The sequence below is a fragment of the Phaseolus vulgaris genome, chromosome 2 (genome assembly GCF_000499845.2).
Source record: "Phaseolus vulgaris cultivar G19833 chromosome 2, P. vulgaris v2.0, whole genome shotgun sequence".
Classification (NCBI taxonomy): domain Eukaryota; kingdom Viridiplantae; phylum Streptophyta; class Magnoliopsida; order Fabales; family Fabaceae; genus Phaseolus; species Phaseolus vulgaris.
The window spans coordinates 46,654,806-46,771,462 of record NC_023758.2 but is presented as its reverse complement, the minus strand read 5'-3'; the positions used below and the strand labels follow the sequence as shown (position 1 = coordinate 46,771,462).

The 116,657-nt window shown below is 36.0% G+C and overlaps 11 protein-coding genes, 1 long non-coding RNA gene, 1 other non-coding gene and 3 pseudogenes across 15 annotated transcripts; 6 read left to right on the top strand and 10 right to left on the bottom strand.

The window, feature by feature from the left end:
* Window positions 1-28,025: 28,025 nt before the first annotated feature.
* Window positions 28,026-31,569, bottom strand: LOC137812739 (centromere protein C-like). 2 transcript variants are annotated; one of them, XM_068614912.1, is made up of 10 exons: window positions 31,256-31,569; window positions 30,927-31,144; window positions 30,754-30,842; window positions 30,543-30,657; window positions 30,286-30,437; window positions 29,624-30,142; window positions 29,433-29,542; window positions 28,707-28,803; window positions 28,521-28,628; window positions 28,026-28,305 (listed from the first exon to the last, which is right to left on the bottom strand). In XM_068614912.1, exons 1-10 carry the CDS (start codon window positions 31,397-31,399, stop codon window positions 28,181-28,183), a joined length of 1,677 nt encoding a protein of 558 aa, XP_068471013.1. In that variant the 5' UTR covers window positions 31,400-31,569; the 3' UTR covers window positions 28,026-28,180. The 2 variants fall into 2 exon arrangements, with proteins under 2 accessions (XP_068471013.1, XP_068471014.1); XM_068614913.1 differs by having other exon boundaries at window positions 29,439-29,542; window positions 31,256-31,486.
* A 4,780-nt stretch (window positions 31,570-36,349) lies between these two features.
* LOC137812738 (calcineurin B-like protein 8) lies at window positions 36,350-39,758 on the top strand. Its single transcript, XM_068614911.1, has 9 exons — window positions 36,350-36,901; window positions 37,653-37,811; window positions 38,139-38,221; window positions 38,413-38,472; window positions 38,786-38,894; window positions 38,996-39,048; window positions 39,154-39,234; window positions 39,331-39,443; window positions 39,518-39,758. The coding sequence occupies exons 2-9, from the start codon at window positions 37,721-37,723 to the stop codon at window positions 39,570-39,572; spliced, it is 645 nt and encodes a 214-aa protein (XP_068471012.1). The 5' UTR covers window positions 36,350-36,901; window positions 37,653-37,720; the 3' UTR covers window positions 39,573-39,758.
* A 1,519-nt stretch (window positions 39,759-41,277) lies between these two features.
* Window positions 41,278-43,978, top strand: LOC137809818 (calcineurin B-like protein 7; annotated as a pseudogene).
* Window positions 43,979-45,126: 1,148 nt separating this feature from the next.
* Window positions 45,127-46,579, bottom strand: LOC137812735 (patatin-like protein 3; annotated as a pseudogene).
* LOC137812737 (uncharacterized) lies at window positions 45,645-47,031 on the top strand. Its single transcript, XR_011081277.1, has 2 exons — window positions 45,645-45,785; window positions 46,501-47,031. It is a non-coding gene; the product is annotated as an uncharacterized lncRNA (long non-coding RNA).
* Window positions 47,032-48,401: 1,370 nt separating this feature from the next.
* LOC137812736 (probable RNA 3'-terminal phosphate cyclase-like protein) lies at window positions 48,402-55,148 on the bottom strand (annotated as a pseudogene).
* A 2,891-nt stretch (window positions 55,149-58,039) lies between these two features.
* Window positions 58,040-61,110, top strand: LOC137812734 (phosphatidylinositol 4-kinase gamma 4-like). The gene is made up of 2 exons (XM_068614910.1): window positions 58,040-59,861; window positions 60,369-61,110. The coding sequence occupies exons 1-2, from the start codon at window positions 58,527-58,529 to the stop codon at window positions 60,744-60,746; spliced, it is 1,713 nt and encodes a 570-aa protein (XP_068471011.1). The 5' UTR covers window positions 58,040-58,526; the 3' UTR covers window positions 60,747-61,110.
* A 4,032-nt stretch (window positions 61,111-65,142) lies between these two features.
* Window positions 65,143-65,949, top strand: LOC137809544 (uncharacterized; the record flags this gene model as incomplete). Its single annotated transcript, XM_068610651.1, has 1 exon — window positions 65,143-65,949. A coding segment is annotated over one exon (678 nt), but the record flags the coding sequence as incomplete, so codon positions are not given.
* Window positions 65,950-68,678: 2,729 nt separating this feature from the next.
* On the bottom strand, window positions 68,679-70,884 carry LOC137812733 (GDSL esterase/lipase At4g10955). Of its 2 annotated transcripts, none has more exons than XM_068614907.1 (3): window positions 70,627-70,884; window positions 70,412-70,541; window positions 68,679-69,785 (listed from the first exon to the last, which is right to left on the bottom strand). In XM_068614907.1, exons 2-3 carry the CDS (start codon window positions 70,471-70,473, stop codon window positions 68,816-68,818), a joined length of 1,032 nt encoding a protein of 343 aa, XP_068471008.1. In that variant the 5' UTR covers window positions 70,474-70,541; window positions 70,627-70,884; the 3' UTR covers window positions 68,679-68,815. The 2 variants fall into 2 exon arrangements, with proteins under 2 accessions (XP_068471008.1, XP_068471009.1); XM_068614908.1 differs by having other exon boundaries at window positions 68,679-69,802; window positions 70,627-70,818.
* A 1,381-nt stretch (window positions 70,885-72,265) lies between these two features.
* LOC137812732 (dynamin-related protein 5A) lies at window positions 72,266-79,154 on the bottom strand. Its single transcript, XM_068614906.1, has 16 exons — window positions 78,763-79,154; window positions 78,614-78,677; window positions 78,424-78,531; window positions 78,146-78,247; window positions 77,994-78,044; window positions 77,826-77,887; window positions 77,434-77,524; window positions 76,035-76,099; window positions 75,346-75,540; window positions 75,140-75,259; window positions 74,830-74,900; window positions 74,489-74,714; window positions 74,168-74,218; window positions 73,052-73,280; window positions 72,801-72,940; window positions 72,266-72,587 (listed from the first exon to the last, which is right to left on the bottom strand). The coding sequence occupies exons 1-16, from the start codon at window positions 78,889-78,891 to the stop codon at window positions 72,459-72,461; spliced, it is 1,833 nt and encodes a 610-aa protein (XP_068471007.1). The 5' UTR covers window positions 78,892-79,154; the 3' UTR covers window positions 72,266-72,458.
* A 3,827-nt stretch (window positions 79,155-82,981) lies between these two features.
* LOC137809543 (uncharacterized) lies at window positions 82,982-83,377 on the top strand. The gene has a single exon (XM_068610650.1). The coding sequence runs from the start codon at window positions 82,982-82,984 to the stop codon at window positions 83,375-83,377; it is 396 nt and encodes a 131-aa protein (XP_068466751.1).
* A 2,190-nt stretch (window positions 83,378-85,567) lies between these two features.
* On the bottom strand, window positions 85,568-90,294 carry LOC137812730 (UDP-glucose 4-epimerase GEPI48-like). The gene is made up of 9 exons (XM_068614905.1): window positions 89,739-90,294; window positions 89,100-89,149; window positions 88,814-88,949; window positions 88,221-88,322; window positions 87,815-88,042; window positions 87,266-87,344; window positions 86,873-86,955; window positions 86,133-86,224; window positions 85,568-85,855 (listed from the first exon to the last, which is right to left on the bottom strand). Exons 1-9 carry the CDS (start codon window positions 89,916-89,918, stop codon window positions 85,759-85,761), a joined length of 1,047 nt encoding a protein of 348 aa, XP_068471006.1. The 5' UTR covers window positions 89,919-90,294; the 3' UTR covers window positions 85,568-85,758.
* A 6,975-nt stretch (window positions 90,295-97,269) lies between these two features.
* Window positions 97,270-103,444, bottom strand: LOC137812729 (uncharacterized). Its single transcript, XM_068614904.1, has 12 exons — window positions 102,860-103,444; window positions 102,618-102,778; window positions 102,391-102,468; window positions 101,621-101,700; window positions 101,254-101,338; window positions 100,111-100,530; window positions 99,578-99,685; window positions 98,742-98,809; window positions 98,502-98,589; window positions 98,303-98,374; window positions 98,161-98,214; window positions 97,270-97,816 (listed from the first exon to the last, which is right to left on the bottom strand). Exons 1-12 carry the CDS (start codon window positions 103,290-103,292, stop codon window positions 97,736-97,738), a joined length of 1,728 nt encoding a protein of 575 aa, XP_068471005.1. The 5' UTR covers window positions 103,293-103,444; the 3' UTR covers window positions 97,270-97,735.
* Window positions 103,445-103,725: 281 nt separating this feature from the next.
* Window positions 103,726-103,798, bottom strand: TRNAA-CGC (transfer RNA alanine (anticodon CGC)). Its single transcript has one exon. It is a non-coding gene; the product is annotated as a tRNA-Ala (tRNA).
* Window positions 103,799-104,227: 429 nt separating this feature from the next.
* LOC137812728 (RING-H2 finger protein ATL20-like) lies at window positions 104,228-108,305 on the bottom strand. Its single transcript, XM_068614903.1, has 2 exons — window positions 107,181-108,305; window positions 104,228-104,738 (listed from the first exon to the last, which is right to left on the bottom strand). The coding sequence occupies exons 1-2, from the start codon at window positions 107,935-107,937 to the stop codon at window positions 104,281-104,283; spliced, it is 1,215 nt and encodes a 404-aa protein (XP_068471004.1). The 5' UTR covers window positions 107,938-108,305; the 3' UTR covers window positions 104,228-104,280.
* Window positions 108,306-111,956: 3,651 nt separating this feature from the next.
* On the bottom strand, window positions 111,957-112,361 carry LOC137809541 (uncharacterized). The gene has a single exon (XM_068610649.1). It carries the CDS (start codon window positions 112,359-112,361, stop codon window positions 111,957-111,959), a length of 405 nt encoding a protein of 134 aa, XP_068466750.1.
* Window positions 112,362-116,657: the final 4,296 nt, after the last annotated feature.

Sequence of the window (116,657 nt, the reverse complement as noted above, 5' to 3'; positions counted from 1 at the left end):
ATAACCATCTTCTTCTGGTTTCTGTAAGTCGTTTTTATGGCATGTAATGGTCCATAGTTGTTATTCTTGTCTCTCTTTAAACTTTAAGATGTTTGCTTCAAAAGATTTACTGTTCTTTGTTGACTTTTTCTTCTTTCTTTTGGATAATTATTCATTCATTGGCGTTCAATAATCAAAATAATATCAAAGAAGTTCAATTCAATGATAAGTCAGAATTTCTCAAACTCTTGGATTTTCTTTTTCTTTTCTTGCTTGACGTTTTTGAATTGAATTGAGAAATTCGCTAACATTCTGGCTTCATTTTATCTTGCTGAACCATTGATAGTGATGGTCCTGTCATAGTATTTATGCTCTGAACTGACAGCTTTGATTTGATTGTATATTCTCATGCATTTAGATTCTGTACCGGTCGGCACCGAACGACCGCATGGTACGAATTAAAATTATCTAAGTAATTAACGTGGTTACACATGGGACTAACGGTTACAATTTCCACTGAGCAACAAACACACGTAAGCACTCCCTGGATTTTCGGGAACATCCCCTAGATCCCAGGAAACCATCTAACACGACCCCAGAACCACAAAACACGAACCACTAACAATCCAGAGGGCCCAAGCCCAAGAGGAACATACAAAAGAAGACAAAGAGAGAGAAAAAGGTATGTTTTTGTTATATGATAAGAGATCCTCACTGAGAGAGATTACTGACTTGAGCGTCGGAGCACAATCGCAGGTACCCCACCGGCCGACCGAGGACAGCGAAGAAGAAGGAAACTCGAAGGACAAGACAATTAAGAGTGAAACAGACACCTTGTATCGACGTGGACCAACATTACTCAGTTCCCAATATCCATACAGGTACAATTGGCGCCCACCGTGGGGCCGAGTAATCATTATTCCCAGACCTAAAGATCCCAACGCTCGAAGATGGGCTCAACGGCAAATAACAACAATGATATCTCAGAAGAGCATAGGACAATACTCCAAACCCTCCAGGTTCAGATGCAGGAGTTACTCCAAAAAGGAGTCATCGACCAACTGCGCCAAGATGAAGAAAGGAAAAGGCGAGAAGAAGAACGCCAGCGGCACGCAGAAGAGATAGCCCAATTGAAAGAGCTGTACCTGAGTGGAGAAATGGGGCCCAGGCACGGTCGGTTGACATAATGAGATTGCTGACGTGTCGATCTCAGCATGAAGTAAGTATGAGATTCTAAGCGCGATTTCGTAAGTGAATGAAAACGTACCTTTCTCTGGCTTGAGCACAGTATTTATAGGATTGCCTAATGGGCTTTCTATCCCTTGGGCTCAGGGTGGTTATGGATATGTCTTGTCAGTCGTGCTCCGGAATACCCGGGGAACATATCTTCTCTAAACGCATATTCCTTATTCTTCGGAGGTGTATCTTAACCACCTTAGCTTGTCACATAAATGCCCTTACATTTATTGTGCATTCGGTCCGTCGGCCATGTGCGTTCGTCCGGTGCCTACCGGTACACTGTGTCAATCAGAACACAAAAGATTGATTAAGATTTTCATTGTTACAACTCTGCAAAAGCCAACTACTTAATTTATGACACTAATTTTTTTCAAAATGAAACATACTTTGTCCTTGGATTGACAGGATTCATTTGCCTCAATATTGAACCTGTCCTCAACGTCATCCATAACCCTTTCACCCATACCACTGCTTTCAACATTTATGTATGTGTCCATACTGTACTTGGCTTGATAACAGCAACAACATCTTCAACCATCTGTGCATCAATATCCAAACTGTCCTCAATGTCATCCATAACCCTTTCGCCCATAGATCAAGGGCAACTTAAGAGGAGGGTTCAAGACTGTGACATGAATCAATGGGAGGGGTAAACTACAACGATCAAGTCATTTTCAATGAGATATTCCATAAATATATGTTTTGGCAGAGCATTTTCGGGCTTTGCATTCACTAAAAGTATAAGCTGCTCCAAATAGCCTCTACAGTATCACTATTTTCAGGGGTTATGTTCATTAAAAAATCTACATTTGATAATAAAAGCTCTTCTATGACTGTGCTTAGCCTGCCCTCAACTCTAAACTTCTTTTAAGGAGAAGACAAAACATTTAAGTAGTCTTATATTGCACGTTCTGGAAACTCCCGTGTTGGTTTCTGTTACATTTACGGTAAATGGTAAGAAAGATATAAAATTTACTACGAAATGATCAAATACAACTGCACTCTGAGCAGAGATCAGGAACATGACATCATAGCTTCAGCCTTCAAGTCAGAGAAGCATTAATGCATGCGCACAATTTACCCAGAGATGCAGGTTGAAAGACCTTAGAAAACTTTGCCGAGAGGCCGAGACCTTGGTAGGCTTGGCCGAGACGACCGAGAGGCCGACATTAGAAGACTTGGCCGAGAGGGAGAGACGACCGATATGCGGAGACCTTAGAAGACTTGGCCGAGAGGTCGAGACGACCGAGACCGTTGAAGACTCAATTAAGACGGCCGAAGACTACGGGTATTTGGCCGATGGCAGGCCCCCACCATGAGAATTTGGCCGATGGCCGAACCACATTACAATTAACGCTCAAACCGAGATCAGTGAAGCTAATCCATCATCAAGAATTAGGTAATGCAACCCTAAGCGGTATCCACCTCCATAAACGGGCCCAACAAGGTAGGCCCACTAGAATAATATAAATAGCACACATTTCAAAGGAGTAAGGTATGTCATTTATTACGATTTGCCTACCTGAGAGCTGACCACCCGCTTTACTGACTTGAGCGTCGGAGTGCCTTCACAGGTACCCCCACCATCCGGATTTCACCCGACGACCGAGCGCCGAGTGCCGAAGGATAAGCAGGAGGACGAGAAGAATCCCAGCTCACCACCCAATCACCTGACCGACCGAGGGAAGGAGAAGAAGACTTCAATAGTTCTCTAGGTCCCATCTCCCTAGCAGGAACACAAGATAATATCAAATGAGAATATTTTCCATCTAAAATAAAGAAAGAAAATATTTGTTTATACAGTAAAATTAATTCTTATTTTCGATGATGAATTATGTATATTAATATTATCATATAAAAAAGTAAAATGATTTTATTACAAGGGGAGAACATTAAAATTATTACTAAATCAAATTATAAAAAAAATAAGATCGAAAGATCAAATGACTTTTTAGTTAGTGATATTATTTAAAAACTTAATACACTCAAATTATTTAATTCCTTCATGTTTTCTATAAAAAAAAGGTACAGTTCTTTATCACATACTAACATTTTTTTTTTCATTTTTTAGATTAATATTTGATTTCTTTTTAATATTTTTTATTACAAAAATAGTCACGTTTTGGACAAATTATATTTCTATAGTTTTAATATTTTATCAACAGTTATTACTGTACTGGGCCGAAAGTTTGGACCGAGGGATTGGACCGAAAGCAATGCGAAGACTAAGCCGAGAGCTCAACCCGAAAGTAAACTAAACAAGGAAAGAAATAAAATAGTGTACTGGGCCGAAAGTTTGGACCGAGGGATTGGACCGAAAGCAATGCGAAGACTAAGCCGAGAGCTCAACCCGAAAGTAAACTAAATAAGGAAAGAAATAAAATAGAATGAAAATTATTATTAAGCAAAAGCCCATAAAACTGGGCCCAACTGGGCCCAAATATGCGGGTGTATGTAGTAAATGTCTGATACAAAGAGAAAACGTCCAAATAACTTCTGGGCCCAATAAAAGAGTAGTATAAATACAGGGTCATCCTGAGAGGTAAAAGTAAGTGGAATTCGCTCTTATATCTTGTAAAACTGAATCTAACTTTGGCATCGGAGCACCTTTCAGGTACGCACACCCGTCCGTGAGAGGAAACCGAGACTAGAAACCGAAAGATTAATTGGAGTGAGTTAGAAGTTGACTGGGAAGTCTCTGTCAGGCAATCTAATAAAACGTGGAGGGTAAGGGGAGCCCGAAAGATCACACCGAGAAGGGAGTCCGGAAGCGAAGGCCGAGAGGTCAACGGGTGGAAGGCGAAGGAAGTTTGTTTCTAGGTCCTTGTAAGAACATTTTGGCGCCCACCGTGGGGCCGAGAAACAAAATGAGCGAAAGAGGAGAACATTCCAGAGAACAAGAAGATTGTCAGAACGCCATGACTATGGCCATGTTAATACAATTGCAAGAGGAATTTGAGACACTGAAGAAGAGTAATGAAGAGGAGTTGAGCATGTTGAGAGCTGAGAATGCTTACATGAGACAAAGATTGAATGGAGAAACAGTGTTAAATGCTTCCCTTGAAACTTTTCCGCTGAGAAACTTCGTTAATGAAAGAGAGAATAAGGAAGAGAGTTTCGGGGTTACACAAAGGAAGATACCTGAGATTTCCGGTGTCGCTGTGGAAACGCCAGCCAGAAGACACCCGTTTTCTGAGACTATAATAGAGACCCCATTACCTGACAATTGGAAGAGTCTAACGATAGAGAAGTATGATGGGAGCACAGATCCAGATGAACATGTTGCAATATACACAACTCAAATAAGTCTGTACACGTGGAACGACGCCATTCTATGTAGGGTTTTCCCAACTACTTTGAAAGGAGCAGCTCTGAGCTGGTTTACCCGGCTACCACCCTTATTTGTTGATTGTTTTGACACTTTGATAGAAAAGTTTGGAGCTCAATTCGTTACAAGTAGACCACATCACTTAACATCTATAGCTCTCGTAAACATAAGACAAGAACAGAATGAGTCACTGCGAGCTTTTATGGAACGCTTTGGAAGGATGGCTTTAAGTATTAGAAACCTCAGTCCGAAAGTTTCTATGCATCATATGATAACTGCCTTGAGACCGGGACCATTTGCCGATAGCTTGTGCAAAAAACCAGCCGTAAGCCTTGATGAATTAAGACGGCGCGCAACAAAGTTCATGCAAATGGAGGAGTTAAGGGACTTCAAGAATCAAGCAAGGATGGACGTGAAGAACGAGAAGAAAACAAATGAAAGAGAGGCAGGATATCAAAGCAGACGTTTCAGAGAGGAACCCCGTAGCCGAAAGTTTCAACAATACACACCATTGAGCACAACTCGGACCCGAATACTTCAAGAGGCGATGGCAACTAAAGTAATACCGCCACCAAGGAAAGCACGAACCCCAGATCGGGCTGACCACAATAAACATTGCCAGTACCATAAAAATCATGGCCATCACACTGAAGAATGCATAGCGCTGAAGGACCGAATTGAAGAGTTGATCCAGGCAGGGCAATTAAAACGCTTTCTTGGAGTCAGAAGAATGAAGGCCAGTCAAAGTCCAGAACAAGATGTCAGGAGTAGAGGAGAAAAATTTAGAAGAACGACTGATATACAAAGCGATCGACAGGAGAGAAAAGCAGAAAGAAACGAAAAAGGAGACCTAAGAAGTGGAAGAAGTCACCTTCATTCCCAAGAGAGAAGGAGCCGACAACGCAGTTTGGGAAGGCCGGTTAGGGGGTTCATTAATACCATTTCTGGAGGCTTTCCGGAAAAGGAAGCACACAGTACGATAGGAAAGAAATATTTGAGGGGTACCATGACCGTGAATCATGTTTTCAAAACAAGGAGTTTGCCACCTATGTTATTTACTGATGAAGATTTTCAAGATATTGACCCTGATCAACGTGACCCAATGGTGATAACAGTTGAAATTGCCAAGTACGCAGTAATGAAAACTCTAGTAGATCAAGGGAGTTCAGTTGATATTCTGTTCTGGGAAACCTTCCAAAAGTTATATCTGAAAGAACAGGACATGGTCTCTGTGAAAGAGCAAATAATTGGGTTTTCAGGTGAAAAGGTTGAAACCAAAGGATACATTGATCTGCCGACAACCTTCGGTAGAGGAAATGCAAGGAAAACAATTACAATCAGATACCTGGTGGTAGATACTCGTACTTCTTATAATGCCCTGTTAGGAAGATCTTCGTTGAATAAGTTGGGAGCTATAGTGTCGACACCACATTTGGCAATGAAATTTCCAACAGAATGGGGAGACATAGCAACTATATATGTCAACCAAAAGGCAGCCAAAGAGTGTTATGCGACCGGATTGAAAATGGTCCAAGAGCCGAGAATTGCGACCAGAAGAACGGGAGCAAGAAACATGGTTGCAATGGTGGACTTGGATCCCAGAATGAATGATGATGAAAGAATAGAGCCAAGAGAAGAAATTACATCGGTTCAATTAGGCGAAGATGAAACCCAATGTACATATGTTGGGGGAAGCATGCCCGAAAAAATAATTGATGACTTGGTGGCAGTAATAAGAACGAACAAAGACTTGTTTGCCTGGAAGGCGTCGGACATACCGGGAATTGATCCTAACATCGTTTCTCACAAATTATCTGTTTGCCGAGAAGCCAGACCGATAGCTCAGAAATGGAGGAAGTTGGGAGAAGAAAAACGAAAGGCTGCTCTTGGAGAAACTGAGAAATTGTTACAGGCAGGTTTCATTAAAGAAATCCAGTATACGACTTGGTTGGCGAATGTAGTTCTAGTCAAGAAGGCAAACGGAAATTGGAGAATGTGTACTGATTATACAGATTTAAATAAGGCGTGTCCGAAAGATTCATATCCTTTGCCGAGTATTGACAGGTTGGTTGATGGGGCATCTGTCCAAGCCATGATGAGTTTCTTGGATGCTTATTCCGATTACAATCAAATACAAATGTATAAACCCGACATCCCGAAAACTGCGTTCACTACCGATATGGCAAACTATTGCTATCAGGTCATGCCTTCCGGTTTAAAAAACGCTGGGGCCACATATCAAAGATTGATGGATACGATGTTTAAAAAACAAATTGGAAAGAATATGGAAGTTTATGTGGATGATATGATTGTCAAGTCACATGCGGTCGATAACCATGTGAAAGATCTTGAAGAAGTATTTGCACAGATCAGGAAGTATAACCTGCGATTAAATCCAGAAAAATGTGTTTTTGGAGTCAAAGGTGGGAAGTTTCTCGGTTTCATGTTGACTAACAGAGGAATTGAAGCAAATTCAGATAAATGTGAAGCAATAATGAATATGAGAAATCCGGCAAATCTGAAAGAAGTTCAGAGGTTAATGGGAAGGTTAAATGCATTGGCACGGTTTTTGCCAATACTTGCCGAGAAGTCAAAACCGATAATGAAGTTGTTAAGGAAGGCCGAAACGTTCACATGGAATGAACAATGCGAGCAAGCTTTTGCAACCATTAAAGAGACGATAGCTAAGCCCCCCATCCTGGTCAAACCTATGTCAACTCTGCCTATCATCGTCTATCTCGCTACTTCTCACGAAGCCATAGGAGCAGCCTTGATACAAGAAAATCCAGAACAAAAACCCATATACTTCGAGAGCAGAGTCCTTCAAGGCGCCGAAACCAGGTACCAGCGCGTTGAAAAAATTGCCCTAACACTTGTGTACACAGCAAGACGACTCCGGCCATATTTTTAGAATCACTAGGTTATTGTCAGAACCGATTGCCCGATAGCCAAAGTATTAAGAAAACCTGAACTTGCAGGAAGAATGGTGGCATGGTCAGTAGAGTTGTCAGAATTTGGAATCAAATATGAGCCACGAGGAGCCATCAAAGCACAAGCGTTAGCAGAATTTATTATCCAAATGCCGACAACGGAAGCCGACCATGAAGCGTGGATCGTATCCGTTGACGGATCATCTAGCAAGAAAGGAAGTGGGGCAGGAATCGTGCTAGAAGGACCAGGAAATTTTCATTTGGAAATGGCCCTGAAATTTGAGTTCAAGACTTCAAATAACCAGGCCGAATATGAAGCTTTAATCGCGGGATTGGTTTTAGCCCAAGACATGGGTGCACAAAATGTTATATGCCGGAGTGATTCTCAATTAATGGTTGGACATATGAAAGGTGAATACCAGGTAAGAGATCCCTTATTATTAAGGTATTATCACAAAGTCTTGAGCATCATGGGAAACTTTATCACAGCCGAGATCATACATATCCCGAGAGAGCAAAATACAAAAGCAGATTCTCTATCCAAGTTGGCAAGTCGACAAAGACAATCTCAGCACAACTCCATTTTACAGCAAACCATGCACAATCCGACAGTTGGAGTGGAAGAATGTTTGATTGTCACCTGTACCGTCCCGTACCCCGGGCGTTGACAAAGTCAAAGTCAAAGTCAAGTCAACGTGAGGCGTCGCCAAGAGATAAGGCGCCGCCAAGAGATAAGGCGTCGCCAAGAGATAAGATAAGGCGTCGCCAAGAGATAAGATAGGGCGCCGCCAAGAGATAGGGCGCCGCCAAGAGATAGGGCGTCGCCAAGAGAAGGCGTCGCCAAGAGAAGGCGTCGCCAAGATAAGGCGCCGCCAAGAAAGGCTTCGCCAGAGGAAGAGGGCATAGGACCAAGGTAGCCACGGTGCCGCCCCCCGATACCCATGGGTAGGAAAGACCGTGGAGGGGGCAGCTCTGTGGGAAAGCCTCAGACCCTGATGACCAGGGGACAGTGATAAAGAAAAGAGTAAGGTGGCTTAAAGGCCATAGAGAAAGGTGGCTTAAAGGCCATAGAGATAGCGCCTGTGCGGAGCAGCCTGACTTGTGAAGTACCCCTGCCGCCTCAGAGACACCCTTGGGATAGATACGACCCAAGAGAAGGGTCATGCCTGGGGGAGCCAGGTGCAGGGTGCGAGAGAAAGGCAGATACGCTCTCACAGTGAGTGACTAGAGACTTGGGGGCATGAGTTGGCACCCAAAAAGTCACCCCTTGCGCAGCTGCACTCCCAGATAGGAGGTCTCAGGCGACGAAACACCCTCAGACCGGGTAATGGTGCTGTGAGACCCTCCACGTGTACAGTAGCCAAGTCAGAATAGTAATGCCAGCTTGACAGGTGCCAGGTAATTAAAGTGAGTTAAAGTGAGTTAATAGCATTTTCCGTTTCGAGCATTTAAAGTACTATAACTGCTCCCGAGCGTTTCGGACAGCTTAAATGCGCTGAGCGTTTTATAATAAATGCGCTTTAAGGTGCTTTGAATGCGGGGGTAGCTTAAATAGTGCTTCGAATGTTGGAAAGGGGGTTCGAACTTTTGGCAATTGCGCAGAGACACTCTAGTTGTTTGCTTGAGCCTTGAGGTTGCTCGCGAGGGACTAGGGAACACTTTTGCCAGAACGAGAATACACACGAGAGATAAACAGAGAGCTTTTTACCATCTCCAGAGTGCCATACGCGGTGCTCAGATACGGAGATACCCCAGTTTTGGTGTTTTTGCTGGCTGACTTGAGCGTCGGAGTGCAAACGGCCGCTAGGGCGCCCTTTTGTCCTTCTTTGCAGGTATCCACAGGTATCCGGAGGGAAGGAGTCCCTAGCTGACGGGCAAGTTTGCGCACGAAGACGTCCCCGGTCAACCGGACGGAACATTACCACAGAGAAAGATGATTGGATTCGATCATACAAAGAAGCGATTTCCAATCGAGAACAAGGAATTGAAATTGATGTTAGAACGGCTAGGAAAGCTGCCAATTTTATCCTCATAGGGGATGAACTGTACAAGAGAGGGTTTTCAACCCCTTTGTTAAAGTGCCTTTCCCATGAACAAGCCGAACACGTAATCCGAGAACTTCATGAAGGACTATGCGGATTGCACTGTGGAGCGCGAACAATGGCAACAAGAATCTGTCGAGCCGGGTATTATCCGGAGGGAAGGAGTCCCTAGCTGACGGGCAAGTTTGCGCACGAAGACGTCCCCGGTCAACCGGACGGAACATTTGGCGCCCACCGTGGGGCCGATTTAAAACAACGGTCCCATCACACATCTGAGAAGAGTTTTTCCGAGAAAACGAACCAGAATGGCCACCACTAGAGGAGGTAGAGGAGCCAACACACGCTCTGCGGGTGGTGCAATGACCCTGGAGCGGCTCCTGGCGATGGTACAAGGGTTGCAGGGAGATATGGAGAATTCCCGGTTGCAACAGGGCCGCATGCAGGTCGATCTTGATGCCTCCGAGGCTAGGAACGCGGAGCTCCAACGTGTGAACGAGGAGTTACGCCGGAACGTGAGAAACAACCGGGGGGGGGCAGGAGGTCGAGACGGAGCCCCTGACTCCACCCAGGGAGTTTTCCACACCTTTCTCGCAGGAGATCTTAGACGCAGCGGTCCCCAATACATTCACGGGACCCAAGGCGATTTTTTCCGGGAGGGAGGACCCGGAGGCACATCTGTCAGCCTTCCACACGCAGATGGTCCTGGTCGGTGGAACTGATGCCGCCAAATGTAAACTGTTCATAAGCACCCTTATGGGAGATGCTATGGACTGGTTCATCAGCCTCCCAGACGGTCATATCACGTCGTTTAGACAGTTGACGCGTCTGTTCAGGGAACAGTATCTGGCCAATAGGCCCCCGCCCCCGGAGCCTTATGATCTTTTCGGGGTAAAGCAGTACCAAGGGGAAACCCTGAAAGAATACATCAACCGCTTTGGAGCCCAGGTGGTAAAGGTTGGGGCGACAGACCAGAAGATGATCACGTGCGCCTTCCGGAGGGGTGTGTGCCCCGGCCCCTTCCACGAGTCCATCACTCAGAGGCGTCCACGAACTTTCTCTGAGATAAGGCGCCGGGCAGTCGAACACATAGCCTCTGAAGAAAAGGTGTATATAAAGCGCGTCAGTGTCGTGCCGCCACGCCCTAGAGCGCAGACACGGGCCCCAGCCGGCAGGGTCAACGAGACCACGACGGAAAGGAGGAAAACGGACAAGAGGCGTCCGTACGAGGCCAGGAAACCCCTGCCACGAGGACCGGCACGAGAGGAACGCCCAACCAGAGAAAGGGCCAGGCCAGTGCGGTACCACTTCATAGTGGAACTAAAGGACCTCATCGTCGTACCCGACATAGCCGAGAGGTTGAGGCGGCCAGAAAAGACGGACAAGGTACTGGGACCTCGTAAAGAGTCCTGGTGTGAGTTCCACGAAGCCTTCGGCCACAAGCTTGACAACTGCCTATCTTTGGGCTACCAGCTAGACGAGTTGGTGAGAAATGGTTTCCTGAAGGATTACGTCACGGAGACCGCCGCGACCGCCGTCCTACCGGCGTCGACGGAGGGACAGACACACGAAGCGCACGAGATGCCTGTCCTTGGTGAAGTTCATACCATCGCGGGAGGTTTCTCCGGCGGGGGACCCACCGCCTCCCAGCGCAAGAAGTATGCCAGGGGGGTTAACTCCATTGAAGAAAGAATGGCTGGTGAGCCATGGGAGTCGAACTTGACATTCAGAAGAGCCGACCTGTTGGATGTGATACCACACGATAACGACCCTGTGGTCATTTCGGTTGTCACGGCCGACAGGAAGGTACACAGGGTCCTGGTCGACCAGGGGAGCTCGGCGGATGTCATGTTTTTGTCGACATTCAACAAGCTGCGGTTGTCCCCTGACCTTCTAAGCCCCTACACAGGATGCCTGTACGGGTTCGGGGACAACCAAGTGGAAGTCCGGGGGTATCTGGAGTTGAGGACGACGTTCACAGACGGCGAGGCGTCGCGGACGGAGAGCATCCGATACCTAGTCGTGAACGCCGACTCCGCTTACAACATCTTGCTGGGCAGACCGGCACTGAATAGACTGAACGCCGTATCCTCCACGCGCCACATGAAGATGAAGCTGCCAGATCTCAGCGGCAGAGTCATCATTATAAAATCGGACCAGGAGGAGGCGCGAAAGTGTTATGTGAACAGCCTGAAGTAGAAGAGAAGTGTCTTCATGGTGTATGAACGTCCGCCGAGTGCGGACACGACAATGATCGAGGCGTCGCCAAGAGCAGAGGCGACGCCGAGAACAGAGGCGACGCCCGACAATGAGGCCACACCGGCAAGGGTGACGCCCGAAGCAGACGTCCCCATGGAGGAAGACTCCGATGACGCGGCACCCGTAGGAGAGGCGGCGCCCGTTGAGGAGGATAAGAGGGAGCATCCGGTGGCTAACGCCGTAGAAAGGGAGATTGGCGGCAAGCCATTCAAGTTGGGAAGCTCGCTGAACACAGAAGAACAGGAGGGGGTGGCAGGAGTGATTTCGCCCCACCTTGATGCCTTCGCATGGTCCGCCTCAGACATGCCCGGCATCGACCCTGATTTCCTATGCCACCACCTCAGCATGGATGCCACGGTCCGCCCCGTGCGCCAGAGAAGGAGAAAGTTCAACGAGGAGCGACAGCAGGTGGTGAAGGACGAGACGCAGAAGCTGTTGAGGGCAGGCCATATTAGGGAGATCCAATACCCTGAGTGGCTTGCCAATGTCGTCTTGGTAAAAAAGGCGAACGGAAAGTGGAGGATGTGCGTAGACTTCACTGACTTGAACAAGGCGTGCCCAAAGGACTCGTACCCGCTACCCAGCATTGACGCCTTGGTGGACAGCGCGTTCGGTAGCAAAGTGCTGAGTTTTTTAGACGCCTTCTCGGGGTATAATCAGATCAAGATGCACCCGAGGGATGAGAGCAAAACCGCGTTCATGACTGAGACCTGCAGCTACTGCTACAAGGTGATGCCTTTTGGGCTAAAAAACGCGGGCGCCACGTACCAAAGGTTAATGGACAAGGTCCTGGCGCCGTTGCTCGGGAAGAGCGTGTACGCCTACGTCGACGACATTGTTGTGGCGTCGCAAGATAAGGCGCAGCACATGGCGGATCTGGAGGAATTGTTTATCACAATCTCTAAGTACCGCCTCAAGTTAAACCCCGAAAAGTGTGTTTTCGGGGTAGAGGCCGGAAAGTTCCTGGGCTTTATGCTCACGGAGAGGGGGATAGAAGCAAACCCCGACAAGTGCGCGACGATTATTGCCATGCGAAGCCCGACGTCGATGAAGGAGGTGCAACAGCTGACAGGGCGGATGGCGGCGCTCTCAAGGTTTGTTTCCGCTGGGGGAGAAAAGGGGCATCCCTACTTCCAGTGCCTAAAGAGAAATAGCCGCTTTGCGTGGACTGATGAGTGCGAAGCGGCTTTCATTAAGTTAAAGGAGTACCTGGCGACGCCGCCGGTCCTCTGCAAACCGGTAACGGGCGTGCCCCTCCGGTTATATTTTACTGTAACAGATCGGGCTATTAGCTCTGTGCTAGTCCAGGAGCAGGACCAGAGTCAGAGGCCAATTTACTTCGTAAGCAAGGCACTACAGGGAGCTGAGACAAGATATCAAGCGCTAGAAAAAGCAGCGCTAGCTGTGGTGTTTTCTGCTAGAAGGCTCCGTCACTACTTCCACAGTTTCACGGTGGTAGTGATGACCAACCTCCCCATACAGAAGGTGTTGCAGAAGCCTGATGTGGCGGGAAGAATGGTGCGCTGGGCGGTTGAGCTGTCGGAGTTCGACATCCAGTACGAGCCCAGAGGATCCATCAAAGGGCAGGTATACGCGGATTTCATAGCGGAACTGTCGCCCGGAGGTGAGCAAGAGGTAGAAGCGAGCTCGCGGTGGTTGCTCTCGGTTGATGGCTCCTCCAATCAACAGGGGAGCGGGGCTGGAATTGTTCTGGAGGGCCCCAATGGCGTCTTGATAGAGCAGGCCCTGCGTTTCGCCTTTAAGGCGAGTAACAATCAGGCGGAGTATGAAGCCCTGATAGCAGGAATGCTCCTGGCCAAGGAGATGGGCGCGCAGAACCTCCTTGTGAAAAGCGACTCCCAGCTGATCACGGGGCAGGTATCAGGTGGGTATCAAGCGAAGGACCCACAGATGGCGGCGTATCTGAAATACGTCCAAGTGTTGAAGGGAGCATTCAACGCTTTTGAGCTGACACATGTCCCGAGGGAGCAAAATGCCAAAGCTGACTTGCTCGCAAAGCTGGCCAGCTCGGGCAAGGGGGGTAGACAGAGGACAGTGATCCAGGAGACGCTCAAAGCTCCGCGTAGATTCGTGGAAGACAACAGGGTGGACGTCCTCCAGATACGCACAAGGAAGGGGAGGCCGAGGAATCATTGTTCCGTCACCCAGGATACCCAGAGGGCGCCCCGCATCAGTACATACACGGATGCGCCCGAAGGAGAGCAAATGCAGGTGTGTGTCTTAACTGAGGGGGACACTTGGATGACGCCCTACAAGCGGTACCTGGCGGATGGGGCTCTCCCAATGGAGCCCGAAGAGTCTAAGAGGGTCAAAAGAAACGCCGCAAGATATACTTTGGTGGATGGGGTATTGTTTAGACACGGCTTCACTCACCCTATCCTAACTTGTGTCAGTGGCAACAAGTGCACCAGGATAATGGCGGAGCTACACGAAGGCATCTGCGGGAGTCATGTAGGAGGAAGGTCCTTAGCCTCCAAGGTAATACGCGCAGGTTTCTTCTGGCCGACAGTAAAAGAGGACTGCGCGCGACATGCTCAGCGTTGCAAACAATGCCAAAAGCACGCTGACTGGCACAAGGCGCCACCGGAAGAGTTGCGATCCATACACGGCCCGTGGCCTTTCCACACGTGGGGGATCGACATTCTAGGTCCGTTCCCACTGGCAATCCGGCAGATGAAGTATTTGATCGTCGCCATTGAGTACTTCACCAAGTGGGTAGAGGCGGAGCCCGTAGCACAGATCACTGCGCACAAAGTCCAGCACTTTGTGTGAAAGAATATTGTATGTCGTTTCGGCGTACCGAGGCGGCTGATATCTGACAACGGGACCCAGTTCGCTAGCCAACAGTTGAAGAACCTGTGTGCAGAAGTGGGCATCAAACAGGTGTTCGCGTCAGTCGAACATCCTCAGACCAACGGTCAGGTGGAATCAGCAAACAGAGTTTTGCTAAGAGGGCTGAAGAGAAGGCTGGAAAAGGCGAAAGGGGCGTGGGCGGAAGAAGTGCCGAGAATTGTATGGGCGTACCACACCACGCCCCAATCTTCCACCGTGGAGACGCCTTTCCGCTTAGTATATGGGGCGGATGCGATGATCCCAGTCGAAATCCAGGAAAGTTCGCCACGTTTCTTGAACTTTGTGGTTGAAGAATCTAATGAAGAGAGGCGGGTAAATCTGGATCTACTGGATGAAGCCAGGGAGAACGCTAAAATAAGAGCTGAAGCGGTAAAGAGAAGAGTAGAGCGACAATACAGCTCTAAGGTAAAGCCGCGGCAATTTCAGGTCGGCGATCTAGTCATGAGGAAGGCACATCCCTACGAGCTGGAGAATAAGCTATCTCCTAAGTGGACTGGACCTTTCAGGGTTACCGAGGCTAAGGGCAACGGCTCATACAATTTAGAGACCTTGGACGGTGCTCCCATTCTGCGTAGTTGGAATGCGGCCAATCTGAAATTTTATTTTAGTTGACCTAGTTGACTTATGTAAAGCATTGGTGTAACAATATATTAAAGGGGATGCTCTTTTTCCCCTTCAGGGGTTTTTTAATGAGGTCACCCAAATAAAAGAAACAAGTTGCAGAAAAGCTTTGTCTTGGATTTTCGGCCTTTATCTTTTCTTTGTTCTGAGTGGCGTCGCCAAAAGGCAAGGCGTCGCCAAGAGAAGGCGCCGCCAAGAAACGTAAAGAAGGAGATGCGCATAGTGTATGAAACGCAAGTAAGGAAAGGCGACATTGTGGAAACCAAGTATAGCATAGCAAGATATTTTTACAAGCAAGTGATGTTACGACATTTACAGGCTCGTGTACGTATTAAACCCTAAACCCTAAACCCGGTGGCAAAAGATCAATAACAACGTCGAGGAGAAAGGGTGTTGTTCCTCTTCCAGGTTGCCCTGCGTGATGGGACGGGGCGCACAGCCAGTCGATTCTTGGGTCGTTTCTCACAGCACTGTGGGCAACATCCACCGGAACGACCTTGAAGTATTTGTGAGCGGAGTCCTTACTTACCCAGTGAGCTTGGTGGAGAAGAGTTTTCACTCTCGATTCCCAGCGCCTGGCTAAGCTGCGACCTACGCTCTTGGTTGATCTTTGAACCTGCACCAAAGAGGACAAGCATATCAGAGTCATCGCCGAATACGACGCATCCAGCGAAAAGCGACAAGGGTGAGAGTTGCTAGGGCAATGGTTCGTACCTATATACTTCTCTAGGGTTCTGGCGTTGAACTCCAAACTGATCAAGGTGGCGGAGTCAAAGCCTCCCGCCTCTGCGAGGATCCGGCAAACCACCTGGTCATTTGGAGACAGTTTCTTGAAGGGTGTGGATTTGAGGACCTTCGTCTCCCTTACCCAGTACAGCGGAAAGTCATCCAGGGCGGAGGGGACGAGGTCAGAGCAACAGATCTTGAAAAACTTGCCCTTCCACCCAGTGAACGAGTTCTGGAAAAGGGCCAGGAGAACCCTACCAGGGACGTTGCTGAGAGTTACCCAGAGATTGTTCCTTTGCTTCTTCACCTCAAAGAAGTGAAAAAAGATATCAAGAGAGGGCGCGCAACCCAGAAACCCGAAGAGAATGTCGAAGGCTTTGATGAAAGCCCAGCCGTTGGGGTATAACTGGGCAGGAGCAGCATTGATCTCCGAAAGCACTTCCCTCTCAAATGGGGAGAAAGGTAGGCGTATGCCGACGGTCTTAAAGACCGTTTGGTAGAAGTAAAAGAAAGGGACCCCGTCGTTGGCCTGTTCGTCCCCACACACCGGTTCCCCTAGGTCGCAAGGAAGCACAACAATGTCGTCGTCGTGCCTCCTCGCGAAGGCGCGATGGTCGTAAGAGCAGGAGTCCCCCTTATGCTCCCGTATGGCCCTGGAAGAAAGAAGGCACGAGCACTCGTCCAGAAGCTCGCTCGAGGCCCAGGGGTATAGGTCTTTGGGACTAACCCTGTGAGGGGAAGCACGGGAAGACATGTTCGGTGGGAGTCTGGGAGGTTTGAAGGGGAATGGTACACTGGTGATGCAAGACTCAAAACACCAGGGAGAACAATCACTGAGAGAAATCTTTGTGAGAAGAAAAGAAAGTGCAAAGAGGTTATAAAGAGAGCGGGAACGTGGAAGACAGTTGTGATGGTTTGAAGAAATAAATGTTGTAGTTGGAGCGCCAAACGACGCAAACGTGGCACCAAGTGATAGGTCCACGTGGCGGAAGATGGGGGAATGTTCCTGACACCGCTGGCTCGCGCTCAGAAAGCGTCGTATCAATAGAATGCTCGAGAGTACGGTGCGCCGTCAATAAAAAGGTCAGAAGCGCAGAAGATGTCAGGGCAGGTGGCGGTGCATCCCATCAGCCGTACCGAAAGTACCACGTGGATAACATGTGGAGCCGGGTACCCCCTGAGACCAGGATCAAGGTCAAAGTCAGCATAAGGCGTCGCCAAGAGATCAGGCGTCGCCCAGAGAAGATGCATCGGCAAGAGAGAAGACGTCGCCACGAGAACACGTCGCCACGAAATGCGATGACGTCACCTCCCCGATACCCACAGGTAGGAAAGACTGTGGAGGGAGATGGATTCGAAGGCGTCCCTAAGGCAGTCCTCGAAGGCGTCACCTCCCCGATACCCACAGGTAGGAAAGACTGCGGAGGGAGGCGAGTCTGTTCAGACCCCAGTAGGCCATCGACAGGGCCGTTCCCCGATACCCGTGGGTAGGAAAGACCACGGAGGGAACGACCCCCGCCAGAGGACTCGGCGTTCTTAAATACCTTGGGATGATACGCCGCAGCGGGCGCTGCCATGGCGTAGGCGTCGCAGGTTCCGGATGCCCGAGGGCGTCCGACGTAGCGGAAGAACAGATAGAAGACAGGCGAGACAATTCAAACGAAGTAAAGATAAAGCCACTCAAGTGGAATTCGATAAATCCAATGTATCAAAATTAGAGTGCAAAGTAGCAATTGTACCAAAGTGCAAACAATTCGAAAAATTACAAGTTATCAAAATGAAGGCAGTGTAAAATGTAAAGAAAGGTGGCCGTCGAAAGCGGCGCTTCAGTCGTCGAGGTCGAGGGGAACCACCTTCCCATCGACGATATGGTGGGTAGAGTCACAAATCGAGACGTCAATCCCAGGGTTCACGCAGGCGGCCTGAGCCAGAGCCTCTTGGAACCCTTCCTCGAAGGTGCCCGCCATGTCGTTGACGAGAGCTTTCTTCTCTTTCTCTAACGCCTCGACGGCGGCGTCCCCAGAAGCCACCTGCTTCTCCAAGGCCTCCTTCTCCACGGTGAGTCGGCTGACTTCGGTTTTCAGTTTGTCGCGGTCCGCCTGGAGAAGACCCATGGCTTCGGCCTGCTCACAGCACCGGCTCTTCAAGCTCGCTTGAACCTCTTCACAGTTTTCGATCATGGCCTGAAGACCGGTTACCTGGACCTGAAGAGCAACTTCCTGAGTATAGAAGTCAGTTTGGAGGTCCGCTGCCTCCGCCAGTTCCTTCTCGGCCTCCACCAGTTGCCTCTCCGTCTCCTCCTTGGCTATCTCCGCCAGTTTCAGAGAAGCCTGGGAAGCCTCGTCCTGACGCCTCAGTTTCTGATTTTCTTGCTCCAAAGTGGAAATTTTTGTTTCCAGAGTCTGGAGCCTGTGTGACTGCCAAGCAGCGTTTCTGGCCTGAGTGCGCCAGTCGAGGGCGACAGCCAGGAAGGCCCCCAGGTAGTAGGGCATACCCTCCCTCCTGTCGGGACTCTCTGGCATGTCCTCCCCGTTGAAGCCCCTCAAAAGCTGCATGATAGGAGGGGGCAGGGAGATGACGTCGGGGGCGGCAACGGAGGTAACAGGGGTGGCAGATGTTCCTACGGGGGACGGAGTAGGAGTGTGGGCAACACCGTCGCCTTCTTCACCTTGGACTGTTGTGGCGATGGGGAAGGAGGCGCCGGGAGGATTGTCCATAGGGGAACTCCCTCCCTGGGGTGAAGCCGCCTGTGGTGTCAGAGCCCTAGCAGCCCTTCTCCTTTTGAAGACTAGCCCACCGCCAGAGTCTTCGTCGTCGGAGGAAACCACCAATACCCTTTTCCCTTTGTCAAGAGGGGTCGGAGATGGTGACGTAGCTACGGCTAGGGGCACAGCGGCGATGGGTGGAGGCGAACCAGGAGTTTGGATTTGTGGTGGTGGTGAAGATGGGCCTAGTGGAGGTGCGGCAGTAGGATCAACGGCGATAGCGGAAGGGGCGCGAGGGGCGTCGGCCTTGGCGGCATGAGCGGCCTTCATCGCTTTCGCCAGTGTTTAGAGGAACTCATTACTGACCCTGCACTCAGATAAACCACATAGCAGAGGTCAAGACAAGGCGAAGCATAATGCACATCATACAGGCAAAGCATACAAGAAACCAATAAAGCAAGTATGAGGCAGCAAGATGCAGATAATCGCAAGGGCTTAAGCTAGCAAGCGAATCCACGACTACAACAGCTAAGGCAATATGGAGAATCAAGGGCATATACCGAAGTAGGTGGAAAGCCCATGAGCGTGGAATTCGTTGGCGATGAGCTTGGCGGTATCGAAGACTATCTCCAGGCCCGCCAAGGCCTTACACACGTCCCGATCTACTGGGGCGAGTTCATCCAGCGCCAGGGCCTTCATGGTTATGGGCCTGTCCGTCCAATACAGGGGAAAGCCCTCTAGGACGGTAGGGTCGCGTTTGGTCGCACGTATTTTGAAGAACTTTCCCCTCCATCCTTTGAATGAGTTTTGGAAGAGCGTGAGGATGATGCGCCCGGCGATCCCAGAGAAGCTCATCCACAGGCTTTTCCCCTGTTTCTTTACCTCGAAGAAATGGAGGAAAACGTCCACGGAGGAAGGGAATCCCAGATATCCGCAAAGAATCTGGAAACCCCTTACGAAAGCCCAGCTGTTGGGGTGAAGCTGGGCCGGGGCAGTGTTTACCTCCGTGAGCAGTTCTTTCTCGAAGGGAGTGAGAGGCAGACGCAGGCCCACTCTCCTGATTACTGCTTGGTAAAGGAAGAAGAAAGGAGTCCCCCCGGTTTCTCTCGAGTCCACGCAGATAGGTACCCCAGGTTTCACCCGGCATACCAAGACGTGGGCGTCATGGGTTTTATGGAAGGCGTTGAAGGTATAGTGCGCAGGGTCCCCCCTGTGGGCCTCCACGTCCTCAGTAGAGTTTAGGGTGGAACACTCGTCGAGGAACTCGTCGGGAGCCCAGTCGTACTCATCTTTGTAATAGGACTTAGGGGGCGGGGGAGGCGCGGTGGTCTTGGTTTTCGCCATCGATGCAACAGCTGAAGATCAAAAGAGAGAAGAAAGGATTCAGAGGAAAAGGGTTAGAAGGAGAAATGGTGAATCAAAGGGAAACCCTAGGAAAACCCTACCCACGCGAGAAGTCGAGAAAGAAGGGAAACAGAGAAATGCGAAGAGAAAGCGCGAATGCAAGAAAGATAAACAGGCCCAGGCAGTTCATATCAATATAGAGAATCAAAGAGAAAGAGCTATCGAAGGAGAAGAGCCATACCTCGTGGTGGTTGAACGCTTGAAGCGCGAAGAGAGAGGGCAGAGAGAGCAGAGAGAGTTTCAGGGAAGATGAACAGTGCAGAGAATACGAAGAGTGTAAATGAAACAGCGCGAGCGCGCGGGGTTTTGAGTAACTTGAATGTTACGCTGGCAACCCAAGAGTCGCTAGACAGGAACCGTTCGATCGAGCCACGCGTCGCGAGATTAGGCGCTCGCTGGGAGCGCAAGAGGCTCTCAGGACTGGCCGTTGGATGGTCCATGTGGCAAATGGTTACGCGCGGTCCCTCCAGGTATGTCAAGTCAGCAATAAAGAGCGCCCCATTGGTGCAGAGCGGGTCACATCACTTGCTTAAGTTGTCACATCAGCAGGAATGGCACGGCACCAGGGTGCCACGTGGACGGACGTGGGCGTGGCCTTAGTCTTTTCGCTGAAAACAAGTTTTCAGCTTAAGACTGGGGGGCTTGTGTACCGTCCCGTACCCCGGGCGTTGACAAAGTCAAAGTCAAAGTCAAGTCAACGTGAGGCGTCGCCAAGAGATAAGGCGCCGCCAAGAGATAAGGCGTCGCCAAGAGATAAGATAAGGCGTCGCCAAGAGATAAGATAGGGCGCCGCCAAGAGATAGGGCGCCGCCAAGAGATAGGGCGTCGCCAAGAGAAGGCGTCGCCAAGAGAAGGCGTCGCCAAGATAAGGCGCCGCCAAGAAAGGCTTCGCCAGAGGAAGAGGGCATAGGACCAAGGTAGCCACGGTGCCGCCCCCCGATACCCATGGGTAGGAAAGACCGTGGAGGGGGCAGCTCTGTGGGAAAGCCTCAGACCCTGATGACCAGGGGACAGTGATAAAGAAAAGAGTAAGGTGGCTTAAAGGCCATAGAGAAAGGTGGCTTAAAGGCCATAGAGATAGCGCCTGTGCGGAGCAGCCTGACTTGTGAAGTACCCCTGCCGCCTCAGAGACACCCTTGGGATAGATACGACCCAAGAGAAGGGTCATGCCTGGGGGGAGCCAGGTGCAGGGTGCGAGAGAAAGGCAGATACGCTCTCACAGTGAGTGACTAGAGACTTGGGGGCATGAGTTGGCACCCAAAAAGTCACCCCTTGCGCAGCTGCACTCCCAGATAGGAGGTCTCAGGCGACGAAACACCCTCAGACCGGGTAATGGTGCTGTGAGACCCTCCACGTGTACAGTAGCCAAGTCAGAATAGTAATGCCAGCTTGACAGGTGCCAGGTAATTAAAGTGAGTTAAAGTGAGTTAATAGCATTTTCCGTTTCGAGCATTTAAAGTACTATAACTGCTCCCGAGCGTTTCGGACAGCTTAAATGCGCTGAGCGTTTTATAATAAATGCGCTTTAAGGTGCTTTGAATGCGGGGGTAGCTTAAATAGTGCTTCGAATGTTGGAAAGGGGGTTCGAACTTTTGGCAATTGCGCAGAGACACTCTAGTTGTTTGCTTGAGCCTTGAGGTTGCTCGCGAGGGACTAGGGAACACTTTTGCCAGAACGAGAATACACACGAGAGATAAACAGAGAGCTTTTTACCATCTCCAGAGTGCCATACGCGGTGCTCAGATACGGAGATACCCCAGTTTTGGTGTTTTTGCTGGCTGACTTGAGCGTCGGAGTGCAAACGGCCGCTAGGGCGCCCTTTTGTCCTTCTTTGCAGGTATCCACAGGTATCCGGAGGGAAGGAGTCCCTAGCTGACGGGCAAGTTTGCGCACGAAGACGTCCCCGGTCAACCGGACGGAACATTACCACAGAGAAAGATGATTGGATTCGATCATACAAAGAAGCGATTTCCAATCGAGAACAAGGAATTGAAATTGATGTTAGAACGGCTAGGAAAGCTGCCAATTTTATCCTCATAGGGGATGAACTGTACAAGAGAGGGTTTTCAACCCCTTTGTTAAAGTGCCTTTCCCATGAACAAGCCGAACACGTAATCCGAGAACTTCATGAAGGACTATGCGGATTGCACTGTGGAGCGCGAACAATGGCAACAAGAATCTGTCGAGCCGGGTATTATTGGCCAACAATATGTGAAGATTGCAATCAATACGTTAAAGCCTGTAAGAAGTGTCAGGAATTTGGAAGCCTCAACCATATACCATCACAAGAGCTGCAAAGCATTGCTTCTCCCTGGCCATTTGCTAAATGGGGAATGGATATCCTCGGCCCGTTCCCTTTAGGCCGAGGACAAACAAAATTCATGATTGTTGCGGTTGATTATTTCACAAAATGGATAGAAGCAGAAGCGCTGACAAAAATAACAGCTCAACAAGTTCAAACCTTTGTGTGGAAGAACATAATTTGCAGATTCGGTATTCCACATTCTATTATAACCGACAATGGCCGACAGTTCACGGATAAAAAACTTCTGGAATTTTATGTGGATTTGGGAATCAAGCCTACAACCACCTCAGTTGAACATCCGCAAACAAATGGGCAAGCAGAATCAGCTAACAAAGTCATTCTCAGTCAACTAAAGAGGAGATTGGGAAGTGCGAAAGGATTGTGGGCCGAGAAGTTATCTGAAATATTGTGGGCATATAGATGCACACCGCAGACATCAACTGGAGAAACGCCATTTAATCTCACATACGGAACAGATGCTATGTTGCCCATAGAGGTCACTGAACCAACATTACGAAGACAAATAGAAGATTGGAGTGTTAATAATGAATGTTTAAAGGCAGAACTGGATTTGATTGAAGAACTTCGAGAGAAAGCCAAAATCAGAGAAGAGGCTGTAAAAAGACGAGCATGTAAGAGGTGCAATGCAAAGGTAAGACCGAGAACTTTTAATGAAGGAGATTTGGTATGGAGAATGAGAACTAATGCGAGAAAAGATCCAGCACAAGGGAAGCTAGCACCAAACTGGGAAGGGCCGTTCAGAATAAATGAAAACTTGAAGAACGGAGCCTATAGATTGGAAACATTAGACGAGAAGTTAATACCTAGAACGTGGAATACGAGTCACTTAAAATTTTATTTCAGTTAAGGCTTGTATTTAAGAACACCAACTATTGTATATTAAGACTTTTTGTTGAAGTTTCTGTGTTAGCTAAATACTCTTAGTCTTGAATACTTTCACTCCAGGTGAAATCCCTCCCGAGAGAATGTTTATCCACAATACTCTCGGTCTCGGATACTTTCACTCCAGGTGAAATCCTTCACGAGAGAATGTTTATCCACAATACTCTCGGTCTCGGATACTTTCACTCCAGGTGAAGTCTTTCACGAGAGAATGTTTATCCACAATACTCTCGGTCTCGGATACTTTCACTCCAGGTGAAGTCCTTCCCGAGAGAATGTTTATCCACAATACTCTCGGTCTTGGATACTTTCACTCCAGGTGAAATCCCTCCCGAAAGAGTGTTTATTCACAATACTCTCGGTCTTGAATATTTTCACTCCAGGTGAAATCCTTCACGAGAGAATGTTTATCCACAATACTCTCGGTCTCGGATACTTTCACTCCAGGTGAAGTCCTTCCCGAGAGAATGTTTATCCACAATACTCTCGGTCTTGGATACTTTCACTCCAGGTGAAATCCCTCCCGAAAGAGTGTTTATTCACAATACTCTCGGTCTTGAATACTTTCACTCCAGGTGAAATCCTTCCCGAGAGAATGTTTATCCACAATACTCTCGGTCTTGGATACTTTCACTCCAGGTGAAATCCTTCCCGAGAGAATGTTTGTTTACATTTATTTACAACTCTTTCGATCTCGAATCCTTTAACCTGCTTATACTTGTCGTTAAAACGTAGTGGGCCGAATGGAAAACCGGATACAGAGGCCTAGAGGTTATATGTTTTCATCTTAGTATAAAAAATAAAAAAATAAAAAAAGTTAAATTAATATCCAAAAAACGCCATACGTTCATTCTAACTAGAAAAAAGTAAATCAAAAGGTTAATAATGGAAGGTGAAGCAGAATACATTTATCGTATTAAATTAAGGTAGTAACTAGCTGGTACCGATCAAGTAAACTAGACACGAAGTAAACCAAATATTATAATATAATTTGACGCCGTATATCCAAAATTACTATCACGGCAGAGACAAAACGTCCTCAAAAGTCCGAAAGTTTTTACTCGGAGCTGTTACAAAAAACAAAAAACGTCCTAGTCAGATTACTATTCGGCCTCGTCATTTCCCATTATCATCCTTCATTTTCCCGCTCATCTTCTGGAGATCCGTCATAAGGAATGTCACCCACCGGAATTAATTCGCCCTTATAGAAGTCTTTGCCGACATCAAAGTTGCCGGCATCTAAAGGGATCTTGTAAAAGTATTCGGCCTGTTGAAGAGCTTTCTCAAAACCTAACTGGTGTTGTTGGATAACAAAACTCTCAGCTTCACCAACTCTCAACTTTAACTTGTTCACTTCTGCTTCCAATTGAGAAATGCCTTCAGCATCGATTTTCTTCGCAGCAGTGAGTTTAGCAATGTCTCCCTTCAATTCTTGATTCTCCGTGTTAAGCGCCAAAGTTTGGGCTGAGAGCTTGACATTTTCATTCTTCAATTTTTCTTTCTCAGTTTCTTGTCGGTTATTAACCGAAGAAAGTTCATCAATTTGAGAATTTAGTAATGTGATTTTCTCATTTGATTCGGCTGCTTCCCTTTTCAATTTCTCAAATTCAGCAGAAGTAACGTGGCTCTTTGTTTTCTCCTTTATCGCTTCACTAATCAAAAAAGCACGGCTAGTCAATTCAAACATCGAATCAGCTAGAGAAGGAACAGAAACCACTTTGAACATATCCCGAGCAGAGGAATCAAGATTGCAGTCAACAAAGTCTGAAAAACGTGTAGACGATGTGAATATTGTTTCAAAAAGCGATTGAGAAGAGCTCCCGGAACCATGACGATGTTTCTTAGAGGAGTGTGACCTTCTATTATTCTTGTCGTTTCCTACTCTTCTTAGAAGGTCCTATTCCGGCGTCCGCGGCTACTTCAACCTCTAAGTGAGGGATAGGCTCCACAACTTCATTTTCGGTTTCTGGAACTTCATTCTCAAAACGAGGAGTTGAGCCTCCAGCCTGATTAAACAGCTTAGAAAAATACGCACGATCCTTCGGTTTCGTCGCCGCCATTAAACCTGAACATCACCAACAGATTCAGCAAAGTTAAAATTCTATTATTACTAAAAGAGAGAATCCAAAAGAATCACATACCCATGAAATCTTTTTGGGGTTTATGAGAAACATATAGCCGAAGCAGAGCACGAGTTGGAATCTTATGGGAGAAGTGACCTAGAACCGCAATAACATGCTTCTCTTCGGTAGTCATGGAATGATAAGAACAAGAGTTAAATCTCACAGGAGCACGGGTCCAGTAGAAAGGGAATTTTGGAATATCACCATCAAAGAAGTACTTTCTCCCGGTTTCCTCAATTAGAATTTTAAAGAAACCTCCTTTGAAGTTTTTATACGAAGAAGTAAATGGAGAAAGAAAACACACTTTCGTCTTACTGATCAGGGACAACCAACTAGGTTTCTTACCGGGCCGAGAGCTATAGTAATATAAAAAAGTTTTCGGACTCGGAATTAAAGAAAGGTATCTACACAAAATACTGAAAGCTTGCATATAAGCCCAACCGTTGGGGTGAAGTTGGGTAGGAGCAATATTAAGAAAACGCAGGACACCCATCTGAAATTCACTTAAAGGAAACCGAATATGGAGATCAGTAAAGAGACATTCATAAAAATAAAAAAATTCGTGTTCGTCGCCTTCACGGCCATGGCAAACATTATCAATAGCACAAGTTCGCCGAAAAGAAATGATTTCCTCAGTGGCATCAGGAGAATACACATAAATTTGAGAAAGGAAATTACGAAGGGTTGAGCTAAATTGGTACCGAGAGAAATATTCTCAAACTTTCGGATTAACCCATTCGTACTCGCCCCGAAGGCTTAATTTTTGTTCGGCTATTTCTTCTCTTTCCTCGGCCTCAACATCTACGACATCCTTGCTTGATGAATTCAGACACGAGACCGTTTCAGGTGACAAAGCGGGGTCGGCATTCTTATTGGTCTCAATCACTCTCCCAGTAGATTCATTACTCGTGCTCGAAAATTCCGTAAACTCAGAAGAAACGGAAACAGAACTCGATGAAGACATTATACCTTCCACGAATATTTGCTTCAGCTTTTATATATAATGAGAGGAGAAACTGTGAAATAAGGTGAATAGAAATGAAGATTTATAAAGGTGGAAGAGTGGTGATATACGAAGCGTCACGGCGTAGTGACCATCAGATTTAATTACATCCAATGGTTGCAACTGCTAGCTTGTCCTGTCAAGCAGTCCCATCAACAAGAAGCGCGTAAAACGAAAAGGTCTTTTCGCAGTTAATACACCACTCAGGTTTTCTTTCTTTCTTTCAAAATTCATTTTTCCCCCCAAAATACAAGAGAGGTAACCTTCTATCTTCTCATAGACATTTCGTCGTCTACACCTCCTTATGCCTGGGGGGCTTAGTGTACTGGGCCGAAAGTTTGGACCGAGGGATTGGACCGAAAGCAATGCGAAGACTAAGCCGAGAGCTCAACCCGAAAGTAAACTAAATAAGGAAAGAAATAAAATAGTGTACTTGGCCGAAAGTTTGGACCGAGGGATTGGACCGAAAGCAATGCGAAGACTAAGCCGAGAGCTCAACCTGAAAGTAAACTAAATAAGGAAAGAAATAAAATAGAACGGAAATTATTATTAAGCAAAAGCCCATAAAACTGGGCCCAACTGGGCCCAAATATGCGGGTGTATGTAGTAAATGTCTGATACAAAGAGAAAACGTCCAAATAACTTCTGGGCCCAATAAAAGAGTAGTATAAATACAGGGTCATCCTGAGAGGTAAAAGTAAGTGGAATTCGCTCTTATATCTTGTAAAACTGAATCTAACTTTCGCATCGGAGCACCTTTCAGGTACGCACACCCGTCCGTGAGAGGAAACCGAGACTAGAAACCGAAAGATTAATTGGAGTGAGTTAGAAGTTGACTGGGAAGTCTCCGTCAGGCAATCTAATAAAACGTGGAGGGTAAGGGGAGCCCGAAAGATCACACCGAGAAGGGAGTCCGAAAGCGAAGGCCAAGAGGTCAACGGGTGGAAGGCGAAGGAAGTTTGTTTCTAGGTCCTTGTAAGAACATTTACTATTTTAAAATTTATAAATAATTACATTTATATAAAACACAGCCTAATATCTTTGTTTTATATAAATTTAAATATAAATTATTTAATAATTAAAAAGCATTTATTAACTTTTGAGAATGTGGGAAGCTAAATTATGAACCAATTGAACTTGAAATTCATTTACTGTTTAAGTTTTGAAAAGTGAACCAATTCATTATCTTGTTTGACTTTTTAAGGTTAACAAAACTGAATCAATACGCCACCTACTTTTACCGTTACTCTCACTTCATTATACAGGAATTTCTCTTAATTTATATACTCAGGAATTTCTCTTAATTTATATACTCTGTTTGACCTTTTAGATTCAATATACTAAAACAAATTCAGTTTCACTGTTATTTTCCCCTTTATTTTATATGAATTTCTCTTACTTTTATGAATCCCCTAATAAAAATAGTGGAACAGTTATCTCTCCTAACTCCACTAAGTAACATAACAAGGATTACTTTTAAGTGCATGAACTAATGTAGTTTTTTAACTTCAACAAAATTCACTCTTTTTTTTTGTTGGTACTAGTTAAGAAGACTTAGATTAATTTATGAGTAAATAACAACATAAGGGACTTAACACAATTAATTAATCACTTTAGTTGTCTGGTCACTTTACTGACTATAGCTACAGACAATGTAGTACAATAGCACTGAATAATCCATGGGCAGTGATGTGATAAGAATCGATGTTACAGAAAACAAATCTGAGGAACTTATTTTATATTCAATATAGAGATGCCAACTCGAAAAGCTCTTTGTGTAGATCTGATACATAGGACTTCACTTTCATAGTCGGTTTTCCATCAGTTCCTGGAGACATGCACTTCACCCCAATGACAGTAGCCAAACCTGCAAACATGGCAAGTACAATTCTCTTAATCCTGTGTCCATAATAAAGAACTTCACAATCAAAGTTAAACTTGAGAAAACGGAAGAAACTCCCACTTAAATGGTAGAATTTAAGCTACTGTTACCCTTCAACCAAAAGTTATCAATAAGGGAAAATAGTTGTTATATAACAGTGTGGTCAACAATGACTGATAGAGCAAAATGATTTTACTTACTTTGGTGTACGCGGCCATACACCGGTCTTTCCCCTTTCCAGTATTCCAATGGCCTTGTCCTGATCCTGGTGCTTCTCCTTAATCCATCATTCCATGATGTACCGGAATCTGGGAACAGAGATTAATTATTTCACAACAAAAGGAGTTCTTGAAAATAAATGGATGAGATAAATGACAAGTAGAAACCTGCAAGGCTCTTGCGTTTCGAAACATTTTTTTTCGCACGAGATTTAACTCTCTTTTTTTGATTTTTAACAGGCTCCATAGAATCGTCTGTCTTTTCCTGTATCAGAAGTCACACAGTCAATTCTTTAAAAACCAAACTAGCCTTAAAATTTTGAGATGGTGATTAATCAGACTTGTGTGGAATCATGCCAGGGAAGCTAATCCAAAACTAGTTTAATAAAATAGTAATACAGAAACCAATTTTAAACACGAATATTTGTAAATTTCTAATTATAATTCAATTCTGCACCATCTGTTTACTATCTGAATTGTATGGTTAACTTAATTTTACCTTTTTCTAGTAGGATAGTCAGGAAACTGAAAGTGCATCGATAATTAAGTATGGCTGCCTTCCACCAAGTGATCTAACAAATTACGTTTTATCACATTCAAAGTATGGTAAATTATTCCTACAATAATTTTTTTATCACACGTATTAACAATTTACTGATCCTCTATCTCTATCACATTATGCATCTGTTCTCTTCTTTATGTCATTTATAAATAATAAAAAATATTGAATAAATTAGTTGTATTACTATAATTTTTCTGTATAAAGCACCTTGACTGTTCCCATATCAATTTTCACCATTTAAATTGCTGATATATGATAAAATGATTGAATTATGGCACAAGTAATTTAAACATCGAGACACGTAAGAAAAATAAATGGACAAATCTTGTAACCTGTACAATATAGGCTTGATATTCAGTGGGATTTGATTGATCATCTTCTGATCTGCTGGCTCGTTTATCCACAGCACTGGCTTGATATCCAGCAGGATCGGATTGATCAGCTAAGGCAAACCACAACAGAGTTAGTATGTATGTATCATAAAAGGTACATTAAGGCTAGTCCAAAACCGTACTGGTCTTACCAACTGCAACAACATGTTCAATCATGCGAGTATTCATTTCATTCGGCCTCCCAGAAACCAGATTGGGTTCTGAATTATCCATACTGATTTCATCAAGTGAAAAAGAATCCAGTGATTGCCTTGACCTTGAAATGTGCTTCTGCAGTGACAAAATTGAAGCAAATGGACTTCTTGGAGGGGTGGGTGAAGATAACTGCTGCACAGTGAACTGTTCAGACTTTTTAAGAGGTGTCTTCTTATTCGTAATTATTCCTTTCAACAAATTATCTATGTCGGATAAAGCCTTCCTTGGCTTTGACTTGTTCCCTTGCAATGACTTGTTCCTTTGCAATGATTTCAGATCAGTCACTTGACTATCTGGGAAGATCGGAAAAGAAAATTTATCTACAGCTACGAGTTTAATCTGTAACCTCTCTTGCAAAAGACTAATTGCCCCATCCCCCTCTAGATCCTCAGAATTGCAAGAAAGCAATCCATCCAACAACTCATCAAACTCGTTCCCTTTAATGGCAGATGAATCTGGAGCAAAAATACATAATCAGTGCGTTTGAAGTATTGAAAAAAAGGGGAAGTAAAAGCGCACTGAATAGTCCGATTTTAGGAGGACAAAAATCAGGCCTGCCAGCACACTCATATAGTAGAATAGGGTTGCATTCACTCACCCATTACTTCTTTTTCCGAGGATATCATATAGGCTTCATCTACGTCAATTTTCTCAGCCAGGGGATCAAGAGTCTGAGACCCAAGCGCATCCTGGGAGGACAGAACACTTTCAGAGGTTTCTCGGGGATAACGATGCTTGTATCTGATTGGCCTGGCCATTATGACATTAAGCTCGAGTTAAACAACAGATAAAAGAAATACAAACATCACAGAGAACACAATTTAGACAGGGTATCGTAGTATTATGAGAGGGTACAATTGATCATTCCGCAAAAGCCCAGGTCGACGTTGTCGTGGTCTAGTGGACAAGCTATCTTGATCAGACTCAAACGAGGCACCACCCAGCTGCTTCTGTATCTCCCTTTTAGCATCTAGCCATCAAATGCAAACCCAATAAGACAAGAACAAGCCTCGGAGAACTGAATCTCGTTCACATGAAGAGAAACAAGAAACAAACAGAAACTTACTCTCCAACCGTTCATGGGCCAAGAAGAATTCCGCCGGATCTTTCAAGCTATCAAGGTCCAAAGTTGGAAGCAAACTCTCAACAGAGGGCCTGTAACAAAAATCCAAGTCAACAAAACAATCAAACGCAAAAGACATTAACCGATAAAGTGGTGGTCCGGGCTATAAGCATCACTTTTTAGTAGGCTTCATAGAGAAGCGTGGACGTTTGAGCCCCAACCCAGGTCTCTGTTCCCGACGAAATTCTCCATCCTCTCCTGCATCATTTGTTGTTTGAGAAATTGATGTTGTTTGAGAAATTGAGTCTCGAAAAATCTCAGAGTCGAACAGATTAGGGTCATCATCCAAAGCAAGCTTGGCCTCCTGCACCAGTTTCGCGGGACTTCGCAAGGCCTGTGCAAACACGGTAGCATGAAATGGAAGGCAGTGCTAGAATTAAAGCTAAACGCAAGTGAACTAGTTTGAAACGATAGAAGAGGAAAAAGGGTTACGATAAGAACTCACCATGGATTTGAGGTGAGAGTGGATGGTGTGAAGGTCTAAGTCTGAGTTGTAGGGTTGGGAAGGTGGAAGAGACGGCGAAGTGAAGAGGGAAATTCCCCAATAATTGGCGAGAGGATCCACTAATGCATCACCTTCTTCCTCCATCAAGCATTGGTTTTGGAGAATCGAACAACCAAACCCTAGGTTCGTGTTTTGGTTTTTTCTTTCGATTCAAAATTTGAAAGCTAACGGTGAGCGGGGAGTATAAAAAAAATATATAATAAAAAAAGTTAAAACTTCATATTAAAAACGTGGACGGCAGGATTCGAACCGCCAACCAAACTTGCTAAAGATTAACATCGCAAAGTATTGGCCGACCGAACGCCTGCTTGCTCGATTAACATCGCAAGTATTTGCCGAACGATTGCCCGCCTGTTCGAATAACATCGCAAGTGCCGGCCGAACGCTCACCAAATTTGCTCGATTAACATCGCAAGTGCCGGCCGATCTCCAACCAAACTTGCTCGATTAACATCGCAAAGTATTGGCCGACCTACTGCCCGCTTGCTCGACTATCATCGCAAGTAATGGTCGGCTGCCGACTACACTTGCTCGATTAACATCGCAAGTACCGGTCGACCGCAACCTACACTTTCTCGATTAACTTCCCAAGTAAGCTGGCCACCTATCCTTAGTTGTTCGATTAAAGATCACAATTAAATGGCCGATCACAATTAAAGATCACAATTACATACATACAGAGTTAGTATGTATGTATCATAAAAGGTACATTAAGGCTAGTTTAAAGAAATATTTTCGGCTGATTTCATAGATCAAGGGCAACTTAAGAGGAGAGTTCAAGACTGTGACATGAATCAATGGGAGGGGTAAACTACAACGATCAAGTCATTTTCATTGAGATATTCCATAAATATATGTTTTGGCAGAGCATTTTCGGGCTTTGCATTCACTAAAAGTATAAGCTGCTCCAAATAGCCTCTACAGTATCACTATTTTCAGGGGTTATGTTCATTAAAAAATCTACATTTGATAATAGAAGCTCTTCTATGACTGTGCTTAGCCTGCCCTCAGCTCTAAACTTCTTTTAAGGAGAAGACAAAACATTTAAGTAGTCTTATATTGCACGTTCTGGAAACTCCCGTGTTGGTTTCTGTTACATTTACGGTAAATGGTAAGAAAGATATAAAATTTACTACGAAATGATCAAATACAACTGCACTCTGAGCAGAGATCAGGAACATGACATCATAGCTTCAGCCTTCAAGTCAGAGAAGCATTAATGCATGCGCACAATTTACCCAGAGATGCAGGTTGAAAGAACTCTCTGCATAACCTTTTAGCAGAAATGCATATCCTAAGCCAACAGATTTTCAATGCAATAAACTAGCCTTGCATATGACAGTGGTGCCCATGTACACACCAAATGCCACTGTTCTTTTTTCTTTTATTTTGGTAATCATGCAAAATGAAGCATTTTGCAGGGAAATACATTCTGAACGTGTTTAGGCATTCTGCTTTCAGTTATTTATTCTGAATATAACTCAGAAGCAGGTGAATATATACATACCTGGTGAACTGACCATGTTGAGATTTGTATCATCAGTTGGAATGGAAGTTGTAAATGTCTGCATATTTCCTGCCTGTGTCAATCAGAACACAAAAGATTGATTAAGATTTTCATTGTTACAACTCTGCAAAAGCCAACTACTTAATTTATGACACTAATTTTTTTCAAAATGAAACATACTTTGTCCTTGGATTGACAGGATTCATTTGCCTCAATATTGAACCTGTCCTCAACGTCATCCATAACCCTTTCACCCATACCACTGCTTTCAACATTTATGTATGTGTCCAATACTGTACTTGGCTTGATAACAGCAACAACATCTTCAACCATCTGTGCATCAATATCCAAACTGTCCTCAATGTCATCCATAACCCTTTCGCCCATATCACTGCCTCCAACATCTACATCCATGTGAACAAGAGGTTCATATGAATCAACATTATCATCAAACCTGAGTTCCCTTGAATTATCCACAATGGACTTTTGAGGAGCACTTGAAAAATTTCTGGCAGTGTCCTCGGCCAAACTTGTCCTACCAACTGTCTTTAATTGAGGACACAATCAGATCATTTGATGACTTCTCATAACTCTCCTCCTTGGAAATATCAGAAGCATGGGTGCAATTTATGTCTGTGTCTAAAACTGTACTTGTCTTTATCCCTAAGGAGGGTTTTCTACCGAGAAGGTTTTAACGAGGCACTTTAAATTACCTACCTTGGTCAGAAATCCAATTATTAAGTAACCGTTCATTCGGTCGGAATTATATAACTACAGTTATCCGAATAATAACTTAAACGTTATTCACCAACCTTGGTCAGAAATCCAATTATTAATTAACCGTTCATTCGGTCGGAATTATATAACTACAGTTATCCGAATAATAACTTACACGTTATTCACCAACCTTGGTCAGAAATCAAATTATTAATCAACCGTCGACTCGGTCGGAATTATATAACTACAGCTATCCGAATCATAACTTCAACGTTATTCACCAATCTTGGTCAGAAATTCAATCATTAATTACCCGGTCATCCGGCCAGAATACATAAATTATAACTTAAACGTTATTAACCAACCTTGGTCAAAACATGACTAATAACCTAAGTGGTTAGCCGTTCGTTCGCACACCTTGGTCAGAAATTAAACATGACTAATAACCTAAGTGGTTAGCCGTTCGTTCGCCAACCTTGGTCAGAAATTAATAATTAAATTATTACTCAACCATTCGTGCGGTCAAAGCATATGACTTGGGTTATATAAGTTAAACGTTATCTACCAAGCTTGGTCAGAACATACAATTGGTAACTTAAGTGTTGTCCGAGCGCATGACTTCGAATACTGACATGATATGTTCAACAACAATAGAAGTGTGCGGAAAAAAGCAAAAACTAAAAGCAGTAAATTGTTCAAACGCCCACAACCCGGGTCCAGATATTTTCACAAATTATACTATTTCGATGGCTTCATCCTGCTGCGGGCCCTCCGACACAGTTTCATCACGATTCTGACATTCTTCCTCCGCCCCCTCTACCTCCTCACCCTCTTCGCCTCCAAGAGGTACTAGGCGGCCATCCACCACATCCATACCCAGGTCGTAACGGCTATCATTAGTCGGCACACCATGGAAGAAAGCTACCTGACGAACGCCCTGGTTAAAACTCTCTTCACTTACACGCAGCATAAAACCTTGGCATTGTTCAATCTCGGCGGTCAAAGACTCCTTTTCAGCCATCAGACCATCTTTTTCTTTCTTTAAAAGATTTCGTTCGGTCGTCATTTCAGCCAAGGCGGTTTTTAATGCTTCTTGCTCTTCCTTCGCAAGCCGGCTATCCTTCTCCCTCTCCCTTTGGCATTCTTCAACAGACTCCAAAGCTCTCTTCAAAGACGTGGCCGAGTCGTCAAGCTTACGCTTCAACTTGGGAATCACGACCGACTCAGCCCTCTTCAACTCCTCACCAATAGCATGGCTTACGACCGCTGCCCGACACTGAAGTTCTACCATTTCCGTAATAAGGTCCAAAGTCGGGACGGCAGCCAATACCCCCTCGTCCTCTGGTCGCAGATCAAATTGCATGGTGGGGGCAACTCGTATCCCAATTCCCAGCATGCTGAGGGGTTTGCCTCCAGAAGAAGGGCCCGCCTCGATTCTCGGTACCTTGGTCGGGCGGCCCCTCTTCTTATTTGCAATAGGAGCAACAATAGCAGTCTCGGTCGGCTCCTCCTCGATAACAGCAATTGGGGATTTCGATTTCACACCAGCAATGGCAGCAACCTTGCTCTTCTTCGCTTGTCTTTTCAAGCTGTTCATGAATTTACTCAAACTCGGATCCATTGTTACGACAATATCTGCATAACACACAGTTAAATAAATGTCAAGTATCAAATCGAATTACCGAAGGGCAAAGAGGCTCACCGTTCAGATCTGCCCATTGCTTGGACGATCCATAGAGAGCTATCAGTTCCCGAGTGGGAAGTCTACACGGCAATTGGTTTATAATCATCAAAATCTCCTGATCAATAGGGGATAAGGATTCCCAAAATCGATTTTCAAGCGTGGCAGGTTTCTCGGTCCAATGAAAGGGAAATTTGGTAGTCCCATCAGCGTTATAGAAAAGATCTCGCCCGTTCGGCTCCACTAAAACTTTAAAATAATAGTCTTTGAAATTTTTGTAAGAGGAGCTAAACGCAGCAAAACGCACATTACCCGGACGACTAGATAGGGATAACCAACCCACCGAATGGCTAGGATGAGTATTATAGTAGTACAAGAAAGACTCAGGAGTTGGCGTAAGGCCAAAAATTTGACAGATAATCCGGAAGGCTTGTAAAATGGCCCACGAGTTTGGGTGTAGCTGGGTTGGTGCAACATTAAGTATCCGAAGGATACTCATAGTAAAATCATCAAAGGGGAAAGATACATACAAATGAGAAAATAAAGTGCTATACACAAAGAAAAATTCGTGCGGAGCATTTTCCCGGCCGTGACACACACGGTCGGTGACACCACATATATCGACGTATAACGCCTCTGCCGGACAATCTGGTGTTAAAAAGTTTTTATGGACAGCAAGAAATTCATCTAATTTATCAGAGGACTTTATTTTACTAGGAATCCTAAGAACAGCAGGATCGACCCAGTCGTACGTTGGGCCTTCCGATGCCTGACTCGCACCGCGAGTCAAAGACGAACCCACAACACTAGAAGACCCCTCGGAAGAAGGCATGACTAACCTTGAGTTGAAGAAGACACCAGCAACAAACTCAACACCTAGCAAACAGAGCAAGCGACGTGAAACTCAGAGCAAGAGAAACAGAAAACCCTCAACTTCACGAATGAAGCACTATTTATAGGAGAAGCAAAACCCCTGCGTTCGTCTACCACCATTAGATCAATTCTAATCTAACGATCATACGCGCTCGGCACACGAAACGGCGCGTAATCCCTACCATTCAATCGATCTAGATGTGACAGCATCCCCAAACGGCGACTCTGCCATGCGTCACATCTCTGCCACACATTAATGATGCCAGCTATCATGCATTGTCTCAAAAACCCCTGCGTCTTATATGACTCTTCGTCCTTCCATGACCTCGAGCCTGGGGGGCAAGTGTACCGGTCGGGACCGGACGACCGCATGGTTCAAATTAAAATTTTCTAAGTAATTAACGTGGTTACACATGGGACTAACGGTTACAATTTCCACTGAGCAACAAATACACGTAAGCAATCCCTGGATTTTCGGGAACATCCCCTAGATCCCAGGAAACCATCTAACACGACCCCAGAACCACAAAACACGTCGCGAACCACTAACAATCCAGAGGGCCCAAGCCCAAGAGGAACATACAAAAGAAGAGAAAGAGAGAGAAAAAGGTATGTTTTTGTTATATGATAAGAGATCCTCACTGAGAGAGATTACTGACTTGAGCGTCGGAGCAGAATCGCAGGTACCCCACTGGTCGACCGAGGACAGCGAAGAAGAAGGAAACTCGAAGGACAGGACAATTAAGAGTGAAGCAGACACCTTGTATCGACGTGGACCAACATTACTCAGTCCCCAATATCCATACAGGTACAGATTCCTTTCACTTTTATAATTTTCTCAGAAGAGTGTGGCAGCAGAGACTCGATTGTTTTACAAACCAATAATTATCTAAAGGAGAAAAAAAATGGTCAAAGATATAAAGTTTACACCATTTTTGTGGTGTATAGATGGGAAGAGAGATAAAAAGGACAAAATAAAGAGTGGAAAAGTGATAGATGACCTGAAAGGAATTAAAGAGATAAATAGAACAGAAAATTGAAAATGGATGTATGAAAATAAATCGTTTTGTTATACACTAAGGTTAACAATATTTGAACTTGTAATTGTACACTGCCTATACATTTAACCGGGTTGACAATTGAATATTTTCTCTTCTTGATTGTAATCAAAAGATTTTTCGACCGTATAGTTAATATAGTGATTAAACTTATCTTATTATTATATAAGAGATTTGTTTATTTATAAAATTTATAATGTACTCTGTCTTTGATTGAACATATTTAATGTGTATCGTAACTTGAATGAAATTATTTTTTGTTGCATATTTTTTATAATATCTTGGTGCATTAACTCTTACCGGTCAAACGGTGTTTGATACCGGATGATTCTGGTGCTGGTTCTGGTTTGTCCTACCGGTAAAGAACTTAAAAATTTTCATAAATTACACGGACTCCCCACTAGAGTTTGCATCAATTGGCGGAAAAAGAGTTCTGGCACATTAGCAAAGTCTTCTAATGATTAATCATGAACTTATACATTTTTTTTATTTTTGATGCAGGCAGGTGCAATCTGTTTCAAAGTGGTGTCTCCGATAGAATTATGTCCTACAATTCTTAAACTGAAATTATGTCCAAGTCTATGAGGTGCTTTTGCTTGAAGAAAGCTAGACCAAAGACTAAGCTAGAGCTATCCACCCTTCTTGCTTCGGAAACATCTTGTGAGTAGAACACACTATTTATTATTTTGAACTCTATTTCTTGGATTTTTCATGAAATGTACCACGATCTTGCTATCATTATCAATATGGTCATTGCCTTTATGTTATAGTTTTTGGCATGCTGCTAGTCAATAGACCTAACTAGCATATACCTCATTCTGTAAGCAGGATTCCATTTGAGGTGTTAGTTCTTGGTTTTACAACTTGTCACAACATTTTGGCAGCATGTGTTATGCACACATGAATTACTCTTGCCAAACATTTGAGGGGATACACATGTGAGTTTTCTTATAGTTTAACTCTCAAATGTCCTTTACTCTTTGACAGTTACTGTGAATGAGATTGAGGCTTTGCTTTGCACGTTTAAGAAACTAAGTAGTGCAATTGTTGATGATGACTTCCTTCACAAGGTATTTCCATTTAAGCTTGTTCTAGTAATAAGGATTCCATATTTTTTTCCTCGTTAATTAAATGAGCTAATATTACCCTGCTCTTCTACTACCACGATCCTTTACATTGCTGAATTGTCATCATGATTTTCTGAGCATTTTGATAGAACGAAAGTTAGAAGTGTTAAATTCTTGAAAAAATTTATCTGCAGGAGGAGTTCCATCTTGCACTTTTTAATAATGGTAGCAAGCAGAATCTATTTGCAGATAGGGTGCGTCCTTGTACATTTTTATTTTATTTTCTTACATCCTGTTAAGTGCGCCAACATGTATCCAAGAAAAATGTGAATAGTACCAGAATGTTAATTACTTTTTACAAAATAGCATTTCTGTTTATATAATTGTAATGATGGATAAAGATATCAACAAGTTTTTGAATGGATCACCCAATATCTAAAAATTTAATTTGTGTATGAAAGTAATCACTTAGGTTTGTATTTCTGTGCATATTAAATGAAGACATGACTCCAGAACTTGCCAAAAATTAGTGCCGAAAATGTCATTATTTTTATCAGCAAAATGCAGGTATTTGATATGTTTGACATCAAGCGTGATGGAGTAATTAGCTTTGGGGAGTTTGTTCGCTCGCTGAGTATCTTTCATCCAAATACCTCTGAAGAGAAGAAAATCGAATGTACGAAATCATTTGTTTATTACATGAATCAAACGTTATTTGGCTAGTATGTTATTTTGGTTATGTGAATTGAGCATAGTGCCAATTTTTCTTTCTAACAGTTGCATTTAGATTGTTTGACCTTACACAGAGTGGATACATTGAGCATCACGAGGTGAGTACGCTAGCTTTCTCTGTGGTCTTTCGTTTACATTTTTTGCTATAACCACTTTAATAGTTTATGCTTCGTTCTTATTCTGTGCTTAATGGTATACTCAAGTTGAAGGAAATGGTGTTGGCTACTCTCACTGAATCAGATGTTACAGTTCCCGATGATGTTGTTGAAGCAATTGTGGACAAGGTTATCTGCTCTCCAATTTCTCTATTTTTTCACTAATCCGCTATTCCAATTCTTTTCCCTTTATTGGTTATTTTCTTCTTGGCTTAATCTCTTCAGACAATGACGGAGGTTGATTCAAAAGGAGATGGAAAGATAGATAACGAAGAGTGGAGAGATTATGTCACAAAAAACCCTTCTCTTCTCAAGATCATGACTCTACCCTATCTAAAGTGAGTTACTTTGGTGGACACTGAAACTTTGACACTTTTTTTTTAGTGTTTGACTCTATGATTTTGTTTATCAGGGATATAACTCTGGCATTTCCCAGCTTTATTTTGCACTCTGAGGTGGAAGACTAGCTACACTAGGCAGCATACAATTGCTCCCTGAATACATTGTATAATATGTTGAAAACACCATTAACCAGTCTAGTGTTCCATGCTTCAATAACACAAATTATACATTACTCTCAAATATTTTCATATTTGTTAAGAAGTTAAATCTAACTCAATTTCAAAAAATCCACTTATAAAGTGAAGTTTGCACTCACTTATAAAGAATGTAATATCTAGTTAATGTTCACGTCGAAGCTATCAACTCGTACGTGAAAATATATATTATGGATGATTCGATAACGACTCGATAACGGGTGGCATGATAGGTCAACAAACTATCGCTATGATAAGTCCGACAAACTTTCGTTATGATAGGCTTTAAATGACTTTGATATTATGTTAAGAAGTGAACTTTAAATCGATTTTATAAGGTTGAGTTAGGTTTGAAATTCATTTCTTAATAATAGTGATATCAAAATCCCTAAACTAGTGAGTTGTATCTTAATTTGTTGTTGAAAAACTATCATGATTTTGTACATGCAATGTACTTCTTGGAGGCCAGAATAAGACCAAATTTCAAGGTGAGCTTGACGGTTGAGAGTAAAATATTGGCTGGTTAAGGTTATTGGATTCCTCCTAGGTAAGCTTTTTTTTTATTATCGTACAAAAAGAATAAATTTTCTTTGCGTCTGCGGAGAATGCTTGTTTGGGAACATAGGAATTTGAATTAGATTCGCGCCTTATTACTGAATTGGGTGCCATTCCACACTGTCGGCGCCACCCATATTTCTTTAAGATGATTCCTTTTAATAAAACAGAATAATTTCATATTTTAATAAAACAGAATAAATTATTTATTTAAAGTGACATGATTTTACTGTGAAAAAAGTTAAGTAAGAGTAGAATCACAATATCATATTATCTTCAAAGAATTAAAGAACGCACGTTTAATTATACTCCAATAAAAAAGTTATAAACAACTGTTACCAATTTATTGTTTTATACATTTTTAATTTAGACTTGATTATAATATATAATAATATTTGTGAAAATAGTATTTTTCATTTTTTTAACAAGAGTTTCCTTATGCGAGCAATTCAAATCTGTTTAAGCAATTTCATTATTATGTAAATACTTCCCAACAATAAAATTGCTTGAAGTAACTCTAAATTTATCTTCTATGGAAGATGTTGTCTTGTAATTTTCCTAACATCAAGCTATTCATTGTGTTTATTTTTCTCTGTCCCACAAATTCCACACATGTTTGGTTGATATCTTTATTTCAAAGTGGTTTTTTTAATAGAAAAAAAAAGAGTGTTCTTACAAAGAGTCTTATCTTGCATTTGGATTAAAAAAATTATAATTTTCATAAAATTCAAATATATTAAATTTAAATTGTTTCACTTTTTTTATTGTTTAACTGGAATTAATTGAAAAGTAGTCTTGACAAATTTGATAGAAAAAAATTGACTAACTTGATTAATAAATAATGTAGTCTTACATTAAAGAAAAATAATTTTAAAAATATGAACCGAAAAATAATTATCAACATCGATGGAAAAAACTCTAATTTATATTGGTCCAAAAATAGTATTAGTGTTTGTGAAAGAACCCATAGGTTCAAAATTAGTTTTGTTAATGTTGACAAAAAAAGTCCTTATACTTTTTTATTTATTATTAATACAAAAATATTCCTATTGTTCCCTGCAGATTATATTTATAGTAATATTTAGTTAAGTGCGTATCAAATTCTCGACCCCTTGCAGAGTGTGGAAACACAGAAAAAAAGTTGAATTGATGGGGTGTTGCTGCACCAAAGAGCGACTTGATCATGAAGATCCACCATTTCTTGCTTCCCAAACCTATTGTAAGCATTCTTTCTAATTTTGGCATCCCTTTTGTATTCTGAGATTTCATGTTCAGCTTTGATTAATCATTTTCTTATTCCTCTGGTTATGCTTGTGCAGTTAAAGTTTCTGACATTGAAGCATTGCATGTTCTGTACAAGAAATTAAGCAGCTCCATGGTGGACGACGGGGTTATCAGCAAAGTAATTAAATTAAGCTCATGAGTTCAGGCTCAACACTAATTAAACACTTCTTGTAATCTCTTGAAATTTCACGCATACCTCTACTCTTCAACGTGTTTGATTATATTCTGCTTCGAACAATTTAAGGAGTTTGTATCAAACACATTATATATATTTCAAATAATTAAAGGAATTGCTGTTCACAACACATGACACACAAGTATAACTCGAAAGAAATTTCAAGAAAGTGGTGTAGTTTACCTTTATTCTACTGTATTTGACATTGTGCCACTTAATTATCAACAGGGTTATATATCTTGAATTTTATGCAGGAAGAGTTTCAGCTTGGCGTACTTGGAAGCAGCAAGAAACAAAGCTTCTTTACTGACAGGGTCAGTTTCTTCATATTTAGCCTTTAGAATTTAGAAAACATATGCATCATGTTACTGTGATAATAAAATATAGGATGATGGTGGCCACTGACCTGTGCTACAATCTTTTTGTGTTCCTTTTTGGAATGAGACAGTGATTCTGTGTACTAAATGTGTTCACAGTTATTTCAATTATTTGACTCAAATAAAGATGGGGTGATAGAATTTGGAGAGTTCATTCGAGGTCTAAGTGTCTTCCACCCATCAGCACCACAGGCACAAAAAGCAGACTGTAAGATTTCCTCTGAAAAGTGTGTGAGTCTGCATACTTTACAGTATTTATATTGAAGTCTTTGGTGTCTAATGTGGCAGTTGCATTTCGACTCTATGATATATGTCAAAGAGGCTTTATGGAACGTGACGAGGTAAACAAAATACTGAGATGATTAAGAAATAAATTAGCATAAACTAGAAGTAACTCTGATGAACATTTTTCAAATGGAAGGTAAGAGAGATGGTATTGGCACTACTGAATGAGTCAGATCTGGTTCTGTCTCATGACATTATTGAGGTCGTAATTGATAAGGTATGATCACTTTCCTTTTTCCTCTCTTTAATTAATATCCCTTAATTAATTATATTTGTGTAAAACATGTGATTAAATATCTAACTCTACCCCTCTTGTATTGTTGCACAGACCTTCGAAGAAGCAGACTCAAAAGGAGATGGAAGAATTGATCCAGAGGAGTGGCAAGATTTTGTTGGTCGAAAACCAATCTTATTGAGAAATATGAATATTCCCTATTTGAAGTAATATGCTCTTGTCCCTTCCCTTTTCATAGCTTTTTATCCTCATATAAACTGAAAGCTTGTCCCAGGTAACAAATTATCAGCAACTTATTGCACAAACCTTTTTGCTAAATAGACTACCACTAATGGAATGGACAATTTAGTTTTTGGTTATGATATATTTTTAACCTCTATATATCATGGGCAATTTTTAATTTGATGTTCACCATATGTTAATATTATAATATTGCAGAATTGAATTTATATATTTCTATATTTATACATCAATATCCTATAATATTCCATTTGATATTTCTGTCATTATATCTAATCGTGAAATGTCAATGTGTCATGCATATATAGTAATAGTAAATGTTAAAATTGGTAATAGTATTTATTTTTTAATTGAAAGAGATACCTACCATAATTTCTAATAAGTGGATAATGGAATATATATATATATATATATATATATATACATACTCGAAATGTATTAAAATCAAACATTCTATAATTTACATACATGAAACTTCATGAGCTTAATTTTAAACTATTATTGTTTACCAATTTCTATAATATCAACACGTTAAAACTCATCTTAATTATGAGTTTTTAAAGTAATCATCACAAAATTTAGCAACTCTACCATGCAGTTTAAAGTTTTTTTCTGGTAATGTTTTTCTTTATCCACTTCCTTTGTTACTATCAGCCTAAAAATAAGCTTGATTATTGAAAAGATGTTGCCAAGAATATGAAATTATAATTACTCTAGAAAAATATCAGAACTTGCTTTTGCTCCTCAGAGATGATCCAAATTAGTTATAAAACAGCACAGTTACTTATCATTGCAGGGATCTGAATAGACAGTTTCCCTGCTTTAAACAAACATCAGGCATTGAAGACTATACAAGCAGCTCATCCCCTGAGAAAGACAACAGTAGCTCCTTAGAAGGACAATCTCAACAGTGTCAACATCAATATTACGCAAATAAAAGAGATAACCTTTGAACAACATATTTCAAATGTTGTATTTGCCAATTCAGCTTCAATCTCTTTCAAATGTTGCATATGCGCCAGGGCTCCCAGATCAACCCTCTGATATGGACCAATAGGAATCATACTTTTGTTGGTAGAAAAAAACTATTCATGTTATCTGAAAATTGCACAGTAAAAGATTCTGGTTACAATTGTGTCACAATATAATTTTAGAATTGCTTCATCTCTTTACATATATCCATTTTTCAGCAAAATTTTATTTCTATGATGTTCATAAGCCCACACCTTCTTGCATTTAGGAGATCCCAAATTCAATCGGCTCCAGGTATTTTCATGTTAAATTTTGTCTCAAAATCTTTATCAGATAATTTATGTTTATAGTTTATGAAATTTGAGGTTAATTTACTGCTGGTTCTTCAAATTTACAAACAGTTCTTTTGAGTCTTCGAAATTTGAAAAATATGATTTTAGTTTTTAAATGCTTGATTTAAAACAATATATAGTATAGACGACTTAATGAATTGGTTTTAAAATAAAATCTAACACTTTTAGTCTCCGCACAATAAAATTATTATTTTTTAATTTGAAGAACAAAATAAGATATATCCTAAGTTTTAGAAAACAGAAATATAATTAAGCCATAATTTTATCTCAGATTTTATAACTAAATAGAATTTTTATTGAGATAACCTGTATAATATTAATGAAATAATAAGTGAAAATTGTACTGACATGCTGACGTGTCTCGGACACTCTGACCGAAGTGATTAAGACACCACGCACTACCGACAAGAAAACCATTAAATAAAAATTAATTTTAATAATAAAATATAATTAATTATTATATTAATTAAATTAAAGATCATTTTAAAAATTAATTTTTTTAATTTCTAAATTAATTTATATTATTGATAAATAATTTATAAATTTAATCTAATTAGCTATCAAAAATTTTACTACCAAATTTAGAATATAAATAATTAGATAATTGGTAGTTAAAACTTTCTTCAATCCAACCTACTCCTAAAATAAACCCACTGATAAATCTTCATCAATTCTTTCTCTCATGCTAAAATTAATGTTTATTTATTTAATTATGGTATATATGATGTTGATAATAATTTTTTTATAACATTGATTTAAGGTAATTGAAGGTTTATTGATTACCCGGATCAGTCAACAAGTTCTTTTGCTTTGGATCCAGTCATATCTCAAATCTAGGAATGTATACATCATAATTGATTTAAACCTTCATGCATATATATATATAAGGAATTATATAGTCTTTGGTTTTCTATTCTAATAGTTTGTTATATGATTAGTATAATTTTGTTTTACTTTTACTTTTGATTTTGTTTTAGGGTAAATAACAATAAGACGAGGAATTAATCAATAAAGAATTTATATTATATCAGTTTATTAAATAAAGACAAAAGTATAATAATAAAGTAGCCCCTGAATTGAAGTTACATCGTATTCAACAAAATGAATTGAATTAAGAAATGTACAGAAGAAAGTTAAGAGAAAAATAAATAAATAAATATATATATATATATATAAATATATAGAATGATTAAGAGAACTAGAAGACAACGGGGTTCTTAGTAGTGTGTGGGGATCTCATCTCTCGGAGCCTCCTCTCCTGAGAGAGTATTTTCGCAAACCTGAAATCAAACCACTAATTACAATATATTCAATTAATATAATAATTCTATTAATTAAACCAAAACTAATTAGAGTAATTAAAAAATAAACCTTGTGAGAGCTTGTTGATTAGTTTCCCCGTTGGCGAGTGGCTCAAAGACACCATTCACTAAATTGACCCTAGAAACTGATTTCTTCAACAGATTTTGACCAATCTCACAAAGCTTCTGCAGATTCTCCTTCGTAGCAATGTCGACTGAAGAATCCGTTCCATTCAAGGTATCATCCTGAATTCGAAGGTAATTATCTTCAGAGTGAAGTGCTTGAGTCACAGCAGATAAATGGAAATCAACCATGTATGCACTCGATTGCGTGAAAACGTCTGTCAATGGAGTACTGCCATTGTAGGTTAGCCAATCCAATAACCCCCATTTTGCTGCAATTTGACCATTGATTTTTTCTTCATTTTTTGCTGTTCCAGTGCCTATTGAAATTATCAGGAATCTGAATTTTGCTTCATGATTTGCTTTGTAACTTCGTTCATGGCAACTAGGGTCTGCCTCATCAATTTCCCAGAACAAAACAAGTCAATCATAATATCATTCATCATTATCATTAATTAGTCAAATAAAAGTTTTGAAACAAGAATCAATTTTAGTTTATGCATATATATTTACCGGGTTATTTGCACAGACGCCGCCATCAATGAGATTGAATTGGTGTAGGTTCCCTTGGGAGTCTTGGTTAGTGAAAGTGTGTGCAGAGTTTAGCATCCATGTAAGAACATTTCTTCATCTGCATCAATTCATTTCAAACCTTCCTGTTACTTTCTTTCTCATTCTTTTCATTTAAGAAGTGATGAAAAGAAAAAAAAAAAAAACAGAGGGAGGAAAGTTAACCTGATAAGGAGAAAAAAGAAAGGGTTGCATAGACTTGTTGCTATTATAGTTCCACCAAGCCCACTGCAACAACGCAAAGTATGCTATATATTAACTCATAATTTCTCAAAATGAATGAATGCATGCATGATTTGATCTAGATAGAACATTATGAATGAATTACCTGTGGTGTGGGAAAATCTTAAGACCGTGTTCCAAGTAAAAGGGCTTGATGTCTTTGGCAGCAAAAAGTGGTCGATGGTTGTTGTCTGAGCAGTTAGCATGGCTGTTACAAGACCTCCCGTGCTTGTTCCTGAAATCACGTCAAAGTAATCTGCAAGCCTTGCCTCTGGACCATCCAACTCCTACATCATTTTCATTATCAGTGTTCCATAGTACTACGTATTTAACATGTCTCTTCATCAATGGAATTGGTCAATGAATGAAGTAGGTTTTGGAGCATTGAAATACCTGAAGCTGAGACTCAAGGAAATCAAGAATGGTGGCGGGGATGATGCCCCTGATGCCACCTCCATCGATGCTCAGAATGGTCACTAAGTTTCCGTAAGTTGGAGGCTGAATTTGTTCAACCGATGATTTTGATATCTCCATTGCTAATTTGTTTGTGGACAAAAACTTTGAGAAAATACGGTGTAGTTTGTTTGTGAAGAGAAAGCAATGTGTAAGAAGGAGTAATGGTATGTTTGAATTGTTGGCATGGTGGTGGTGAAATTTATAGTGGGAACTCGACCAATAGATATTGATATTATATTGCAGAGGTTAATAGATCACATTATATTGCATAGGTTAATTGATGAGAATATATTTATTATAATTAAAAAAATATTGATTAAAAAAATATTCATAAACATATATTATTGAATTATAATAATAAATAAATATGTTATTTTAATTAATATTTTTATAATTGAATTTATTTGGATCTTCCTTATTAACAAAAAAAATTATTATTTTTATTAATTTTTGTTTTTAAAGTAAATTATGCAGAGAAATCATCTATCTTTTTTAATAGGTCAAATATGCAAAAATTTAAGTTGTTTCTTAACTAAAACAGAAAATTAATTTCGAAAAGAAAAAAAAGAAAATAAAATTTATAATATATCAAATAAAATTAGAAGCAAATTTTCTAAAAAATACAAGATTTTTTTATTATAATTTTTTTTCCTAATTTTATTTTTTCTTAGCTAACTTGTATTTTCTTCTTATTAGTTTTTATTTATTATAATCTAAAAAAAGAAAATTAAAAAAATATAATATTCAAGATATTCTTTTATCATATCTGATTTTTTTTTTATATTATCATTATCTTATTTTGATTTTATTTTCTCATATCCTTTGTTTTAATTTTACTTTGATTTACTTTTATTTGTATCTTATTTTCATTTTTATTTACTTTTATTTTATTTATTTATATCTGTTATTTTTATCATGTTTTGATTTGTTTTTATATCTTTTATTTTGATTTGTCTTTATTTTATATCTTTTTTTTAACTCCTTTTTTGCCATTTTTTTTTATGTTTTTGGTTTTATTTTTATTGTTATTGTTTTTATTTCCTATATTTTATTTATTTTATTTTATTTTATTTTTACATTTTTTATAACTATTTATTTAGTATTAACTGTAACATTTGCATTATTTTTTTTTAGGATTTTGCATTTTGAGTAGACACTTCAGTTGCTACTCTTTAATTTTTTGAAATTGAAAGCAATTAAGGAAAGACTTGATTTTTAAGTTTGTCTATATGTGATTCACCTCTCTTTCTTAGTAGTTTACTTGATTTGCTTTTAAATTAAAAAAAAAAATTGCTCTAAGGCGTCTAATAGGTGTTTAAGGCGTCTAATAGGTGTTGGTGTCCATAATATATATCTCCTGTTTTAAAATCTAAAATGGAACCTAAATTAGCTGAAGAAACGCATCTTCGTTGGACTTGTCTATGTGAAAAGGGAACATTCAAAACAATGGAAGTGTTGAAATGATTGTGTAATTTAAATCTTCATCATAAAGCAGACAAGTTCGTGTAACTTACTGGATCCATGTTACCCTCAACCCCGAAAAGATATCTCTTGATTATTCACATTGAGTCAAGAAGAAAGCAAAATGATTCTACTAGGAGTCAGAAAAAGATAATGAAAACCATGTGGTCTGATTATGATTCATTATAGTATACAACAAAAGTTCTTCAAACTCAGTTTGTTCCATAGTAATTTTGCCAATTGCTAATCAACTTTTATGTTGTCTTGTTGGAAAACAAAGCTTGCATAAGCATAGTAATAAAATATGATGAAGCTTTATCAGAGTATTAAGTTTTGGATAATCATAGACACAAACAGTTGCATGGTTGTTATAAACAGAGATTTCTTGTATAACATCGATAATGGAGAAGTGTTTGCTATTCAGGACAAGAGAAATGCTAAAAGAAATAAAATCTATATGTGAAAAATGCTAAAACTGGGTTACAATTGAAACTGAATTGAACTTCACCTCTTCTTTCATTTGGAAAAGAGTACATCATGTGTTGGGTTTGGGCTCACTTCCTATGTGGAGACCCAACTGTGAGTTGAAATTAGGTTAATTTTTATTTGCTTCTAATTTTTCATTGTGTGATAGATTGCAGTCAAGGAGGAATAGAGAGAGCTATCTAGAGACACTCTTGGAAGGAGTCATCAGCAAGGCAGAAACAGCTTGAGTGTGTGCCATCTATAAAGAGTGAAATAGAGATTGAGAGTGAAACAGAGAAAAAGAAGTTAGTTTCGTCAACAACTTTCGACCGTCGTCGCTTTGTTCACCGTTGGATCGGGCTGAAACTTTGACAGCAGGTTCAAAAAGTGAGGTACAACAATCTAACCGTTCGGATATTTGAGAAGTTGATTGAGCAGTGAGAAATCAGTCTCACACCGCAACAACGTTTTTCTTGATAACGAGAATTTTCGGATCGTCGCTGCTTCATCCACCGTTGGATCGAGCTGAAATTTTGACAGCAAATTCACAACTCGTGGATCTTTAATTGGGCCGTTCATATTGGTGAAAAGTCAACGAAACAATGAGTTGTAGGCCGCGTACGGTAACTGCTGTTTATGAATTTTCTGGATTCCTATTCTATAATATTTGGTTGATTATTGAGCACGAGTTGTGCTGTAATTTGAGACTCTCTGTGTAACCTAATTTGATCATAGAGGAGTTTGACTGACTGGCTTGTGCCCGTGGTTTTTACTTCTCACATTGAGAAGGTTTTCCACGTTAAAATTCTTGTGTCTTCCTGAAGTGTATTTTTGTTGCTGCGAATATTTGTTATTTCTCCTCACAGATTCTTGCGAGTTGGGGAAATTATTATCCGCTTCTTATTAACTCTGGTTGAATTGAGTTTTATTGTGTTGAATTTACCATCAGAGTGGTATCAGAGCTCTTTGGTTGGAGCTATTGAACTGCTTGAATGATGGAGGCAAAAACAAATAAGATGGTTTGTTTGAACGACACTAATTATCACTTGTGGAAGGGAAAAATGAAGGATCTGTTATTTGTGAAGAAATTACATCTTCCTGTGTTTGCTACTGAAAAGCCAAAAGATAAGAGTGATGAGGATTGGAAGTTTGAGCATCAGCAGGTCTGTGGTTTTATTCGTCAGTATGTTGAAGACAATGTTTATAATCACATTGCTAATGAGGAAGACGCAAAATCCTTGTGGAAAAAGATTGAGACTTTGTATGCCTCTAGTACAGGGAACAATAAATTATACTTATTGAATTCCTTGATGAATTTGAGGTACAAGGAGAGCACTTCTATTTCAGATCACTTAAATGATTTTCAGGGGCTCTGAGATCAATTGTCAGAAAATGGGCATCAAGTTTGATGACGAAGTTTTGGGATTATGGTTGCTGAATACTCTACCAGATTCTTGGGAAACATTTCGGGTTTCAATTACAAACTCATCCCCGGATGGTGTTGTCTCCTTAGAAAGAGTCAAAGGTAGTGTTCTTAATAAGGATATGAGAAGGAAGGCACATGGTACTTCATCTCATTCCGAAGTACTTGTCACTGCAAATAGGGGGAGAAGCCAGAGAAAGGAACTGAAAGGGAGTAGACAGAACAACATATGTAAATCCAAGTCTAGATACAAGAATGTGGAGTGTCATTATTGTCACAAAACAAGGCACATTCAGAGAAACTGTTTTGTATGGAAAAGGGAGAACAAGGATAAGAAAGGGAAGCAGAAGGAGAAATATCATGACAATGATGATCATGTTTCTACTGCTACCTATGATGATGATCTTGTTATTCTCCGTGATCATGATTCAGTTAATCTTGTATCAGATGAGAGCATGTTACACCAAGGAAGGAGTTCTTCACATTTTACACTTATGGTGATTTTGGAGTGTTGAAGATGGATAATGATGGTGTGTCCAAGGTAATTGTTATAGGTGATGTTGCTAAGAGGAATACAGTTGTTGCTAAGAGGAGTCAAACATGCTCAAAATATTCGCTTTAATTTGCTTTCTGTGCAGATGCTTGATGATAGTGGTTTTGAAAATCACTTTGGTTCAAGAAAGTGGAAACTCTTTAGAGGTAATCTCATCGTGGTCAAAAGGGAGAGAATCAGTAAATTGTATTGGACAAAAGCATTGGTTTCTAAAGATAATGTGAATGTCATGGATATGGACGCTTCTTTGTGGCACTGAAGGCTTAGTCATATCAGTGAGAAGGGGCTAAATTGTTTAGCCAAAAAGGATGTGCTTCCGAGATTGAAGAGTGCAGAGCTGGAGAAATGTTCTCATTGCATGGCTAGTAAGCATACCAGGGTATCCTTCAAGAAGCATCCTCCCTCAAAAAAGTCAGAGTTGCTTGAACTAGTGCATTTTGATGTTTGTGGCCCATAAGGTAAAGTCATATAGTGGTGCATTTTACTTTGCTACCTTTATTGATGATTGTTCTAGGAAGCTTTGGGTTTATGTTTTGAAGACAAAAAGACCAAGTACTAGAAAAATTCAAAGAATTCCATATTTTGGTTGAGAGACAGTCAGGCAAGAAGCTGAAATGCATTCGTACTGACAATGGTGGTGAGTATTGTGGACCGTTCGATGCTTATTGCAAGCAACACGGTATCAGACATGGGACTCCTCCTAAAACTCCTCAGTTGAATGGCTTAGCAGAAAGAATGAACAGGACACTGATAGAAAAGTCAGGTGTATGCTTTCTAAAGCAAAGTTGCATAAGCACTTTTGGAGTGAGGCATTGTACACTGCAGTGCATGTTATTAATTTGAGTCCTGCAGTTGCTTTGAATGCTGAGGTGGCAGACAAGATTTGGTTTGGCAAGAATGTTAAGTATGATCATTTGTGAGTCTTCGGTTGTAAAGCATATGAGCATGTTCCTAAGGATGAGAGATCCAAGTTAGACACAAAGACAAGGCAGTGCATCTTCATTGGTTATAGTCAGGATGAATTTGGCTACAAGTTCTTTGATTCTGTAGAGAAGAAGGCACTGAGAAGCCGTGAAGTTCAGTAGCAAACACAAGAAGATGCAATTTCTTCACAAATAACAGATCCTTCATTTTTTTCTTACACAAGTAATAATTAGTGTCGTTCAAACAAACCATCTTATTTGTTTTTGCCTTCATCATTCAAGCAGTCCAACCGCTCCAACCAAAGAGCTCTGATACCACTCTGATGGGAAATTCAACAGAACAAAACTCAATTCAACCAGAGTTAATAAGAAGTGGATAATAATTTCCCCAACTCGCAATAATCTGAGGAGCAATAACAAATAATCGTAGCAACAAAAATACACTTCAGGAAGACACAAGAATTTTAACGTGGAAAACCTTCTGAATGTGAGAAGTAAAAATCACGAGCACAAGCCAGTCAATCAAACTCCACTATGATCAAATTAGATTACACAAAGAGTCTCAAATTACAGCACAACTCGTGCTCAATAATCAGCCAAATACAACAGAATAAGAATCCAGAAAGTTCATAAACGGCAGTTACCGTACGCAGCCTATAACTCATTGTTCCGGTGACTTTTCACCGATCCGAACGGTCCAATTGAAGCTCCACAAGTTGTGAACCTACTGTCAAAATTTCAGCCTGATCCAACGGTAGATGAAGCAGCAGCGGCGATCCAAAAATTCTCGTTATCAAGAAAAACGCAGAAAACGTTGTTACAGTGTGAACGGTTAGATTGTTGTACCTCACGTTGTGAACCTGCTGTCAAAGTTTCAGCCCAATCCAACGGTGAACAAAGCGACGGCGATCGAAAGTTGCTGACGAAACTAACTTCTTTTCTCTGTTTCACTCTCACTCTCTATTTCACCTCTATAGATGGCACACTCCTGGCACACAATTGACTGTTCTGCTGATGGCTCTCTCCTAAAGTGTTTCTAGATAACTCTCTTTACTCTCTCTATGCCTCCTTGACTGCACTATATCACACAATTGAAAAATTAGAAGCAAATGAAAACTAACCTAATTTCACAATGGGTTGGGCCTCCACATAAGAAGTGAGCCAAAACCCAACACATGATGTACCCTTCTCCCAAATAAAAGAAGAGGTGAAGTTCAGTTTCAATTGTAACCCAGTTTTGGTAGCTATATATATATAAATTTTAGCGTTTTTCACATATAGATTTTATTTCTTTTAGCATTTCTCTTGTCCTGAATAGCAAACACTTATCCATTACCGCGCGCTTTATAATACCTTTCGAGAAAGGTTTTTCAGGCCATAACCAACACACTTGAGAAAAACTGACTGTGAGTTCGGCTCTGGTTTTGATAATGAACTTCAAATTTAGAAAATCCCTAATGTTTCTAAGAGTTTCAACCCTGTACTGGGAAAGTTTTCCAACACGAACCTTGGAAACATCTTGAGGGCATAGTGCACAAAGAAGAAATAGCAAGCCCTATAAACCAAAACAATAAAAAGAAAATATTAGGGGAATCCTTTCTAGTATCCATCACTTGACACAAAAACATTAAAAGGGCAGAAAGAAACAGCTGACATACTAACCTGATGTGCTGAATCTACCACTCCACTTTGAGCTATCTCACCAAGTAAAGCATTGGTAGTCCCCACGCCGGAGGCATCAGGTCTCTTTTCGCATCATCTGCAAGGCTAGAAGTATCATCGTCCCTCGCATGAAAAACAGCAGTGTTTGCGAAGATGAAGCAACCAGATGTAGTTTCCGCAACCAGCGAAATCCCAAAACCAGGAGAGCTGCACCAGCAAATGTCCAACAAAAGGAGTTACAACACTATGACTCTTCCTATTTCAACCAAATATATTTTCAAAACTGAAATTCAATATTCAACAAATTTCACTGAATGGAAGGAATCATACTTTCCAGCCTGAGGACCTGATCTGTGATCAGAGAAAATGTGCACATCAGAAACGAGCGGATTGATTATTCCACGGGTTGCTTTAATCATGCTATTTTCAAACTGAACAGACACTCTGGTTGAAAAGGTAGTTCCTCTAATTTTCTTCACAAAACCTTCATCAATCCAACTAACAGCCTGTGAGGAAGTACACATAAGATAACAAACAAATTTAAATACAAGTCGAAATCATCAAAAGAATCAGAAACTTACAGCCAGACTCTGAACAACAGGAAGTGATAAAATAACTTCGCCGCCACCATTGGGAGGTAATCCGCGACTCTCTACTTTAAGCTCCAAGCTTTCAGAGGGAACTCCAAAGCGCTTCAATATGGGTAAAGCAGTAGACTTGAAGGTATCAACCGATGGATCCTTAGAATCATTTGTAATCCCTGATAAACAATATCCCAAACAGTTCTAATTCAAATCATTTTAATACGGTCCTTCTGACATAGGTTTCAAAGAAAAATCAAATTATTATAACTACTATACCTTTGAGCCTACTGTTTGGGAAACAAACACAACACAGTGAGTGGCTCCAGAAAATAGCCAATGGCGGGCGAGACGCCACAATCATGAGCACTGTGTTGCCTGCCACCGATAATAGTTCCAGGTTTGTATTTTAATTTGGTACCTGTTCAACCCAGATAAAATGAACAATCAATCCCTTGGTGGTGGTGGTACTGCAACTAAACTTCATTCATAAAAAAAAAATGAAATTGAAAAGAAATACCTGTTTCGTTGATTTCGACGTGGCAATCGTCGCAGACAGTTTCGAAGAGACGGAGGAGTGAAATCTCATGGTCGCGGAGACCTGGCCAAGTTTCGTCGGCACGAATATCTTCGATGAGAATGGGAGTGGAAGAGAGAGTGGCGAGAAGAAGCCGCTGCCGGAAGTTCTGGCTTCCCAGCAACCTCTTGTACGCCGTTTTCCCCATTCTATGAATACACCGCAGATTTCGATGCCCGGTATCGGAATGCAGAACGGAGGAGTACGGAGGAGTTGCTTGCAAGAGACGTATCCTACAAAAAGAGACGAAGCCAGTTAACTCAGTAATAAACTCGGTTTTTAAGTAAACTCGAAAGAATCGGAGTGAACTCGGTGAACTCGCTCAAACTCGCGAGTCTACTCTTAGATGGCGAGTGCAACTGGGTTTTCGTTTTAACCAAAACGGTGTTCATCTGAATGGGAAAAATAAATGAAATAAACTGACCTTCAAAGTTTCGCGTTTCGTTTTCGTTTTGGTTTCACTTTGCGTCTTCTGTGGAGTGTGCGGAGGTGGTGTGTCTTCTCTAAATGAGTACGGCGGTGGTAGCGATCGAGCGGAGTGTTCGCGCGGTGGTGACGGTTAGGTCGCAGGGTGATGGCGGTTCGTGCGTTCGTGCGGCGATTGCGGTGGTCGCGGGTTGCAGGTCGACGGTGGTGTCGGAGGTGCCGATGGTAGTTTGGTCCATTGTTACGTGGTCTGATCTAGGGAATTAGGGTTCTGTTATTATTTTATTGGGCTGCACAAGATGGGCTCCAAATTGATTTTTTTTATTTAATTGAGGTGTAGATTTTTTTTTTGTTTGGAATGCTTTTTTTTTTAATTGAGAAAACTTGCTGCAAATTTTATTTGTTTTTGACAAAAATTGAAATTGGAGCAGTATATTTTTTTAAATATTTTTTAAAACAACTTGATATAAAAATATAAAAATATTTTTTAAAAAAAAATTAGAATTAAAATAATTTTTAAATTAAAACAAAAATATTGTAATTTGTTAATATATAAAATAATTATATTTTTAAATGATAATATATTAAATTTATTTTCTTTATATTAAAATTAAAATTAATTAGATTTCTTTATTTATTATTTTAATGTTAATTTAATTAATTGTTTATAAATATAATTATTAATAAAAAATAATTATTAATTAAAATTATATAACATATAACTATAATATAATATTTAAAAACATATATGTAATGAATTATTTATCTAAATATGATATTATTTTTATACATAATTTACTACATTATCACATATAATTGATTATATATTATTTTTTATCTACCGAATTTTAGAAAATAAGTAATAACATTTTCTTTCTCAAATTGATAATTTTTATTTTTTATTTTCTCTTTAAATTTTCTTACAAAGTACATACATGCAGTAAAATAAGTAACCAACATGAATCAGTTAACATGGGGTCGACTGCCCTAGCTACCATGTGACCTCAATAAGCTCCTTTATGTTTACTGTGCACTTTAGAAAAGGTAGAAACTCTTATAATAATCATTATTCTCTAAAATTAATATATACTCAAACACCCATTTTAATCAATCATAACAAACATAGTACTAAATTTTTAACTGCAAAATGAAAAAAAAAAATACTTACAATAGGTTTAATGATATGAAAACTATTTAACTCAATTAAAAAGTAATAATTGACAGATGTGGGACACGTTTGGGTGAAAGAGCATGTGAGGAGGAATCATGAGTTCCGGAAACATACATGAATATAAATAAAAAGTTGAATTATGTTGGGAAAAATGAAATTCATTAACCTCTTTTCCATTACTTGAGTGCATTGTTAGTAATAATGTAGATCTCAAAATCATGGGACACCGAATCCCATATTCCTATAGACATAGCTGAATTTTGATGACATTAATTTGCTTATAACAAAAGCTAAACCTATAGTTTAATTTACAAGTTCAAAGTGTTGTTCAATGAATAGGAATGTTTAAGGACCAAAATGAGTGCATCTGAAATTCAGGTGGTGGAGACAAAATAAAACAAGTATCTATGTATCTTTGCATCCTGTTTTTTCTCAATCTGAACCACAACTTTAATTCTAGGGTTTAGGGTTTATCACTTCTTCTAACAACTGATATTTAAACATAATTACAAATTAATATCAAAACTAAACTTCTTATAACAAATTCACATATTATAATAACAATAATAATTATGAATACTGTTAGACATTCATTATCTAAAAACAGTATTAGTATAATATGTGATTTTAGTTTAATTGGCTTTCACAAGAAAGAAAAAAAAAACTGAACAAAACCTTGCAAAAATATTCAATTTTCTGATGATTTCCTTTTTTTTGGCAGATTACAATTAGGTTGCTTAAACATTCCAGCAAAATATGCATTTAAATTTTAAAATTACTACTCTACTCCATTAGCAAAACTTAATTTATTGTTATTTTCTATTATAAAACAGACAAAGAGAACCCTATAAAGAGGTTTAACACTGATTTTGATTTTTTTTTCTAAGAGGAACAATTTTTTTTTGTTAAAGTAATAAAAACCCTTATTTGATAACGCAGTAAAAAATGTTGTATAAGTAAATTATGTTAAAAAGTTATGAAAGTTTATTATACCTAAATATCCTTATTTATATATAAAATGGTAAATATATTTCAAAAAATAGTGTTCGAACATTAAACCAATTATACAACCTTAATTATGTTAACTATTTCTTTTAATTTTCTATTTATATCAACATTGAACTAATTACACGTCATGATCATAGAAATTTCTTTTTAAATTTCTATGAGTTAATTTCTATAGATTAAAAAATGATTATATATTCGAAAAGGAAATTGACCAAGTCAAAATAAATTCTGACACGTGTACGGTCTACAGTACTTGCAAATGCAATGTTTGTAGGATGATCATGTATCATACATAAACTACTGCACTCTCTCTCTGTTTCCACTTTCCAAATTCCAATTCAATATTTTTGTACTAATATACATGTATTTTATCGGTTTTACAATAGTAATAAATTTATTAATTTTATAATAATTATCTTCTTGCTTTCGAAATTCACTAAAAAGTCTTGATGTAGTTTTGCAACAATTAATTGTTTTTGTGAATTTAAATAGTTTTTTAACTAATTTAGATAAATTACGAAAGTTAATTTATTTAATTAATAACATTAAATTTTCTTAAAAAGTTATATTATTTTTCAATTACTAAAAATGATCATTCAAAGGTAGCAATTAATGAAATCAACGTAGAAATTTGTCAATGTCATCATTGCACTTCTAACATAATTTCTAATACATTTAAATTTCATTAAGATGCAGTGCAGTGTTATTAAGATGAAGAAGACTGATTAATTTATTGGTAATATATAAATAAGAATCTCAAATGCAGAAAAATTTGAAACAGAAAAAGTGTTAATATTGCTCTTAATTTGTATAGATTTACACTATACAAAATTTACAATGTGGATTAATAATGGTCATTAAACTCTTAATCGCCGTTAAGGTTGACGGAAGAGGTAGGTTAGAAAGAAAAGAAAAAGATCAAGAAAGAATACGACGTTAAGTCTCCGTTATAGCAGCTGGGTCAAAACTGTATAAAAAAGCAACGGCTACGATGCCGTTTATATCACACACTCTTCGTCTTCTCTGCAACATCACTGGTTTATCGGAGCAAAAAAATCGGTTCCTCACTCTGTGTTGTGGTGTGGTAATAACACATAACACACCACAAACATCAATATCGGAAAATGCCAGAATCACATTATTCCTCTCAATTCATCACCCTCTCTGCAACCACCCTTTCCTTTTAAGTTCTTCATTCTCTCACTTTTTCCTTTGGTTCTTTCCTTTTGGTAAGAGGCCCCTCTCGCTCGCTTTCCTTCCACCATTCATTCGAGAGCTATTGTTGTTGTTATTACCATTATTCTTCATTTCATCATCCATTCCCACAACACAATCGAAGTAGATTCCTTTTCGTTTTTGTTTGAGTCCCATTGTATTATATCATAAATAAAAAAAAATTTGGAGTAAAGCAAAAAAAGGGTAAGATAAGGTAAGGCCAATTTGGAACCCGGAAAAAAAAAAGGGTAAAAAGTGATTGACTTTGAAAGATGTCAATTGCTGAGTTTGCGTTGAATACAGTTATCAAAGAGAAAGGGCAATGGGAAGGACAACCGGGACATTGTTCTGATGAGCCAATCTTGATTTATCTCACGGTGGATGGCGCTGTGACCCCAATGCGCGTGTTGGAGTCTGATTCCATTGCTTCGGTGAAACTGAGGATTCAGCAGTGCAAAGGCTTCGTGGTGAAAAAGCAGAAGTTGGTTTTTGGTGGCAGAGAGCTAGCTCGCAGTGGCACGCTTATCAAGGAGTATGGTGTCGCTGATGGCAATGTTCTTCACATGGTTCTTCGCCTCTCTGATCTTCTTTTCATTGTCGTGAGGACCGTTTCTGGGAAGAAGTATGAGTTCCACATCGATAGACACCGAAATGTGGGTTATCTGAAGCAACGCATTAGAAAAAAAGGGGATGGTTTCATTGATCTTGAGGATGATCAAGAGCTTTTCTGCAATGATGAGAAGCTCGATGACCAGAGCGTCTTCCATGACATATGCAAGAGTGACGACGATGTGATTCATTTGATAATTAAGAAATCGGCCAAGGTTAAGGCCACACCGATTCGCAAGGATTTGAAGCTCTCCGTGAAGGCATCAGGTGAGAGAATAAAACTTAATAGGGACAAACATGTTCAGATAGCAAATGTGCCACCAGATGTATGTTTCTGGTTGGAACCAATTATTCTGAATCCCAAGATCAATTTTCTTCCTTTCCTTTGGGATATGATACGCTCCACATTTGAAGGTTTGAAGAGAGGAAATGACCCTATTAGGTCCTCTGAGGGCACTGGAGGGACTTACTTCATGCAAGATTCAACAGGTCAGGAGTATGTTTCTGTTTTTAAGCCAATGGATGAGGAACCGATGGCTGTGAACAACCCAAGAGGTCTTCCAAGTTCATCCAATGGCGAAGGTTTGAAAATAGGGACAAAGGTTGGTGAAGGAGCCTTGAGGGAAGTTGCAGCATACTTGTTGGATCATCCAAAGAGTGGGCCACGTTTGTTGTCAGGTGAAGAAGTAGGGTTTTCTGGTGTTCCCCCTACTGTAATGGTGCAGTGCCTGCACAAAAAGTTTAACCACCCAAATGGATTTTCTTGCTCCTCAAAAGATGTTAAGATCGGGTCACTGCAGAAGTTCACTAGTAATGATGGTAACTGTGAGGACTTTGGACCCTGGGCTTTCCCAGTGGAGGAAGTGCATAAGATTACTGTGCTTGATATAAGACTGGCCAATGCAGACAGGCATGGTGGGAATATATTGATCAGAAAGGAGGAAGGTGGCCAGATAAAGCTCATTCCTATTGATCATGGCTACTGTCTACCAGATAAAGTAAGCATTTATTTTCCTAAAAACTTCAGGTTTCGATTCATGACCAATCATGCTGAAATACTGGCCAATATGATTTTAGATTAATACTCACATGTTTGGTGCTAGGTCGAGGAATTAGTTCTGAGTCCAACATCAAATTTAAATTGAAACAACTTTAGAAAACTTTGTGCTGATGATAAAAAAAATTATATTGGATTTTACTAGCAGCTTGATTTCATAATAAAAAATTCTATCAGAAATCATTTTGACCATAATCAATTTTGTAAATGCTCAACCAAACACATAACCCCTTTTGGCATCCACAGAGCACATCATACCTTACATGTGACACAATGCAGATAAATTATTTACTTTTTGTGACATGATTAATTCATTGAAATATGGAGGAGCATAATTTACCAGTGATCTGTGACTTATTGTTTATGCAAGCTATGTGTGTAGAATAACTATATGTAATTGTTTCTGAAATTGATTGAATATGGAGTAACTTGATTATTGTTTCTGCAGTTTGAAGATTGCACATTTGATTGGCTTTACTGGCCGCAAGCGCGTAAGCCTTTCTCTCCTGAGACAGTTGAATATATAAATTCTCTGGATGCTGAAAAAGACTTGGAGCTTTTGAAATGTTATGGTTGGGATATTCCGCTTCAGTGTGCTAGAACACTTCGCATTTCCACAATGTTGCTGAAGAGAGGGGTTGAGAGAGGCCTTACTCCCTATGAAATTGGAAGCATTATGTGTCGGGAAAATTTGAACAAGGAATCTGTGATTGAAGAGATTATCATGGAAGCCCAAGATTCCTTGCTTCCTGGCATGGAGGAACCAGATTTTCTTGAAGCCATCTCGCGGAGCATGGATTCCCACCTTGATAAGCTTGCAAACTAGACTCTTTTTCTGAGTTATAGGTGTATTTGTATGTATTCAGTGAATGAGTCCATTTTGGGATGGACTGCAGGTTGCATAAACTGTGATATGGCTTCATGTGTTCTTCACATTGGCCTCATCATGTTCTTGTCTATTTTTGGATTCTTTGAACTGTTTTTCAGGATTGCATTGCCGTGCTGAACAGAAAGCAAAGGTCTAAATAAGATGTATTATATACTACAGTTTCATATATCATAGTAGAATTGTACGAGGTGTGACAAAGAACTGGATCTGTCACGTGTACATAATAAATGTTACATGTTAGGTGTCACCCCCTAAAAATGTAACATCTTAGGGGGTTTATGAAATGTATCTTTTACCCATTGCCCGCATCTTCGTTGGACTTGTCTCTGTATGAAAAGGGAACATTCAAAAACATGCAAGTATTGATATGATTGTGCAAATTAAATCTTCATCATAAAGCAGACATTTTTGTACGTGTAACTTACTGGATTCATGTTACCCTCACCCCCACAAAAAAAATCTCTTGATGATTGTGTGGTGGTAGGCATTGGCAATTTGACATCATGATATGACATTGAGTCAAGAAGAAAGCAAAATGATTCTACTAGGACTCAGAAAAAGATAATGACAACCATGTGGTCTGATTATGAGCACAGATTGTGCATAGGAAAGGAGAGACACCAATGAAAGTTTGTTAAGTTACGAAGTACTTGTTATTGCTGTTGTTGTTCGTTAATGGTTGGGATTTCGCCAATGAGAGGAGAATGTGAACATCAAAACACTTGGATAGAAGGTTAATCATACTTTGGAAAAATTTGTTTTGACGCAATATAAGAAAATCTTTAAATAGACATTAATTTTTAAAATTAAAATAATTAATTGTTATTTAATTAAATTAAAAATATTTTATAAACTACAAAAATATTGATATTTAAAATAATTTATATTATTAATAAAAAATTATAAAAAAAATTAAATTAATATTTAATCATTAATTACTAATATTTTAACTATTTACTATTTTATATTCTAAATTAATCTTAGAGTAGAGACTAATTTAAATTCTGAAATATCAAGAGTTAAAATGTTGTAAGTACTTAAATATTAATTTATAAGCTATTTTTTAAATTTATATTAATAATATAAACTATTTTAAATTTTAATAATTTTTTAATCTCTAAAGTAATATTTAATTTAATCCATATATATATAGTGACTAATTATTTTTAATTTTTAAATTTGATTATTATTTAGTGATTGATTTGATTATAACAAAGGTCTCGATAATTTCTTAAATAATTATATTAATTTTTAATTTTGATAATCAATTTAATGGTTAGCATTTTTTTGGTCTCACGTAAACCACTCATAAAATTAGTTGTTTGGCTATTGGAAAGATATTTGGTTGAAGATTGAGAAAGTGAATTAGATAGAAGTTTAGAAATGAAAACACAGTGATTAAAGAAGGTTAACCTTATTTTACAGCCTTTGAATTGAAAAAATAGATATGAAAATAACTAAATTACATCTATATTTATTTGTTTAATATTAAAATGATGAAAAAAAAAATTAAAAGTATTTAATTTTAATGACATTTTTTCTAAGTAAATTTCCTGTGTGAATAGTACTTCTTTGTTTCACACTCTTAATAGCAAAATAATTTTATTTAACAATTTCTTGTAATAATATAATAACATTTTAAATTAAAAAATAAAATAAATATAGTTAAAATATCAATTTATTGAATGTGTTTATTACTAGGAGTGTCAAAGCATCAACACTAAAAGATAAGATATATGTAAGTAACTTTTATTTTATCGATAGTATTTTGTAATACTTATATTTTGTTTTTCTATATTAATGTTAAACTCTTGTCATTTAAATATTAAACATTATATACAAAACTGTATTGGAAATGTAATAATTAAATTAAATAGTATAAAATTAAATGATAACATTATTTATTAGCACAATGCTAAGATAAAGTTAAGAAAATAATAATACATTATATATACGCGTATACTATAAGCTATACTGAAAACTTATTTACTGACACCTCTATTTTAAACAAATTATAAGTTAGTTAAATCCACTCATTGTTATAACTTATCTCCATTTCTTCTACTTATAAATTTTAATAAAAAATAACCTTTAATAGTATATTGTTTATTTTAATTTTCAGTAAGTTTAAAATTAGCTAAAAATCTAAAACTATAATTACCTAAAAGTATACGTCTATCTGTTTCTAACATAAAAATATAACTTATATAAAATAATAATCTTAATAATATTTTTATGACATTTTATTCTTATATTACTTCATTCATCTACTAATTTGACTAAATTTACCAATTTTCACATTTTTCAAAACTTTCACTTAACTTATTAATTATTATTTTTGGCATATATATACTTATAAAGTCTATTAAATAAAATGCATTGTTTATTTGAAAATTTACACAAAATCAATGTAAAAGTGATCAAACAAAAAAGAAAAATGTGTTTTAATGTTAACATTGAATATGATTTTTATACCTTTTTAAATTGAATTTTGTCTCTCAATATAAAAAAAAAAATCACTTTTCAATATTTGTTGTCATTAAGTTTAGAACAAAATAGAATGAGCCCTAAGATTAATTACTATTGTATCAGATACTTTTCAGTTTTTAACATACAAAGAACTCTTTAATTATTATAATTTCATTTGCTAAACTTTTACTTGTACGAAAAAAAAATCAATTATAAAGGTATTTTTTAAAATCAAAGTATGTAAAATATTATAAGCGGTAAATGATAGAAGTGATTAAATATAAAAGTTATAATTATAAGAAAAGAGAAAGTGTTCCAATTATTTGTCAATCTCCTACCTTTCCCTCCATCATTTTCCCGCCACCAATCCACTTTTCCGGTAATAAAAAATTAAACTAAATTGTTTAAAAGAATGCAATTTATAAAATTTAAAATAGAATAGCAAAACAAAATAAAAAAAAAATGATATTGAAGTCAAGTAATGTATAACAGCTAGATTGGGCTTTTGGTACAATTGCTGCCCAATTGTGAAACTCCCAATGTTATACGACTTTGCACACTCTTCAAAAACTATCATATTAAAATATACTCACATTTAACTATTAACCGTTTACCACTTTCATAACTATGATAAGATATAAAGAACTATTAAAATTTTCGTTTTTCTCATTTGGTTGTTAGGATTTCACTGGATCATTTTCGTTTTTGTGATTCTCCTTCGACTCTCAATCTTGGGTGAATGACAAATAAAAAATTTATTTATAAAATGCATAGTAAAACGGGTGATCGACACTCGAATAAGTGCACAGTGATAAATAACGTACATTTATCTTTAAAAATTACATTATCTATATTATTTTAATAGACTTACCTTATTGGATTTGATTAGTGAAATGGATCGTACTTATAACTGCATTACTTAATTCTTAATGACATTAATTTCACTGACCTTAGTTTGACCATGATGATTTGTCTCGATCAGATTTTCTTGAGTTCGATAAGAATGACCAAATCTCGGTCATACCCATACTAGTAAATATGATAATTATATAAATTAAATCTAAATTAGCATATATCTCCAGAAAAATTTGAATGATTTTTTTTTAATTGACATATTCTATACACAACTTCAAAACTGACCCCGTTAAGAATTGCCATGTGTTTACAACATGAATTTCGTTAATTAAACATTATTTCAACATTATAGACTAGATCTAGAATAATTCGTGATTGATAATATTGATAAAATATCTTAATTTGGTAAAGGGTAACCAAGCAGTTTAAAACTAAATTTACATGTTTTTTTTTTTTAAATTTGAAATAGTGAAGGTTGACAGAAATTGCAGAAAGACGCAGTTGGTTATTAATTGAAAAGAATATTAGTGCGGCAAAGGGACCACCACCACCCTCATAGTCAACAACACTGTCCACTTCAAGACAAAAATCTCTTTATTTCTATTAATATTACCAATCCTTCTATTTTTTATTAATCAAAATTTTAAATTCATTATAATTTGTTATCTGTTTCGTTTTGCAATTATAATCCCACTTCACTTAATAATATTTTATATTAAAAGAATACTAATAATTATATTATTTATAAATTAGTGGGAGAAATTGTGTTTTATATTTTGAAGAAAATGAAACGAATGAAAATTGGTACTTTAGGAAGAAGAGGTGGAAATACTAGTAATAGAGCACTTGAGAAATTGAAAAGTAATGTTGGGTTTTCTTGTTTTGCATTTTGCAACAATTTTTATTTTATTTTTTCTCAAATCATGTGGGGTTTTTGTTTTGGTCGCATCCTTAAATTATGCGCATAGGCATCTTTTTCCTCATCCTTTTCCTGCCTTCAACGTAACCAACAACACCCACTTCCACTCTGGCTCTCCCTCTACCACCGCAGGCCGCGGCCGCCGGAGCTGCTCCGCCCCATGTCGCACCGAGGCCGAAACGGCCGCGTCCACCGTCGGGGCGCACCAACCTCGCTTCCTGCGTAGTCGCCACCATCTTCCTAGTCTTCATCATCATCGTCATCCTCATTGTGTACTACACTGTGTTCAAACCCCAGGACCCCAAGATCGCCGTCAACGCCGTCCAGCTCCCCACGTTCTCCGTCGCTAACGGCACCGTCAACTTCACGTTCTCCCAATACGCCGCCGTCCGGAACCCTAACCGCGCCGCCTTCTCCCACTACGACAGCTCGCTCCAGCTCCTCTACTCCGGCAGCCAGGTCGGGTTCATGTTCATCCCAGCCGGCGAGATCGACGCCGGGCGGACGCAGTACATGGCCGCCACCTTCTCCGTCCAGTCCTTCCCCCTCTCCGCGCCCGGCAGAGTGGGCCCCACTCTGGCGAACGGCGACGGAGTGGGCTTCAACTATGGGCTTAGGATTGAGCCCACTTTGGAAATCGAATCCAAGTTAGAGATGGTGGGCCGCGTGAAAGTGTTGCACTTCTTCACCCATCATGTTTACGCGAAAGCCGGTTGCAGGGTCGCCATTGCCGTAACCGATGGATCCGTGTTAGGTTTTCACTGCTAATTCTTTTTTTCTTTTTCTCGTAACTCTAGACTTTACCACTAAAGTAACTATATAATCACTGTAACTGTTAGTCACCTTGAGTAACCAAGGGTTCACGGTTAAAATTGTAAAGACCCTTTTTCCTTTTCATTTTTCCTTCTCCAATTGCGAAAGTTTTGAGGCAAGAAATAATATTATTCATCTAGAGGGGAATGGGGCATTTAATTTATAATGTAGCACTATTTTGGAAAGAAAAAAGTATATAAATTTGAAGTGATAGATTATAATAGAAGAAAGTGTAGTTAGAGGAGTAATATGGGTTAAGAAATGTGAAGATTATGTGTAATGGGTGGGGCTAGAAAGTGGGGTTATTTATGTGTTACTTTATTGGGATAAGTTAAAGGTTAAGTAAAGCGTTGTAGGAGGAGGCAGAAAGTGGAGGCGAATGATGAGTTTGAAAGAGAACTTCTTTTGGCTTTTGTGATGGTAATTAATTGTGGGTTAAGCAAAGTTGGATACCATTCTTGATAGTGATACTAGTTTGACCAATGGTGTGAAAATTGGAATGAAGTGAATGAGGTTTTGGTGAAAAAAGGGAATGGGTTCATTTGTGTTGCTTGATATCAAGTAATTATATATTTCCCTATGTTGACAATCTTTTCTTGCAGTTAAAAATTGTTACAAATATCAACACTGCTAGTACAAGAAAAATATTTGTTATTATTATTTTCATATTATAATAATAGAATTTTAATAAATAACGTAATTTTTTTGGTTATGAGATCATTTGTATTGATGCTCCATTTAAAGTTTTTTTAAACAATATTGACGATAAAATAAAATAAAATGTTCAAAACGCCAAGGACCAAATTTGAAAAAAAAAAAAAAAGCTTACAAGAACTAAAATAAAAAAGATGTTAAATTTAAAAAAAAGGAAAATTCATATTTAAGTAATAGTTATGTTTAATTACATTATTCACTAATTCAAGGAATATATATCAACTTGTAACAACATAAATGTGAGTGTCTCCTTAACAAACTTTTAAATTAAAAGTATGAAATGAAACTAACAATTAATCTATATTTATGAGTTTTATCTAAGTTAATATTGTTCTGGTCTCAAATTTACCATATTTAAGATTATCACATTTTAAATATTATTTGTTATATTATTTGTTTTGCTGTTTGGTGGTGAGTTAAAGAACGGAAATATTTATAAATCTTTAGTTTGAATACTAAGTGTGTGAGACATTTTAAATACATTGAGACTAAAAATAAACGTGATCACCTAAACTCTCAATATAACTCTATCGTAAATTTACTACTAGTGTTACAGTACTAACATATGAAACATTATTCACTTTGAACATTGGTAATTCTATCATAAAATAATAAAGTTTAGTTCAATAAATTTCTAAATACAAAAGGAATTCCTTAAGTGAAATTGATTCCTAAGTAGATTTTAAAGTCTGTCATTTGCTTTAATGTTAGTTTAATGAAAATAATTAATCCTTTATCTTTAATTTTCATCTCTTCAAAATTTTACTTTTACTGCAAAGAGATTTCTATGAAGACAGAAAATAAGGATTATTATTGATTATGAAGATCAAGAAATAACATTTATCATAAATTACTCACATTATTACATTATAAAAGAAGAGGATGATAAATGTTTCAGCAGAGACTGGATTGACTGAGTTTTCTGAATGTGAATAATGTATTTTATAAGTCTTAGTTACTTATTATGATGTCCTTCCAATCTTAACTAATATTACTTAATATTTAAAGTTGTTCTTTTTTTTCAACTACCATATTTTCATAATTTTTATTTAAGATTCTTGATAGTTTTATTGAATCTCTCTATTATTCGTTAAAAAAAGACGACAATCAAACCAATAAGATAAATTTTATTTCTTCTTAGTAGGAGATTAGACTAATTAACAATATACACAATTTTTGAACCTTGAGTCAGACTAGGTGACAAAACTTTAAAAAATAGACATGGTTTAATTTTTTAATGTTCGATCTATCCATGACGTACATAAAAAATCTTATATAAAATAAAATGTTCATTACATTTCTTAGTTGCTTCAACTTTCTCACACAAACAAATAACAAATGTCTAATATTTGCTTTGATGACATGTGTTCTATCTTTATTAGTGTCCTAGTGCGAATGTCATGCTTGTTTATAGAGTAGATATTAAACTAGTTTTTCCTTACATTAGCCTGACTATTAAAGTTTTGGCAACTGCACACACTTCCTTACTACTACTGAATTTTGCGTAAAAATTAACTATACTCAAGAAAAAATGTAATGGAACGTGTACTCACCATGCAATATCAATGTATAAGTTATAACTTTTTGTAGTAGAAATGAGTGAAACATTGGTTAGCCTCGACACATGATCCTGTCTGAGATTAGGGGCTATGTATTTCCAGAGCCCCGTTGACATGAAATAAAAAGTAAGATAAAGAAGTAGATGAGGTATTCATTAAGACATGCCCTAGTGTGATACTTAGCCCTTTTTTGGTAAGGCTGGGATATTTTGTATACTTATGAGGTTATAGCATGCTGTTAAGTGATAAGAGAAGCAGTGGTTTCTGACATGATCATAACGTGAGGAACAAAAACAGGAAAAATAATTGAATGTGAAAAAAGTTCAAATGGGTTACAAATGCAAGTTCCTAAGCATTATGACAATAAGTTTTCAGCCAAAACCTCTCTATTATATAACATTATAAGCATTAAAGAACAAAGAACAAGCCAGTTCAAAGCCAACAGTTGTTTCGTTTTTCAACAGTAATAACACATAATTTTTGTTCTAGTAAACGAAAGTTACTTAAGGCAGAGAAGGTTTCCTCCATGCAAAATGGTCATTTTATAGACAGGGCAATTCAATCATTATCATTTACCTTGCTCATTAGTCACTCCTAATGGATTTTTTTTCAGTCTGTACAAGAAAATCAGAACCAACAGCTCCCAATGCATCACAATAAATAGATATCTACAGGAACTACTTATAATTGTAGAGCTTGTTTTCTACCTGCAAGTCAGCTTTCCACCACTGGTGAATACCATGAGCTTCTTTGAAATCGCGCGAAGGGGTAATGTTTACTGTCAGAGAAGCTGAAGGAATGAGGTGGAGGGCTTCAGATTCCTTCCCAAATGCACCCATCAATAGGCCACCCAGTGAATTTTGAGTTGCTAACCTTTCAATCATTCCTGCTCCAATCTCATCCATTTTTCTTCTATGTTCAAAATACCCAATGTATTCTGAGCAGATATGATCAGATGGATTCACAAACAAACCAGGAACCCAGGCAGCCAAAGCAACAAATGGATCAACAGATAAATCCTTCGGCTTCTTGGCTTGCATAGCAATGGTGAGTCCAGCAGTTATCACACTGCCAGCAAATCGAATCCCATGTTTCACCCTCTCATCCTTAATTCTCTCAATTGGAGCAGATACAAATGGGGGGTTGAAAAGAAAAGATTCAATAAACATGCCATTCTTGGCCATTGTTTTCCCAGTGAGCATTGCCATTGCTGATCCCAGGGAGTGTCCAGCCAACCAAACATTTGAATCACCTACAGTTGCTACCATGTTTCGAACAGCCTGAATAGCTATTTCAGAGCGAGAAGTTCGATGAAGCCCTTGTTTGATCAAGTGGATATCCAACTCAATATCACGTGAAACTGAGTGTGATTTGGTCAGAGTTCCTCTGAAGGCAATCACATAACGTGGACTTGTATATATAGTATCGTTACACTGAGATGATGAAGGCCTGAACTCATATATTGCTCCGAAGATAGACGAATCAACATCGTCTACAAGCGGACGGAGCAGCTGAAACTGAAAGAATGTCCACCAAGGAGGTGCAAGGGCATTTGAACCTTCACGTTTTTCTTGCCGATCCCTTTCTAGAATGTAAACACCTTGTACCAAACTAGCAGCAACTGCCATTCGATGATACGCGGTATCCCTGAATCAGATGGTACACTACTTTGTATTAGCCAAATACTTCAAATAGAGCACCAAAAGACACAAATCCTACTATACAATACAACTACTGCATTCAAAAGAATTTCCAATATTCAAGCTCCATGGAAAAGGAATATCCTATGTGTATCAGGCTTTTAACTAACAGAGTTTCTGGTAAAATTATTAAGAAATGGACTTGCAATTATAAGAGAGGGTTTACAACCACATAAAGAATGAAAAGTCGATATAGAATCTCCAATAATAACCACCCATAAAAATACATAGAATCTTTCCGAAAATGGTATAAATTCATATGGTATTAGTTTCAGCATGCTATGTAGTGGGGTCATACTCATATTATAAACTGATCTATTATATCGTATGTCAAAAATTAAGGGGATAATTTGCAATTACACGTGTATATTATTAAGAAAAAAAAATTAAAACTTTGTGTATTGCCCCACCAAGTAGATACCTCTCTGCAATTGAGTACAATCACGCAAATGATAATCATATCAGCCATTCTAAATCAGACATGGTGGATAAGAGATAAACAATGTAAACTAAATGTAGAGAAATACCCCCAAAAAATATTTAAAGCGGAGTAATTGGTTTCATAGATCTTACCAAGAGACATGAGTTAGATGCAAAGGTCCTGAGAGGTCAAAACTTTCCCTCTCAGATTCCATGGCTTCCTTCTAATTGCAACTTAAGAAATTGTCAGAAACTGTGAGCAACTCAAAATCAATTAATTGCCCTGCATGATGATATTCAATCAAATGAAATCCATGTTTGACAATATGATTTACAGTGTCGGAGAAGAAAAAACAATTAGATTTTACAAGAATATTGCGGCGCATTCCACAGTGGAGATTCTTGAATAGAATTAAATGAAGATTTGAAATTCGCATGGCATTTGTACGAGAAGAAAAAGGAGCATATTCGCATCTAAGCCAAGAGAATTGAGAACGGAAAAGAGATTGTTGTTTGTTGCTGACGTTATTCTCGAATCTGAGGAACTCCGCTTCAATCGCAATCGGAACGCAACCAACGCTCTTTTTTAAAGTACAGTTTTGTCCACCACCTCCTAATTACATTTTAAGAAAATTTTAAAACAATACCAGTATATTTAAAATATGAGCATAAAATATAAATAAATGTATTCAATATTAAATTAAACAGGCTATTTTTACTAGGGGACGCACATTTTCTTTTGAAAATATTATAATTATTAAAATAAAAATATATTTTCTGATTTTATTGTAGATATTTTTTTTATTATGTTGGTGAATTTAAAAAAGAATTACTTAAAGAATAAAATCATAAGGAGATTTTCCTGAAGAGTAATTATAAAAATAAATATTTTTTATGATTTTATTGTAAGTATTGTTAAAGTGCAGAATCCTTTATTAATATTAGAAAAAAAAATATGTATGTATATTCACGTTTTTATTACATTAAATGTGAATAATTAATTAAAAAATAATATAATAATAATTTAAAATATATATACAAATATAATTTTATGAAAATAATATTAAAAACATTTATGAGAGGATAAAATTATCCCATTAAAAATGACACCAAAAGAAGTTAAGAATAATATGCTGATAAAAAAAAGTTAAGAATAATATATTATTTTTCTGTAATAGTATAAATAATGGTATGAATAATTATTAAAATAAAAGATATTATCAATTATAAATAATTTTATGAAATCAAATAACCAAACTTTCAGATAAATTAACAAAATCCTTGAGAGAGAACCTAGAATCAAATATGTGTTGAGAAGGAGTGTTAGAATAAATTATCTTAAGTAATTTATTGTAAAATTGCCATGTGTTTTATTCTGTAACTAATTCCTAGATATATTATTTCATATTTTCTTCATTTTCCTCTCATTATATGATGTATTCAAGTTATTATAAATGACAACCCGAAAGAGAAAAATTCACTCTCTCAAAATCATTCTCTTTACTTTCTTTTTTTCTTCCTAAAGTGTTATGATATGATATTATATTTAATGCATATCAATTAACAAATAACATAAATATAACTTACATGAAAGTATTACACTATTCAACAACTTTATATAAAATTTAATTTTAACCAATTACCCACATAACTGTAAATATATATTGGCTTTATTATAAATATATAAAGTTTATAAAAAACAATAAGAAATAATGATTTATATTTGAATATATTAATAAGAAAAATATAAAGCTAATTTGAATTATATAAATGAAATATTAAGTAATTTTAAGCCAATATAATTTCTTTATATATAATTCATATAATAAATTTGACATGAATAGCGGCTTATCATTAAAAACAAGTAATTAAATTCAATAGTGTAAGCAAAGTTGTAATTTGGAGATGGAAAGACTCACAGTTGCTGTAAAAGGAAAGGACAAAGTATAGATAATAGAAGGGAAAAAGTGGGTGTCAAGTGTCAAAGTATCAGCACTCCAACAAAAATGAAAGATCTATAATCACTCCATTATATAACACAAAAAAATCAATTTTCTCCCTTTTCATAATCGTCTCATCTATTTAAGATGACAATATAAATGGATAATAAGATGAGAATAAAAAATGAGTATGAATATTGAACTGGAAATAGCAATACTACTAACTCTAGCATTGTTACAAACGTGATGGATATACATATCTACTTGGACCAAGCAACTGCGTCTATTTCAGCTTGTGCACTCCGGTACAACTCTAGTCTCTTTGCAAGAGCACTACGTCGTTCCATAATTGCAGGATCCTCATTCAGCAAGGAGGACAAACGCTTGGTCTGCCAAAAGGATTTATGCAGTCCAATATTAAAACCAAATGAAATACAAGCTAATATAAATAAATTTATCTTTCTTGAATGATTAAAATTAAAAGATAAATGCACATGATTTTTTAAACAAGAATAAATTTAGATCATTAAATATTATTTGCAAGATCAAGATTAAAAAAGAAATGTAACTCAAAACTTTGGAAGAAAACCGTTAATTCTTACCTCCATTTTGCCTAGGTCTGTGAAAAAGTGATCAAGTAAACTACGTTTTGCCTCCCGCACTTGACAGTAGACAATGGACTTGGGAATCGAATTCCGCAGTGTAGCACAGACCATATTGACATACGATAAAATTGTTGTTCCTGTTTATAAGTGAGTGAGTCGTCCATTTGAAACATAATGATGAACACACACATCAAACTAGAAGAAAAAGTTGTAATATAACAAGTGGACCTGCAAAGAGTAAGACTTACCAATTCGCCTTAAATATGAATCATTATATCTATCAAAAATTGAATGTGTGGGATTGCCACCCTTGTCAACATCTTGAGGAAGCTTCCGAAAAAAATCAACAGTCAGGTAGCCACATTCCATATCAACTAGCTGCAGTGTTGCTCTTTTGCTTTCGTCCCTCATTCTTTCTAGTGAATCAACAGCTGCAGCCCCAACCTCAACCCGGAGGCCTGGATACTGCTTCAAATCCTGTAAATCAGCCAGGTTATGTATTAGCTGGGGAAATTGTGAACCCGAATAACTTGGATTAGTGGAAAGAAAAGATTAAAAGTATATGTAAAGTAGAAGCGGGTAAAATTCCAGATAAATTATTATAAAAAGGCATGAAAAGGACAAGTGTCATCAGTCCCCACATTGAAGTCTGTCTCCATTACTTTGGAAATTCCAACATAAAAGCATCAGCATTCACAAAACCTATACAAATTTCATCGAATAAGGAAAGGCAGTTTTATTGATATGTCAAAAATATCAGAAATAACTGTGGCCAAGTCTTTTGAAGCCCTCTTCACTATGTATTTAGATGGAAAACCAGGCGGTGGGGAGGAATAGTAGACAATAGTATGCCAAGACAATGTGTACACAAATATTGATGACTGTTGTTGTGCAACTATTAAGAAAAAAGATGTCAAAAAAATCAATTAAGGTGGTTTGAACTAGTGCATCTACTAAAGGCACGGGTGAGAAGAGTAGACTACATGGTTTCTAAACCAGGAAACAGGGTGGTAGATTGAGTATGAGAGAGAAATTATTAAAAGTATTACCAAGTGAATAATATCTTACAAATTTGTTTTTTAGATGAACCCGAAAGCATAGTCTGATACATAAAGCTAACTTTAGCTACTGGGATAAAGCTATTGTTATTGTTGAAAATGATATTAAAACATGAACTTTGTCACCGGAATACTCGAGAAAACATCAGAGCACTGACAAGTACGAGAACTTGTCACTCACAGATACAGCAGAAAAATTAAATAAGTACCGCTAGGAAGATGCTAAAGTTCACAATAGCTTTGTGAACATCAAATATAGTTAAAAGAAATACACCACATGTTAAATATGTACAGCCAGAAACATACCACGGTCTCACTGATAGATTTGTGAATCAGGTCCTTTAACAGGGAATGAACCTGGAAGCATTTAAAATGACACTAGTGAGCATGAAGTGGACCGTGTAAATAAATCAATCAAGAAAAAAAAAAAACACAATACAACAAAATATTAATTTTGAAAAAAAATTCATCAATTTACAAACTTTTGAGAAGAGGCTAATTTGTCAGCTCAGACCAATAAGAAAAAGGAGGCCCTTCAATCAATAAAACATTTTTCTGGCCAAATAACTTCCATTCAGGAGTGATTATCAGCAATGAAAATTAGATGACTCAAATATGAAATCATACAGCATCAACAGCTGCCTCCGCAGGGCCCCTAATAGTTATTAGAGAAGATTCAATGAGACGGCGGTATCCTTGTTCTGGAGCTATTAGATGAGGCTGGTACCCATCAGCTTCTGTAATAAGCTTCCTTATATTTTCCATTGAAAGCTGCTTATCAAACTGCAACCTTTTTAAAGCAGCAGGGAGCTGATTGTCAAAGACATTATAAATTTTATCACCTCCAGGCCGCCTGTAGGAGATCGGAGAAATTATTCAAGTTAGTTTGAAACCAAAAACGAATGCAGCATGGAGATAATTTTGAAGCAAAAAAATTGCACACTAGGTTACAAAAATGAAGCACATACACGCCATCAAGATGATCTTTAAATATTTGATCAAATGAGCGGCATATTTCCATGATTGAGTACAACTTGCCCTGCATGTGATGGGTAATGAGTCATTAAAAACTTTCAAACACCAAGCTAGAATGCCTGAAAGTGTCATGCTATCTTCTCATCACCACAGCTACCATGAATGAATAAATGAAAATTGTCCAACATATTGTGGGAATAGATATTTACAGACTTATGCACAATGATAGAAGTTTAGAACGACAAGGCCTTTTGACCAATGAACACATGAAATAACAACGGATTTTAAAAAGAGATAACTTACCCCAGCATCAGCGGCAACAGGCTTCCCTAAACGAGTTTGTTCAGCTTCAAGTTCAGCTATTGTTTTGTTAATAAGAGATTGAATGCCAGGAATTTTGGACTTGATTACTGTTTCCAAGTGCTGAGATATAAAACAAGAATTTTGTAAGTACAAAAACAATACATTTAATTTAAGTCAAACGATGCTACAAATTCTTATCTTTATACCTTTGAGAGCATCTTTGCCAGATGCTCAGAACCCATTCTGTGTGCAAGGTGTTTATATTCAGGGGTACTATTGAAGTACTCACGTTCTCTACGCCTAGCAGCAATCATGTCAACATTCTTGTTTATGTCTTGTTGAGATCTATTCACAACACCAATCCAGGGAAACTTTAACCTATATGCTCTTCCTTCCAACATCTGAGAATATATGCCATACACATCAGTACTTATGAGGTAAGTAATGAGACATGCTCAATTCCTAGTAGAAAGAATAATTTAACTTGTAAAATCATGAGCCTAGTAGACACTGCATCAACCTCCTAATCAATATGAAACAGACTAGAGTCCATTGAAATCAAATAATTCTGTTAAAATAATATACATGAATTCAGTTTCAATTGAAACCAAACTCATTTTTGTCAACTAAGGAAAGCTCACAGTCAATTCTTGTGATTGATGGATAATTGACAGTCTTGATGTTCCAGTAAAAGAAGGTCAATCTTGAGAAAGAAGGAAACTAGTAGTGCAGCATTTAGGAGGGAGGTATCAAAATCTAAATATTTCATAGATAATAACAGTATAAAAAAAATGTCTTGATACACCTTTTCCATAGTTATGAGAATCCTTAATCTTGCAATGAATTATCACCGTGTCATTATATTGGTATTGGATATTATAGTTGTTTGACTTACATCAACAGCATCAGTACCCTTGTCCATAAGATCAATCTTTGTCAAAACTCCAATGGTCCTATCCCCTAAAAATTTGAAATGAATAAACCAAGAATTAGAACAACAACTTACTTTCTTTAAGCTGATCACTTCAATAAAACGTTTATAATCAACAATTTAAACAATTAGAATCACAATGAGAATTTGGCCCCGCTAAAGTAAAGGGGGTTCACTTCAAAGGATAATGTGTTGTCATAACTATTGTTTTCTTGATAAATATATGCATATATCAAACTGTTAATCAAACTCTAATTTTATAATTATCATTTAATTTCTTAATTGAGTTTGCGATAAATATACACTGCTAGTGCTATGAGATTTTTCCTATTATGAAATTTGATTTTGGAATAAAGTTTGAATAGTGGTGTGTTGTTATCGTTGCAAATTTTATCTTAGCTAACTTAAATTTCAAAATAAATCTAATGGCAGGTTATAGGTTTTATGAATTTCAAATTGGCTATAGAAGATTGTTGGTACAAAGATAAACCTCTTTTTCACCATAATTCTCTTATCTCCATTGATAGATTAACCAAAAGTCAAGCTAGGAAATGGTAAAATTGTACAAGCTAAAGGAAAGGGGTAAATTCTATATCAAACAGGGAAAAGTGTGATAATTGTCACAAATGTTCTCTACATGCCAGAAACATTTAATATTGCACAAATGCTAAGAAATGGATTTAAAGTTTTTTTTTTTTGTTTTATCATTGGTGAATGCAGAGCTATGACTGACAATATTGAATGATTCGAAATAGTTTTTAGTTGAAGTTGGATTTAGCTGAAGATCAGGAATTTAGACAAAATTGATGAGATTTATTGGGCAACTTGTTAACATAATGTCTTAAGCACTTAGGATATGAAGTTTGAAGTTCATGTAGCTCAAACTTGGCCTTTCTACGTCAAATCACAAAGTTGAGCGTTAAAATTATGATATTTTGCCTTATCTAAAATTAGATTTTAGAATAAGGTATACACAGTATTTTGTTATTGTTGCAGATTTAGTCCTTAATGTTTTATTTTAGTTAGTTAATTTAAATTTAAAATAAATCTAATCAAAAGTTAAATATTTTAAGAATTTTAAATTGATTGTTAGTCTATAAACAGATATCTTCATTTATAAATTTCAATGGCCACTTTTCTTCAATTTTAGTCTCTCTATTTTCTCTACAAATTCCAATATTTTATATTTTATTTTTAAAATATATTCTAACATATGCATATATAAATATATATATATAGCTTTATAATTGAACAAATTATAGCATTGGTTATGAATACACAATAACAAATGAAAAACTTCAACAAGAACATGCAACATGAAGAGTATTCAAAGATGAATGAAAATGAATTATTTTGAAATTACCGGTAGGATCCACTTCACGGGAAATTTTAATTGCATCAGATGTTGCGAGATCTTGATTGGCAGGAGAAATAGCCAAAATTATACAGTTTGGCTGCAAATTAACGTCAAATTCAGCACAATAAATTTACCACATGGAAATATTTTTTCAAAAATGTCTACTATGAACGTAGTGATCAGAAAAAAAATAAAACACTAGCATGATTTTTGCACAATCAGCTAATTTTCCAAGTTAGGTTTTTCAGATATATAAATTATGATTGCAAAAATCATAAATAAATTATGATAGCAAAAATAATATATAAATTATGATTGCAAAAATAATATATAAATTATGATTGCTTACGATGTTCCTTACTTAAAGGAGATATTTGTAGTTACAAACTAAACCATACCTTCTCAATGTAGGAGCGAACCATATCCTCGATGTCTTTCACAATACTATCCGGTTGCCCCTCTATATTTTTTTGAAAAAGACCAGTTAGTATGTTAGCATCATAAAATTTAACAACTCTCTCCACCTGTAATCATCGATAGTAAATGTGTGTCAATAAGTTGCTTACCGACAGCTACTTTAGTAAGTCCGGGAAGATCAATGAGGGTCAAGTTAACAACTGCAAAAGTCCAAGAAGTCGCTCAAAGTCAAAGAAACAGATTATGAGATTGATCTACTAGGCATTGGCATTGTTACAGAAAAACAAAATTCAAAACCCACCATTAGGAGAGTATATACTAAGATGAATCGGAACAGTAGAAATTTGTTTGCTTCGTCCAGTCTCTCTATCAGTTTCATCTTGAATCTCCTTCCTCACAGCAACTACACAAATTAAAGATCATCATTACTAATAGCAGTCCTACATAAACTGAAATCGGTCGACAACATTGAATAACCTTGGAAAGGACATATACGTACAAACCATTTATTTATTTATTAACGAGCAATAGTAAAGAATAAAGAGGTTGTAAATTGTAACTTTGAGAATAGAAAAGTACCAAAATCGGTGAACCTCTTCCTCGGGAGGTGTAGGAACTCAGCGTACTCTCTGCTTCCCTCGTCAATCTTGTGAAGCTGCAAAACCAGAGGTCGCCGCGTAACAATCCCTGCAAGACGATTCGCACGCGTGAGTTTCAAATCAGAAGCATCGATTTAAGGAATACATAGAGAGAAACGAACGAGGATGACCTGATCCACGAGGTAAGAAATCTTTGCCGACAACGCTCTCCAAGACGGAGGACTTTCCTGAGCTCTGAAAGGGAAAGAAACACGATTCGTCATGATTCGTTGCGAAATGAAAAGAGAAGCGAATAAGAGAAAGGGATCGGAGGTGTGACCTGGCCTCCGACAACGGCGATGGCGGGAAGAGAGTCCCACAGTGTGGGGAGTGCAGTGTTTTCGCCGTGGTCACCTAAGGCGGTGCAAGCTCTCTGGATTTTGTTAACCAAAGAGATGAGATTCTCCATTTCGATTTCGTGAGATCTGTTCGCTGGATCGGATTCAGATCGCCGGTGACGGTTACGGAGAGAAGAGAGAGCGCGAGGTTCGCGTTTGGTGCTGTGTCGATTGTGGTGGAAGGGTTCGAAAGGGCAAACGCGGAGTCTTTTTGTAAGGAGTGTGAATTGGTTTGAAAAGGGACGTGATGCCAACGGGATACTATCTTTTACGGCCCTGTAAGAATGTACTAGAAACGCATTTTACTGCTTAGTCGGTCACTGTTTTTACCGCTAGATTCTTGTTATGCTGTGTTCTCTCTGTAATACTATTTTACTTTCTTGTTAACAAAATTAATCCACATTTATTAACGTTTAGACGGATAACAAATGTTTCTACTATCTTCATATATGTAATTACACCTGTTAAATCTTAGTGAATTTGACTATTTTTCTTGTGTGGCATTGTTTTTTCTTTTGTTTAAAATAAAACCCAATTATTTTTTAAATAAAACAATACAATACTAGAGTTTGGTGTGTGAGCATTTTTTTTTGTCTAGTTTTGATTCATATATTTTAAAAATGGACATAATTTTTTATTTGTTTATTACAGGAGAGAGTGGAGAAAGATAAGAACTATTATGAAAATAAAATTTTATCCATAGAATTAGATTCATTTTCTATAGTTTAGTGAGTGAACCATTTTTGTCACCATAGTTTTAATGGTTGAATCTTAATTCATATATTTGAAAAAATAGACGATTTTAATTGTTTAACTTTAATTTATATATTTTTTCAAATGAATTTTAACCTTGTAGTTTTAATCGCTCCGTTTTATTTACTCATGAGAAATCTCTTGTTTTGACAAAATAACAATTGTTAGAGTTAAAATAAACAGTAAAATACAAATCAATATCTAAAAAAACAGTAATACAGGAATAATAAAATTCCGTCTTATTCAAAAAGGGTAAAAAAGACAAATTTGATAGATGTTTTGAAGATAATAAATAAATAAAATATAAAAAGTAATATTTAATATTTCGTTTCAAAGAAGCGTTATTTTAATGTATAAACAAACAAATAAAAGCACTTCTTCTTCTTTTTATCAAATATTAATACAATATAATATCCCCAAAGTATGAACATACTTTAAAATTAGTAATATGATAAAACAAGCCACTTCTTTTGATTCTTTTTTATAACCTGCTAGGGAAAAAGAAAGGCCCTGATTTTTCTATCCGATTTTTTTTCATGCTATTTATTTTATTGAGTTAAAATTTATGTATTTTATATATTAACGTTTACTTTAATTTTGAATTTAATATATGTTTACTTATAGGTTATTTTGTTTTGATTTAAAATATTATTTAAAATATTTAAATCTAAAATAAATAAATAAAATTGAATTAAGAACCAATAAGATACGAGAGAATAGAAAAGAGAAAAGAAAATAAATAAAATAATTTCACATAAATTAAAAGATATACTAGAAAGTAAAATGTGGATATATATATATATATACACATATATATAGTTAAACCTGACTATATTTTTTATTACTTTTTTTTTTCACTTAACCAAGTTAACATGTAACTTCTTTCAAAATGAAAATTCCCAAATAGCTTTTTAAGAATTAATTAATTGATGAAATGGAAAAAGCTTACCTGACCAGGGTCTTCAAGGAGTCAAATTCTTCTCACACTCAATCTTATAAACCTGCACCTACATAGTTTAAAATTTTCAAAAATACACTTCATTTTAAATATGAAAATCTGGAAAAATATTATTATGTTTCAGAAATAAAAATAAAAATCTCATTCTGTATTAAAAAAAAATCCGAAACATATTAAAAAAAGATTCAAAATGTATTTTTTATGTACCCATTTTGTATAAGGGCATTTTCGTCATTTGATACTAAAATTGGGAGCAGGTTCAGGAAGTAATTGCGCTTCAAGGAATATATAATTTTTCTATCCACAACGCCATCTTCCAGCTGTACCTACAATTTTTGAGTTAGTTCCTAATTTAACTATAACAATTTTATAAATAAATGAAAAAATATCTAAATTTAGCACTTAAATAAAGGTTAATATGTTGCTTAGTAATTTGACGGCTACCATGCAATTTTGTTGTGTAAGGTAAGTTCTAGAAAAGCTAAGGAAAATTCAAACAGTGATATACATCACCTTTCCTTCATTGATAAGTTCTTGAAAAGCTTCTAACTACTCAAAGAACGCTACATTGGGTCTCCATTTTGAAGGATCGTGAGAAAGATTAAAAATCAACAGCGCAAAAGATTTAGCTTTCAGATTCAAGATACTAATAGGAGAATAGTTGAAACTTGTTTGTTTGTATATGTAAAAATACAACACAGTTTTGGACTTGATAGATGAAATCAAATTTCCTAGAAGACCAAATGAATCTTGTTTTGATGACAGTGTGGTGCTGACAAATGTTATTTTCTTTAAGGGATTTCAAGAGTGGTGTGATGTAATTTTGGTGCTTGAATTACATCATTTTAATTGTATTTAATGGTTGATTTGTTGTTTGGCTATTGTGTATGTGATTCACATGTGAACTAGTAAAAACTCATAAAAAAGATAGTGCAATGTGATTATTATAAGGTTTACAATTCAGATTCGATTTATGATCAATTTGAACCAATATAATTAGAACATGACCACTGTTAACATTAGATACTAACTATGGTTTGGAAACATAATGAAATTGAATTGGTCCCAGCTTAGTCTAATTTCAATCCAAAGCGCGTTGCATAATTTCTCCACGACTCATTCTTCCTATCACTTTCTAAGATACCGTGATATGGAATTCAGCAGAGACTCAATAAGAATGCTAAGGAAAAACTTTTAATTTTCATCACGCGTTTGCTTAAAATAGTTTGACCCTTGGGTTTTGATAATCCAGTAAGTTACTCATTACTAACTTACCTTCTTATTGTTGCATGCTGCATACCCCTTACAAGATGCCTCAATGAAACAATGAGTTCTTATATTCATACTTATCTAACATAAATACGTATAATTTCTAAAATATATAATAAAATAACACAGATCTATATATTATATAATTATAAATTATATAAATTAACAATAAAGATTTATGTAAATAAATATTGTTTAAATTCTTTTTTTATCATAAAAATATTTTTCATGAGTGGTTCAAAAAAATTTTATTTATTTTTGTAATCATAATAAAAATTTATACAATAAGTTTGAGTTTTAAAATATTAATATATTTTTTTTAAAATTGTGTTAGAATCGTGTTAAAATTGTCAGAAATTCAACAAATATTTTTTAAATTGGACACTTTAACGATATGTGTCATATGAATGTTGCACGAGTGTTGATGTCAGATACGTGAGAAACCATTTAAGAGGTTTGTCCTAGTATGATAGATACATACTTAAGAATTGTTTTACACCTATAATAATAAAGTCATTGTTATTTTAAACAATCCAATTTTTTTTTCCAATGTATACAACAGTTTTAAAATGTTTCTAAATCAGACTCCGCAATTGATCCCGTTTTTTTATATTTATTTTTTCATTCTAAATCAGGTGTCTTGGAAGATAACTCTTGAAGCTTCAAATTTGGCAATCTAAAAAAAAATGGTTGTCTCGTTTCCAATGGACAGAAAAAGTGCTGCTTTCTTGAAGGGGTCACGAGCTGTAGAAGTGGCCAAGGTGTGTGTATTCAGATCATGTCTAACATGCCAAAAAAGCCCTCGGTGGTGTATCTGTATATATAATTGACCCTTTCAAAAATGAGAATATAGTATCTTGAAGTTCAGTATGCAGAAGATGCACAAAAGAGAAACATCCCATTTGACAGTCAATCACCTGAAGCTTGACTAATACTATAGATACTAAATTTCTTTGGAAGACTCATTGGCTAAGAAAATTTCCATGGAAACTAACACCTTTTACTATTATTTTCTTTGTTTGCCCAATTGACACTTCAAACTTCTGCTAGACCAACCCTAGAAGATCATTGCTATAAAATCACTCTTCCGTGGTCCTTTTGCTCAGTACACTTCAAAGCTCCCATTCTCTAACTGCATCTGCCATTTCATAAAACTGATAACTCATTCTCTTTAACTAAGAATGATTCGCACCATATTTGCATGCTTCAGTGGGAAAGTGTCACATAAAAAAGCAAAAGTAGAGGCAGTGGAAGAGAGAAAGGATGTTTACAGAGATGAGTTGACAGAAAAAAAGAGGGCGAGGAGGGCAGTGAAGAAAAGGGTGAGGTTTGCAGAGGTAGAAGCTACGATCATGGGAGAAGAAAATGAAAAGGAGTTTGAGAAAAGAAGGTGTGAGAGTGGTGAGGAGGTGGGAGAAAAAGAAGGGATGAGAGTGAGGATTAGACTGACAAAGGAGGAAGCTGCAAGGTTGCTATCAAAATGCAACAAAGAAGGACCTCTTCAATTCAACGACGTTGCTCATCAACTTCTCTTCATCCCTGCTCACCGTCTTTCCATTCTTTCAGACACTCTCTAGTGCTCACAACCTTCTGCATATTTCTCATCACTTCATCGTTCCAATCCTTCTCTTTCTCCTGTAATTAATTCTTACAATTTTGCTTTTGTAAAATTCTTTTACATATATTAATACAATTATTTTTGCATGATTTTCATGTCTACAAAAACGAAACACACTAATGAACAACCTAGCTTAATTTAGAATAACGGGAATCAGTCACAACAAACAATCACACGAGAGACTGGCATATAACTTAGCCTAACATGGTATTATGTGTATATAAACCTGCTTCTGTGCCCTACTTAAATCAAGCTTCATCACTTCTTACAAAAAAAATACATGGTTTGATAAGAATATAGTATGGAAAATTGGATTTGGAAATAGAGTCAGGTTTTGGGAGGATAAATGATTGGGTGGTACCAATCTCATGCATAGGTATCCTCGGTTGTATTCTATCTGGTTTGGCCAAAATAAACCAGTAGGAGAAATAGCTCTTAGGAGTGATAGTGGTTGGGAGTGACAACTACTATCCTGGAGAAAGAGTAGATTCAGTTGGGAAGCTGCAGAGGAACTAGAACTGCTGGAGGAGATTAATAGGGTGAATCCAAACATGGATAACTAGGATAGGTGGACATGGCTAGGAGAATTAGGAGAGTACACAGTTAAGTCTGCATATGCTCACTTGTTGAACTCTAATACATCAGTTAGGCTTGCTGATTTTAGTACTTTCTGGTCGGTTAAAGCATTACCCAATGCCCAAACATTGGCGTGGATGGCTATTCTCGGAAAGGTGGCAAAGGGAACTAATTTAGTCAGAAGAGGGGTAGTTCAAAGTAGCAAGATCTGTCCTTTGTGCCTTCAACACGATGAAACAGTCCAACATCTATTTTTGGTCTGTGACATATTGTCTAGGGTCTGTAGTGCATGTAGTAAGTGGGTAGATATTCAATTTGTCCAACACCACAATCTAATGACACACTTCAAGCACTTTCACCTTTTCCAATTAAATCAAAAACAAAATCTCGGATGGAAAGTTCTATGGATTGAAATTGTATGGAGCATTTGGGAGCGTAGGAATAAGGTGGTATTCAAAAGAAGGGAGGGTAGATGTTGATGAGATTCTTTATATGGCTCAATTAAAATCGTGGATTTGGATGAAAAATAAAATACCAAGGTTAATTATTCTTTCACAGATTGGAATCTATGCCCAATTCATTGCTTGACAAGTATTAGGTAATATCACTTGGGAAGAGGCTGGTTAACTTGATGTATTAACCACTTTTGGATGTAGATAGATGATAATTAAGCAAGTGGTATATTTGTTGGTTGAAAGGTACCACAATGTGATAGGCAATAGTAGGCTATAAGGTATCTCTATAAGATTGCTCAGTGTCAAAGGGTTTTGTAGAAATGTGCAAGGCTAGATTGAATTATGAGTTCTAACATGTGGTACAAGACATCATTTCTCTGTTGTGTTAATCTGTCACATGAACACGTAACTTTGCATGGTTACACTAGTTGATTTGATTAATGAACGAATTAATTTTCGTCTTCATATGTGAACCTTTATTGTGTTTGACTTGGCCCTTGAGGGACATCTTTATTATGGTCCCAAAGATAAATCACCTTGAGCTATATGTGGTCTCAATGAGAAGGCTGGGAAAGATTTTTGTTGATTGTGCAGGAAACAAAAGGTGTTTTATGATACAACTGCTTAGCCAGGGTCTGTAAAGAGACACTATGGCTGCCACTGTAGGCATGAACTTGTTGCAGAATACTCTCTTACATTCTGCAGATACCTTCTCTAACAGTTTAATGTTTGAAAGATTTAAAAGGCAACTCTCCATGGCAAGAGGACGAGTATTAAGAAAAACCAAAAATTATTACCTCTCATTATTTAGGAGAATTTGCTTATAAATGACAGATGTTCTAAGTTGCTTTGCGTGTGTGAATTGCATTAAACATCAATTCGAAAGTTCTATTATTTTACTTCCTACGAGTTCCTCTTCAATGGCAGGAATAGAAGAAAATCAGAAAAAAAAGAGCATGAAAATCAAAACATATAATGCTAAGTAAGAGTTTATTATGAATGAGGTAAGGTATGATTTTACTCGTTAGTCATACTCTATAATGTGTGGTTTAGATTTATAAATAGGATGCAGTCATGTTCTTGAAGATCATGAGAATGCTCATTCAATAACTAACCTGTAAGCTGGAACCGAAAATAATCATTAAAGTAAACTAAACCACTACTTATTTACCACGTTATTGAAATTCATAATTAGAAAGGATTTTCTACCTTAGAATGGCTAAACAAAAACTTTAGGGACCTATTGGGTGACAGGGTTCAAAAAGACCCCAAAAGAAAACATATATACTTAATCTAACAATCATAAACATCAGTTGGAGGAATCTCCAGATCTACCATAGCCATAAGGGTTTTTGCTAGCCCAGTTCCATTGATCCCGACACATATCATCGATGCCATGTTTAGCCCTGCAATCACAATAAATTTGTGAGAAAAAATAAAAAGGGGGAGGAAATAACAATTCGTGAAACCTTGCCCAATATTTTTTACCAAAGGATGAAAACACTTGTATATTAGCTGCAGTTTGAAAGAACAAAAAGATTTTTGAATAGACGTGAAATTATTCGGTCATTTAATATCACGGCGGTGATATTCAGAACGTGTTAAGGCAAAAAAACTGATCCTTAAAAGTGAGAAAAAAAAAGGCGGCAATTGTTGTTCACTTTGAAGCAAATCAATACTTACTTCCAATTGAGTTCTCTTTCCGCTTTCTTCGTTGAAGCATAAACAATTTCAGCATCTCCAGGTCTACGGCCACCCATTGCAAGTGGAATTTTCTGAACAGTAATAAATGGTAAAATTAAATTAGCCATGTACTGAAGAGTAGCTTATTCCAGATATATTATAAAAGAGTTGGTTCAAGATGTTTTTGGTTTATCTACTTAAAGACGAGAAATTCAACAGATTTGTTGTATATAATGGGCAGATGTTTGATTTCTAAAACTTTTGTTGCTCATTGAGTCTGTAGTAGTCAATCACAGAGATCGTGGATAAGAAGCTGTGTTAGTTGTAGTTTCAGTTTAAAAGTTACTGGTCAGTTATAGAATTAGCCAGAATAAGCTCTCAATAAATAAGAGCCTCAAATGTATCTCTTGCTACTGAGTTTGATCTTATGCCCTTTAATCCATGAATTTGTAACAGTCAAAGAGAGATAAATATGTACTTGAGATTTAAAAGAATCAAAGGGATGACAGTCCAATAACTACACAGTTGAAGCTTGCTTCACATCTCTTCTATTTCATTGTATCTTAACAGAATGCAACTAATTAAGAGACACTAGGCATGTCAAATGAATGGTTACGCTGCCAAATTTGAAGTCCGGGGACAAAAGAAAGAAAAAAATTGCATTTATATAAAAATGACAAAAAGTTGTGCCAAGGTCTATATTACATACAAAAACATAAATAAAAGGATCACTCTGTTACCTTTCCAGAGGCCTGTTCAAAAGCCTTTACCATCTCCAAAACTGATGTTCCCTTTCCTGTTCCCAAGTTATAAACTTCACAACCTGCATAAACAATCAATAAAATTTGACAAGGTAACATCACGACAACAATAAAAGCCTCATCCTATTCGCTGAAGTGGCAACCTAGATCATATGACAGTATTTGGCTTGGTTAAAGACCAAGGTTTCAGCAATATTATTTAACAAAGTAACATAGCATAAAGAGAAAATCCAAAACAAGATGGGCCAATAGGAAAAGTTATCATTGCCTCATACAGATAAAAAATCATTTCACATTCACAATCTTTCAGAGTTTACCAAATCGAAAACACTAGTAAATTGTTAGAAGAAAATAATAAGTTGGGAATAATACCTATTTTAGCATCATCCAGTTTACGCAAAGCAGCAATGTGCCCTTCTGCTAAGTCAAGAACATGAATGTAATCACGAATCTGAGAAAAAAAGATACATTCTGTAAGATCCTTGAAGAAATCAAAGGCAGCTCTTCAGAAATGGGAATGTATGCTTGTTTGTAAGAAGTTGCCTAACTGAAACTATGGTAGATCAGAATGTCCAAAATCATCAAAGGGAAAAGGTGTATGGTTACAGGATATTAGTCAACTGTTAGTAGTATTAGCTAGATGGACTTTGTTAGTAAGTTAGGTTGTTATATATGTGTATTAGTTGTTAATTACATCTCTAATAAGCCCTTTGTATCTTTACCCATATCAATCCAATTAATGGGAATATTTCTATGGAAGTTTTATATTATTATTTGAGCTATATGATTTGTGGCCTCGTCAACTTAAGGTAACTTGTTTCTCTTCTCAATTTTTTTATAGGAGGGGGTGGGGGGTGAAGATTGCATGCAATCTTTCAAGGAAAAAGTTCACTAAACCAAGTAAAAAAAGTGAGAACATACTCCAGTGCCGTCACTGGTTTTATAATCGTTTCCAAAAATTGTCAGTGAAGTGAGTCTGCCAACTGCCACTTGTTGAACAAAGGGCATGAGATTGTTCGGAATTCCACGAGGATCCTCACCAATAGAACCACTAGGATGTGCACCAACTGGGTTGAAGTATCTCAACAGTATAATTTTCCAATCTGAATCTGAACAGTAGAGATCACGACAAATCTCTTCGATGATAAGCTGAAAAAACAAGCCTCTCATCAGATATCATTGTTAGTTTCCAAGACAAACCTTAGTACATTGCTATCAGTAATACTCAGAAACTATAAAATTAAAAAAAAAAACTTTTTTTTCTTTTTGTAAGCAGCCATCATTAGAGCATCTTCGTTTTCACTGTCCAACAATCTCCTAGTCATACCTTGGTCCGTCCATATGGGTTTGTCACTGACAAAGGGAATTCTTCAGTACATGGAACCTCCTTTGGCCAGCCATATACAGTTGCTGAAGATGAGAACACAAGCTGACATCATCCAAGAAATATAAAATCAGTCAAATAATCAGATTGCACCATCAATAAAATATATGCGCAATAAATTCCACAAGAAACTTCAAGATAGCAGGGGACGGTAAAAAGAAAAGGTTTAGACTTCCTCTTAAGATGTAGCTTCTAATTAATATTTGTTTAACAAACAACTGTAATTTAGTGTGGAAAAGGATTGGTGAACATCAATATGTAGTTAACCCCTAGATATGAAAACAGAGGGGTACAACAGGTGATATGATCTGATAGAAACAGAAAAAAATAGAGAAAAATGAGTGGTGTTGATGGAATGTATGGTATGTAAAGGAGCCACTTGTCATCAGTCTTTAATGGTGGGCACTTCCGCTGATTCTGGTCTCACAGATTGATGCAATGGAAGTGTGACGATATTCATCATTGTAGTTGCATTTCTCCTTGCAGTTGAAGCCAATCAAAACGGACCAAAAAGATCAAAACCAAATTGAACATACCTTTTTACATCCATGGGCAGCCATGACTTGAAATAAAATGATTGTCCCAATCAAGTTGTTATCAAAGTAGAGTAGTGGTTTCCGCACACTTTCACCCACTGCTTTCAGCCCAGCAAAATGTATGACAGCATCAAACCTGCAGGTGAAAAGAGTCATACATGACAAACAGCTATTATTTACAGATCAGTTATCAAGTAAAACTACAAGAGAACGTGAAGCACCGACAGAAAATGAACAATCATTTTTTTTCCTTTTCTCAGTTACAAAATTTCTGTCTAATCCTTACTTTGCGGTTGTAAAAACTTTCTCGAGCGCAGCTCTGTTCCGCAAGTCTAACTGCAGCAGGAAAAATATAACGAAGAGTCAATCAACACCACAATAAAGAATCAATAATTAAGAACGTCTAAATAAACAAAACAAGAATCTGCTCCAAAACAGACAATAATTTGGCTTAAAATTGAACTTTAGAGAGAGACAACACAATACACGACAGAATAAAATTCTTATTGTTAATCAAATTGTACATCATGGAAAGCAATAGAACAAATCATAATTAAAACACACATCACATAAAAACTAGTGTGTACTTGTCGCACTAATTGCGAGTTAGTTCCAAATTGTAATGAAACACACATAAACATAAATTCGAACTTGTCACCGTCTGCGTTTAGTATTTACTGAACTATGGAATAAAGCGCATCGCAACACTTTTGTTTTCACCCGTCAGTGGGGCCCACCACAATTTGCAAGCCCGGTGAAAAACTCAAAAATTACAGAAACTAAACACGGAGAACCAAAAATGCAAAAAAGAAATCGTTAAATCGAAATCAAGAACGAAAAAAAAAAACACAAAAGCATCATATTCTGAGGAGCATGCAACAATCTAGATTGAGTATTGTTTTTGAAATAGAAGAGAAAACGGTACCTCGACGAAGGAAAGGTTATTTGCGAATTTTCCAGCAAGTTCCTTGACTCTGATGATGGCGACTGCGCTGGAGTTGTCGAAGTTGTCGACGGCGAAGACATTGTAACCGGCGAGGAGAAGCTGGAGGACGGTGTGGCTACCGATGTATCCGGCACCACCGGTAACCAGAATCGTTGGCATAGTGAACGCGTTTGGCAGGAGAGAAAAAAACGGAAGAATACAAGAGAATGAGTAAACAGAAGAGCGAAAGAAAAGGGTGAATTATATATGTGGCAGTGGAAAAACTTCAGAGTTTGTTACGCGCCAGGGCGTTTTCGGAGAAGGCGAGAATTCTGTGACTAACACGTTCACAACTAAGTCATCTCATTTTTTTGAATCTAAACTCCTAAGTGCCCACTTTCCTTTAAATACCCAAAAAATTTACCTTATTTTTTTCAAATATTTATACCAGGTCATCCACATGGTGTTCCACTATGTGTTTGCTTCGGATTTTGTCTTTGCCGCTTCCCATTCCTTCCACGCCAGTCACTGCAATTTCGCATTTGCTACTCATTTCATCTTCTTTTTCTAACAATAAATTAATATTTTAGTCTTATTTAATTTAATAAATTAATATTTTAATCTTACTTAATTTAATAAATTAATATTTTAATCTTACTTAATTTAATAAATTAATATTTTAATCTTACTTAATTTAATAAATTAATATTTTAATCTTATTTAATTTAATAAATTAATATTTTAATCTTATTTAATTTAATAATAATGATACATTCAAAACCTATATTTTTTATACATTTAACAATCTCTAATACTATTATTTTTAATATTTTTTAAATATTATTTAATTACAAATTTACTATTTATTATATATATATATATATTTTATAGTTATATATTTCATATTATGAAAACATCATTTTCATTAATTTAAAATTGTTCCAACTTAGTTGAAAAGATACCATTTTAAGAGTCAATTATCGCATTAGTATTATTCGTTCCATTACGATTTTGTCATTAAAATAATATTTTTATAGATTAAAGAAAAAAATAATATATAATTTTTTATTGATCTTGACTTAGATGTAAAAATATATTGAAGTGACTTGAATATATTGAATGTAAAAAATAAAAATATTATTATATTATTATAGATGTGATATGAAAAGTAAATTTTTTTCAAATTTTAACGAAAGAAAAAATATTAGTAAATTATGATTTGGCTAATATAATGTTAACGAAAGAAATAATATTATTTTGATAATTACATATTAAAATATTAGTTTATAATTATAATTTGATTAATATAATTTAAAAATAATAATAATAAAATATTATTTTGTTCAATAATTTAGTGTAAAGTTGTCATCAACACTTTTACACTTTCTAGTTGGAGTTTTTATTTGTTGATCAGTGGCTATTAGAAAATTTAATTATGGGATTATGTTCACTAATTTCCTAAGATAGTATTCTTTTCAGCATTATTGTGCTTTAAAGATGGAATAATGTATTAACATCGTTTTGAAAGTGTAATCTTTTTTTTGTTGTGTTGGTATTTAAATAGGGATTTTCTTGGTTTATTCCTTTTGAAAGGGATTTTATTGCTAAATGGGATTTATTTGTAATAAAACAGGATTATTAGCTATTAAGTGTCTCTAATGAGATTTTTCCTTATCTAACCAAAATCAGGATTGTTACCATAAACATTCATATTTGACTTTTATGCTTCGTATAATGGATCTGGAGCATTTAAATTTAATTAATAGTGGAGGAATGCTTAACTTAGGTTCAACTCCATTATTTAATGACTTTAATTTTTCTACTTTACTTAACCTTAACTCCATTATTTAATTACTTTAAATTTGGATTTTGTTAATTCAACTTATTCAATTAATAGATCAAAATTACTGTGTTAACTAATGACTCAACCTCTGAACTAACCTCAAATTAGTTCAACTAATCGTTAGCCTTAAAATAATGAGAAATTCGGTTTCCTATGATAAAGTTTAATAACATTAATCTTCATAAATTTATCCTTTAAAAAAATACTAGATTAAAAGTTAACGTATATTTTATTTGCTAGAATATGATTTTTTTTAGTCAATACATTATATAGTCTTTATTGTTTTTGTCATGATATTTTTTTAGTCTAACCAAATAATTAATAAGGTCCGTTTTAGTTATAAATATTTTAAAATATAAATATATAATTGGATGGAAATTTATTTAATAAATATTCATTGTCATGGAATTTTATTTAATAAATATTCATTGTCATGGAATTTTATTTAATAAATATTCATTGTCATGGAAATTTATTTAATAAATATTTGGATAAAAATGTATAAAGAAATAATAACTATAAATATCAATCTTTTTATCAATAATTATAAATCCTAGAAAATTAAAAAATCTGTTACAAATATTCAGATAAAAAAGATAGGAATGATAAAAAAAGTGTACAAAAATAATTATAGAAACAACAATCTTTATTAATAGTTATAGATAACTCATCTTTGTATTTTTTTTATGAATTTTAAAACTATAACATAACTTATTTAATTAAACACAACTTTTTCAGTAACTATTTGAATAAATACAATTATTAAGTTATGTAAAACAAAATGATAATAAAATATGTGAAAACTTATACTACTATTAACTATGTAATTGCTTTTATTGTTTTAAACTATTTGATCTTTTAAATTGTTTTTATTGTATATTTTATCATTTTTAATATTTTTTAAAAAGTAAAATTATGACTAAAATTGAAAATTAATTATATCTAAATTGCTTTAATCCGTATTTATATTTTAAGGCCAAACCATTAAGATGATGAGAAAGAAAATAAAAATGAAGCTAATGGATGTGATGATTTTTTTTTCTCAAAGAGATCATGGTATACTGTTCTGGTAAATAAATACATACATTATTTTTTCCTTTATCTTATTGTAATATTATTTAGTCCTTAGAAAACATAGAGTTACGATAGAGTAAATATAATTTTTAAATAAAGAATAAATAACCAATAGCATCTTTTGAAACTGTGATTCAACGATAATACAGAAACGAAGAAACAAAAGTTAGAACGAACCGATAAAATAAGCATATAATATATGAGGTTCAACACTGAAAGCATGTTGTCATGAACATATAAAGTGAAAATATTTACGTATTTTTGTCACATGCATCAAGCCTTTCTTTAGAAGGGAGCAAGCATGTAAGCATGTGAACATTAACCTCTCCCATAATTACTACCTCTCATTTCGTTCGGTGTAGATAACTGAATCCAAACACACTTACCGGACCGGGTTAATATTCGATTAGGACTGACCGACACGATTAAAGGCACTACATCTAAATAGAAAATTAATGAGACTAATCAATTATCAAATATAAGGTAATATATTCTAAATTACAATCTAAATTCTTAATTTGATCAATAACAAATGGTATAGATAATTATATAAATAGATACAATTCCAATAATCAGATACGTCATCATCAAGTACTAATTACATCGAGTACCGAGTACAAAAATTTTACTTAAACTTTAAAATGTCTTTTGTAGGTATCATTCGAATTTAGAGTTCACAAAGATGATGAACAGAGAAAATGAGAAAGTATGAAGAGATAATTTGAGTCACAGAAAAAAAAAAAAAGGTAATCGACCAACAAAAAAGAATGACAATCGCTCTTTTGATTTTAACTCTATTGAAGTGATTTCAACTCTTAGAAGAATAGTGAATATTAGAACAATAAAAAAAATATTTATTTGACATCCATGCTCTACCATACACCCTAATAAATATTAATATTTTAATCATTTATAAAAATTTATAATTTTTTCAATTTTGAAACATTTTACATTTTACTTATATTTTTATTAAAAAGATTTTTTTAATTATAAATATTAATATTTATTGTGGTATAAGATGAAAAAGAGTGTAACCTTATAACAATATAGAAATAGAAGGGAAGTGTAGTCCCAAATAGGAAAGGAAAGGAAAAAAGGTTTTTGTAATATGTGGACAGCATGAACATGTGATGGGATGTGCAAATGTTTCTGAATACTACACAAATTATATCCTCAGATTTTGACTCTTTACCTTCCCTTCAAATATCACTACCCATTTTTGCTGTTCAAATACAATCACTTTTTCTTTTCTATAAATTTTTTTTTTTTGGACAACTTGTTATTATTATTACTATTATTATATAAACCAAGATTAAAATTATATAAATTTATTTTTTCTTTTCTTTTCTCTTTTCATTAAGTTATTAATTATATAATTAGTTATCTATACATTTTTAATTCACATTGATTTGGAATTAAAAATTATATTAACGTTTAGATTATATAAAATAGATGAATAAAATTGGATGTCAAAGTTTAATTTAACATTAGTGTCATTGTTATATTTTATCTTATCATGCTTTATCTAATCTGGCCAATCATATTTTAATAACGTTAGGTAGGTACGTTTATTATATATATATTATTAGATAAGCTTCATTAGGTGTTGATGTAACAATTTGATTCTTGTATAATCTTGCATTATCTAATACATTATCCTAAAGCATATAATCTTAAGTAAATATATAATATATTCACTTAAATTTTGAGATATAAGATCTATTTTTTGCAATATCTACTAAAGAAATATTTAAAATTTAGAGCATGAAAAGAGGGTTTTTTTAAGAAGAAATCTCAAAAAATATTTGTTTATATTCCTTTATCATAAAAATTAAATTACGAGACTAATAAAATTACACTTAAAATCTTAAAATGTGATTTACCATTAGATAAAAATTAGATGAGATCTTACATTTTATACGACACAATAAAACCTATAAAAAACAGCACATGATCTCATAATAAACCCTTATATTAAATATACTCTAAAAAAACTTATGTCCCATAAAAGAAATGCCTATAGTTTGAATAGTAATAAATCAATATGTTTATCTTCTCACCTTTAAAAAAAATAAAATCAACATGTTTCTTAAGTTTAAATACAACAAAAGCGTAGTAGAAGAATGAAGAAGTTCTTTAACAAAAAATAATTGATTGCTTTAACTATAATGAATTAAATTTATGCATACGCGTTCTCTAATAACTTTATATATGCGTACGTTATGCTATTTTATTCACTAATCAATATCTACCTTTGACTCCAGATATTGACTTAACAGGTTACAAGTTTCATCTTTCAAAGTCAACATATAAAACATAAACAAACTTTAACAACATTTTTCCTTTTGTATATCTCAACCAAATTTTAATCTCGTTTTCTCCTTTATTATGTCAGATGATAAAAATCATTTTTATAAACTATACAACTTTTATACCCATTATTTTATAAAATTTCACGACAATTTAAAATATAGCTATTTTTTTTTCTTTTTTCAGTTTTAGAGGCTATTATTTTTAAAGGAATATATGGAGCCTTTATTTATCAAGCAAAACCATCAATAGCAATCAACATGTCAAATTGATGATTAAGATACTTCTTAACCCAATACATTTGATGATAGCCTAACAAACCCAATTTAATGTGATGTGTAATTTATTATTAAACAAATGTTAATCAACATTTTATGAACAGTGATTAACAAAACTTTTTTAATGGTTTAAATTTTGTGTGGCTTGTAGGACCTTCTAGGGTCCTTGATTTGTGCGTTGGTATGCATAGAAGAAGAATCAGAATCTGAAGTTGTCCTTCTTAATGTAGCCTTTGGAGAGTAAAACAAAAGTAGGAACAAGAATAACCCAAAAGGGAATACAACACAAAATAATATGGAATCATCCTACATTCTACTCTCACATGATGGGGTCATAAAATAATTAACATAGCATTTATAATTTGTTTATGGCTCACAGGACATATAGTTAGCATTATTCTTCCAGGAAAAGGTTCTAAAAAACTAAACCAACTTATTTTAACTTGTTAGTTTTTTTTTTCTCTCCATTATTGCATTAAAATGTTTCAATCTTTTGAATTTATTTTTTAGAATCTCTTCTTAATTTTGTGGGAGGTCATGATCAATGAATATTGATTATTATCAATTAAGTATATTCAATGATAATTATTGTAGTATTGAAATTATATCTCTATGGAAGATTATGAAATCCAACCTTGAAAGTTGAAGATAGTATTTTCAAGGTATCTTGAAAATATGATAAACATTAATTATCCATTATCTCTTTATTAACAAGTTTTTCTCTCATTCTTTATACAAAAAGAACTTGTGGGAAAGAGTAAGACAGACAAAGGATAAGAACAACATAGAGAGAAATGAGAAAATAGATATCCACCACAGTGTGAGATTATAAATCATAGTAAGAGAAACTACTATTGTAATCCTACTCTCATAGTGAAAAACATTTACTCGACTAGTTCCCCTGAGTTTTACTTTTCAAATTGAGAAAGTTTTCTTACATTAAAAATTCTTGATATCATTATTCTATTTTGTTCTTTTATTTGATTTGCTTATAGCTTCCGCAAGTACCTATTTTGTATATACACAAAATTAATTATGATTTTCCCTAACATTTATTTGGATGATTTTGAAAAAAAAAATAGCAATTCATCTTCAATAAGATGATTTTATTATAAAAAAAAATCATAATTCCACTTCATTATGTAAAAGTCGTTATTCCGCTCACCATTTTGTTTTGTCTTTTATTATATTTTACTGAAGAAAGAAAAGACCCCATTTTTTTACATGTACTATATAAAATTTCCAAGATGGGCAACTCATTGAATTTTTATAAATTTCAAAACTAATTTGCTATCCCCTTATCAAATCTTCCTAAAAGGATGCATGCAGCAGAGGATCCTTTATATTTGTTTCCTAAAAAAATGTTTATATATTTCTTGATTTAGACATTGTTCTGCTGTTTTGTGATGGGTCGGAGTTTCAGGCTCATGATTTATTTGGACCACTTTTTTTCATAACTACCCAAAGAAAAAAGAAAGTAAGAAAAAAAGGAAATATTTTTTTTATAAATAAATGTACGAGTTAAAATAATAAAATTTTTAAGACTAGTTTTAATTTGTAAGAAAACTAATTTTATTTTACTACCTCATAAGTATTTATAGGAAAACTCTCAGTATCTGTTTGGTCTTCAAGATACCATGGGATAAGATATAGCAACTGCAACTACCATATTTGATTATAATATGTTTTTTTACGTGACAACATAATATAATAATGTTACTTTATTATCAACTTTACTTTTAAATTATTTCCTCCTTTTTTCCACAATGATCATCTACAAAAAAAATAAAAAATCATGCATCTTCGTACCAAAACATATACTAACAACATCTTTACTATTTGATTTTCCCTATTTATTAAATAGAAAACTTAAAGCAACATAATGTCAATAAAATACGATAATTTTTAATGAAAGGTCATGTTACTCCAAAAATTTAATCTTACGTCCTCGTTCTTCATTTATTTTAGTATAAGAATTAAAAGTTAACCATCAGAATCCTTAAATTAAAAGAAATAAAACCCCTCCTTTGTCAATCAAAATCAAATTTCACTTATGTGAAATAAAAAAGATTTTAAAAGACAACATAAATCCGGAGATTATGGACAACACCCAGTTAGAAGTGTTGGCCCTCCAATCCTGATCTGGGATCGATTAAGAAAAATCAAATGATAATGTTTTCACAAGATATACACGTTCCTTAAAATATAACCACAATACAAAGAATTTACACTACGTTGGGCAGTCATCTCCTTTGACTTCGAGAACTGTTGAGAGCGGCTTTCAATTGCAGCAAATATTTGCATTAGATGCCAGGAGATTCCCATATACAATGCAATTCTTCCGGTGATGTTATAAGATACAAAATTTCAATACTTGTCTGCTGAAAGACACTGGTGAGTGGATGTTGCTCTTTTGCTCAATCAAGAAAAGATCATTGAGCTGGGTGTTGAAGCTAGACATGAGCACACAAATCAGATGCGTCCATAGAGCGTCAAACTTCGTCCAGAGGCATGGGCTGGGAACTAAGAAGTCTTTCAGCCTCATCATTGGCTTCTGCTTGGATTTTCCATCCCTGCGTGCAAAAAAAGTAAAATGAGAACACAGTTACAAAAACAAAGCCAAGACCACCAATGCTAAAAGGACCAAATTGTTTCTATCACATTAGATGTCCTGATTAGGACCAACCCCGTTTTAAGTTTTCATTAGATCGGCACAACAGATATATGACATTTTTCATCTACCATACAGGTCAACACGTCTGAGGCCTTTAATCCCAAATCACAGGAACGAGGGAGAATGACCGCGCTAGATATTTAAAAGAAAGAAAAATCTACGATAGAAATTATATCACTGCAAGGCTTTCTACTTCCTAGTCTAAGAAGTTGACGATGATTCTGGGAGGAATAAAAAACAAACCTCCTCCAAATTTTCAAGCTCCATGATTTGCTCTATCTGTTCTGAGATACTGTCCTGCAATGCATGGACCCTCGCCTAAGTATAAAAACATTTTATATCAAGATGTCATCATCCAAAAGAACATATGTTTAAGTGGTTTTACTATGTTACTAGCAGTTTCAGCAGCAAGAACATCAGTCTCCATCTCCACTTCGATTTCAATCATTGAGGAAATCTGACCAAAGAGTATCACAGTATTATATACATTTATTGCGTTCAGTATTACGAAAGCAACAACAAGAACTTGTTCTTTTGTAATTCTCAGGAGAGCAGATATTATCACACTTTTAAAGAAAACATACCCTAGCATAGCTGTCAATCAGTTCAATCCGTCCTCTAAGGGAGTTTTGCAGGCTCTCTCGCACCCTCTTGACTTTACTTCTCCGAGTCCTGGACATAATAAACAAAATGATAAATGGCAACTATAGACTAGAAGAAAAAGGTAAAGACCCAAAACTAATCTCGAGACATTAACAAATTCGATCATGGGGGGTAAACAAGTATTTCTATAATTAGAGAGGTGTGATGCTATAGCAATTTACCGATAAGCAGGTTCTCCAACAGCTGAAATTTTGTTCTCAAGTTGGCACATTCGAGCTAGCATCCAAACCTACAAAAGTATAAATCAAATTCATATAACTCAAGCTACAGGTACATTTTCAAGGAAGGAGAGAAAATAATCTATTATCTTACTCATTCTGGGATATTAGATGTAAAATACAATAAATGAACTTTGCATAGATAAATTTCAGAATGTACTAACATCTGTAAGTAACTAATAATTAAGTTAGTAGTATACAATCTAAATGCTCCAATCAATTATCAAATTGTCTTGCATTATTTTCAGTCAGGCTGACTTTTCCACGAAGTAGCATTTTGCACAAGACATTCATGGCAATCAGAATTAGATATCACACTGGCTTTCCCTTCTTTCTTATTATAGAAAGTATATAGAGCTATATTTATGTGAAAATGCAGGATGGTTCCAAGTTTTCCTTTCCTTTCTTTCTTCTTATTATGGAAAGTATATAGAGCTATACTTGTGTGAAAATGCAGGATGGTTCCAGGTGGATCAGATATCAATATTATCTTTTATTAATGTATTTTAGTTGTCAGTTAAAGGACAATATTCTGTAAAAGTTTTCAACTTTCGTTTTAAACATGCAACATTTATTAAACGAAAAATCAACCCAAAGGGGACTTTGCTAGTACGAAAGCTCATGTTTGAGGCAAAGTAAATTGCAGCTATCCCTCCTTTGAATGGTGAACTTGACATCCAAAAGATTGTTGTGATTAGAAGTGCTGGAATTCCTTTGCTCTTCAAAATAAATAAGGTTGATATCATCCCTGCTAATCACAAATAATGCAAGTAGCAAACCTCTTTTTCAGCAGCTTCTTTGAGGTCATTGATGCGAGACAGAAGAACATCATATTGAGATAGAAGTCGTTGTTTGATCGCAACTGCATCTACTGACTTCTGTGGAAGCTGAAACCATGAATAAAACCAGATTACTTATTATATCGTTCATAATTGATTTATTGTGAGCAATGAATACAGGGGCCAGCTGGTCATAATAGGGTAGGAAAGGAATTATAATTTTAAAGAATCTAAAACATTTTCCTATTTCTTGCATTCAATTTAAAAAAGGATGTGCAGTAATAAAACAAATTACAAACTCTTCATCATTGTAAACAGGAGTTTCATTTTTTTTGGCCATGAGGAAATTCAAATCACAGGTAGTATAGTAGCAACTGAAAAACAACTATCTCTTTGGAGTTGGTTTTTTTATGGAAGAAACAAAATTATATGGTATCACCAGCAGAAAATTGATATTGTTGAGAATTAAAATTGATTGGGTGAAAGAAATATATGAGCCTCCCTCAACGAGAAAAAAATGATGAATCCAGTACCTGATTAAACTGGGGAAGAACAACAGTGTTCAACGTAGACCCAACAACAAGGGTTGAAACTGCAACAACTGATAGTAACTGGGGAAGGCCAGGGTCAACAAGTCCAGAGGCGGCATCCCCAGTGGCCAACAAAGCGATAAGTGGAAAAAGGAAGGAGGGTTTCAGCAATGATGAATTTTCCTCTTTTCTTGGGGCTCTTAACAGTAGTGACTCCCGCCCATCTTTGTGGTTTGTTATGCACATAGCTTCACCGGGATAGAAATCAGGATTCCTTGGACTGAATTTAAAAGGGCCTACCTTTCTATATACGTTTGATGGAGCTGCCACAGCAATAGTTACCCTTTCTCCTTCTTGTGCTGGCAGATCAACTGTTTCAGTTGCAAATCTATGAGTGCGAGCCATACCAGACGGGGTCTGCACCTAAACAGAAAGAGAAAAAAAGGATAGATGTTAAGAGGTTATAGATGTGAGACTTCAAAAGATGAAGCATTAGGTAAGGATACCAGTAATTGACATGAGGTGATTTCAGTAACAAATTAAAATCAAAAAGAAAAGAAAAAACTTAGAAACGAACTCTCAAAATCTATAATAAAACATAAACTGCTAAAAGGTATTCACTTGTAGAACAAATCAACAAGCTGAAACAATCAATCAAGACCGGAACTGGTAATCAAATCTCACAATAGAAAAAAAGAAATTGACAACAGGCTTACAACATCATATAAACTATATGAACACAAAAAATGGATGAAATGAGTTAAAGCAGGTAATGATACCTTTACCCATTGAAGTCACCTCCATTGAGGTCCTGGCTAGGGAGATATCACAGCAGAACTACTTCCAGCATTTAGTAGGTAGGACTAAACTTTGGATTATAAAAGTTTAGTTTGGAAGGTCACAAATATGTATTTTCATTTTGCAGCGAAATTTTCTACTTGTAGTAGAGCTATATAAGGATGGGCATGTATTTGTAGAAATAAAAAAGTAGATATCTAAAAAGGTTAATGCATCAAAAGGTATTCCTCGTTTCACTAGCAGCTAACTAACCAATTTCAATACAATTTATATAAAGATTCTCAACAACAACTATTTTCAGAAGACAACCTAACAATCAGATGTTGAAGGTGAGTGGAGAGAGCATACCACAATAGAATGAACAGCAGAGGGAATGCTTTGCTTCCTCAGTTTAATGTATCTTAACCCCCTTTCCCACGCTGTTATGTCCATGCTGCGTTCGGCAGGAGGAGATCCTTAGAAAAAGTAAATACTCGATGATCAACACCATACACATTTTTTATGTATCAACAAAAAGACAAGCATTGGTTACAAGTTACAAAAAAATAAAGTGGGGGAGGGGAGAGCAAACACTGGAACAACTTATGTATGGTGCTTTCCATGGAAAACATAAAATCTATTGATTAGTGGAAATTTAAAAATCAAACATTAAAAATGTTTTTTTATGTTAAGTGAACAGATCTAAGAAAAGAATAGACTGATATGACTAACCAACCTGATTTCTTCTGATTCAATGCTGACTATGTCACCTGAAACAAGTTCGTATTGGTAGCGACACTTGGAACAAGATACTATCTGCAGTAGAAATGTTTAACTATCAAATAATCACAAATAATTCACAAGGGTAAATACGTCTGAGATCATCATGAGATGAGAGACCTATCCAGAGTTTCATTCAGAAATAGGTGTCAAAGATAACCAATAAAAAGAATAGCTTCATGAATCTCAACAATGGACAATAGCAGGAAATTACTTCCAACACTCAACAAAAACAAAAAGTCATTTCTAGTTCTGTACACGCCAGAAGATTAACCCTCATTGACAACAATCCATCAAGGAATTGTGCATAAGACAAAAAAAAATCAGAAATAGTCGTGTCAAAATTTACACCAAGAAACATTGAAGCAGAATGAAAGAGTTAGTGGTGGAATAAAGCTAGAGCCCAAAGAGCTTGAGACTTCTTTTTTTCAAAATCAACCTCCAATCAACAAAATTCAACATTAATATATCTTCTTTAGAAGTTTGGCAATGATGTATTTGAGTTATTATTTGATCAATAATGCCCAAGGGGAATAAGGTCAAATGCAAGAGGGAAATATACACAGTAAACTGCGCACTAAATTGATATCGATGAAGGATAAGCTTACACTCATCTCCCAATGACTCACGGTTTAAAAGATGTCCACGGAGAAGGAGAAACAGAGTACATAATAATAAAAGTAATAATAATAGAATTAAAGTTCGGCACAGGCAAGGGAGGAATACCTGAATACCTTGTTGTGGCTGTGCAACACCAACAGCAATCTGACAACTAGGACATTTCACTATCTTCCCAAAACGTACCTGCAACAATCAAGACCGTTAACATTGGGGTCAGAAACAAGTCTAATCTTAGTAACACCATTGACCACGAAATATCTAAAAGTCAAATCCACCACAACATATACACATAATGATCCAATTCAATGCAATGTCATTAATTCGAACGGTACCTCCTCGCCAGGGGAAACGCCAACCTCACAAATATACTTAATCACTCTAAGAGCGTCAGAAACCCTTAACACAGCCGCTAAACCCTGAATCAACAGAGCATAAACATTTGCATTTGGCCGCGACCACTTCCATCTCGCAGCCAAAGAACCACTCTCGTCAACTACTCACACCACACAAACACAGCGTCATCAAATCGTAATGATGTTTAACACAACGTGAGCTAGCTGAAGAGAGAAATAACCTGGATGAAAACTGGCGCGCATGGCGTAGAAGATGGAGAGAGCGAGTTCAGGATTGTTGCGGTTAAGCGCAGCGGAGATAACGGAGCAGCAGTCGGAGGTGGAAACGACGCCGTCGTTCCGGGAGGAGTTGTCGGCGATAATCTGCAAGGCCTCATCGGCGTCTTTGGCGTTGGCAGCGACTTGGAGGAGGAGCTGTTGGTCGAGTATGTTAGCGGTATCGTCGGAGGTTTCATTGTGGCTCTCGCTGACGGAGGCTTTGGAATTTAGGAATGGCGAAAGGTTGGAAAGAGAGGGAGTGGTGAAAAATAGAGAGGGAAAAGGAGAGGTGGTGTTGGCGGCGTGGTTGACACAGGTTTCGGAGAGTTTGGGGAGAGAAGAAAAAGGGTGGTGGAGTAGGCGAGAGAAGCATGGAGTGCAAAGGTTTAGCGTCATAGCAGAAACGGGAGAAAGCGTGCGAAGCAGTGAAATTGTACCAGTGGCGTCGGGGAATGGCTATTACACTGTTTGTTTGGGGGGAGAGGGAAAGGAGATTAGGAATGAGCGGTGGTTAGGAGAAAGAGGTGAATCCAAATCCAGACTTGTAGGGGCCACTGTGAACAACTACCGGTTAACTTTATAGAATTTGGCCGTTGATTTGCCTCGGGATTTGTAAAAATATAAGAAATTAATGGTGTGGATTGGTTTATAAATAAAAATATATATAATGGAGATGTGGAGAATCGAACCCCGTGCCTCTCGCATGCAAAGCGAGCGCTCTACCATATGAGCTACATCCCCGATGTTAATATATAAGTTACATTCCCGATCTTATTAATTGATTTATTTTTATTTTCAAAAAGAATTAATTCTATGAGTTTTTATAAAATGGAGGTGCGGGGAATCGAACCCCGTGCCTCTCGCATGCGAAGCGAGCGCTCTACCATATGAGCTACACCCCCGATGTTGTTAAAATTGTATAGAATACCAAAATAAATATATTGAGAAACTTATTAACTACCTTAATTATATAGACAGACACATTATACTACGTTGGTGGTTATATTAATCCGTAGCTACTTGAACGGACAATTCAATATTTTATCTTTTGGATTATGCATTGTTTTTTATTGTTGAGATATTTGGTTTTTATAATATATTCATAATCCACATTTTTCATACAATTTACATCATATTTATAATATTTTAATATTTTTTATATTATTTAATTTTAATTTTATATTTATTTCTAAATCTATGACGTGCATAAGTAAAAGTATATTTTGATGGCCCCTTTCGTTCCTAATAAGATGACCAAATCTTCAATTAAAATGTTATAAAAAAATGACATGCGGTTAAAGAATAGTAAAAAGAGCTTGAATAATACTCAGTGAAAAAAATGTTGAGAAAATGTATTATTGAGAAGCAAAGGGTATATATATAGCTAGTGTGGAGAGGAGAACGAGGAGGAAGTGGGAGAGAAAGAAGAAGAAGGTGTAGAAGTGTCGGGGGAATTCCTGCAGAGGGGGCAGGTGGCGTTCAACTTCAGCCACTCGTCTATGCAATCTGCGTGAAAATAATGGTCACATTCCGGAATGCTCCTTAGCGTCTCTTTGGGTTGATATTCAGAGAGGCAAATTGCGCAGGTGTTGTCGTTCGCCTTCAATAACCGACCACTCTCTCCGATCAGAGTTTTCGGATACTTTTCAATTGTGGCGCCGTCAAGACCCGCTACAAAAGGAACGGGTTCTAGGGAAATGGTGATGGGAAGATGTGAGCGACGGCGACGGTGGCTCAGCATCCTAACCTTGCCGCACACAAAGCAAGAAATTCCGATGAAGCATAACAGACCTGGTATTCCCACTCCAATGGCTAACCCATACTTCGCACTCCTCGAAAGACCTGTGTTTGTCATGTAAACCAATACCTCTCAGTATTCATTCATATATTCACTGCAGACACAAAGAGACTCAACACTTCACTACCATGCTTTTTCTCATAACTTCATCATCGTGAAGGATCCTAATCAATATTAAAATAATAAAGATATTAAAATAATAGTATTGGAAGTTGTATAAAAAATTAGAGTCGTTATCTAAGTAGAAAATGATACTTTGACTACTCTTAATATATGATAGATTTAAAAATAAATATATATAATAAATGATAAATTTATAATTAAATTATATAAAAAAATAAATAAAATAATAGTATTTAAAGTAGTAATGTGATTAAAAAATAAGAGTTGTGAATTTATCATTACCAATCATATTCTTCACACTATCTTGTATAACACCTCTTTGAAATTGCTACTTCAAACACATTCTATAAAGTTCTCAACACTCAAATCATATTAACATCTTTTAATAAAATTGTTTTTTATATGATTATATATGATTTAATAACAAAATTTCATAAATTTTTGTCTTATTTCAAGTTGGTTTTACGGTATTATATTATTTTCAAGACTCTTTTTTTTTATAAGTTTTATTCTAATACAAGATACAAAGTATTGTGAGACTCACATTTTTATAATTTTCATTTATATTCTAATTTTTTACCTGGATTAGAAGTGACTAATGAAATATTTTTTATACTAATTGATTTACTTAAACTAATAATAAAGACATATTTAATTATTTAATATTGACTTGAAAAGGGGTAGTTCTAAATTTTATTTACAAATCTAATTCATAAATAATAGCAAAGTGACTAACTCAGTTAATAACAATAAATTTATTCTAAATTTATGGTATTTTTAAAAATGATATTCATCTCTCTTCTAAATATATATCAATACAACCTCTCCTTGCTGAAAAAAAATTCAATACAACCTCACTAATTTTAAATTTAATCTAAAAATAACTAATACAAAACACATTATGATTTGAATCTTATAGGGAAAAAACAAACATCATTTATAGTTAGGTCCTACGTACAAAATATATTATGTCCAGTAGTTTCAGTTTTCATATTTTAATTTTTTGAATTATTATCATCTCAAGAATTAGAATGCAATTTTGTAACTTTTATTCTCATTTTAAAAAATTATTAAATAAAAAGAGACAATATGAATGAATGAATATAATAATTTTAATAAATAAACAAATGATGATATTCTATTGTTGACTAATACTATAGTTTAATAACTCTTCAAATAAGTTTTCATGATAACTTAACAAATAATAATAATATCCACCAAAAAAAAAAGCAAAGACTAACTTCAAATAAATAAATATGTATATATAACTTTCACAGGATTTTATTTTTAATTTTAGATGTCAATTCATAAGTTTGTTGAGGCTTGCATCCAAACTCATCACAGCTCCTCCTTTGCAGAACACACTCGAACAGAACGTTGACAACTTACTAATATTAGTTTATAATCTAAGATAGTTGCAATGCATGATGACTCATCTCTAATTCTTCCTACCTATTTCTCATATTTTCAATTTACCATCAATCATGCCTCCTAATTTCTTTTTCTATGGAAATTATTTTCATCAATTCAAAGTCAAATTACCCTATAATTTCATCAAGTTGGCTAGTTCTTGTTAATTCTGGTTTTAGTTCGCTCACTTCCATTAAAAAATTTCTTTATTCAAAGTTCGGCAACAAAATAAATTCAGTCGTTTCAAACTTGGGAAAAAACTAAATTCAGTCGCTCTCACTGCTTTTTTATTTATTTCCGACACGTCTTCTGTTTATAAAATAGTTTTGTTTAAAAAACTAAAAACAAACCGCGTTCATCATGATGTGAAAATTTAATCTTGTTCTTTAGAAAAACATTTTAAATAATGAAATTGTGTTATCTGAAGTAAGAACACGTTATTTGAATTTTTTACATCATTGAAAATTTTCATTATTCATTAGTGCAAACTTCATCTCAAAAATCGATTTTATAAGGTTGTGTTAAATTTAAATTTCATTTTTTAATATAGTATCAAAATCATTTAAAATCTATCCTATCAAAAGTTTGTTCTACTTATTATGTTACCTGTTATCGGATCATTATCGAAATACCTTATCACGTAACTCGACGGGATAGGTTAGAAATCCTATATCTACTATCAACTAGATTTGAACTAGACTTAAATCCATATATTTTCAACTTCTAGCACACCCATCATTTCTGAGGTTGGCATTAAACCTGAAGTTGACAAAGAGTTGCTTGAGTTTACCCACCAAACTAGAAATTGGACAAACAACCTCAACCAACTAAACTGTTAACGTCAAAGGGCGCATGTTGTTGTGAATCAACGAATGCCACAAAAAATGAGAATTTGAAGAGCAAAGTAATGAATGAAAAGGCCCAGAAGAAAAGTCTAACACACGCAAGCATACCTTTGCCGGAGTCCCTAGGAAAGCACCCAACTCGAAGACTTCGATTACTCTGACTGGAGAAGCCACAAAGTTGACCAGTGAGTGCACAATGGCTGCACCTGGGTTCGGTCCACACCAGTTCAAGGTTTGTGTTGAGATCGGACCAGAAGGGCCACTTGGACACGTCCAACACCGGGACAGGAACAAGAGCATGAGCCATTACTCGGCACCGTTCCGACATGACCGTTGACGACTCAATGGGCCGTGACCACGAAGCTATCACCGAATAGTTCGGGTTGTCGCTCAGGCACGAAACCGGCCTTAACGGGAATCCAGGGGAGGCCGTGACGTTGGAAGAGCAACGCGTGAAAGTGAGGTTAAAGGGAGAGGGTCCATAAATCAAGGGGTTCAAAGTGAAAGGTGAATCCGAAAGGTTCCAGGGGTGTAAGAACCGCTTTGGAAGGCAGCCATTGGGGTCGTTGACTTTGATGCTTTGGGAGTCGTAATCGATGTTTTTGACGACGAAGTTCCCGAAACCTGGGAGCTCTATAACTGTTTGTGTTCGATTGATGCAAGAAAGTTGGAAAGTTGGAACTGGGAAATACCTGCAGCGAGGATCTTGGTCGGAGTGTTTCAGACCGAAAGGAAACTGAATGTCTAAATTGCCGCATCTCAAGCTTTTACAAATAGCCTGTTGCTGTTGGTTGTTATTCCCTCTTGTGGTTTGGAGATGGAAAAGAAGGAGACAGAAAGCACAAAAAATGGCTGAGGTAGCCATTGATTTGAGAGGGTGAGAGGAATAAGGGTTATTAGGGTGGGTGTGGGTGTGGTTGTTTCTTTAATTCAGAACCTCAACTCATTTTTTTGTGTGTGTAATTGTCAACAATGGTCAATTCAAAGAATACAATTCTAGCGTGGCATTCTCATTCAACTCAATAGCAAAAGAGAAGTGTAAAAAACAACAAAGCATGCAGCTGAAGTCGCTTCTGATTCTCACCACTCTGCTTCCAATGCCTTGTAAACACTTTGCACTTTCACGCCAAAGTTCAGTCTTACTAGTCAAAAACGGGAAAATTCAGTGTTTCCACGTTAGTTAGAAATATGAGAGTTAAAAAACTTCAAATTTACGACTTAAAACTACACACAAAACTTTGATAATATTTTTATGGTCTATAAGCAAAATGAATCCCCTTGTCATCAACCAAATTGACACGGCAACTCGTTTGATTGATCTTTTTCACTAGTAAAGTTAAGTTAATTAAGGGACCGTCTATTCCCATTAGTTAGACATTCACACATTCCACCAACTTTTTATATTCAATAATAATAAAATAATTTAATTTAATTAGAGAATAATTTATAATTAAAAATATATAGTAGTTCAAATCTTAATAATATTAACTAATTTCAGATACCAATTTAAAAACTATTTTATAAAAATGTATTATTAATATAAATTATTTTAAATACTACTAAATTTTTAATTTATAAAATAATATTTAATTTAATTAATTTTCATAACTAATTATTTTTTATTTTTAAATTAATTATTGTTTAATAATTTTTTTGTAATAGATTTTTGTAATATTTACTTGCTCTCATGATACTAATCATTATCTTTTTAATAATAATCACTATTCTTTAGAGTTTTATTTTAGTTCTTAAAAATCAAGCGATAATTCAACTTTATGATGTTTATTTTGGAGGAGAAAATGTTTCTTAAGCGACACGTGTTTCCATCTCCTAAATCTTGTATCAATTTTTCAATCTTTGTGTTTAGTTCTTATTTTATTTTGTAATTTTGTTTTTCCTTTGTTACTTTAATTCCGTCAAAGTATTATTTTCATGATTGTTATGATGTTTGGTCTTAATTTTATTTCTTATATGTTCTGTTTATCCTTTTATAATTGTTTTCACTCTTCATATGAGCTTGTTGTTGGAATCACTATGTATCCTTGTTTTCAATAATAAAAAATCCGAATCAGTACTATAATGAAAAAGTCATGGACTAAATATAATACCATGATAGCGAAAGCATAACTTAAAAGGAAAGACTAAATAAATAATAGTAGCAAGATTTTTACAAGAGTTCCTACATAGAAGGGACGAATGCTTCCACCTCTTTTGAAGTTAATGCTTAAAATAATAGTGATAAAAAAATAATACTTTGTTTGCCACATAATAGGTTGTTATTTTCTATTTAGAAAAATGTTCAAATTAAAGGAAGATCTGTCAAAACATTTGTAGAAATTTACAGATTTGTTTTGTTTTGTTTTAAGAATTGAATGTATGAATTGGTAAAGTATTTTTAAGAGTAATTGTAGAAAAAGGACATTTTCAACCATATAAAATTTATGATGTTTGAATATAATGATATAATTTTCTGTGTGATATAAATTTGCTGGGCGGAAGCTACTTTAACTTGTAACCTTGTCCAATTTAATGGTCTTTATTTTGGAATAAAATTAAGTGGGTATTATATTTTACTCTTGTTTAGGTTTGAATGAGTCTTATTCATTAGGGTCTTCATATCTTTACATCTACGTGACAAATTTCCTCTTGACAACTACGTGGAAAAAAATATTTTTTTAATAAATTGTGAGTTCTGAATGATTTTTTAAAAATTGGGGGCATTTGTGCAGGAAAATTTAAATTTGGGTTTGTTCTATGTTTATTTTTATTGTCCATGTTTTTTTCATTTGATTCTCCCTCCAGTTTTTCAATTTTGTCTGGACAAAAAAAAAAGCAATGGTCCTAATAAATTAGTTAATACCATTCTACAAGACTTGTCATTTCTAAAAAATCTGGAACAATATCTATATAATCACTTTTACAAGACTTATCTTTTCAATGATATTATATATATAATCAATTTTACAATTATAATATGGAACAATATTTAATAAATGTGTCATGCATAAATAATTTTAGCTTTAGTAAATATTTTTAAAAAATATAAATAAATTTTGAAATTAGGGAAAAGATATACATTTTAGTATCACCAAGAAGAAAATATATGTATATCTTTTTTAGGATTTAGTTTAACGTTGTCAAGATAGAGTAATCCAGTCATGGCTTTTACTTTCTCCACCCCTTTTTAGAACTTGCACACTCATAATTTCAAAATAACAATTTTATCCTTCTTTAGAGCGACTTTTGGATTACCTGTTTTTTTGAAACTTTTCCATATCACACTTCCTTGAATTCATGGAATACATTATAGAACATGTTTCCTGGAATACGATAAGGTTTTCAAATTAAATTTTTTCGAACACATTTAAATACATTTTAGAACAAACTTTACGTAACAAAATTTTCAAAACAAAAGCGATGATATGCAACAACGACAATAATGGTGGTGACAACAAGTAGAATGAGAAAGAAACGAACATGAAAATCTGGTCATTTAATCCAATTGAGGAGGTGCAAGTTCAGATATTGGGGTGGAGGAAGTAAAAGCCTCAAATCATGAATTTTCAAAATTTCTTTTCATTCTAGAATTGAAAATTTAGAATTACAAAATACATTTTGAAAAAAAGGAATTTCAGATTAGATTTATGTGTTCCAAAAATACGTTTCCAAAATATCTTTCATGAAATATACTTTGATCCGCACACACCTCTTATTTAAATAAAAAAATAAAAAAATTATCATTTCACATATTGAAAAACTTCAAAAGGACATTTATAAAATATTGGATGCAAGTTCAAATTTGTTAGTTGCAACATTTTAGCCCACATTTTAAACAGACCAATCCAACCCACCGAAATAAGAAAACAAAAATAATAACAACAAACAAAAAAGGTGGTATACACAGGGGTGATGGAACGTTCTTCATTTTGTGGCAGGAAACTGTAATTTACTGTAGATAAATGAGGAAGCTTCATTTAAGTAGGGCACAGAAGCAGGTGTGTATATACACATGACATTTAATGCAATTTTATCTCTTAATTATTAAATAGATAATTTATTTTAAAAATAAATAATTTTTTATTTTTTTAAAAATAAGTAAAAGTTTTAAAATAAGTAAAGGTTTTAAAATAGTAAAATAAGTAAGTCCTATTGTCATGAATTTAATTAAAATATACTAAAGTTATTTCATATTGAAACTAGTTATCTTATTTTTATTATTTTTTTTAACGTAATTAAGAGATAATACATAGTCTCTCTTATGATTGTCTGTTATGACCTATGAGACTCAGACCCTCACACTCCTCTTAAATGATGTGTCCGTGTCGAACACACGTATTGGACACCAACTCTTACATGACACTCGTAGGACACGTATCAGTGAAATATTCAATTCAAAAAATATATGTTGAATTTCTAACAATTCCTAGCACGATTTTAACCCAATTTAAAAAAACACTAATTTTCTAAAAATTCAAACTTTTATTGTATAAATTTTTAGTATGATTATGCCATAAAAAAAAATTTTGTACTAAAAAAAAGCTAAAACATACTTATGTACATAAATTTTTATTGTTATTATATATAATTCATAATTATATCATATATAAATTTGTGTTCCCGTATCCTACATTTTAAAGATTATACATATCTTTGTGTCTGTGTTCGTGTCATATCAGTGTCTGGCAGACTGATTCCGTTATTCTAAATTAAGTTAGGTTGTTCATTAGTGTGTTTCCTTTTTGTAGACATGAAAATCATGCAAAAATAATTGTATTAATATATGTAAAAGAATTTTACAAAAGCAAAATTGTAACAATTAATTACATGAGAAGAGAAGGATTGGAACGATGAAGTAATGAAGAAATATGCAGAAGGTTGTGAGCACTAGAGAGTGTCTGTGGGATGTGACAGAATAGAAAGACGGTGAGCAGGGATGAAGAGAAGTTGATGAGCAACGTCGTTGAATTGAAGAGGTCCTTCTTTGTTGCATTTTGATAGCAACCTTGCAGCTTCCTCCTTTGTCAGTCTAATCCTCACTCTCATCCCTTCTTTTTCTCCCACCTCCTCACCACTCTCACACCTTCTTTTCTCAAACTCCTTTTCATTTTCTTCTCCCATGATCGTAGCTTCTACCTCTGCAAACCTCACCCTTTTCTTCACTGCCCTCCTCGCCCTCTTTTTTTCTGTCAACTCATCTCTGTAAACATCCTTTCTCTCTTCCACTGCCTCTACTTTTGCTTTTTTATGTGACACTTTCCCACTGAAGCATGCAAATATGGTGCGAATCATTCTTAGTTAAAGAGAATGAGTTATCAGTTTTATGAAATGGCAGATGCAGTTAGAGAATGGGAAGCTTTGAAGTGTACTGAGCAAAAGGACCACGGAAGAGTGAATTTATAGCAATGATCTTCTAGGGTTGGTCTAGCAGAAGTTTGAAGTGTCAATTGGGCAAACAAAGAAAATAATAGTAAAAGGTGTTAGTTTCCACGGAAATTTTCTTAGCCAATGAGAGACCCAGGCGTGAAAGTGGTCATGCTTAGAAATGTTATAGTCAAGATTCAAGTGATTGAATGAGATAAGCTTTGTTTTTATTCTCTTTAACCATGCAACTTTTGCTTCTCTTTTGTGCTTAAGCGCAAACCACTGTACTCATGGTTGAAAGGGTCTATAGGGCTTTAGTAGTATTTTTCCATGTTCACTGAATTGACATGTGGGCCATCTCTACAAGCTCTAGAGAAGTTTGTTTTAAAACTTTTATGTAAAATATACTTCAATTTTATAAAACTAAAACTAATTTATAAAGTCAGGTTTGAATGTGTTTAATACACATCTTATCAACTCATATGTGAGATTATATTATAAATGGTCCGATAAGAATTCTATAACGAGTGACCTGATAAAATTAACAAACAATCTTTAGAATAACTCGAGATGATTCGGATACCATATTAAAAAATGAACTTTAAACCTAAGTCAATCTCATAAAATCAATTTATAAAATAAGGTTTGCACTCACTCATATATTAAAAAATTAAACCTCACTCATATATTAAAAAATATGTTAATCTTTAGTCGATATGAAATTTCAAAAAACCAATATGTTATAGACAAAATTTTTTTACTTAATTTTAGGGCAATGGTTTTTCTTTAAATATTTTCTAATTACTTTATACAAGTTAATTTTAAATAAAAAAAATCATTTTACATTAAATATTTATAGGAAACAAGTACTACAACATGTCTTAGATGAAGTGACAAGTAATTTGATTGTTGGTTTTACATTAACTATCGTTATTATTGATGACAGAGATTAAAACTGTTAAGAGAATGGGTAAGACGAATTAAAATTTTGATTAAAACTCAAGATAAAAACCCAAAAATGTTTAAAGGGAGAAAGAAAGAAATCAAGCCTTTTAATTTATTTATTTTCACCAGCATCCTTCTTTCATTGAAAATTCTAATTTTAAATTAATCATATTAGAGAAAATTAATCTCAGCCACTGTACCTGGATTTCTTCTTCTTGGTCAAACAATTCAAGAAATGGCGTATTGAAAATGGAAAGTTGTTCTTAATTCATCAATGGGGTTTAATTTCTGTTTTTAACTTGAAAAAAAGGAAATCATATTCACTCTTTTTCCATTGCTTTCTTTTTCAGTCTCTAATGATGTGATGGCTTCTTAGAAAGTGATTCGAGGAATTGGTCGTAGAGAAATTAAGCAACGCGCTTTTGATTAAAATTACACTAAGTTGGAATAGGTCAATCTGATTATGTTTCCAAACACTGGGAGGCTTTTGTTACCCACTTGTGTTACTATGAATTGGTTAACTGTGAGAGAAAATTGTTTTCAGATTTAAAATATGTAGAAAATTTAAGACTACGATTTGATTTGGATTGGTGTCATGTCTCGGTTTTATTATTGGGTCGACGAGGTAAAAGTCCATGTCCATAAGGTTGATCGAAAACACAAGTTCAATTATATTTAATCAATGTCAGCGAAACTAATATGTGATTAGGAGTTAGGTAATGTAGTTCTAAACGCGACCCAACTTCTTAACCTGGTCCATTAAGGAAAATTCACCAAAAGTAATATAAATAACACACATTTTAAGAATCAGATATGTCATCATATACAGTGCTATGAGAATAGAGTATCGAACGTTTTTGTTGACTTGAGCGTCACAGTGTCTTTTGCATATACCTTTCGAGTCTGAATTACGAGAAGACTGAGAGCCAAAATTAAGAAGGAAGGAAGTTGAAGGACAGATGACCAATCGATAGAATGAGATAAAAGAATCTCTCAATAGTTCTCTAGGTCCTAACCCTAACACTTTTTAATTCTCATAAACAATTGTAAAATATCATTAATTTTTGTTTTTCTTTTCTTATTTTCAAAAGATTTAGAAAAGAAACGGAAAAAGAAAATATTTTATAAATTTTCTTTAAAAAAATTTGGGTTATACTAAGAGTGTGTACTAAATTAACTATCATTTCATTAAACTAATTTATAAATTAATTTTGACCAACACAATAATGTTATGTAGATATTATCTTTATATCAATTTACGTATATAAGTGAAAATAATTATCATTTATAAAGATGAATTAAACTTAAATTTATTTTTTAATATGATATAAAACAACTTATTTTCTAAAGATGTAAAAGTAAGAGTTTCTCATATTGAAATTAGATTTAACTTTTGATATTTAAAGCAATAAAGTAGTAAAAGACGTTAACTGTAAAGATATTAAACTATTTATTTCCTTCTTGTTGTTTTTTTTCTTCTTCAAAAATACCAATATTATATTATCAGTATCATCATCTACTGCACTAAGCTACTTACACTATTTTTCAAAGATACTAAACTCATTTTCTTAAAATTATTTTGGGCTGAGATTTCAAAATATTTAATATAAATTATGGATAAAATTAGTTTACCCATGTTTTATATACTTTTTTTTAATAATTTTAACTCTTTTAAATAAGCTACATATATTAATGATTCAAAATAATTTATCCGAACTATACTTATATTTTATTATTCCACCTCTTAAAGTAATAGTAGAAGACTTTAACATCCAAGATCATTATGAATTTTGGATAATTGTTGTATTGTTACATTTTTATTATTAATTTAATAGTACACTTGTTTATTATTGTTTTAATTATTAAATTATTTATTATTTTGAGATATGATAACTAATTTAAATCATAAATAAAAAATACGTATTTTTTTAAAAAAGTTAAATATATTTTAAAATTATATATTTTTTATAAAACAATTTTAAACAAATTATATATATGTGATTATTAAAAACATGTATTTAACTAATATCAATATTTATTTCGACAATATCATTTTACAACTTCCAGCAAATGTGGATGGTGAAGTTTTACCAACAAATTATAGTTTATTTTTTCATAACCTTTAACTTTTCAACTTTAAGCTATCTTTTCAGTTAAATTTACCAAACATAGCATCCTCTATATAAAAATAAAATAATGTGATATTCAGTCAATGTTTTTAAATATTAAAAAAAATTATGGCACTCGATCAAAGATTATTATAACATTTTTCGAGCATAATAAAACTTGGTGCATTTAATCAAGATTTTAAAAAATAAAAAAATTACCTGATATTCAAAATTATGTAAATTTCAATACATTACTTTGTTGATTACATTATTATAAATTTTATGTGACTTTTTTTTATATCTAAATATAAAACTTATAAAACAATTTTATTCAAATATGTAAAATTGCATATTTCCATTTAGACTTTTTTTTTTCTCAATGTCAACTATAACAACGATCCGATTCTCTTTTCCAACTTCAATGTTTTTTCTTGTCATTAAATTGATCAAATTTTTTTTTCTAGTTGTTACAGAGAGTGTTTAAATGTGGACGTTATAATTTCTTTATTTTATATATGTGTAATAATAAATTAAGATTGTCAATAAATCCATCGAATAAGATTTTACTTTTATTTTTGTAATTAATAAATAATGGACTGGAGTAATTGGAGTATTGGAATATGTTAAGATACTAAGAAAATCATATTACATATTTATGTGAAAATAGTTTAGTTAATAGTAAACATAAATTAAAATATAAAAAAAAAGGAAAAACCGTGTAGCATAGATAAACGAAACTTTATAAAGGGGAAACAATGTGTAGTACTTGAGACAATAAGCATATAATCCTTTAAATGCATAGAGTTCCACAACCCCTTATAAAACAAGTGAGGAGGGTGTGAAGAGAAAAAGAGGAGGTGCAAATGAGTTACAGAATGTTCAATTGAAGATTGTTTCTTCCTTCACCTCCATATTTTATTGTGTCACCCCATACAAAACGTGAAAATGTATTTTTATTCTTCTTGTGTCATCCACATAAATTTATAAATTCCAAAAGAAATTTAAAAAAATTATATACATTACAGATTATATAATCTAAAAGCTGATATCGGATTTAAAAATAGCTTTCAGGTTATGTTATTCATAATATATTTAAAAAAAAATGGTATTATGAATTACATAATTTAGAAATAGTTTATGGATTATATAATTCAAAATATATTTTTAGAAA

Coding starts and splice junctions, on each gene's coding strand:
- LOC137812739 (XM_068614912.1), bottom strand. CDS start 31,399: ATGGAGGAAGAAGGTGATGCATTAGTGGATCCTCTCGCCAATTATTGG. Junction 30,438..30,542: donor CTTTTGCGGAATGATCAATT/GTACCCTCTCAT, acceptor CATAATGGCCAG/GCCAATCAGATACAAGCATC. Junction 28,629..28,706: donor GAAACGCAAGAGCCTTGCAG/GTTTCTACTTGT, acceptor CTCTGTTCCCAG/ATTCCGGTACATCATGGAAT.
- LOC137812738 (XM_068614911.1), top strand. CDS start 37,721: ATGTCCAAGTCTATGAGGTGCTTTTGCTTGAAGAAAGCTAGACCAAAG. Junction 37,812..38,138: donor TCTTGCTTCGGAAACATCTT/GTGAGTAGAACA, acceptor ACTCTTTGACAG/TTACTGTGAATGAGATTGAG. Junction 39,235..39,330: donor TTGAAGCAATTGTGGACAAG/GTTATCTGCTCT, acceptor TAATCTCTTCAG/ACAATGACGGAGGTTGATTC.
- LOC137812734 (XM_068614910.1), top strand. CDS start 58,527: ATGTCAATTGCTGAGTTTGCGTTGAATACAGTTATCAAAGAGAAAGGG. Junction 59,862..60,368: donor GCTACTGTCTACCAGATAAA/GTAAGCATTTAT, acceptor TTGTTTCTGCAG/TTTGAAGATTGCACATTTGA.
- LOC137812733 (XM_068614907.1), bottom strand. CDS start 70,473: ATGGAATCTGAGAGGGAAAGTTTTGACCTCTCAGGACCTTTGCATCTA. Junction 69,786..70,411: donor CATCTAACTCATGTCTCTTG/GTAAGATCTATG, acceptor CATCTGATTCAG/GGATACCGCGTATCATCGAA.
- LOC137812732 (XM_068614906.1), bottom strand. CDS start 78,891: ATGGAGAATCTCATCTCTTTGGTTAACAAAATCCAGAGAGCTTGCACC. Junction 78,248..78,423: donor GAAGAGGTTCACCGATTTTG/GTACTTTTCTAT, acceptor TAATTTGTGTAG/TTGCTGTGAGGAAGGAGATT. Junction 75,541..76,034: donor AGGGTACTGATGCTGTTGAT/GTAAGTCAAACA, acceptor ATATATTCTCAG/ATGTTGGAAGGAAGAGCATA.
- LOC137809543 (XM_068610650.1), top strand. CDS start 82,982: ATGATTCGCACCATATTTGCATGCTTCAGTGGGAAAGTGTCACATAAA.
- LOC137812730 (XM_068614905.1), bottom strand. CDS start 89,918: ATGCCAACGATTCTGGTTACCGGTGGTGCCGGATACATCGGTAGCCAC. Junction 88,043..88,220: donor ACCCATATGGACGGACCAAG/GTATGACTAGGA, acceptor TTGTTTTTTCAG/CTTATCATCGAAGAGATTTG. Junction 85,856..86,132: donor GAAAGAGAACTCAATTGGAA/GTAAGTATTGAT, acceptor TTGTGATTGCAG/GGCTAAACATGGCATCGATG.
- LOC137812729 (XM_068614904.1), bottom strand. CDS start 103,292: ATGACGCTAAACCTTTGCACTCCATGCTTCTCTCGCCTACTCCACCAC. Junction 101,701..102,390: donor AGCCACAACAAGGTATTCAG/GTATTCCTCCCT, acceptor TTTCTACTGCAG/ATAGTATCTTGTTCCAAGTG. Junction 99,686..100,110: donor TTCTTCCCCAGTTTAATCAG/GTACTGGATTCA, acceptor TCATGGTTTCAG/CTTCCACAGAAGTCAGTAGA.
- LOC137812728 (XM_068614903.1), bottom strand. CDS start 107,937: ATGGCTACCTCAGCCATTTTTTGTGCTTTCTGTCTCCTTCTTTTCCAT. Junction 104,739..107,180: donor TCCTAGGGACTCCGGCAAAG/GTATGCTTGCGT, acceptor TGACAAACACAG/GTCTTTCGAGGAGTGCGAAG.
- LOC137809541 (XM_068610649.1), bottom strand. CDS start 112,361: ATGATTCGCACCATATTTGCATGCTTCAGTGGGAAAGTGTCACATAAA.